This window comes from Brassica napus, chromosome C9 (genome assembly GCF_020379485.1).
Source record: "Brassica napus cultivar Da-Ae chromosome C9, Da-Ae, whole genome shotgun sequence".
Taxonomy (NCBI): domain Eukaryota; kingdom Viridiplantae; phylum Streptophyta; class Magnoliopsida; order Brassicales; family Brassicaceae; genus Brassica; species Brassica napus.
The window spans coordinates 63,448,688-63,571,567 of record NC_063452.1 but is presented as its reverse complement, the minus strand read 5'-3'; the positions used below and the strand labels follow the sequence as shown (position 1 = coordinate 63,571,567).

Below are 122,880 nucleotides of genomic sequence, written 5' to 3'. Positions count from 1 at the left end.
CATTTCAGGGCAGTTGAAATTGAATTCGAAGGGTAAAATATCTCATAATAGAAGAGTGCAATTATTTTATTTTTTTGGACAAAGAAGAGTGCAATTTTTTTTTTTTGAAACACAAATTGATTAATTAAGAGAGTTAGTTGGGAGCTATAAAAGCATCCTAAACCATCAAAGTACCAGCCACAATCAAAGCAGCCTTTGCTAAACCATCTGCAACTACATTTCTTTCTCTAGGAATCCAAGAGAAAGAGACAGACTCAAAGGCCGAAACATAAGAACTTATATCCGCTACCACACTTTAAAGTTCGTTAGCCGTTGCCACTCCCGTCACTGCTTTGATTAGTTGCGCCGAATCAGATTGGAAAGTCACCGACTTCAGGCCCAAGTTCACACAAGTTCAAACAGATTCTCTGAGAGCAAGCCCTTCCGCCATTAGAGGTGTAGCTACGCGCTTCGCTGGCTTCTTGAAAGAGGAATTTCCAGAATTTGAGAGAATGACCCATCCTAAACCCGCATCGTATACATCAGAAGACCAAGCAGCATCGGATCTTATCACCATCGTTCCCGGGCGTGGTGGGAGAAGACGAGGAGTCTGTCTCGAACCGGGAGTAGGATCTTTCTCTACTTCCACACTCCATTCTCTTGCGAGTATTTAGGCCGACGCTAATGTTTCTTCAGGGGAGGCTGAGTGGCCATCAAACACACACTTGTTCCGAGCTTTCCAAAGTGACCACAAGATCCACGGGACAAGCGATCCGGTAGGATACCTGCAGGTGGAAGGCACTTAAGAGCACAAAGGCTATCCCAGCTAGACATCAAATCTATAGTTCCGCTGACATCCAGAGCAGTATTGAGAGGGGCTAATTGCCAAACTCGTTGAGAAAACCAACAATGGAATAGGAGATGAACAATAGATTCTGAACAGCTACAGCGCTTACAGAGAGGGTCCATCAGAACATGTCTCTCTACGAGTCTTTCTCCCACAGGGATTGCTCCTCTAAGTAGCTTCCATGAGAAGAGCTTGCTCCTCTAAGTAGCTTCCATGAGAAGAGCTTGACCTTTTGCGCGCATGGGAGGTTCCAGGCGCTGGTCTTCCACTTGAAGCCGACCGCCGTAGGCAATGCTGTCATGCTATCATCTTTTTTAACTGCAGTAAAGTACCCAGACTTTGTTGTATACTCTCCTGATTTTGTGCCTAGCCAAACAAGCTTATCCGGAGTCCCGGTAAGGCTTGGTTTGATGCTCAAGATACTATCTTCGTGGTCTGGGAGTATGAGTTGAATTTTAGCAACATCACAGTCCTTTGTTGCAGGATTTATAAGGTGAGCGACCGTTAGCTTCATGTGCGCCTCACTTGGGGGTCCCATAGGTCTCCTTTGACTGGACAAACTCAGCCAGGGGTTGTCCCAGAGATTTATCGATGTTCCATTTCCAACCAACCACCCGAGGTTCTGGAGTAGCAGATCCCTGCCCAGTAACACGCTTCTCCAGCCGTGCGACATTGTCGATGAAGGAGTAGCTTGCAAGATATCGTTCCCCGGTCCATATTTCCCAAAGAGTACCTTCCCTAGTAGACATTCTGGGTTCTGGTATAGTCTCCATCTAATCTTGGCCAGCAGAGCAACGTTGAATTCCTGGAAATCGCGGAGGCCTAGCCCACCTATCGCGGAGGCCTAGCCCACCTATCGCTTTTGGCTTTGCCATACTATCCCAAGACACCCACTCCATCTTCCTCTCATTTTCATTGTGATCCCACCAGTAGCGTGTCACCGCGGATTGAAGTCTTTTACAAAGTGAAACCGGCATCATGAAGCTGGACATTGGGTTTGAAGGGATAGCAGAAAGGACACTCTGCAGCATTACAAGCTTTCCCGCCGCTGAGAGGTATCGATTTTCCAGCTCCGTGCTTTTTGCTTTATACGGTCTACTACCGAGGAGAAGAGGCCTTTTTCCGGCGTCCAAACAGCTCAGGAAGCCCCAAGTACTTTCCAGCTCCGCCCTCTTTTTCAATTTGCAGCTCGGATTTGATCATTGTTTTTAGACTCGCCGGGGCTTTTTTGGAGAAAGTAATGGCTGATTTTTCCTTGCTTATGCACTGTCCCAATGCTTGTTCGTAGTTACTCAAGATGGCTTTGAGAGATGCACAATTCTCCTTATCAGCTTGGAGGAAAAACATTGTATCGTCCGCAAAGAAGAAATGAGACAGTCGAGGGCTGCCCCGAGCAACTCGCAGGCCCTGGAAAGAGCCTTCTTCTTGCGCACTGTTGCATAATCCCTAGAGGACTTCACTACACATGATGAATATGTAGGGAGAAAGAGGATCGCTTTGACGGAGACCTCTACTCCGTACTACCTTCCCTCTAGGCAAGCCGTTAATGAGGAAGGAGTATGTAACAGATGTGATACATTGCATTATGCATCTAATCCAATCTTGGTGGAAACCCAGCCGAGCCAAAACAAGCGAGATAAATTCCCATTCGAGCCGGTCATATGCCTTGCTCATATCCGTGTTAGCCGCCATCGCACATCGCTGCTCTGCTTTGGAGGTTTTGAGGTAATGAAGAACCTCATGCGTGATGAGGACGTTGTCTCCTATGGCCCATCCCGGTACGAAGGCTGATTGGTTCTCCGATATCAGTTTTTCCATCAGTGGTTGAAGCCTTCTGGTTAGGATCTTGGAGAAAATCTTGTAGTACACGTTACACAGGGCTATCGGTCGGTATTCCGAGACTTTCTGCGGATGGGAAATCTTTGGGATGAGCCTTATGGGTGTGTCATTTATCCCGTCTGGCAGTGGCTCTCCGGTGAAGAAACCTTGCACCTCCCTTATAATGTCAGGCCCTATCTCGTCCCAATGAGTATGGAAGAATCCCGCCGAGAAGCCGTCCGGGCCTGGTGCCTTCCCGGCATTGATCGAAAATAGAGCTTCCATGATCTTGCTGGCCGCCGGGACTGCGGTGAGAGAGCGGTTTTCCTCATCTAAAACAATAGGGCTGAGAGCCCGACGTACTGTTTCTTCCCTGTCTCCCGGTTGTGATTCAAACAGCGTCTGGAAATAGTTACCGATCACCGACACAATCTCCTCTTCTTTGTGGACCATCTGGCCCTCTTCGTTTTCGAGAACGGAGAAGCCGTTAGCTCTTTTCCGGGATTTAGTTATAGCATGGAAGAAGCCCGTATTACGATCTCCTAGCTTGAGCCATAGGAGCCTGCTACGTTGTTTCCAATACTCTTCTTCCGCTAAGAAGAGTGAAATTATTTAAAATACCAAAACAATGATTTAACTCGTGCCGTGTGACGGTAATACTTTTGTATTATTTCGATTTCATATACTTCCAGTGTGGTTTGGTTTGGATTCTGTATAATTCAATTTTGAAAATTTAGTCCATTGTGAGTAGTTGTGAACTTTAACCACTGTATTCCAGATATTTAATGTTGTTTACCAGTGAAAACGCAAGAGTTTGTTATAGTTACAAATGTCTATTTTTATTGTTCTACGTTTACCCAACTGGCTTTATATAGCGATCCATATACACAACGTACTTTTTTCTTCTTCTTTTTTTTTTTTGAAAATTTATACATAACGTACGTAGGAGGATATGATTTACGGCATAGTAACACGATTACTTATATTAATCGTATTGCCTTTTTAATATGACAAACCATACCAAATCCAAACTCACTCCTATATAACCGACCACATCTTCTTGTTCCATTCCTCACCAATAGTCTTATAAAAACTTGAGTTTATTTCATCAGCGATAGAATTTCTTCTTGTGTTTCGTCTTACTCACTTCTGTTCTCACTCACTCTCTCTCTCTCTCTCTCTCTCTCTCCAACTCTCCAGATCACTCGCTAGCTGCGTTCTCCGGGTTGAGGTAATCTTCACCCTTCTTTCGATTCTGAACCTCTTTCTTGAATGACGATTGCTTAACTTTATCCTCGTCTTTTAAAGAGTCCCATCTTCGTGTTTGCTGCAGTTTCTTACGTACGGTTCGTATTTCTGGAGAAACGACCCACCGTTCTTGTTCGCGTAAGATGTTTTTTTCAAATTATTTCGATATTTCAGTAGATTGCTTGGAATGTTTGTTTGTAAACGACATTGTTTATTTCTACCTAGAAGAATAAAATCATTTTTCCTCCTCTGCATTCCCATTCCGGGTTGTTGACTTCATTGCTTATAATTCCATTGAAATTGATGAAAATAAAATTTTCACAACCCCATCTTATGGTCTACGCATCTCAACGCTATTCGTCTTCTCTATTTTGTCTTCTTTCGAAATTTCATCTTTGCATTTTTATTTTTTGGCAACGTGTATATATGTTTCAAACTTCCATTTCCTGTATAAATAGGTTTGAAATATTCAATTTATGGAGAAATATAATGAGACTTAAACTTTGTATAGATATGATATCATATGAAAGTTTCAAGGAATAAATATGTAATTTGATGGTGTGTAAAAGTATAAAAAAAATTATACTCACATTTTATATTTTCATTTGCAGGTTATATTATGGCAGGGCGTGAAGTGTTCCCTGTCGTAGAATGTTATGGAACTGAAGTACTTACAAGTGAGAACTCCGAGACAGAAATCAACGTGCCATTTTATAGAGTCCGGGGAAGATCATTTACAAGAACGATTTTTCGTCCAACAGAAGGTTTTGATCTTCTACTTGGCCAAGTAAGAGATGAGGCACCTATGTATGAATTTTCGCCATACTTACCCCTAGATGCACTGGAAAACAGAGAAAATCTTCATCAATGCATTCTTGAATACCCACCGCCGGAAAACATAAGGGTCATACCCGATCAGTTTAATAATCTAGGTTGGAATTGGTATCATACTGCAACTGTGCTCTCCGACTATGTCCATGACGTTGTCTTCAACAATAATATCCCTTTTGCTGTTGAAGGTGATGAAGCTTTTGGCACAGTAACCCTTATGAGACAGGATAATAGGTGGCGCAGAGAATCTTGGCGCCTAAATGCACCAGAGCCTATGTTATCCAGAGAATGCACTATTTGTGGAGACCCTCTTACCTACACTCCGATAGACTATCTTCTTGGGTTGCAGGTTTGTCAACATGTTTTTCATAGAAGTTGTATTCTTCAATGGGTCTGGAGAAACTCTGCTACTCCTTCTTGTCCCATATGCAGGAGTCTAATATGAGAGATATCTTTACATGAGTGGTGTGTGGTTTGTGATTCATGTGTTATCGCTTGTTATAATTTTATCTAGTCGTCACTTATGTTTTATGAGGCAAAAATGGTTTGTGTGTAATGATAGAACTTGTTGGCTACGTAACTTTATTTAAACTTTTGTGTAATGATAATATCAAGTGTTTTCTAGATTTTATAAGCATTTATCTTCTTTTCAAAACTGCTCTCACCAATTAATAGAAACTTGTAGTAACTTAATCGGGGTACGGTGACGCACTGACGCATATAACGCAGCTGTCTCAAATAGGGGTATGGTGATTTGGAACTGCCGTCGCTTTCTGAAGAGTCTCATGTTTTTGTTCAGTTGGAACTTAATTGCCGGTAAACCATCAAGATCACTCTTCTCTTCTGGTTTTCAAATGCGCAAAAGCAAATAGAACTCTGTGGCAAAGTTGTCCAAGCCCTGCAAAAAGATCGCTGTTGAAGTCTATCCCGGCAGCAAGCTTTGACCGATAGTGTTGATTATGTGTTCTAGGAAGGCTCTAGAGTTCCCCTGGATCGACCACAACTTGTTTCCTCTTTTTATTAGAAAATAATTTCATATCGGATCGATTTTCCATTTTGGCTGAAATTAGTAATGTAAAAGTAAATACATATTTTATAAACAAAAAAAAAGTGAAATGTAAATACTCATCATATATATTTACCATATAGATACATAAAAAATGAACATTCTCTTGATGATATTGATTCTATTAGGTCTATGCATTGGCTCAAGCAATGATTTACACATGATTGTGTAAAAATGAAGCAATAAGAAACAAGATGGTGGGTTAAGGTCTCAAGACAATGGAGATACCACTACAAGGGACAAACATGCATAGTTGGTTAAGGTCTCAAGACAATGGAGATGCCACTACATGGGACAAGCATGCATGGTGGATTAAGGTCTCAAAACAATGGATTATTAATTTATCATATCTCATCTACCATTTACCATACTTGTAACCACTATATATATGGGATGTTCTCATAAGTAAATCAATCAAGTGAATAAGATTATCCTTCTTTACTCTCTCTCTCTCTCTCTCTCTCTCTCTCTCTCTCTCTCTTTCTTGTTCTTCACTATGTTCTTTAATTTCTAACATGGTATCAGAGCCCCAAAGCTCTTGAACACCAAACTGCTTCCGCAAATCTATTCTATTCTATTCACTTTACTCTTTCACTTGTTTGGTTTACTTTCTTCAGAATCTCTTTCATTTTCTTTTACCCAGTGGGTAATAGAAACTGTTCTTGACAATTTTTTTTACCCGCTGAACAATAGCAAGAAAAGATGGAGCAACACCAGCTAGTGAGGATTCCAGTCACCCTGAAGGGTCCTAACTACATTACTCGGTCGAGATTGACCAGGATAGCTCTTGGAGGAAGAGGTCTATGGGAGCACATCGCCACAAGTGAGGCCCCAAGACAAATCACCCAAGGAGAAGATGGCAACGAGGTTGTAGTGGTAGATGAAGGCAAATGGGGTCAGGAGGATCTCATGGTGCTGTCTATCTTGCAAGGCTCACTTGATACTCCTATCATGGAGTCTTACTCACACTGTGAGACTGCAAAGAAGCTATGGGATACCTTATACAAGGTATATGGCAACACTTCAAACCTCACCAGAATATTTGAGGTTAAGAGGGAAATCAACAACTTGCAGCAAGAGGAGATGGACTTCACCAAACACCTTGGAAAGTACAGCCAGCTGTGGTCTGAACTTGAGATGTTGAGACCAAGTACCACTGATCCTAGTACACTAGAAGAGAGGCGTGAGCAAGACAAGGTATTTGGATTGCTTCTCACACTCAACCCAAGCTTCAATGATGTACTTAAACACATATTGAGAGCTAAAGAGCTTCCAAGCTATGATGATGTGTGTGCTCAACTTTGGAAGGAGCTAGGCTCAGATGGTCTCTTTGGTGGAAAAGAGGAGCTGTCTATGGCAAATAAAGCTGAGAAGATGGAGAGTGCTTCAGGCAACAAAGCACACTTCAAATCAAGAAGAGGAGGAGACAAGTCTGTGACTTGTGAGCACTGCAAGAATCTAGGCCATTCCAAAACCAATTGTTGGATCCTCCATCCTCACCTCAGACCTGCTTCAACCAACAGATACAACCAGGCCAAAGCACATGAAGCAAGAGCTCATGAAACCACAGTATCAGGCTTCATGCACATAGGAGAAGATGGAAGAGCTATGATCTCAACCACACACACTGGTGGATCCACATCCCATGCCATGTCTCAGCCATCCCCTGATGATGCCTTCATCCGCAAGTCAGACATTGAAGCGCTTATCAAGGCTATCAATGCAAACTCTGGTAACATCAGTGTCAATGCTTTAAATTCTATTCACAGTGCTTCACATACTACTAGACCTTTGATCATTGATTCTGGAGCTTCTCATCATATGATTAGGGATGCTAGACTGATTAGTGATGTTAAACCTGCTCTAGGGAGTGTAGTGGTTGCTAATGGTGATAGAATTCCAACTGAAGGAGTAGGAAACTTGAAACTGTTTGATAAGGAGTCTCAAGCTTTTTATATGCCTACTTTCACATCCAACTTATTATCTATCAAGAGAGCAACCAATGATTTAAATTGCAATGTTATTTTCAGTCCTAATGATGTGTGCTTTCAGGATATTAAGACCAAGAAGATGCTGGGAAAGGGTGTGAGCAAGGGAGAGCTTTACTTGCTTGAAAACACCAAGCTTTCAGATTTATCTTGTGCTTTCAATTCTGCTTCTGTATTAGCTAGTGATGTTTTATGGCATGCTAGATTAGGTCATCCTCATTCTCGTGCATTAGGATTGATGTTACCTAATCTATCTTTAAAGAATGAAAGTTGTGAGGCTTGTATTCTTAGTAAACATCAGAGATCTGTTTTCCCTAATTCTAAGACTATTTATGAAAATTGCTTTGATCTTGTGCACTCTGATGTTTGGACAGCACCTTGTGTGTCTAGGGAGAACCATAAATATTTTGTTACATTCATAGATGAAAAATCAAAATATACATGGATCACCTTGATTCAAACTAAAGATAGAGTTTTAGAAGCTTTTATTAACTTCCAAAACTATGTATCTAACCATTTCAATTCCAAGATCAAAATTTTTAGGTCTGATAATGGCGGGGAATACACAAGCACTGCTTTCAAACATCACTTAGCAAAACATGGCATAATCCATCAAACAAGTTGCCCATACACACCACAACAGAATGGAGTTGCTGAAAGGAAGAATCGCCATCTTATGGAGGTTGCAAGGAGCATGATGTTCCATACCAATGTTCCAAAGAGGTTCTGGGGAGATGCTGTGGTCTCAGCATGTTATTTGATCAACAGGATCCCCACCAAAGTCCTCCAAGATATCTCTCCCTTTCAGGTATTAAACAAAATAAAACCTCCAATTGATCACTTGCGTGTTTTTGGGTGTGTGTGCTATGTCTTGATACCAGGGGAACAGAGAAACAAGCTTGAAGCCAAGAGTGCCAAAGGCATGTTCATAGGATATACTCATGCGCAGAAGGGGTACAAGTGCTACATACCTGAATCAAGAAAAAGTTATGGTCTCAAGGGATGTTAAGTTTGTGGAATCAAAGGGATGCTATGATGAGAAGAATTGAGACAGCCTTCAGGATCTCTCACAAGGATCTTCAGATAGGGCAAACAACTTGAGAATCATTCTGGAAAACCTAGGCATCAGCCAGCCTCAAACAAGTGGCGTACCGAGCACTTCACCTATACCTCTAGTTGTGGATGAAGCTGCATCAGTTGAAGAAGCAGTCCATCCTGATCATGAGGGGGGGGAAATCAACCTAATTTGCAAATCCATGAAGAAGCTATCATCCATGAGGAAGCTATCCATGAAGAAGCTATCCATGACGAAGCTATCCAAGAAGAAGTTGTTAATGATCAAGATGGAATGCAACAAGAAGTTCAACCATTAAGGAGGAGTACAAGGGTGAAGAAACCATCTCAGTGGATGGACACCAAAGTATACTTCAACAACAATGCAGTAGCTCATCCTATCCAAGCAACATGTTCTTTTGCGAGACTATCTAAAGAGCATGTAGTCTTCATCAGCAACCTGGATCAAGAGTATGTACCAAAGACTTATGAAGAAGCCATGAAGCATAAAGAATGGAGAGATTCAGTTGGGGATGAAGTTGGTGCCATGATCAAGAATGATACTTGGTATGAAACTGAGCTCCCCAAAGGAAAGAAAGTTGTTACAAGCCGTCTACTCTTCACCATCAAGTACCTTGCCAATGGGAAACCAGAAAGAAAGAAAACAAGGCTAGTTGCAAGAGGATACACCCAAGTCTATGGAGAAGACTATCTGGATACATTTGCACCAGTAGCTAAACTCCACACCATAAGGATTCTACTCTCATTGGCAGTGAACTTGGAATGGGATTTATGGCAGATGGATGTCAAGAATGCTTTTCTTCAAGGGGAGCTGGAGGATGAGGTTTACATGAGGCCACCTCCGGGTATGGAAGACATGGTCAAGCCAGGGAATGTCCTAAGATTAAAGAAAGCAATCTATGGATTAAAACAGTCACCAAGAGCTTGGTACCACAAACTGAGTACAACTCTCAATGGAAGAGGGTTTGTAAAATCAGAAGCTGATCATACACTCTTCACACTCACAAGCAAGCAAGGAATTGTGGTGATTCTTATTTATGTAGATGATATTATCATCACAGGAAGTGACAAGGAAGGTATTATCTCAACCAAAGTATTTCTTAAGTCTACTTTTGATATTAAAGATTTGGGTGAGCTAAAGTACTTTCTAGGGATAGAAATATGCCGCTCTAAAGAGGAGCTTTTCTTATCTCAAATGAAGTACACACTTGATCTTTTGAATGAGGCAGGAAAGCTTGGAGCAAGAGTAGCCAAGACTCCACTAGAAGATGGGTATAAGGTGCTGCGTGAGGGGGAGATTGAAGATAAGCCTTATGCTGACGTTAAACACTATAGAAGAATGGTAGGAAAGCTGATATACCTCACCATCACCAGGCCTAATGTATGCTTTGCAGTTAACCAAGTAAGCCAGAATATGCAAGCTCCCAAGATACACCATTGGAACATGGTTGAAAGGATCCTAAGATACCTAAGAGAGGCGCCAGGGCAAGGAGTGTGGATGGGATGCAACAAAAATACAGAGATAGTTGGGTATTGTGATGCTGATTGGGCAGGAGACAGAGTGGATAGGAGATCCACTACCGGTTATTGTACATTCATTGGAGGCAATCTTGTCACTTGGAAGAGCAAGAAACAGAAGATAGTGTCATGCTCAAGTGCTGAAGCTGAATATAGGGCAATGAGGAAGCTCACTAGTGAATTGATTTGGATCAGAAACCTACTTCAAGACTTTGGTATAGAGACATCAACTCCAATCACCATGCATTGTGATAATCAAGCGGCAATACACATAGCCTCCAACAATGTGTTCCATGAGAGGACTAAACACATTGAGGTGGATTGTCATAAAGTTAGGCAAGCAGTGGAACAAAGGATCATCTTACCCTGCTACACTAGAAGTGAGGATCAACTAGCTGACATCTTCACCAAGGCTGCAAGCACCAAGGTTTGCGAGTTCATACATTCCAAGTTAGGACTCGTAGATTTTTCATCACACTGATCCTATTAGTCATGAAGTGTTCTACTCTTTTTCCTTGGCTTGGTTTTTATCCCATGAGGTTTTTCCAAGCTAAAGGTTTTAATGAGGGAATGCTTCATGATTTCCAAGCTTGACCAGTCCCTATGGTCAAGCTTGAGGGGGAGTGTAAAAATGAAGCAATAAGAAACAAGATGGTGGGTTAAGGTCTCAAGACAATGGAGATACCACTACAAGGGACAAACATGCATGGTTGGTTAAGGTCTCAAGACAATGGAGATGCCACTACAAGGGACAAGCATGCATGGTGGGTTAAGGTCTCAAAACAATGGATTATTAATTTATCATATCTCATCTACCATTTACCATACTTGTAACCACTATATATATGGTATGTTCTCATAAGCAAATCAATCAAGTGAATAAGATTATCCTTCTTTACTCTTTCTCTCTCTCTCTTTCTTGTTCTTCACTATGTTCTTTAATTTCTAACAGATCGGAGAAAACAAAGTTACGTTAACTTTAAGCAACCAGTTGGAACACAGCAAACTCCTCAAGGTTTGGTAAAAAAACTTGTGAAGGATCGGCAAATACAATATGAAATTTATTTTTGGCGATAACATTTTCAGAACGACTTATTAAAATGGATCAAGGTCCTAATTCAAACATCACAGAGGTTTGTGACGTATGATGCTTCGTGGAGCAAAGCTCTTAAGGCTACTTGTAAGTGGATTTTGCTAGAGAAGATGTGATCAGAGCCCTTCCTTGTTTATTTATGGCTACGAGCCAAACACAAAAACAAATGGCCGAAAAAATTCATCAAGACAGAGAGTTTCGAACCCATGACATGCTGACATAAATCTGGCCTCTAAGCCACTTAGGTTACTCTTAGGGGGGTGGGCAAAAAAACCAACCAAACCAAACCGAACCGACCCTACCGAACCCAAACCGATCCAAACCAAACCAAAGTATATGTCTAACCCATTTGGTTCAAGATTTTATCAACCCAAATGGTTCGCTTTGGTTGTAAACCGAACCAAACCGAAAAACCAAAGTATTTTTTAATTATATTAATTAAATATACTAATATAAGATTTGATATATTTAACCATTTAGCTTCAATAACTAAACATAATTTTATACATTTTATTTTTAAATGAATAGAATAAACACAACTACAAATAAAACAAAAGAATATGAATCTCATACATTAACATCAAAACGGAAAAAATATTTTATAATATTTATATTAGGTTTGAAGAATATATTAGATTACATTTTCAACATATTTATTGGTGATGTTTGGTTTTACGTTTAAATACCAAGAAAATAATGATTTAGTGTAAAATGGTGATTGTTTATATTCTTATAAATCACATTTTTAATTGAAGTAGAACAAAATTAAAAGATCAACTTGATTGAACTGAAAAATACAAACAAAACAAGTTAAACCGAACTAAACACAAACCAAACAGAACTAAAAGCGAACCGAACACAAACCGAACCGGATGAAAATCAAACCAAACCGAACATAAACCAAACCAAACTAATTTGGGTTGACTTTGGTTCAAGGTTTCTTAGAACTAAATAACCGAACCCGTAATTTAATCGAAATATTTTATTTTGTCGAATGTTGTAATGATGGTCCAAGACCAATTAAAAATTAATAGAAGAATGGCTCTGGTTTGTCAATAGCTAGCCAGCCAGCCAGCTAGCCGCTATTGTTAGGTTTGATGGTAATATATACTCCCTCTGGATTTAAATGTATGATGTTTAAGGTTTTATACACATATTAAAAAATATTAAATACACTATTTTAATTGTTATTTTTTAGTTATATCAGTAAAGTCTCACCATTCATAATTTACTTTTTAGTTTATGTTTAAATTTTAAAACTAAATACATTAATTATATCTTAAAACATCATACATTTGTATACAAAATAAAAAGATAGAACATCGTACATTCGTATCCGGAGGGAGTAGTTGTTTCCCTTACTTGTTTAGGTATACCTCGTTGGCATCACTAAGAAACTGTGGAGATTGAATTCATTTTCTTCAGCGGAAGGACGCGGCTTATACAGGGAACTGGCTTGCAACTGCCTGGTGTCCTCGATGAATTCTTTTCACATGACGATCCCCTAGGTGCACCAGGAGAAAGCATAAGCGAAACTATCATGTTTCTCTTTTTCTGTATCTGAAATTTTGTTGTACACATAATGATGACCTTTTTGTATGCAGACACCAGTCTAGTGGAAGGGATTACCACCTGATTTAGCTGAGGTACAAGCTCGTATTACAGAAATCCATAACAATGATGGCTATAACTGGGGGTAGTTTGTTATACGCAAGTTACTCCATGCATTATGAAGCAATCACCTTCATCACGTACTTCCTGTTTTGTGAAGGTGTCGTTTTTTTTTTTTTTCAAAAAGTATGTTGGTTTGATGATCTTTTTGGGTAATCGGAGGTTAATTTGCGTGTGTGAAACCTTTACTCGCCTGTTTTATTTGATTTTTTTTTTTTAAGTTTGTATGTGTGTACGCTTTAATTTTTTTTTAATGTACATATATACGTAGTAGGTTGTGGAGTATAGAACTGTGATTTTCGTAGTCATGCACATTGCACTGATGGACATGTTATGCGCCTTACAGCGTAGCTACTGACCAAGTACTTACGTATATTTATCCCAACAAATCTATCACACTTTGTTCTCGAATAAAATTGATAAGGTATAATTCTTAACCAAATTAATGAAAATCCTCTTTTTCTCATACCTCCCCTTTGTAATTATAATAATTTTAAATAGAAGAATTCGAGAATCAGTAATGAAAGGAGAATCAACAATTTTATATAATCGGATGTTTTCATATTGGCCATACCATTTTGTTTTGTATTATTTAACTAATGAAATGAGATAAGCTTCTTGAAGTTGACTTGGTTGTTAAGAAATATTATGTATATGAAAGTATATGAATGAATGTTTTTTTCCATGATGTGGTCTTATGTTAATCTATTTGTTATTGAGATTGTTAAACCCTAATGGCATTTGGTAACCAATAAAATTGGTAAATAAAGGAGTTTATTTTCCTAATGTTATAACTAAAGTATAAGTGGCAAATGTTCTAGAAAAGAAGAGTGATTTGAAAGACAAGTCTAATGAAAGATGCTTAAGAGAACAAGTTCAATGTATGAATATAATGTTCTAGAACACTTAACACTTTTCTTCTCCTAATGAAATGAGTCACCTTAAGTAAAACATTTATCCCTTACTCAACTTTGATGGATAGTTGAGATTAAAGGATAAATTTGCCAGTGAAGTAAGAAAGACTTGAAGTCATGAAAACTTGATGAGAAAACTAGGTCTGCACATTAAAGAAAAATTAAAGTATAAAACGTGTACTAATGATCAGTATTTTTTGTGGCATAAAATGTGTATATATTGCATTATGGATAAGCAAATAAACACACTAAGGAATGAGTCAAAAGAAATGCAAAGCTTCTTCAAATTATACATTCAAATATTTGTAGATCCTTTGACATTTTATCTTTTGGAGATGAAAAATATTTGTAAACTGAGAGAGATTGTATAGATTGAACTGTATGTTTATTCAGTACTCATGTCACGTACATATATACTCACATTACACAAAGATATTCTCAAACAAGATCGATAGTAATCTCTAACAAACATAATCTACCAAAGCCTTATCTCAATCTCTCAAGCATGTCTTCATACCAACTCGGCCTTATCACTCACCACTTCTAGAACGTATATCAAACCAGATCAGACCGAACTTAACCGGTCTCAATAGTATTCAATTACTTTTATTGATGATTATTCACATTATTTTTATGTATATCTATTGCATGAAAGTTTCAATTTTGGATACATTACAAGTATTCAAAATTAAATTAGAGAGGCATTAAGATATAAAAGTGAATCATAAGGTCATTTAAAGGTAATGAATTTATGGCAAGTATGATGAAAAGAGACAATGTCTCGGACCTTTTGCCAAATTTCTCCAAAAAATAAGAATTATATCAGTACACAGCTTGGTTTTCCATGTCATAATGGTGTAGCTGAAAAGTATAACCATACTTTTATGTAAATGGTTTGATTAATGTAAATTCACTTATATCATTATGGATAAATACATTATATATTGCAGTATATTTCTTGAATAAGGTTACCAGCAAAGCAGTTCTCAAGACTCCTTTTGAACTGCATAAAGGCTGTTGACCTAGTATGGGACATCTCAAAGTATGACGATGTCCAACTAAACAAGAGTATATAATTCACATGAAAATAAATAAGATTTCAGAACGATTAGTGGTTTATTTACAGGATACCCTGAGAAATCTAAAGGATATAAGTTAAATTGTCCAACCCATATTACGTGATATAGAAACCAATAATGTCAGATTTTATAAGTATGACAACATTAGTGGGAGTCATAAAGTTAAAGAAGTGGTCATTCAAGAAATTAGGATAACATGTTACTTACCCTAATTTCTTGAATGACCACTTCTTTAACTTTATGACTCCCACTAATGTTGACATTCTTATAAAATCTGACATTATTGGTTTCTATTATCACGTACTAGGGTTAGGACAATTTAACTTATATCTTTTAGATTTCTCAGGGTAACCTGTAAAGAAACCACTGATCGTTCTGAAATCTTATTTCTTTTCATGTGGATTATATATTCTTGCTTAATTGGACTCATACTTTGAGATGTCTCATACTAGGTCAGCAGTCTTTATGCAGTTCAATGTAATCTTATATATTCCCATGATGTGGTCTTATGTTAATCTATCTGTTATTGAGATTTATAAACCGTAATGGCATTTGGTAACCAATAAAATTGGTAAAAAAGGAGTTTATTTCCTATTGTTTTAACTAAAGTATAAATGGCAAATGTTCTAGAAGATAAAAGTGATTTGAAGGACAAGTCTAATGGAAGATGCTTAAGAGAACAAGTTCAATGTATGAATATAATGTTCTAGAACACTTCACAGTTGTCTTCTCTTAATGAAATGAGTCACCTTAAGCAAAACATTTTTCCCTTACTCAACTTTTATGGATGGTTGAGATTAAAGGATAAACTTGCCAATGAAGTAAAAAAGACTTGGTGAATAAGTCATGAAAACTTGATGAGGAAGCTAGGTCCCTCTCCCCACCTATAAATAGATGTATTTACTCCATCCTAAAGCATCATGAAAAAAATCTTAAGAGGAACACATAAAAAAGGTTGTAAGCAAGGGGAGAGAAGATCTACTCCAACTTAAAGATCAAGAAATCTTCTATGATCAAAACCGTTCAAAAAGATTTCCGTAACGATGAATCGAGGTATTCCGTAAATCCTTCTTATAGTTCTATTATGTGATTAGTCAAGATGTTAAAATTTTTAGGATTCATGTAAAGTCATGTTTACATTGGTACCTCATGTAGTGTCCCATTAAACTCCTTATTTTTCTTTTTCTTAGCTCTTCTTTATTAATCACAATAATTATAATTTCAAATAAAATTCGTATTTTCACATAGAATTCGTATTATAAATCACAATTAATTACGATCACAAATATAATTTTATATATTCGTATTTTTCTTCTTTTCATATTTGATTCTTTTGTGCTCTTAATATGCAAGATTGTTGTTCATAAGCTTACTTCATGCTTTTGTATATCCAAGGCAAAGGTTATCTTTGACTTCCTCTTCTACTTAATACGATTGTATAAGCTAAAAAATCTACACTTCTAATTGGTGTGAGCAGACTGATTTTCATTTCTTGTTTCTCTGACATTAAAAGTCAACCCTTTGATTCGATGACAATCTCTTGTTTAATTTAATCATGATTTACATATATATATATATATGTTTCACATTCATTTGATCATTTCTGCCTGTTAATGCAAGATTGATTTTAAAAGGGGGTTTCCCTGTTTTATAATGTTACTAAATATCATAATGCTTAAACTATTTATTTGTAATGTTTATATATATAATCAGCCGTTACATTATTACTTTTCTCCTGTTTTTGTAAGAGTTATTAAAAATACAGTATAACCTCTTTAAATTAATACTTTATAAATTAATATACACTATAAATTTCTATAAAATAATATATTTTTACAGTCTCAAATTGAGTTTTTGGTTCAATTAGTATATCGATAAATTAATATCTCTATAAATTAATAAAAAAATTATAGTTTTGGTGTAGTCCCAACATTATTAATTTATAGAGGTTTCACTGTATATAGTTCATTTATTTCTTTAGCAAATATTTAGATGATTTTGTAATATCAGATATTATTTGAACTTCTTTACTTGTTATAATAAAATCAATACTCTGGTTTTAGGAAAAATATGTTTGATTATGTTTTTTATGATGAAATCCATTAGTAGTAATTCTGAAGGGATTAATAAACAAATACTCCCTCCATTTCATAGTAAGTGTCGTTTTAGAGAATTTTTTTCTTGACAAAATAAGTGTCGTTTTTTATTTTCAATGCAAAATTTATTAATTTTATGTAAAATTTATTTTTCTATTGGTTGAAATATGGTTGGGTGTATAGGTAATAGTGTTTTTTATAGGAAATGTACAAAATTAATTGTTTCCTTAATCCGTGTGTCGAAACCTAAAACGACACTTATAATGAAACAGAGGGAGTATTTTGCAGTGATTCGAATATCTAATAATAATAATCAATTCCTTTTCTTTAAAATTTTAAGTGCATAAATTTCTTAAAACATATAAAATTAAGAAGAGGAAAGAAAAGTTGTTATAAATTATGAATAATCTTTTGTTTTCATCTTGATCTATTAAAATAGAAGTACGAATTAAGACTAACCCTTAAACTTGCACAATATTTACAATATTACACCATGAGAATTAAATAAACTTATCTTTGATTAATACTTGTCTTGGAATTTTTCAAGAAGTAAATAATTTAGACTTAGGGTTTAGAGTTGAGGGGTAGGGTAGGTTTTTGGAAAGTGAAATTTAAGATTCTAATAAATGTAAAAATAAATACTTAAAATAATTTCAAAAATAGTTTCAAACATAATTTTTGATTTTCAAAAGAAAAAAAATCAAATTTTTTTTTAAAAAATTACAAAAACTTCGAATTTGAAAAAATATAATTTGAAAACATAAAAAATATTATTTGTAGTTTTTTATTTTTATTTATTTTTTATTTATTTATATAAATATTTATTATATATAGAAAACACGGGTATAAGAGTCTTTTGTCACTTAATGAAGAAAGTATTTTTGAAAATATTCCTTTAGTGGTGGTAAAGATGAATAATGGTACCATAAAAATGGTAAACATGAAATTTTCCCATAAATGATACTATATAATTTAATTAAACTTACATCTTAATATCTTTTTTTTTACATTCTCTCATAGACGGAAATATAAATATATATTTTCAATTATAAACTTTTTGTAACTAATCTAATAAACAGATACGAAAATATGTGAATAAAATCAGAGAGTATCTGTAATATCATTTTTCATAATTTTAATAATATTGGGAATTTTTTTGTTAATTTATAAAATTTATAGCATAATATGTTTTAAACATTTGTAGTTATATTTCTCACTATTTAATAAATAAAAATAAAAACCACAAAATAATCAATTTTACAACATATAAATAAATACAAGTTAATCTGTTAATATATTATTAGTAGTATATATTAATATAAGTAAAAAAATCCAACAATTAGAAATATGATAAAATAAATATGATAAGACATATAGATGATATAATTGATGGTAGAAAAACAAAATATAATTATTTATTGTAATAATTAAAATTTTATGTTTCAAAAGGCCATTTTAAAACAATTATATAATACGTGTAAATTATAAATATATATTATAAAAGTTATAAGAACAATAATTTAGTTATAAAAAGTAAAAATAAATACTCATGTGGTTGCGCGGTTCCAAAAAAATACATTTGTGCAGATATACCGATCATATTCTAAAAATATAGATAATATCACAATATAAACTATAAAATTATTGTGTTTAGAAGTATCGTATTAAGTAACTATTTAAACGGATAAAATTTAGAATATATATTATCACTTTTATAAATAAATATTTATTAATAAAAAAATAAAAACAAACATCCACGTAGTGCGCGGCTCAAGCTCTAAGTGATTGTGGTATCATTGATTTTGTTTGAGTTAATAGTTTACATCATTGATAACTCAAAAATGTTACCAATCATGCATTAAATTCATTTTTTTTGGTTTTAAGATTGAGTTATTATGTGTTATCTTTGAGTTACATTTTGGAGTTACACTTACACCCTTTGTGAATTTGATAACTCAAAACTTAATGCAACATAAAAAAAAAATCATGTTTTAGAAGTTGACTTAGAATATTAGTTAGTTATTTTTTTTTAAAGAAGCCGACATAAAAACCAATCGGATACTACTTCACTAAAAGCTTACGTTAGATTATTTTGTATTTGTGACTATCAAAATTTTTTTATAGTTTTAAGCCCACAAATTTAACAAAATCAATATGCAACTGAAAACAACAACAAAAAATTCAAATAGTAGTGTCAATAAATTAGTTACGTTAGTAGGTACTCTTGTTTGTAAAATTGAAAAAGAATACGTATTGTTTTAAAACCACAAATTTAGCAATATTTTTTATGAAACTAAAAAAAAAAATCAATAGTAGTGTAAATAGTTAAGTTGCTTTTTTTTTTGTAAATTTCAAATATTTATTTATGGTTTTAAACCCAAAAATTTAGCAATACTTTATGAAACTAAATAAATAAATCAGATACTAGTGTCAATAATTAAGTTAAGTTACGTTATTATCACCTTTGGAATAACTAATGTTATTACTTATTAGTAGTTATAACTCTAGAAAATAAGACGTATTCCAATTAATTTTGTTCACGGTTTATTTTATACTCTCTCCGTTGCAAAAAATAGACTTTCTAGTATTTTTACACATATTAAGAAAATACATTAAATCACTATAATAAATATATTGTTTTTTGCAATTTTCAATTTTCAATATCTTTTAACCAATAATAATTCAATAAAATCAATTAATTTTCTTGAAGTTTACATTTTTTCATAGAAAACATAAAATATGTATCTTTGTGAAACAATTTTTTTTCTAAAACATCTCTCTTTTTGAAACAGAGGGAATACATATTAAAAATAGAAACTATTATTATTATTTATTGTTAAATAGGTTAATGTTTTCTTTGTTTTAATAAATATTCATTAAATATATATTTACACTTTAATTATTTTATCAAAAAATATACTGCAATTTATACATCAAAATGTTACCGGTCGTCAGTTTTAATAAAATAATTTTTATTTTTATTACAAACTTACCACATGAATTTACAGTTTTTACCACATAATTTTTACTGCAATTTACATCGAATTATAATACATTCTGCAACTCAAACTACATGTCTTGGATCGAATGATAGTAGCAAGCTGTTCGCAAAAAAACATAATAGTATAATTTAGGAACTCATTAAGCATGAATGATGATATCCACAGATCATTGTATATCTGATAAGTACGATCTTGGTTCTCACAATGTGCGTCGTAACTCCATGTACTATTATATTATTAAATTTGGAGATTAAGTTTTTTTTTTTCCTTAAAGATAAGTTTTTCGATGGAACTACTTTCTTCGGCGATTTAAGGCATGGTGTTAATTTACTTATTATAAAGGACTTACGGCATATGAAGAATCTCGTTATTTCATAAAATTCGGTGCACGGTTCTTGTGGGATGCTAGAGATGATGGGGTCTACTACGCAGAAAATGGTCAATGCCGGTGTTTAAAGATTTTTTTTTTAACCGAGTGTCATGATCCCACCGTGGTGGTCCAGACTGAGACCGAATCTTTAGCGACGCGGATGCTCATCCGAAGGTGGGTCATGGCCAGAAAACGGTCTTCGGTCTCGGACGCCAGAGCAAATCCGCATGTAAATTCTCTGATGGCCAGTGCGAGTCGAACCCAGAACCGTATTTGCAGCTGCAAGCCGTTTACCACCAGACTAACTCGTTCTGGTTGTGTTTAAAGATCATTGGGATTATTAATCTTTAAAAAATACATTTGTCTTTCTACTTGATGTCAACAGATTTGAAAATATAAATCACTAGACAAGGGTTTGAGGCTTAATGTAATGCTAACGTAAGCATAACACGTCGAATACGTAAAAAATAGACGCAAACACGAACATAAAACAGTGATTATTATGGAAACAAGTTTTTAAACGTTGTGGCTTTCCAAGACGATGGGACAGAGGAGGCGCGTGGTCGGAACTGCCACAAGAGAGTTCGCCTTAGGAACGCTGATACCAGGCCCTTCAACGGTGTCCACGTCACCGGATTTCACGCCGTCCGGTAATGTCCACGTGAAGCAGTGTAGAAGATGAGCGACAGCAAGCTCAAACGCGTACATCTCGAGTTGCATACCCGGGCACGATCTCCGACCCGACCCGAACGGAATGAACTCGAAACTGTTCCCTATGAGATCCGGAGCACCCGTGTCCAAGAACCTACTCGGTTTGAATATTTCCGGGTCGGACCACGAATCTGGGTCACGCCCGAGCGCGTAGGAGTTGACTATCACACGTGAACCCTTCGGAATGGAGTAACCCGAGACCACGGCGTCCTCCACCGGCTCGTGGAGGAGAAGAGGGAACGGCGGGTGGAGCCGGAGAGTCTCCTTGAGTACACATTTTAGGAAAGTGAGCTTCTCAAGATGCGTGTCCTCCACGCTCCACCGCTCAAGCCCTACCACAGTCGCTAGCTCGTCCTGGACCCGTTTCATGTTCTCGGGGCTCCGGAGTAGCTCCGTTAGTACCCACTCGATTGCTAATGCCACCGTCTCGGTTCCTCCGAACATCACATCCTATAATTTCATTTTAATTCTGTATTTAAAAAGCATGATAGAATAAAAATTTTGTTACAAAATAAATACCATTTTATGATTTTAGTACAGTTTTTTCTATTAATTTATTTGTTTTACCACTAACTAAAATTTTAAACAATAAATGCAACATCTAACAATAATAAAAGGAGAATAAGCTCAACAAAGAGAGGGTCCATGTCGGCATTAAAAATCAGCCAATCATATGCGTCTATTATGTCATGTCATGTCATCACTCGACACTAGCAATTGGGTCGAATTATATGGGTTCTTCAGTTTGGTTATGGCCCATATCAAGCCTACCTCTTTCCTTCGGCTCCGACTCTTCTTCTCCATCACGATCGTTTCCACTCTCCTCAGCTCTCAGCTACTTTGCAATAACCAACACCCACTCTGAATGATTGATCCATGTTCTTAACTCCTTCATTTATATCAGATGTACCCTTCCACTTCTCATTTGTTTTACACCTATACAAATTCTTTGTTGGTTAAGCAATTTACCAAAATCTATATCCTCCACAGTCGAAGATCAACCCTCATTCTTTTTTTTTGTCTGTTTCGAAATCTAGATCTAAAACGCAAACAGTTAACTCTTCCACATCCCCTCTCTCTCAGTAGCCGGTTGTCTCTTTTGATTGAAGGAGTTATACATCGGAGAAGAAGATGGTCTCCACCAAAGAGATAGAAAATTAGTGACTTCGAGCTATTGGGTGGTGTCTCTACCAGTGAAGGACTCTGCTTAGAAGCATTCCTTTGATACTCCTGTTTATCGGGAACTCAAGAGTTTCATCGATTCCATTGAAAATTAGCAAAGATCTCCCGATTGCGTTCTGACGATCTGATCTCTTCCATTACACATCTTAAATTCCTAATCTTTGGGTTGGAACATTAAATCTCTCTCGAAGATGGTCTGCTCAAAGGTTATATTTTGCGTTTTCATCTCCGGATTGGATCATATTTGGAATTTGTTCTAGGTGATTATGATGATGATCATGATCTATTGAGATATGCAAATACTGATGATTAGTTTCTTTTGATGTTTTTCACAGAACAAGGAGAATCACCAAAAAAAATTGCTCCACGGGGTGAACCGCAATAATAGAATATGAGAATCTTCCGAGGTATTGTTTTTGGAGCAGAATTTTAAATTGGATTCTACAGATTTTAATGATTTTGGTACTATTAATTAGCTTACGATTGTAGCCTCACCAATGTAATATTGTATATCCTTCAGATGGTGCTATTCTCCATCTCAATTAACCAAAGAGGTAAGCACATTGTCCCATCCATGATGTGTAGTTTTTGTTAAGACAGCCAATGTTTGGTATCAATATGTCCACATGATTATCTCATGTTTAAGATTTTCAGGACTGAGATGGAGCAATTCAAAAGCACATATAGTATTAATGTTCTTTGATTTGCATATAATTTATAGTGATAAAATTATTTTAATTAAAAAAATTCAACAGAAAGGCCACGATCCAACAAAGAAGTTAAGCTTATCTCACAACAGTCCTTACAATATTTTTTGCTAAATTGCAGGCCTACTTGATGTTCTATGTGATTTTATGTTGTCTTTTGTTCGAAAAAGCCGTAACTTTCTCCTCTAATCCTTCGGTAGAATTAATAATGGGGAAAATGAAATCTTTAGTCTGTGATCAGTATGTTCTAAAAGGAAATGAAAACATATAGTAGTCTTTCTCTAATTGCTTGCGTTTGCAGGAAAATACATGATCACCCTAAAGTATAGCGTGTTTGTGATTGTTTTATACTAGCAATAATTGTTTAGGAATAAGAAGGCTAGAAGAAAACTGTTTGTTTGATAGATTTTTGGATGGATTTGTTTTAGCTGTAGAGTATGGAATTATGCGTTTGTGTATTACTATTTCATAGCTGGAGACTGGATTGTGGAATCTTACAACCAAGTGTTTTCACTGCATATATATAATATAAAGAGTAAAAATCCTTGTGATGATACTATTTTTTGTTTGGCGTTACCTTTCAGAGTGCGTTAAATATTTGTCTGGCTGGTATTGAAGACACGACGGAGCTTTTGGAGACGCAACTACACTTTTGAAATATCAAACATGTTGCTAGAGGAAGCACTGACACTGGCTCGTGCCTTCAACCACTTTCTTAACATGATAGGCGTTGCCAAAACCCATCATAGGCAAGCTAACTACACTTGACATCCGTGTCACAAAAATAAAAAGATTTAATCAATTTATGTTTTCATACACTTGGAAGATTGCTTTATCATTTAGAAATTTGTTTTCCTATTTTCAGAGTTAGTAGAGACTGCAACCTTCCACACCTCATGAGGTCATGCAATGATGTATTCACTAAGCCGAGGCAAGGTGGTATTTCCCCATATGAGCTTCACTACTTAGTTTGCAAACAGGTTATGCTTCATTGTCCTACTCACTTTTACAGTTTCATCATTGCCAGCTCTTCTCAGACGCCTTTAATTCTTTGGTAGGCTCCTAAGTCCTAATTAAGTACGTTTTTCATGAGCCATATTCAGTGTAGATGATGAAGAAAGATCAGAGCAGCATCTCATAAATGCAGTAGACAAAGAGGTTGTGTTTCTAAAAATAAACCAATGGGACTTACTAAAGAAGATACCTTAAGAAGCCAACCAGCGATTACTTCCTTCTGAAAAATCATAAACAAAGGGAGTAAAGTGGCATACGTCTCCTAATTATTGTGATTGAACTACCCGTAAAATTGGTTCAGTATTCTTCTCACCCTACGAATGTAAAAGAAAACATATATATATATATATATATATATCAGTCTAGGAAGTGATGTTCTCTTCGAAGGAATGAGACACAGTTTAATCTATGAGCAAAAGCCACTACCAAGTTTTTTGTTTCTTGATCTGAAACATTTTATATCCTATGTAAATTATGTCTCCCGATGACCTGAAGAATATATAATATGTATTTTTTTTAATTTTTTTTTTGTGTTGTGAATTAATAAGAAATAAATCTTTGAATATGAACAAGTTACCGAAGACTTATTCATTTTAGTTTTTACTGCATGTGAGGTTGGGTAAAATAATACACGGATTGTAACGTAAAAGAATACCAGGTCAGGTTTATCAAAACTGAACCACCATTTGCAGTAAAACTTTGAAGTTTTCTCCGCATCTTTCATATTTTACTTTTTTATGATATTTTGTCCGAACATAAAAGTAGAAATATTCTTTTTTTTTTTATTTAGTAGCTTTTAACATTCTATTAAACATTGCATGTTAACTTTGTTCCTTTTTCTATGAGCGTAAGTGTTTATAAATCTAAAATTATTTTATTTGAAACCTTTAATAAATTTTACATAAAATATCAAGTCATGTGTAATAATACTTCCTCCGTTTCAGTTTAATTTTTGTTGTAGAGTAAAATTTTCGTTTCAAAATAAGTGTTGCTTTAGAATTTAAAGCAAAGTTTATTAATAATATTCTCCAGATTATTTTTATATTGGTTAAAATATGGTTAGGTGTATAAATAATGGTGTTTTTTATTTTAAAAATATGCAAAATTAAATATTTTCTTATTCTGTGTACATAAACCTCCACAATTAAAATGAAACGAAGAGATTACATGTTTGTATGATTTATAACTTCTTATAAAACGTATATTTATTTGATTATAAGTCTATTCAGACATTGTTATAAATGATTTGTTAAATTTTTATAAATAATTTTAAAATTCTTATAAATGATTTTGTATACTTTTAATAAATGATATATAGACTCTTATAACAATTTGTAAATCTTATAAAATTCTTATAAATGACTTTATAAATCTTAATATTGAATTTATAAAAAATTATAAATAATATTATAGTTATATTAAGTATGAATTTTATTAAAATTAGTATATTATGATAATGCTTTATATAAAATGTAAAGTCATTATATTTGTTGCCACAACTTATTCTTTTAAAACAAATTGTATAATTTATAAATTCCTAATTGGTAAAAAGTAATGATGAAAGATTATATATATACTTTCCATAATTTTATAATTAGTTAAAACATGTATATATGAAATATAATTTTTACATTTCTAACATACCCTCCATCTTATATAAAACTTATAATATACACCAACGATTGTAAAGCTTTCACAACAACTAAGCATCTATGTTCACATAGCTAAAAAGCATAAATAATCGAAAATATAAAATTATTGTGGTGAAACAGATTACATGTTCAATATATAACTGTCAAAACAAGAACCCAAAATGTAATACATTAATATCTCTTATTTACAGGGAAGCTAATGCTCATTTCATCGCTAGCGACACAGTTTTACTTTGACAACAAAATAAAAATCATCAAAAGCATCTAAGGCAAGATAAAATTCAAGTTTAATGTATGAATTTGAGAAAAAACAAAAAAAAACCTACACAATTCATAGGATGATCTTCAAGAAAACCCAACTAAAAGCAACTTTTTCGATCTGTCTTTCAAACAGTTTTTGTAAACTTCAAGAAAATTAATTGACTTGAAAATTGAAAATTACAGAAAACAATACATTTATTATGGTAGTTTGATGTGTTTTCTTAATATGTGTGAAAATATTAAAAAGTCTATATTTTTGGAACAAATAGAGTATATGTTAGGGGTTAAAAAATTGTAAAATTGTTAACTTTAAAAGTAGGCGCGGAAAACGAACTAGTAATTTTAATAGTTAAATTAAACATAAAATTGTACGTTTAACTATATTTTTTCAATTTGTTTGTGAATTTTTTAAATAACTTATAATTTGAAACTGATGGAATGGAGTATGTGTATGTAGTTTACCATGATGATGCCCTTTATGTGATCGAGATAGATTCTGGCCTCCGAGTCGTTATCATTGATTTCTTCTTTGTAAAGCGCAAGTAACTGGTCCACCATATCGGTCTCGTCGTCAACGTTGTGTTCTGTCTTCTTCTTGTGTAAGTGATCATTGATGATTGATTCAATGAAACTGTCTAGAGACTTTCTAGCTTTCTCGGCCCGCTTGTTTATCCCTTGCGGGTCTATCCAACTGAGCCAGGACGGGACGTAATCCGCAACGTTAAACGCACCAAAGAGCTTAGAGAACTCGTGGATGATCTCAAGGAACTCGTTTAGTCTGCCTTCGTCAGAAGTTGAAGACGAGGAGCCGAACGCTGCTCGGAACGTTATGTCTCTTGTTAAGGAGAATGCGAGTTTGTTTAAGTTTAACGGTTTCTCGACATTGAACGCTACAAAACGGACCGCTTTGTGAACCTCTTGGTCGACAGAGACCCATGACTCGGCCCGTTTACGGCTAAAGAGCATCATGACATAGAGTTTCCTCATCCGACGCCAGAACGGGCCATAATTGGAGAATGCTAGGTCGGATTGCCCGTAGGTCAAGTAACGAATGGCTATTGTTGTCGGACGGTTTGAGAAAACGTGGTCTTGAACTTGGAGGATTTGACGTGCGATTTGAGGAGAAGAAACTACAAAATGATGGGAAAGTCCAAGGCGGAGGTGAAGTAATCCGCCATACGTGCGGCTGAGCTTGGCTAGGCCACGGTGGTTGAATTGGTTCATCATGAGTATATTGCCAATGATGGGTAAGCCTTTGGGACCGGGAGGGTATGGTTTCCCCAGCCTTAGCCGCCGTGAAAGGAAGTGTCGGAAAAGAAAAAGAAGAAGAGGGACAAGAAGGATGAGAGTCATTAGAGTATACATTTTGATACAAGTTAGTGTGTGTCGGTCTATTCTATATATGCTAAGAAAATTATGTGATTGATATTGAATCTAATAATTCATTTGTATATTTTATGTTATTTTAATTGCAACTGGTATTTAAGAATGTAACCATGATTGGTACGAAGAACAATTAAAGAAGCCACAACAACAAGGGTGATGATATATATGGATATATTATATAGTTTTTGTGTGAAAACGACATCGCGTATAGTTGCTTGTATGGCATGTATATTTGCCTTATCTCACTATATTTATTAAATAAGGTGGAAGACAAAAATTATTTAGAAAGACTTTTTTGTTGAAGAATGAAGAGGTACACACTTGGAGTGAGTGAGGCAAAGTGGAGCAAAGTGGTCAAGTTGTCAACAAAAGAAGGATAAACAAAACCATCCAATGATCTTATTCGATGTTAATAATGTTTATTTTATTTTGTTTGTTTTGTTTTGCCCTTTCTTTGGACTTTTGTGTAAATTAATTTTGTTTAATAAAATTATAGACGACAAAAAATAATAATAATAATGTATGCCCTCATAATTATATGGTAGGGTCTATATTTGTCATGGAATGGCTCGTGAAAAACGAGGGTGCCTTTGTTTGATAATGCATACAATTATAAACAGCCCATTACACTAGTCTAACGGATTAACAAACAGGCCCGTAAGACTATCATTATCGGCGATCCTTATCAGAGGGTTTTTAAAATTAATGATTCATTTAATTATTAAATCAAAAATACATAATATCCCAAGCACCGATCCTAGTTATTTTGTAACCGATCCTTAACACACATTTAAAGAAACATGTCAGCACCTAAACTAATGTGATGAAGCAGCATCTCTCCACCGATGCCGGTAAAGAGCTCACGGAGAAGATCGGTCTCGTTTATCAGATCAACGTCGCTCCCAAGGTAAGTCCCCCCCTTTTCTTAGACTCGATGTGTGTTCTAATTAATTTTTTTTGTTTAATTTTGCCTATTTTGTTTGATTTTTTTCCAGAAATTAGGGTTTGAAGAGGTTACCTGCATCGTGGATCTGAAGAAAAAGTCACCAAAGGTTAGCAATTGGGTATTCGAATAAGAGAAATTAAGACAAGATTATCGTAATTGGATCCTCTTAAAATCAACTAGACCCTCCGGATATGAATTTTCAGTTTTTAATTATTTACTAGGGATTAACCCGGGCTACGCCCGGGATTTTTATTTTTTTTCTAATTTAAGTTGTTAAATTATTTATATTTAGGTTATGATATATATATTTATATAAATGTTAAGATGCATGTCATAATTAAAATTTATTTTTAAATTTTAACACGTTAAATTAACATATTTTTTACTATTTAAATAGTTTTTTGTAATTTTGTTGGCTATCTAGTTATCATATTTAGCAAAACTATCTGTTGAGTGTTGGAATAAATGTTTTAGATATTTAATTAAACTGCAGAGTATTTTCGGATCGACCACATGCTCAACAATCGATCGATCCGTAAAAAGATGGTCGATCTCCTTGGCTAGGTAAGTACAATTTTAGCAAAAATATCTTTGATTTTCAAATATTAAGTATATAACTATTCTTTTGAATATTTTTTTTTGAATTTTATTTTTTGATTAAATTATTGTATTATAATGTTTATGTAAATATTTTTTGTGATGTTTGAATTTGTGCTGTTAGCATACTTAACCTAGATGATATTGATGTTTAACAATTTTTTTTTTTTTGGAAATAGAAAATAATGATATATCAAAACGAATCTTATACTTGTTAAATGATAGTATAATGTAAATTACTTCTATTATTTAAAAATAACAATTTGTTGTTTTTATTTTTTTTAAATCAGAAATTATTTTTATTTAAAAAAATTATTCATATATAATATAATAGTTTAAGTTTGGAAGATTAATCTATATATATAAATTATGTATATTTTAAAAAAAAATAATTTAAGATATTATATATTGAGTAACTGAATAAAAGCTGAATTTCTTATCTTGAAAATGAAATATTTATATTTTTGTCTTCATGTTATACTCACCAATCCAACATTGATATTTATAACTCTGTATGTTTAAAAAAAAAAATTAGTTTTAAGTCATAAACAAATTTAATAAATTAAATTCATCACCTATAATGTTCTGTAAACTATATTTGAAAATTCCTTAAAATTATATTTTAAGCATAATATTACTATTATTTAATTTAAGTTATTTTAAGCATAATATATGCTAAGCCAACTTAAATTATATTTACAATAGGACCATCCTAAACCGGTTAATAAACCAAAAACAATACTAAACCAACATGAACCAATACCTGATTCGGCGAGGAAATAAGTATTTCGGGATAAACGCTTGAATGGTTATTAACTATAATGGTTTGATCATGAAAGAGTAATATGAATATTAACAATAAAATTATGGATTAGATTAATTTAAATTTGTAAGAATACCTTTGAGTCTATGAAAAGCAATTCAATTTCCATGAATAAGTTTGGCTTTTGGAAGTTGCGGGTTTCCCAACAATGAATCCACCTAACAAAAAGTTCGTTGTTATAAAAAATCTCCTTCAAGGTCATTAAAGGTTTTTGGGACGGCAAGAGTTGATGGTGTAACCATTTTTTTGCTCGAGTGCTTTGAAGTTTTCCTTAATAGTGTGAGGTTGATGTTGATGGAATAATGAATTTTATAGGGACTTTCTTGATGTAAAAATATATTTTTTTGTTGTTTAATGTGGTATTTCCATTTTTATATAATTTACTACCATTTTAAGATAGATGTACATTTTAAGATAGATGTTTAAATCTTAAAGTATTTTTTCCATTTTTTAAAATGCTTATTTTCATTTCTTATATTTTTATTTACGTAATATCTATATTTATATTTTATATTTTAAAATAGATATTTAAATCTTAATGTAATTTTTCTATTTTTTTAAATTGTGTATTTACTTATATTATATATTTTACATTTTAAGATAGATGTTTAATGCTTAATGAACTTTTTTTAAAAAATTTTAAAAAATTGTGTATTTACTTATTATTATATATATATTTCATATATTATATATTTACATTATTTACTTATTATTTATTTTTCTGTATATGTATTTCCATTTCTTGTACTTTTTATTTACTTAATATCTCTATTTTACATTTTAAGATTGATGTTTAAATCTTAATGTACATTTTCCATTTTCTTTAACTTGTATATTTCCATTTGTTATACTTTCTATTTACGTAATATCTATATTTTAAATTTTAAGATATATTTTTAAATCTTAATGTAATTTTCCATTTTTAAATTGCGTATTTACTTATATTATATATTTACTTTTTTTTTTATATTGTGTATTTATATTTCTTATACTTTCTATTTACTAATAATTTTATATTTTAAGATAGATTTACATTTTAAGATAGATGTTTAAATACTAAAGTACTTTTTCCATTTTTTTAAATTGTGTATTTCCTTTTCTTATACTTTCTATTTGCGTAATATCTATATTTTACATTTTAAGATAGATGTTTAAATATTAATATATTTTTTCCATTGTTTTTAAGTTGTGTATTTCTTTTTCTTATACTTTCTATTTACTTAGTATCTATATTTTACATTTTAAGATAGATGTTTAATATTTAATGTACTCTTTCTATATTTTAAAAATTGTGCATTTACTTATTATTGGATATATAATTCATATATTTATATGTTTATAGTATTTACTTATTATTTATTTTTCTATATATTGAGTATTTCTCTTTCTTATACTTTATATTTAGTTAATATTTATATTTTATATTTTAAGATAGATGTTTAAATCTTAATGTTTTTTTTTTCCATTTTTAATGTAAAACGGCAATGTTTAATAGAAGAACTTGGACAAATAGTCAAATAGTTATATTTATGTTTTTTTTTTTATAAAATGGTAATGTTACATTATGGAGATAAGCCATTTTTTTAGTGAAAAATGGTAATCTTACATATGTTTAATGTAGTTTTTCCATTTTTTTTATGTTGTATGTTTACATATTTTTGTTATTTATAAATGTAAAATGGTAATCTTACATATGTTGAATGTAGTATTTCCATTTTTTATGTTGTATGTTTACATATTATTTATTATTTTCGAAATTATATATAATGTTTATTTTTTACAAAATAGTAATGTTATTATGGAGATAAACCGTCTTTTTTAGTGAAAAATGGTAATCTTACATATGTTTAAAGTAGTTTTTCTATTTTTTATGTTGTATGTTTACATATTACTTTTTAAAATAAAAATGTAAAATGGTAATCTTACATATGTTTAATGTAGTATTTCAATTTTTTATGTTGTATGTTTACATATATTTATTATTTTCGAAATTATATATAATGTTTTTTGTTTTTTTTTATAAAACGGTAATGTTACATTATGGAGATAAGCCGTCTTTTTTTTAAGTGAAAAATGATAATTTTACATATGTTTAATGTAGTTTTTTCATTTTTTATGCTGTATGTTTACATATTATTTATAATTTTTCGAAAATTAGTAATATTAAAATGTAAAACTATATTTTATGTCACGTGTCATCTTTCGGAAGAATTTTTTTTGCTGATGTGGACGCTCTACGGAGCCTCAAAAGGTCCCTTTTATTAGTAAGGATTTTATTAAATGATGTATTTGTAATATTGGTTCATATTATATTTATTAAATAAATATTTTTTTTTTGCATCTTAAACTATCTATTTTTTTTACGAATGTGTGATATCGTATAAAAAATATAAAAAATGAGTATAGAGTTAATTAGATAATTTTAAAAACAGAAATTTTTCTTTCATGTGCGATATCATATAAATAATGATCCGCCCAGTTAACAAAAATCATGATTATTTTATGTGTAATTTTTTTTATTTTGACCATTTCCTTAAAATTATATTAAATTTTACATATTTTAATTAGAACATTTTTAATATCTTTACCTTTTTATTTGAAATGCAACTCAATATTTTTTTAACAATTATAACAAAATATTTAAAATATATTTTTAGAATTTGTTTGAAAAATATGAAAATTATATTTTAAATTAAAATTATCCTAAAATATGATAAATTTTGATGTAAACGAAAACTCAAATTATGTCAAAAATAATGATATTCAATGATAATAACAATTTCAATTGATTATTTTTTAAAAAAAATACATTTACAAAAATATTGTTTGAAAGAAAATTCATTTTCAAATATAAAATAAAAATATTATAATTTAATAATAAAAATATAAATAAAAACCATAAATTTAGCAAATGACAACTGAATTATATTATGCTAAAATTTTCTTTCTAACAATTTATCAAATGACAAATGAGTTATAAGCAAATAATACCATATAATTTTTAAAAACATAGACATTCTTAAATATTTTTTGAATAAATAATTATTTTTAAATTTAATCAACTGAAAATAATATCCGTACAATTGTGTGAGTCAAATTCTAGTTTTATTGATGCATGTTATATATTAGTGTTGCATGTTTTAGGTAACATTTTAATGATGCACGTTTTTAAAAATCTCCATTATTAAAATTATGCACGTAAGGATAACTCATGAGTGTTTTTGGTTGATTAAATGACATTATGTCTAAATTTATTTAAGGATATTTCATTAAGGTAACTGAAAAAGACAAACAATAAAATAGGAAGTTTAAATTCATTTAAGCATATTTCATTAATGTAACTGAAAAGACAAGTAATAAATTATGCAGTTTTATTCGTTTTAGGATATTTCATAAATGCAACTAAAAAGGATAAGCAAAAGAAAATAGGGAGTTTAATTAATGAAGTAAGAACATTTTCAAATGGGTACTTCTCTTTTAATAATGTAGATTGATTGTTCTTTTATTTTGCAAAATTGATTTTTTTAGGAAAATATGAAGGAGTGTCAAAGCTGCTACTGGCAAGCAGGGCCGGCCCTGAGATTTATGGGGCTGTAGGCGGTTTTTAAAAAATTCCAGCTATAAATTTTTTTTGATAAATTTGGGGGCCTAAAAAAAAATTTTGGGAACTTTTTTCTATGTAATTTTTTCCAAAATTTTTGGGGGCCTAAGGCCAATGTTTCGTTAGGCTTTGCCCAGGACCGGCCCTGCTGGCAAGATGAATCCTCAGATTGCTTTCACTAGGTTTGTCTTTTTTTCGTTAATGTTATTTTATTACATGTATTTAAGCAGCTTTTTGTCTTTGTGTCTGAACCCAAATCCACCAAGCTTCTGCTGTCTTGATTTTGTTTGATTTGGTTCAAGAAGTTGATCTCTGAGTCTCTGTGTGAATGTTGAATGTTTTGGTTGGTGGCAGGGGTGCGATGAAGATAAAGGGTAGTCTCAGTGCTGCGCAAGAAGTTCACCCCTGACATTTTCCCAAAGCCTTGCCTTCGAAGTTGTGAACACAGTGTAAGAATGGTGCTGCAAGCCTCCCTTGAACTCACCATCTGATACTTGTCTCCTACCAAAAAAACCTGCAGTAACTTATCCAATTGTAGGTTTAACTCAAGTCTAATACAAACTGTCCGAGCTTCGTTTCTTCTCTGAGAAGGCAAGTCAACAAACACAGTTTCTCCTCTTTCACTGCAGGAGTTGTATTGAATTGAGATAAATGTTACATTTGATTATTTTTCAATTTCAATCAACTCTGCTGAGAGCATTCCTTCTTGTAATTAAGATGTTTATGTTTTCAGGCTTCTGACTCGGAGGGTGTTGCAGAGCAGGATTGTGATATGTTCTTATTCGTTTGCAGTTGGAAATTCACAGTCTGATGGTGATGAAGCCACTGCTGGATTGGTGATCAAGCCACTGCTGCTCTAGTACGGTCAGTTTCCTCTCTATCTCTTTTCTTTCGAGTAGTCTCTCTCTGTAATGGATGAGTTTTAATTGTTTAAGAAGAAGTTCTGTTTAGGTTGTCCTGTCTCTTGATTCTGTAATGGAGTTAATGTTCTGTTATGTTTATGTTGTGGCTTCTTCTTGTTGTTGTTCTGTTATATTTATGTTTATTCACAAAACCAAAGTCATCCATTTTCTCTTTCTCTCTTTAATCATCATTCACTATTTTTTAAAGAACCCTTAAGTTAAGAAACTATGAATGGAGGACAAAAAATTAGTTGCTTCTTAACTAAATTCTTAACACACATTTAATACTAAAAAAGTGATTAAAAAACCCTTATGGGGTTATAGGGATAATCATGCTCCAAGGTTGTAAGTTTATTATGAATTGAAATATACCTGAAGAAATAACCAACAGCCCTCGCGTTTGTTCATCCTAAGAGAATAATTAGCGGTCGTCGCGTTATAAAAAAAAAAAGAGTTAGCAGTCGTCGCGTTTATAGCCCTTGGCCTAGGAGGAGAAGAGAATGGAGAAGAGAAACATTATAGATCGTGGCCCAAAGGCAATGATATTTCGTGGATCTCACCTCTTTTGATTGTGTTTCTGTGTTCACGGTCTAGGTTTAGGATTTGGAAATTCGTCTGGACTTTTGTGTGTTGGATCCGAATTCGTCTAACATATGATGGTTCCTTGCTTCGAACAGTCTTATGGTTTTCATGTTTTGTTTTCGTATCTGATCTATGTAGAGCCAACTTGGACGTTTTGATGGCCATCCATTAGTTTGCGGTTTCTTCAAATCGGGTAGTACGTGTATGGCTGGTGCCAGATGTCCATTCGCACATAAAGTTCCTAGAGTTTTTGATAGTAGAACTGGGTAACCTCTATGGCTCTATCTTTCTCTTTGTTGCCTTTCTCAAACACTTTTATGATGTGAATTTCTGCTTGTTCGCAGTTTAGACAATCCAAAAACCGTCGAGTTACTGGCTAGGAATGTTTACATGGGCGCTGTGGATCCACCCATTGATCAAACCCTTAAAACGCTCTACCTCCGTCGCCTCAACTCGAGTGTCCACGAGCAGCACATACGAGACCGTTTCAGCCCTTATGGAGAAATATAATCTATTGTCTATTTTGCAATGAGAGGTGTCGACGGTGCGTTTCTCACGTACACAAGCCGAGAAGCGGCAGAGAAGGCCATGCTAGAGCACTCCTCATGGGTTGTTATTAATGGCCAAAATGTTAAACTCTTATGGGGAGCACATGTGATCCCCAAGGAAGCTGTGGTTCAGGAGAATCAACCCCAGGACCATGATACGGATGTTTCTAGAATCCTTATCCATTGAAAGTTTATTTCACAAAGAAGCAAATGAATAAATAATATATAAGTAGTAGTTTGTTAAACTGAATGAATAATATATATATATTTATTGGTTGATTTCACTCTTGGATGATCATTTTAGTTTCGAAAGTGTTGGGAGTATTATGGCTTTTTATTGCATGTTGTGCATGATGATGAGCTTGTGAATTTGATGGGTGGAGAAGCATCTGAGCTACAGTTTTCTAAGTCAGATCCTTCTGTAATACTGTTGGCTGGGCTCCAGGGAGTTGGAAATAATACTGTTAAGACAACAGTTTGCGAACTTGCTTGTTACCTAAAGAATGTATGCTCTCTGTGTCAGATATATAGCTATGGAAACTGGAAAGTCTAAAAAAAGAATAATGTGGTTGTTGTGAGACCATTGAATGCTACAGGTCTTTTGTTTTTGAGTCATATTGTATAAAATAAAATTGATGTCATGTTCTTTCATAGAAACATCAGACACTACGTAATTAGTACCCATTATCTACCTCAAACGAATCTCTTAGCATGTGATCAGTTAAATGAGCTGAGACTTGTAGTCATACCACCCCCACGACACTAGTCCAACGAACCGGTTGTAATCTATGTTCTTTAGAAACTGAAACGTACTTGACAAATTTAGGTAAAGAAGACAAGAAAGCTACACAAATATTACAAGAAGGATACTGATTCAATGAAGAAGAACAAGAAGTGGAATCTAAAAATTGGTATTATGTACAGTATAACAAATTCATGTAACTGCTAGCTGAATCTGTAACTCCTTTATAAGTTCTACTCGAGCCTCAGTTTCTTGGTCGGCATGGGGCTCATCACCTCTTCTTCTCCGTTGACCGTCCAGAACGCCGGTATCGGCGGGATGTTGAGGTCAAACCCACGGTGGTGGTGGTGGTGGTGATGATGGCTGCCGCTGCTGACGTGGCTTGTGGACCCCACGCCTTCGGAGATAGACACGCTGCTGCTCCCACCGCCGCCGTTCTTGCCTTCGTAGTGGCACCGTTTGTGGCCACCGAGAGCTTGGCCTGTCGCGAACGACTTGTTGCAGATCGAGCAAACGTGCGGTTTCACACTTCCTCCGCCGTGTCTCACGATAGTTATAGCCGACGAGGTGGATTTCTCATCTCCTCCGCTAGACTGAGTCTGCGATGACTTTTTACGGTGACTCGCCTTGTGCCCGCCGAGAGCCTGGTAAGAAGAAAACGCCTTGTCGCAGACGCTGCACTTGTGGGTATGTGTAGAAGTAGGAGTAGGAAGCAGAGGCGGCAAGGAAGAACAAGAAGGCAGGTCTCGGGTTCGATTACCGTCACGAGCAAGAAGCATGAGACATAAAGCGATATACTCATCCTCCGTGAGACTGCGGTCGAACTCGGATCTTGACCTCTTAGATCGCTTGCCTTTGCTTCCATGGAAGCCAACAGCATAATCTTGAAACAGAGTTGGAACTGGAGAAGCTAATCTTGGCGAACTAAGAGCTTCAAGTGCCATTATTATCACTATTTTTTTCTTTTCGGTCTGATAAAGAAGTGTTTAAGTTGAAGAAAGAAGAAACGCAAGTGTGGGTATATATATATAGCAGTAACGTTAGAAGAGAGGAAGTTGCGTGTGAAGAAGTGCGAAAGTGTGTGCGTGAAGAATAGAGTGGAGGCGATAACTACTTAAGCTTCTTTGATTTAATTAATTTTAGCTATATTATAGAAACTCTATATTATGTGTGCGGACCAGAAGATAAAATGAAAGTATCTAAGTTTGGGCACGTTTGGTTTGACTTGGTACACGTGTGTGGAAGTCGGCTAAGAAGACCTGTTCTCAGATTCTTTCTCTTCTGCCGCCTTATTGTTTTGCATTCTTATCAGTTAAGAATATTATAGAGAGAGCTGAGCTCACTTGGGTGTTATGCTGACCAAACAAGTGGACTGATATAAAGCCAAATCAAGTCGGCTACTAGATGTCCAAACTGTCGTGTCTATCTACTTATGATGTCCGAACTACATACAACTAACTATATATAAAGATAGTCAAGAAATCCCAGCAAATGGATTTAGATTGTACCTTGATACTATGAATCTAAATGTTGACAGTCTTTTTTTTTAAGCGTTTGGATTTGTAGGTTTTAATTTAATATTACACAAAGCTTAAGCAAAAAAAAAATCATATTAATTTGATCAAATAACATCTTTTAGTTAAGGTTAACTGGTCAAGGATCTCTCGGTTGTTTTTTTTGTTCAAACTGAAATTTTATTCAAAAAAAAACTTAAAGTGGGTTCAAACTGAAATTTCATTCAAAAGGATCTCTCGGTCGTTATTTTCACTTATTTCATAGAAGATTTTTCCTTTTCACAAGTTCTGGAAATCCAAATTCTGTTCAAAACAATATTTTTTCCCTCAAAGCAAAGATTGCTATCAGATCTTCTCCTATTATAGAGATACCCTAAAAAGATAAGAATTATTTTGTGGATATTTTTCCTTTTTAATTAATTAGAAATCATTCATTGTTTTGGCAAAAAATAATAATGTCACAGTAAAACTCATATTTCATGTAACAAGTCAAATATAAATACCTAACACATGTAGTGTAGAAACATACAAAAAAATAAATGTCCAAAAAGTTTTAGTCGGTCTCCGAAATATAGCAGACTAAACAAATGAACAATCTCCTGATAGTGCTGACTCTTCTGGGCCTATGTATCAGCTTAAGCAATGGTTTTGACATGCTAGGAGGAAGCAAAGTCACGTTCAGCAACCAGTTGGAACACAGCAAACTCCTCAAGGTTCTTTGTGACAATGACGAAGGGGAGCAGCTTGTGAAAATTGGCAAAGAATACGAGTTCACTTTTGGTGATAGCATTTTCAAAACGACCCGTTACTCGTGTAAAATGGACCAAGGTCCTAATTTCAAACATCACCAAGAGTTTGTGGCGTATGACGCTTCGTGGAGCAAAGCTCTTGAGGCTACATGTAAGTGGATTGCTAGAGAAGATGGTATCTACTTTTCTCAAGATGGAAACCCTCCTCTGAGGAGATATGAGTGGGATGGTCCTCACCTCCTCAAAACCTAGAATTATATATCTTGGGTTGATATCTCTAATCTTTGTATCGTATGAGAAATTGATTATTATAATATGTTATTATGACACATTAATTATTATAAAAATATTATTATATTATTACATTAGAGCAGCATTAAGGCAAGGGAGAGGAGCATGAGTTCTAAATTTTTTTTTATTATTATTTTTTGTTTTGTCCGATTTAAAAAAAATTAAAAATAAACCAATCGTGGGCCACCACGTACTAGTGGGACCCGCGAAAAGTGGCAAAACCCTCAGAAACTCACATCTTGCGGAAGAGGTAGAGTAGACAAGTTTTAAATAATTGTGGGATCCGCATGATTTTAAATTTTTTTTTTTTGAAGAGGCAGCCTTTAGAGGCGCCGTTAATGCTGCTCTTATGACTTTACGTGTGTTTATTACGAAATAAGCAATTGAAAACAATTAATTACAGAGGTCTAAACAATCAACTAAACGCTGTTATTTTTTTTATAACATCTACTTTATTGATTTTAGCTTGAAGAATGAATATGATCGTCATGTAACAATACATGCAAATACTGCGATACATAAAAATGAAATATGAAATCAACACCATCATGAAGCCGCTTTGTTAGACTATCTCCTACTTTATTTGCACTTTTTTTTGTCCATTGAAACGATCAACTAAACACTGTTATATATGACGTTTTTGACCAAAAAATAAAAAAAACGTGATGATGATGATGCTCCAAAAACAATTAGAAGTTAATATAATTTAAATTATATAGGGTCGATCGAAAATAATGGGTAGTTTTATTAGTATCTAAGATAAACCAGTGACCAAAAGCAAAATATACAGATATTTTATAAATCAACGGTCCATAGACCAGAAGCAAATAAATATAGATATTTTATAAATCAACGTGGGAACTATCCATGCAACTTCATTCTATTTTAGAGATAAAGTTATAGATACTCTTAAGTATATGACTCCAGTAACTTTGTATTCAATGTTGTCCATCAATTGCCCAAAGAAATCTAAAAATTTTAAATTGCAAGTGACACTGTGAATCTAAATGTTACTAAACATTTTCTTATTTCTTCTCAAGCGTTTCTGTTTTGTTTATATTATGAAAATTTCATATCTACATTCCAACAGAAAACAAATATAACTGATCAAATAACATAACTCTTAATTAGGATTAGGAATCTCTCGGTCATTATTATTTTTTATTTCTTAACTTTTCACAAGTTCTGAAAATCTAGATACAGGCCACACCATTTTTCACCCAAAGCAAAGATTGCTATCATATCTTATGGATACTTTTCCTTTTTTGATTAGAAAAAATCATGTTTTCTTGGTAAAAGCTAATAATGTAAAAGTAAAACTCATATTTCATGTAACAAATTTTGAAATATAAGCACCAATGCAACATATGTAGTGTAGAAACATTAAAATATACATATCTCAAAGATATTTTGTCTGTCCCGGAAACATAGCAGACAAAACAAATGAACAATCTATTGAAAGTACTGATTCTTTTAGGCCTATGCATCGGCTTAAGCAATGGGTTCTATATGCTAGGAGAAAGCAAAGTCACGTTAAGAACCAGTTGGAACACAACAAACTCCTCAAGGTTCGATGTAACAACAACGAAGGGGAGAAAATTGTGAAAATCGGTGAAGAATATGAGTTTACTTTTGGTGATAAATTTTTCGGAACAACCCATTATTCGGGTAAAATGGACCAAAGTCCTAATTTCAAACATCACCAAGAGTTTGTGGCGTATGACGCTTCATGGATCAAAGCTCTTGAGGCTACATGTAAGTGGATTGCTAGAGAAGATGACATCTACTTGTCTCAAGATGGAAACCCTCCTCTTAGGAGATATGTGTGGGACGGTCCTCACCTCTTCAAAAACTAGAGTTTTGTATCTTTGGTTGATATATTTAATCTTTGAATCGTATGAAGTATTGCTTATTGTAAAATATATTACATTTGATTATTATGATAAATTAACTATTATATTACATTATGACTTTATGTGTGTTATTATGAAACAAACAATTGAAAACAACTAAGATTCCAATTGGTGACACTTTGATAAACCAAATGAATGAAAAATAAATGTACAAATTTCTATTTGAAGAATTGAATAAATATAAAAATAATAATAATGATTGATTATTTTAAAATATTTTTTTATTTGTTCCTCGTCAAAATTTAGAAAGAACATTTTTTCATTAATTCCTCTAAAAATGAGAATGAGAAGAATTACGTAGAGGTTATATATAATAAAATTAATAAAAAAAACCAACATAATTGATATAAAATTAGAGGGATAAAATATGTTTTTTCTAAAATGTGGTCATCAATCTAATCTATTAATTTAGGATCTTATTTTTATCTACTATTTACAAGTCTTCGTAGAACCACTTAAAGAATTAGTTAATAGTATGACATATTTGATTATTTACATTAATAAGAAACCAAATATAAATTTGAATTTTATTTTTTAGTTAAATAAAATCTGTTGAGAGAGAATCTAACAAATTTTAAAATTTAAATATATTTTCTTATAAAATATCACATAAATAAATTTGTAATTACCAATATAATATTATTATAAATCAATGTTAACTAAAGTTTAATTATAAACAAGAAAATAAGAATTCTATACTATTTTATAATCTCTATTATTATATTTTGTATCATATAAAAATAGCTGTGCTAAATGAATTAAATACGGGAAATTAGATTAAATAGGTAAATTAACAAATTTATATATTTTCATTTAAAATTGTCACTCATTATTAAAATAGGTTAAAATTTGTAAAATATCTGATTAGTTTATATTGTTATTTTATCGTACATCTCAAAAATAAATTAGTAAATAATAAAAATAAAAATAAAGTAAAATGTATTAAAGAAATAACTATATATTAATAATGTCGAATAAAAAATATAAACAATAATATTATAGAATTATAAAATATATAATACCAAAACTAAAATTGTATATTTAATGTAATAATATCAACTACTTTTATAAAATGAAAAAAATATCAGTGGGAGTTAAAATCTAGTTGGAACCTTATTATAGAGATCTAAACGATTAACTAAATATTGTTATATAAGACGTTGTAATGATGATTTAAAACAAATTATAAGTTAATATAAATTAAATTTTATAAAACCTTTACATTACGAGTCGATTGAATAGAATGAGTAGTTATAATATCTAAGATAAATCAAGGACCAAAATCCAAATATTTTATAAATCTACGGTCCATAGACCAAGAACCAAATATTTAGATATTTCATAAATTAACAGTCCAAGAAAACGTGTCAATAGGAGAAGGAGGAAGAAGAAGAATGTCACTTACACTAACACTAACACTGACCACTTCCGTTCTTCTAATTTTTTTTACAAGTTCTGGAAATCCAAATTCTGTTCAAAACAATATTTTTTTTCCCTTAAAGCAAAGATTGCTATCAGATCTTCTCTTACTATAGAGATACCCTTTCCTTTTAACTAATTAGAAATCATTACTTTTTTTCGGAAAAGGTAATAGTGTAAAAGTAAAACATATATTTCATGTAACATGTCAAATATAAATACACAACACATGTAGTGTAGAAACATACAAAAAATATATGTCCAAAAAGTTTAAATCTGTCTCCGAAATATAGCAGACTAAACAAATGAACAATCTCTTGATAGTACTGGTTCTTCTGGGCCTATGTATCGGCTTAGGAGAAAGCACCGTCACTATAAGCAACCAGTTGAAACACAACAAGCTCCTCGGGATTCTTTGTGACAACTACGAAGGGTATCAGAAGTTGAAAATCGGCGAAGATTATAATTTTAATGTTTCTCTCGACTCTTCGGACCCGGTGTACGAGGAAAAATACTCATGTACAATGTACCAAGGTCCTAATTTCAAATATCGCCAATATGTTATGGTGTTGGACGAGAGCACAGGACTTGAGGTTACGAGTAAGTGGATTGCTAGAGAAGATGGTATCTACAGTTATATTGGTGGACATCCTCTTCTGAAGACAGATAAGTGGGATGGTTCTCACCTACTCAAAAACTAGAATTTTATATTTTGAGTTGATATCTATATTATTTGTATCGTATGAGATATTGATTGCTATAGTATATTATTATGGTATTAATTATTATAAAAATATTATTATATTATTATATTAAGACCCTACATGTGTTTGTTACGAAATAAGCAATTGAAAACAATTATTCATGCAAATACTGCGATACATAAAAATGAAATATAAAATCAACACCATCATCAAACCGCTTTTGCTAGACTATCTGCTACTTTATTCGTACTTCTTTTTGTCCATTGAAACGATCAACTAAACGCTGTTATATATGACGTTTTTGACCAAAAAAAAAAACGTGATGATGATGCTCCAAAAACAATTAAAAGTTAATATAATTTAAATTACATAGAGTCGATTGAAAAGAATGGATAGTTTTATTAATATCTAAGATAAACCAGGGACCAAAAATAAAATATACAGATATTTTATAAATTAACGATCCGTAGACCAAAAAACGGCTCAAGAAGACGTGGGAACTATCCATCAAGGGAGGAAGGAGGAAGAAAAATGGCACTGACCACTTCCGTTCATCTTCTCGATTCCACCTCCGTCGTGCGTCCTCAACTACTCAAAAACTAGAATTCTATATTTTGAGTTGATATATATATTATTTGTATCGTATGAGATATTGATTGCTATAGTATATTATTATGGTATTAATTATTATAAAAATATTATTATATTATGACCTTACATGTGTTTGTTACGAAATAAGCAATTGAAAACAATTATTCATGCAAATAGTGCGATACATAAAAATGAAATATAAAATCAACACCATCATCAAGCCGCTTTTGCTAGACTATCTGCTACTTTATTCGCACTTCTTTTTGCCCATTGAAACGATCAACTAAACATTGTTATATATGACGTTTTTGACCAAAAAATAAAAAACGTGATGATGATGCTCCAAAAACAATTAAAAGTTAATATAATTTAAATTACATAGAGTCGATCGAAAAGAATGGATAGTTTTATTAATATCTAAGATAAACCAGGGACCAAAAATAAAATATACAGATATTTTATAAATTAACGGCCCAAGAAGACGTGGGAACTATCCATCAATAGAGGAAGAAGGAAAAGAAGAATGGCACTGACACTACTAACACTGACCACTTCCGTTCATCTTCTCGATTCCACCTGCATCTCGTGTCTTCGGATCTTCGCCGCAGCTTTTCCTCTCCGATCTCGGTTTCGACGGCCTTCATCGTCGTTAAAATTAATTTACAATTTTTTTATCTGAAGAATTGAATAAATATAAAATAATATTAACTATGGATTAATTTAAAATATATTTTATTTCCTCATCAAAATTTAGAAAGAAATTGTTTTTCATTAATTCCTCTAAAATCAGAATGAGAAGAATTGAGTAGAGCTTATATAATAAGTGGGATGGTTCTCACCTACTCGAAAACTAGAATTTTATATTTTCAGTTGATATTTATATTATTTGTATCGTATGAGATATTGATTGCTATAGTATATTATTATGGTATTAATTATTATAAAAATATTATTATATTATGACCTTACATGTGTTTGTTACGAAATAAGCAATTGAAAACAATTATTCATGCAAATACTACGATACATAAAAATGAAATATAAAATCAACACCATCATCAAACCGCTTTTGCTAGACTATCTGCTACTTTATTCGTACTTCTTTTTGTCCATTGAAACGATCAACTAAACGATGTTATATATGACGTTTTTGACCAAAAAAATAAAAAACGTGATGATGATGCTCCAAAAACAATTAAAAGTTAATATAATTTAAATTACATAGATTTGATCGAAAATAATAGATAGTTTTATTAATATCTAAGATAAACCAGGGACCAAAAACAAAATATACAGATATTTTATAAATTAACGATCCGTGGACCAAAAAACGGCCCAAGAAGACGTAGAAACTATCCATCAACAGAGGAAAGAGGAAGAAGAATGGCACTGACACTACTAACACTGACCACTTCCGTTCATCTTCTCGATTTCACCTCCGTCGTGCGTCCTCACCTACTCAAAAACTAGAATTCTATATTTTGAGTTGATATCTATATTATTTGTATCGTATGAGATATTGATTGCTATAGTATATTATTATGGTATTAACTATTATAAAAATATTATTATATTATTATATTATGACCTTACATGTGTTTGTTACGAAATAAGCAATTGAAAACAATTATTCATGCAAATACTGCGATACATAAAAATGAAATATAAAATCAACACCATCATCAAGCCGCTTTTGCTAGACTATCTGCTACTTTATTCGCACTTCTTTTTGCCCATTGAAACGATCAACTAAACATTGTTATATATGACGTTTTTGACCAAAAAATAAAAAACGTGATGATGATGCTCCAAAAACAATTAAAAGTTAATATAATTTAAATTACATAAGGTCGATTGAACATAATGGGTAGTTTTATTAATATCTAAGATAAGCCAGAGACCAAACGTAAAATATACAGATATTTTATAAATCAACGGTCCATAGACCAAAACCCAAAAAAAGATAGATATTTAATAAATCAACGGCCCAAGAAGACGTGGGAACTATCCATCAATAGAGGAAGAAGGAAAAGAAGAATGGCACTGACACTACTAACACTGACCACTTCCGTTCATCTTCTCGATTCCACCTGCATCTCGTGTCTTCGGATCTTCGCCGCAGCTTTTCCTCTCCGATCTCGGTTTCGACGGCCTTCATCGTCGTTAAAATTAATTTACAATTTTTTTATCTGAAGAATTGAATAAATATAAAATAATATTAACTATGGATTATTTTAAAATATTTTTTATTTCCTCATCAAAATTTAGAAAGAAATTGTTTTTCATTAATTCCTCTAAAATCAGAATGAGAAGAATTGAGTTGAGCTTATATAATAAAATTGATAAAAAGTTTAACATAATTGATATAAAATTAGAGGGATAAAATATATATCTTTTTCTAAAATGCGGTCATCAATTGGAACCTTATTATAGAGATCTAATCGATTAACAAAATAATATTATATAAGACGTTGTAATGATGGTCTAAAACAAATTATAAGTAATATAAATTAAAATTAATAAAACTTACAGGTAGGGTCGATTGAATAGAATGAGTAGTTATATTAATATCTAAATAAATCATAGACCAAAATCTAGATATACTTATATTTTATAAATCAATGGTCCATAGATCAAGAGCCAAATATTTAGATATTTTATAAATCAACGTTCAAGGAGACGTGTCAATAGGAGGAGGAAGAAGTAGAAGATGGCACTGACACTACACTGACCACTTCCGTTCATCTTCTCACTTTTCTTTTCACAAATTCTGAAATTCCAAATTCTGTTTAAAACAATATTTTTTTCCCTGAAATAAAAGATTGCTATCAGATCTTCTCCTATTATAGAGATACCCTTTCCTTTTTAATTAATTAGAAATCATTCCTTTTTTGGAAAAGAATAATAGTGTAAAAGTAAAACTCATATTTCATGTAACAAGTCAAATATAAATACACAACATATGTAGTGTAGAAACATACAAAAAATATATCCAAAAAGTTTAAGTGTGTCTCCGAAATATAACAGACTAAACAAATGAACAATCTTTTGATAGTACTGGTTCTTTTGGGCCTATGCATCGGCTTAGGAGAAAGCACTCTCACATTAAGAAACCAGTTGGAACACAACAAGCTCCTCAAGATTATTTGTAGCAACGACGTAGGGTCATGGATGTTGAAGTTGAAAATCGGTGAAGGATATACTTTCCCACGACAACCTCCTGGATATATTTGGAGAGGGTACATGTGTTCAATGGAACAAGGTCCTAATTTCAAACATAGCCAATATTTTGAGGCGTTGAACGCTAGGTGGAGCAGGGGCAAAGGTCTTGATGCTACGTGTACATGGATTGCTAGAGAAGATGGTATCTACTTTTCTACGGTTGGAAGCCCTCTTCTGAAGAGATATGAGTGGAATGGTCCTCTCCCCCCCCTCAAAAACTAGAATTCTATATTTTGAGTTGATATCTATAATATTTGTATCGTATGAGATATTGATTGCTATAGTATATTATTATGGTATTAATTATTATAAAAATATTATTATATTATTATATTATGATCTTACATGTGTTTGTTACGAAATAAACAATTGAAAACAATTATTCATGCAAATACTGCGATACATAAAAATGAAATATAAAATCAACACCATCATCAAGCCGTTTTTGCTAGACTATCTGCTACTTTATTCGTACTTCTTTTTGTCCATTGAAACGATCAACTAAACAATGTTATATATGACGTTTTTGACCAAAAAATAAAAAACGTGACAATGATGCTCCAAAAACAATTAAAAGTTAATATAATTTAAATTACATAGAGTCGATCGAAAAGAATGGATAGTTTTATTAATATCTAAGATAAATTAGGGACCAAAAATAAAATATACAGATATTTTATAAATAACTATCGATGGACCAAAAGTCGAAAAATATAGATATTTTATAAATCAAGGGAGGAAGGAGGAAGAAGAATGGCACTGACACTACTAACACTGACCACTTCCGTTCATCTTCTCGATTCCACCTCCGTCGCGCTTCCTCGCATCTTCGCCGCAGCTTTTCCTCTCCGATCTCGGTTTCGACGGCCTTCATCGTCGATCTCCAGCTTCCAGCTCGGATTCCCTTCGACAACTCATCGCAGCGACTCGATTCGCTGCCTATGCGCTTCGTCCTCCTCCGCTGCATCTCCTATGCAATTCGAAGTATCCACTCCGAATTCTCAGGTCTGGATTGTTAAGATCTCGTGGGAATCGTGTTCTGATTGACCGATCATGTTGCTGATTTTTTGTTGGAACTGTGATCAGTTTCTCGATAGTTTGCTCTATTCAAGAGCGTATTGGGTTACGGAAGGCGTAATCGCTTGGAATGTGGATGTTGGCGAAGGATCGTGTTACTTGTATGCGAGCAGAGTTGCTGGTTTGTCATTCAGCGAAGATGGAATCGATGGTGCTTTAACCTTTTATCTCTCTAGTTTTGTTACCACAGTCTCTGTGAAGGCTTTTATTAATTTTAATAAAGTTCACATTCGTTTTCAGGTTTTGATTTTAGAGTCAAGCTTGAAGCTGAATCCGGATCACTTCGTACCAATGTCAGTTGTACATTCTCTGCTTTGTTTTTTAATAATAAACAAATTCAAAGTGGAAGTATTGATTTCAGGTGGTTGAGAAGTTTCCACATATTGGGAATTACAAACCGTTTAAAGTTCCTTCGGATTTGGATGTCAGGGATCTTGTCAAAAGCCAGTTAGCTATTGTCTGCTTTGATGGTGAGAGTTGTTTCCCTTTGCTTGCTTAGGTTACCTCATTGGCATCACTTAGAAACTGTGGAGATTGAGGTATCACTAATGGTTGTTTAATTTTCTGCAGCGGAAGGACGGCTTATAGAGGGAACTGGGTTGCAATTGCCTGGCGTCCTCGATGAACTGTTCTCATATGACGGTCCCCTAGGTGCAAATTTCACACCAGGAGGAGGCGTCTCTCTTCACCTCTGGGCTCCCACTGCTCAAGTATGATGTTCATATTGGAAAAGGTTATTTTTATTTACTACTACGGTCCTGATTTGTGCATTTAAGTAGGAGGTTACTGTGTGCATCTACAAAAACCCACTTGACAAGAGTCCGATGGAAATCTGCCCACTCGAAGAGGTTAATGGTGTGTGGAGCACTAACGGTCCTAGTAGTTGGGAAGGATGCTATTATGTGTATAAAGTATCAGTCTATCATCCAAGCACCTTGAAAGTGGAAACTTGCTATGCAAATGATCCTTATGCACGGGGGTATGGTATTATCCATTTAGCTCTTCATACAAAAATTTTTTTCTCCGTATGAGTCATGTGTGATTTGTATGTACTCAAGCAGGCTTTCAGCTGATGCGAGCAAAACTTATCTGCTCAATCTTGACTCTGATGATCTAAAACCTGAAGGATGGGAGAAATTGGCAGATAAGAAGCCAGACCTAAGATCCTACTCAGATATAAGTATTTATGAGCTGCATGTGAGGGATTTCAGGTAATTAGACTCTATTTTCCAGATTTATGCCTAGATGATAAATTTGCTTGTGAGTATTGAATTTTTACTATGAGGCAAAACTTAGCAAGTAATTCTGGCTACAGAAATAGCTCTTTCGCGTTATCTTTTCCACCCGCAGCCAAGAAACAATAACAACTTGAATAGACAAAACGAGAAGGATATTTTTGTGCATTACAATTGTTTACTCTTTATCTTTGAATTACATTATGGAAAATGTGAAGTCATCTTACTTCCCATTGCAGGTTTCCTGTTTCTTCATGTTTGTCTAACTCTTACCTACTATTTCAGTGTCAGTGATGAGACTGTCGAACCTGAACATCGTGGTGGATATCTGGCCTTTACTTTAAAGGTGAAAATATGTGCATAACTTTATCATCTCAGTTGCTATATTCTGTGTAAATTCACATGTTTTACTGGTGATCCCAAATTTTAGTTATACTTTTAACATCGTGTTTTGTATCATATCTCGTTAGATCTATTGACAGGATTCTGCAGGTGTGAAACATCTTCAAAAGTTAGCGGATGCAGGTCTTACCCATCTACATCTTCTTCCCACATATCAATTTGGTGATGTTGATGATGAGAAGGAGAACTGGAAGTATATAGGTAGGGATATCTTTGATGTCTCAAGTGCTTACTTAATAGATTGCTCGCGAGTCAGGCTTGAGATGCAACTTTCTCCTTAAATTGAGGAGGCCTTATTCATTGCAGTGAACTTAGAGCTCAATAGTTGGAAGGGCATATACGTCAAACTAACAAAGTCGTCTATCCTGTTTATGTTTTCTGTATCTGGAATTTTATTGTACACATTATGATGACTTTTTTGTTTGCAGACACCAGTTTGCTGGAAGGATTACCACCTGATTCAGCCGAGGCACAAGCTCGTGTTACAGAAATCCAGAATGATGATGGCTTTAACTGGGGGTAGTTTGTTATACGCAAGTTACTCCATTCATTATGAAGCAATAACCTTCATCACAAGCTTCCTGTTTTTTGAAGGTATAATCCTGTGCTCTGGGGAGTCCCAAAAGGAAGCTACGCTAGTGATCCGACTGGTCCATGTCGTATAATTGAATTTAGAAAAATGGTTCAGGTTTGCATTTTTCCATGTTTGGATGTTGAAATGTGGACAAAATGATATTAATGTCCTGGTGATTTAGTAGTGATTCATACAAGGTGTCAATGATTTCATGCTACTATGACTTGGCTCAATATGTAGCTTCTTTTGGCAGGCTCTTAATCGTATCGGTCTTAATGTCGTCTTAGACGTTGTTTACAACCACTTGCATGCAAATGGGCCACACAACAAAGACTCTGTTCTTGATAAGGTGAGCACCGATATATTATTGATTTCAGTTTGATAACTAACTGTTTAGTGTGTGAGTTCTCGATCTTCCATGACAAAGTGTATTTACTTAGATAGTTCCAGGTTACTATTTGAGAAGGAACAATGACGGGTTTATTGAAAACAGTACATGCGTAAACAACACTGCCAGCGAGCATTATATGGTTGATCGTCTGATACGGGATGATCTGTTAAACTGGGTTGTCAATTATAAGGTACATGCTTGCCAGCTATATTGACTACTTTTCGGTCGTGCTACTTTCTTCTCTTTCCTGTAGAAAATAACTATTACCATTCTTCATGTATCTTTGGACCTTTGATCTACTGATCATGACAAGGTTTATTGTATTCTGCACTGTCACGTAAGCTTTCTTGTCCTTGTATGGCCGATCCTGTCAGGTTGATGGATTCCGTTTTGATCTCATGGGTCATATAATGAAAGATACAATGGTAAGCCGCTTTCCTACTTCTCTAAGGGTTATCCTTTAGTGTCCTTTTCAGTTATGGGTTCAATAGGTTCTGTTGTGATATAACAATAGTTTTAATGTGAGTTGTAATATCCATGTTCCTAAGGTAAAAGCAAAATCTGCAATTGGCAACTTGAGAAAGGAAACAGATGGAGTTGATGGTTCAAGAATTTATATGTAAGTCTTGGCTCATTACTGGACTCACGTGCAAGTTTTTCCGACATTAGTTACATATTTCTTTTTTTGTTTCTTATTATGAAGTATTTTGGCCCACATATTTTTTTTCTGCTATCCTTACCAGATATGGTGAAGGATGGAACTTTGGGGAAGTTGCTAACAATGGACGAGGAGTTAATGCTTCACAGTTCAACTTAACCGGGACAGGAATTGGAAGGTGCGAAGTTATTTGCCTCAATACGATAGAAAGAAAGATTTTTCAACCCATGATGGTTTAACATCTTGACATCTTCCTGTTTCCATTTGTTTCACCTGGAACTTTATGTCCCTATTCAGTTTTAATGACCGTATACGAGATGCAACTCTTGGTGGCTCTCCATTTGGTCATCCTCTTCAACAAGGATTCATTACAGGTTTATTGTTACAGGTATTTTCGATTTTATCTGTACAGTTAGCCATCAAGATATTGTATCACTGAATTGTTTTAGCTCCAACCAAAGTTTAAATTGAATAATATGGTACTAGACAACAAAATCACATACACATTTTTCCATACCAACAATACATGTTGTAAGTTTTTTTTAATTGTATAAACATCACATCACGTGTTATATTGCCCATGTAAGCGTTTCAAATTTGGGTGTTGAACCATTGAAATTCCCATACCATCAAATATCGTGTATCCCTTTTTTGTTAGTGGGTAACTTATTATTTGGAGTAGAAAAGTATGCTTAGAGAATGTAGCTCTTCTTCGCGTCTCTTACTTTTCCTTCTTGGGACAGCCTAACGGTCATGACCATGGTTCAGAAGCTACCCAGCAGCTGATGCTTTCTACTGCCAAAGATCACATCCAGGTAACTGATTGCCGTTATATCATATGCAATACGGTAATCTTATTTCTGTGTTCAAAGCTTAAAGATTGCAAACCCAAATTTTTACTCTCTAATTCGCTTCACAACTGGTCCCCGTTCTTTATCATTACTTACTAAATTCTTGTCTTACAAGTTGTAATGTGACTTTGTGTGGTTATATTGTAACAAAGTTGTAGAAAGTCTTTTAATAATATATTTCTTTTACTTCCATCGTGGATTAGATTGGGATGGCTGCAAATTTGAAGGATTATGTGCTAACTAATCATGAAGGAAAAGAGGTGTGTAATTTGACCCACTTAATTATTTAACCATTCACAAAGACTTTGTCTCCCCGTTTATGTTATGTTGTTGTCGTTCCTTAGGTGAAGGGATCAGAGATTTTAATGCATGATGCCACACCTGTTGCATATGCTTCACAGCCTACAGAAACGGTATGAAACGTTATTTCTATCACTTGCATCTTTTGAGTGAATCAAGTAGTGATAAATGTCTGACGCTCATATCAACATTTCCCTGTGGTTTCAGATTAACTACGTCTCAGCTCATGACAATGAAACCCTCTTTGACATTATCAGTTTGAAGGTGATATTTAAATATGTTTTCTAAATTTTTAGGCAGATGTCCACCTTCTAAATCTCTAGTTCAATGTATACTTTTGCTTGATTAAAACGCAAATCTGAAATGCTCTTAGTTCACTCTGCATTCCTACTTGAGTTTATCTGTAGACTTATTTCTGCTTTGTCCAACGTTTTCATGCAGACACCGATGGAAATATCAGTTGATGAAAGGTGTAGAATAAATCATTTGGCATCAAGTATGATCGCCCTCTCGCAGGTTCTCTAATCTCTACTATCTCTCAACTTTGTAGAATAAGGGACTGGATAATAGGGCTGTAGGGAATCTATTACACGAATTGGTTTCTTTTTTGGCTCATTATCTTAAAACTTCAAATTTAATATGTTGTACTCTGAATGTGAAGGGTATACCATTCTTCCATGCTGGGGACGAGATTTTACGCTCGAAGTCACTTGATCGTGATTCTTACAACTCCGGTGATTGGTTCAATAGGTTAGACTTCAGCTACAAGTCCAACAACTGGGGTGTTGGGCTTCCTCCAAAAGGGAAAAACGAACACAGTTGGCCGCTGTAAGTACCGACTCAATTGCATTCAATGTATGGATTACTTATAGAACCGTAGAACCAGTTCATGTTTCTGAAACCAGTCAGCTCCTGCAATATATGTCTCCAGGATTAAACTGAGGTTGCAAGATCCATCCTTCAAGCCTCAGAGCAGTCACATAGTTTCCACGCTCAACAGTTTCTTAGACTTGTTACGCATCAGATACTCATCACCTCTCTTCCGTTTAGACACAGCAAAGGCTATCAAGGTCAGAGTGACTATTGTTCATTATTCTATTCACTATATTCTCTGCTCTCTTAGGGAAATATTCGTCTAGTGTTAATCTTTTGCATTGCGGTAACATGTCACAAAGACCAAAAGTAAGAGATCTCAAAAAACTTGTGGACTGATATGACCTTTGTTTTTTTTTCTAGGAACGAGTGCGATTTCATAACACAGGCCCCTCATCAGTCCCCGGCGCCATCATCATGAGCATTGAGGATGGTCACAAAGGCATGGCAAGTGTATCTCAGATCGATCCAGTGTAAGTATAAAAAACCAACAACATGATCCATGCATCTTTCAAAGCTTCATGTATATATATATATATTGTTTTGTAATGGTATTTTTACTCCTATAACAGCTACTCATTCCTTGTGGTTATCTTTAATGCTCGCCCGTCTGAGTTCTCATTTCTCAGTCCCGCTCTGAAAGACAGGAATCTCGAATTACATCCAGTACAGGTAAATTTACACATTTTACAAAATATGACAACATTATAAGCTTTCTCCTTTTGGTTAATTCAATCGTGTATTAGATAAGTTTAAGCATTTTAAATGATAATTCAATTTACAGGTGAAGTCGGGAGATGAAATAGTAAGAAAATCAGTGTATGACGCTTTTTCCGGCGGCTTCACTGTACCGGCAAGAACAACTACAGTGTTTGTTGAAGTGAGGAAGGGTTGAATCTTATTTTCTTTTAATCAAAACGAGTCACATGTCTAGAACATTTTAGTATAATTAAAATACTTAGTTAATCTTATCCCTAATTCATAAGGATATGCATGGATTATGCCTACAATTTAGCACATACATGGATAATCTTAATAAGAACCTTATGGGGTGGCATACTTATTCTTCATGATCTTCGCCATGGTTCTACTTTACAACCAGTGTCATATTGCATTGTCATAATGGACTCGGCGTGTTTCACGTTTAAGATGTCACACCTCATAAATAATACTCTCCGTTCCATAAGATGTTTTAGAGAAATTATTATATTTCAAAATATAAAATTCTTTGATATTTCTAAGATATTTTAACTTTATTAAAATTTGATTAATCAATAGCAGTTTACTACATTATTTGTGATTGATTAATTTATATTATTTAATAATATTATCTTTTCAAAAATAAATTTCTTAATTTTTATACATTTAAATAAAACAATCTTATATTATGGAACAGATGAAGTACCATATAAGTGTTTCGACAGGATTTTTCAAGATAAAAACAAAAATCAGTAGGCATATTCATCTTCCGTAGCAATCATTCTCATAAATCTCTAGAAATTTCGATAGGATTTTTTTCAGATTTTGTGTTTCACATTGAAGATGACATGTCCCACATTCGATATATAAATTGAATGAGGGGTAGCCTCCCTCAAAAAACATATCATATTGTTATAATTCTCATTTTTCAATAATTTTCTTTAAATAGTGCGCGAAATGAATTCAAGATTCACCCGTTCGATTTCTTCCTCAAGGTCCTCACAAATTCATCTTCACATTACACGATTGTATATGCTAATTTGACATAGATGTATGCATTTATCAATGTATTTGTCTATACATGCAATCGATGCAGGTGTGATGAGCAGAGTGGAAATGAGATGAACAAAGGGGATGAAGAGAGTAGTAATTACACTGGTGTGAGTATCTTAAGTATGAGGGGAGGTGATTGACACAATAGTTACGCTACCAACTCTCTTCTTCAGGTTCTTTCCTCTTCTATATATATCTTTTTTCCTTTTTGTAAGACATAAGCATACACAAACCAATATTTCATCATATATTCTATACTCCGACTAGTTATAGACTTCATAAGCTTTGCATTATAAACGTAAATAGCAATTCTATCAAATAGTATTTTTAAGTTTTTATTATCAAAAGAATCTCTAAAGTAGAAAATAACCAAAATATGTTTCATTAACGAGGCAAAAGACTATTTTTACTCATTACTTTATAGATATATAAATATAAATAAATATTGAATACATAATAAAATAATAGAAAATAACTTTTTACAGTTTCAAATTATATGTTTTCAAATTTGAACTTTTTTATTAACTTTTTTTCATTTTTTCTCAAAATCTATTTTAATTTTGAATATCAAAAATGTGATTGAAACTATTTTTAAAATTTTTATTTTGAAAAATTAATGTTTATAATGTTTATTTATATTTATAAAAATTCTAAACACCACGTCCCAGAACCTAACCTCTCAACTCTAACTATAAGTTGAGTAGTTAATCCTACTAGTAATCTAGTATAAGGGGGGTGTATTGAACTAGGAGTTTTAAAAGATTTTGGTTTTTCTTTAAAATCTTATGTTATTCAACTAGTGATTTCTAAATATTTATTCAAATCTCCTGTTATTGAATATGGAATTTATGTAAAATTATTAAAATCACTTGAAATCTTATGTTATTGAATCAACCATTTATAAAATTTAAATCAAATCCACTGTTCTTCTAAACAAATTATATTTTTCAAGAATTTGTTAAAAACAGGATTTCAGATGACTTTGCACTATTTTTTACTTAAAAATAGGCATAGTGAAATACCACCTCTATCATGTGTTTTTTGATGAGATTTTAAAAAAACTTGTATGTTTAGAAAAGCTACGGAAATATTCCAGATCTTTTTAGAAGACAAATTTGGTGATTCAAAGGTTAATGTTCGTGGGCATCTCGTCTTTATATCCGATAATAGGATCCCACAATTCTCATTTCATTTGCTTCTGAAATTTATCATTTTGAAGTATATAAATATGTAGAGGAAGTCTGTATTGTATATGCTTGTTTTGTTGGTGAGAGTAGTTTTTTATTCGTATTGGAGTTAGTGGAAAAATTCACTTTCATTTTCCCAGAAGAACAAATTTCCAGAATTTTTTTAATGTTTCTAATTTTTTAGTTGACAATTTTTTTTCGTTTCTGTTTTGTTTTGACTTTTGTATTATATCTAGGAGGTGTGATTTATATAGGGGGATGTATTGAACTAATGATTTTAGAATGTTTGGTGGATTTAACAATAACTGGGATTTAAAGTGAATTTAAGAGATAACTATTTGATTTTGTTTTGATTTTTAAAAAAGCCGGTACTTTGGTATGATTTTTTTATTTAAATTTCAGAGTAGTTTAGGTGATTTACTGAATGTAGGTAGAGAGGTGTTAGAGCTTATGAATCGATGGAAACTTTCAATTCTACATACACTATATAAATCACGCCTCCTAGATATAATACAAAAGTCAAAACAAAACATAAAGGAAAAAAAATTGTCAACTAAAAAATTAGAAACATTAAAACAATTCTGGAAATATGTTCTTCTGGGAAAATGAAAGTGAATTTTCCACTAACTCCAATACGAATAAAAAACTACTCACACCAACAAAACAAACATATACAATACAGACTTCCTCCCTCTACAGATCTATATACTTCATAATGATAAATTTCAGAAGCAAATGAAATGAGAATTGCGGGATCCTATTATCGGATATAAAGACGAGAAGCCCACGAACATTAACCTTTGAATCACCAAATTTGTCTTCTAAAAAGATCTGGAATATTTCCGTAGCTTTTCTAAACATACAAGTTTTTTTAAAATCTCATCAAAAAACACATGATAGAGGTGGTATTTCACTATGCCTATTTTTAAGGAAAAAATAGTGCAAAGTCATCTGAAATCTTGTTTTTAACAAATTCTTGAAAAATATAATTTTTTTTGAATAACAGTGGATTTGATTTAAGTTTTATAAATGGTTGATTCAATAACATAAGATTTCAAGTGATTTTAATAATTTTGCATAAATTCCATATTCAATAACAGGAGATTTGAATAAATATTTAGAAATCACTAGTTGAATAACTGAAGATTTTAAAGAAAAACCAAAATCTTTTAAAACTCCTAGTTCAATACACCCCCCATAATGTACGTAGAATTGAAAGTTTCCATCGATTCATAAGCTCTAACACCTCTCTACCTACATTCAGTAAATCAGCTAAAACTCTGAAATTTAAATAAAAAAATCATACCAAAGTACCGGCTTTTTTTAAAATCCAAACAAAATCAAATAGTTATCTCTTAAATTCACTTTAAATCCCAGTTATTGTTAAATCCACCAAACATTCTAAAATCATTAGTTCATTTTACTTTTTAGAGGTTTTTTTGGTAAAAAAATGCTATCGGAAGAAATTTTTCAAGCGTAAATGTCGACCGCAAGCAAGGGAAAAAAGAAACAATTTGTTAAGTAATATTTGTTGTATCTCTCATTGTTTTCTGAAGAGAAGAGTTCTATCAATGAGCAAGCCCATATTGGTTAAAAACACCAAAGAAATGGTGACAAACTTGGACTTTTCTAAATGCATTAAAGTAGCAGATTTGGGCTGTTCTTCTGGACAAAACACATTTTTGGCGATGTCTGAGATCGTCAACACAATTAATGCGTTATGTCAGGAACGGAACCAAATCCCGCCAGAGATAGATTGTTGTCTGAAGGATCTCCCTGGTAATGATTTCAACACGACGTTCAAGTTCATAAGTTTCTTCAACGAGAAGCTCACAAGCAAAACACCATGCTTCGTCTCTGGAGTTCCTGGTTCCTTTCACTCAAGGCTCTTTCCTAGCAAGAGTCTCCATTTCATTCATTCAAATTGCGGTCTTAATTACCTCTCTAAGGTATCACAAGTATTTAATTTTAGCTTTCTACTTAATATTAAAAAGTGTTTAAAAAAAAGACATTTACAATTCTTTATAAGTACAAAGCTTATAACAATGGAATTTTGGTCTTATAAGGTTCCTGAAGGTCTGGAGAAGAACAAGATGAGTGTGTACATAACAAGTTCAAGTCCTCTAAGTGAATACAAGGCTTACTTGAATCAGTTCCAAAAAGATTTTACTACATTTCTACGAATGCGGTCTGAAGAGATGGTATCTAATGGACGAATGGTTATCACATTACTCGGCAGAAACGCTATAGATGATCCGTTGTACAGGGACTGTTGTCATCATTTGACATTGGTATCCGATTCTCTCCGCGACCTTGTCTTCGAGGTAAGTAAAATATCATAAGATATCCATTTTATATGTTCACGCATGGTTGATTGGCTTTAATGATTCGCTTCCATCAATCCTTGTATAGGGACTTGTGAGTGCATCAAAGGTGATTTCATTCAACATGCCACTTTATGATCCGACCGACGAAGAATTAAAAGAAATTATTATAAATGAGGGGTCATTCCAAATAAACGACTTAGAGACACATGCATTTGATCTTGGCCATAGTAAGGAAGAAAATAGGGAATCATGTAGAGCTAAACCAGGGGAAAAAGAGGCTAATTGCATTAGAGCAGCGTTTGAAATGATGCTCGTAGCTCACTTTGGAGATGCCATTAATATCGATACATTGTTTGCAAAATATGCACACCATGTTTCTCAACATGCTAGCTGCATGAGAAAAACGTCTGTCATTTTAGTGGTTTCATGGTTCGGAAATAATCTTACTATATATCAAGGAATAACTTGTGTTGTGCTCATGTATCGACACAAAAAAAAAACTTGTGTTGTGCTCATGGTTTGCTATGCCTCCAATTCAAAACTACTTGCAATAAATGGATTGACACATACCATTTACATATTTTTATATATTCAGTATAAAAATATTTTATATTTGTAATGATTAAGATTATGATATCATACCCTTATTTAATTTATAATATATTATAATTCTTTCAGCTATTAGTATCAGTATCTATAGTTTCAATTTCGGGTTCAAATCTTTGAGGCAATTGTGGATCATAATTAGAACATTTCTAACTCATTGTATTTTCACCTCTATAGTAGTATTTAGAGATAAAAAACTTTCAACCTATCTCTATTTTTTTTTCTATAATAGATATATCTATTTTTTCTCTATAAATAGAGAAAAAATAGCATTTCTCTATTTTTTTACCTTATATTTAGAGATTGTTATTTTAAGAAATACGTTGGAGTATATCTCATCTCTATTATAAAAAAAATTCTATTTTAAAGCTGAAAATAACAAATATATTGGAGATTGTCACAAATTCTTATACTACTGTTTTAATTATTGCTTGTTGAATTGCGTAACGGTTGAACATATCTTTATTAAGCAAAAACATTTCAATCAATAAAATGCTATGTAGTAAGATATTGTCCCTCGGGAGATTTTCTCTTGGTCTCTATTGGTAGCTCATGCTCTCATGGATGGCGTGGTATTATGAGTGGAAGAGATATTATAGTTGAGAACTCTGGATGGGCAATTGGGGACGGAGAAAGCCTCAACGTTTGGGACTCTGCTCGGCTGAGCCTCTCCCAAAAAGAAAGTCCTATGGGTCCTGCTCCCGAGGCTCTCGTTGAGCTTAAGGTATCTGATCTCTTTCTAGCAGAGAAAAATGAGTGGGACCTTGCGAAGATCCGCCAATTTCTCCCCATTGAGGAAAACAAAGTCAGACTTCTGAAACCAAGCTTGAGTGGAGCTCCGGATAAACTTATGTGGTTGAAGTCTGCAACAGGAGAATTTACGACAAAGACAGGTTACTCTGCTGCTCTACCACTACACTTGGATCAAGCACTTCTGCCCCAAGGAAATCCGGGCTTTAATTGGAAGAAAAACGTCTGGAAACTTCACACTGCACCGAAAGTAAAACTCTTCGTGTGGAAAACCCTTCATGGAGCCCTGCCGGTTGGTGAGCAACTGGTAGCAAGACAGATTAAAGTCGACGGAAAGTGTAAATTATGTGGTCTCCCCGAATCTATTGATCATCTGTTCTTGCACTGCAACTTTGCTAAACAGGTCTGGAAATCAGCACCAGTGTGGCCGAGCATTGACTACAGCGGAACAATAGAATTGCGGAGTGAATGGAACAGCCTATGCTCTCGACAAAACCTTCCTCCTATGGGCCTCTCAATGGGAGCACTAACACCCTGGATTCTCTGGCAAATTTGGAAAGCAAGAAATAGCTTGGTCTTCAAGGATAAAGGTTTCATGTCAATGGCTATAGCAGCAGCCAGGGAGTGGAACTCCAGTCAAGGGCTAGCCCCTGTACCGCGACGTAGTCAACCTGTTAGAGTAATTCCGCAGGATAATTGTGTACTGGTACGATCGGATGCGGCTTGGAATGAAACTAACAAAATTGCAGGGCTTGGCTGGACTATTAAGACACAAAACAGAGTATCCTCTTTCTCCTCGCCGATGCGTTTTGTAGGCTCTCCGCTTATAGCTGAAGGACTGGCGTTACGAGAAGCAGTGGAGAAATGCAGAGACCTTGGTCTCACAAAGATTCGCTGCGAGTCTGATTGCGCACAACTCATCAAGGCTTTAACCTTGGACCACCCGCTGGCCGAACTTTACGACATTGTAGCTGATATTGAAGCCGTTGCTTTATCTTTTGATTTTGTTTCCTTTACCTGGATCTCTCGCGAGAGAAACAGAGATGCAGACTCTTCGGCTAAGCAGGTTTTGTCTGCTGAGCTAGCCTTAATGGTCTCACCAAACAATGTTTAGAGCATTGAATGAATGAAAGTATGTGTTCAAAAAAAAAAAAAAAGTAAGATACCTTGTCTTTATTTCCAAAAAAAAAAATACCTTGTCTTAAAACAATGCCTTGAAATGCACTTTTTAATCTAAGAAAAGTTATTTAATCTTACAACTCCGGAATGTTCCCAGAAAAAAATAATCTTACAACTGCGTTGATTGGTTCAATAGGTTTGTCTTTTCTCTCTTGTAGTGAAACATATCTTCTGATTATATATTTTGCACGTAATCCATGCATAATCTTACATACGACTTCATTATGTAACTGTTATAATCCAATCTTAATAAGAACCTTATGGGGTGGCATACTTATTCTTCATGATCTTCGCCATAGTTCTACTTTACAACCAGTGTCATATTGCATTGTCTTTGATTCTCTATCTATGACTATAGATGGCTATATAAGTTTCCAAAAGGTCACAAAATTCACAACAAATCTTAATACCGATTGGGTATTAATGTTAGAGTAGTGTATTTTGCAACAACTCGGCGTGCTTCACGTTTAATATGTCACACCTCATAAATAGTGATAAGGTGACTTCACAGTTTCCCCTAATCAACTAAAACACTATAATTATAATACCTTAAAAGTGACCATTACAAAAATATATGTAAAAAGGCAACAAGTAGCTAAGAAAAAAAACTGAAAAATGGAAAACTTTATGGCAGGTAATTGATGGTCCCTACTATTCAGCATGATTGGGCAAGAAAGAAATAAACTGAAATAACTTTAGCTAAGAAACGGATTCAAGGTGCAGATGTGGTTGGTGAGATTTAAACCAGCAACGAAGAGAATTGTTATTATCCTTGTTTGAACACTGTACTAGTCAGTATGAAGGGTGTGGGAAGGAGACAAGTTATCTTCTTAATGTTCTTCGGTACCTTGTACATTTCCTTTGCGGCATAATACATATGTTAAGTCCGGAACATCATGGCCTAATGGTAAGGACGGGCTCCTTCCTGCACCCAGGTTGTGAGTTCGAACCCTGCCGGAGGGAACTACCTCATGATGTCTCTGGACACCCCACACGGATATGGGTCCATGCTTTAGGGCCCATTTGCATACCCGGAGAGAGGGTCTATCCGTGGGCTGCACCTCCTCTTGGGGATTAGTCTGGACCCTTCCATAGGCTCGGGATACCCCCAAGTTAAACCAAAAAAAAAATAATAATAATACATATGTTAACAGTTCAAATATTATATATATATATATTTATATATATTCTTAGATCATGATCTGCATAATAATAAAATGGTTCATGATAACAGTTCAAATATTATGAAGGTTTACTAGGCTTAGGGTTAAGCTGGTCTGGATAAGCCGGTCTTTGGTTTGGTTTGTATTTTCTTTTGTTTCTCTTATTCCTGCTGTTATTGTAAAATAAACTAATATGAAAACCTTTTTAGAAAAATTATGAAGGTTACTATATTAATATTATACTTCTAAATTATTATTATTATTACTAATACACAACTCTTGGAACAAATAATTGTACAATTACACTTTTTGGGATATTTAACAATTTATGAAAACCAATATATCATTTTTGATGAAAAGACACAACTTTTAAAGCTAATACTTTTTAAAGTGACATTTTGGAAACACACAAATATAAATTGACAAACTTATTTTCAAATGATGCAACTTTTAGAATTAAAACACAACCTTTCAACCATTTTATTTGATTAGTAAAAATTATGCTTTGAGAATGCATAGATACAACCTATTTATAGATTTTCAAAAAAAAAAATTGAAGTGTCACATCTTTTCAATTTAAAGATTATTATTTTTGAAATAATACTTATACGAAGAGTCACAATTTTTCAATATAAAAAGATACAATTTTTAATTGTTGAAAACACGTAACCTTTTAAAATAAATGAAGTTAACGACCTTTAGAATTAATCAGAATTGTTATTATTAGTAGATTATTATTATTATATTTTTTTTGAACATTTACTTCTAAATTATTGATTATACTATAGCAATCATTCATAAATCTCTTACGTATATATTGTAATAAAACTGTGTTGGAAAACCTCGGTGTGGAATACACGTGCCACCTCTATAAATAACGTGAATGAGGGGTACGCCTCCCTCAAACAAAACAAAACATAAACATCTTGTTATGGTTGTCATATTCAATTATTTTCTTGAATAGTGCGGGAAATGAATTCAATATTCATCCGTTCGATATCTTCGTCAAGGTTCTTCTCACCAATTTATCATCTTCACATCACATGATTGTACATGCTAATTTGACTTAGATGTATGCATTTTTCTTATGTATTTGTCTATGCATGCGATCGATTAGGTCTGATGGGAAGAGTGAAAATGAAATGAGTAACGGCGATGAAGAGTGTAGTAATTACACTCGTGTGAGTATCTTAAATATGAGGGGAGGTGATGGACACAATAGTTACGCTACCAACTCTCTTCTTCAGGTTCTTTCATCTTCTATATATATATTTTTTTCCTTCATTGTAAGACATAAGCATACACAAACTAATATTTCATCATGTATTTTATACTCCAACTAGTTAGACTTCATAAGATTTGCATGTAAAAGAAAATATTTACAAAGTATAAACGTAAATGTCGAGGGTAAGCAAGGGAAAAAAAGAAACAATTTGTTAAGTAATATTTGTCTCTCTCGTTGTTTTCTGCAGAGAAGAGTTTTATCAATGAGCAAGCCCATATTGGTTAAAAATACCAAAGAAATGATGACAAACTTGGAATTTCCTAAATGCATCAAAGTAGCAGATTTAGGCTGTTCTTCTGGACAAAACACATTTTTGGCGATGTCTGAGATCGTAAACACAATTAATGCGTTATGTCAAGAACGGAACCAAAACCCACCAGAGATTGATTGCTGTCTGAACGATCTCCCTGGTAATGATTTCAACACGACGTTCAAGTTCATAAGTTTCTTCAACGACAAGCTCACAAGCAATACACCATGCTTTGTCTCTGGAGTTCCTGGTTCCTTTTACTCAAGGCTCTTTCCTAGCAAGAGTCTCCATTTCATTCATTCAAATTACAGTGTTAATTACCCCTCTAAGGTATCATAAGTATTTAATTATAGCTTTCTACTTATAGGCATTCAAAAGTGTTTTAAAATAGACATTTACAATTCTTTATAAGTGCAAAGCTTATAACAATGAAATTTTGGTCTTATAAGGTTCCGGAAGGACTGGAGAAGAACAAGATGGGTGTGTACATAACAAGTTCAAGTCCTCTAAGTGAATACAAGGCTTACTTGAATCAGTTCCAAAAAGATTTTAATACATTTCTAAGAATGCGGTCTGAAGAGATGGTATCTAATGGACGCATGGTTATCACATTACTCGGCAGAAACACTATAGATGATCCGTTGTACAGGGACTGTTGTCATCATTTGACATTGTTATCCGATTCTCTGCGCGACCTAGTCATCGAGGTACGTAAAATATCATAAGATATCCATTTTACGCATGGTTGATTGGCTTTAATGATTCGCTTCCATCGTGATCCTTGTATAGGGACTTGTGAGTGCATCAACGGTGAATTCATTCAACATGCCATTTTATGATCCGACCGAAGAAGAAGTAAAAGAAATTATTAGAAATGAGGCGTCATTCCAAATAAACGACTTAGAGACGCATGCATTTGATCTTGGCCATAGTAAGGAAGAAAGTAGCTTGCAATCATGTAGAGCTAAATCAGGGGAAAAAGAGGCTAATTGCATTAGAGCAGCGACTGAAACGATGCTCGTAGCGCACTTTAGAGATGCCATTAATATCGATACATTGTTTGCAAAATATGCACACCATGTTTCTCAACATGCTAGCTGCATAAACAAAACGTCTATCACTCTAGTGGCTTCATTGGTTCGGAAATAATCTTACTATACATCAAGGAATTAAAAAAAAAATACATCAAGGAATAACTTGTTTAATGCTTACGATTTGCTATGCCTCCAATTAAAAACTACTTGCAATAAATGGATTGACACAAACCATTTATATACCGTTTTGTTATGAACGTGAATGATGAAAGTCAAGAATACACACACCGAAATTGAAATTTCGTGTGTATGAGTATTATGTGGAGCCCGCGTCACTATGCACGTACAGTAAATCCTACTTTTCCATTTCTATATAAACGATCGTTTCGATCAATTGTAAACACACTTTAAAAAACACTTCTCTTCTATTCTCTCTCTGTATCAGTGTTATTTCTTTCTACGGGTATAAAATTTCGCCCTTATTTAAATTCCTGCGATACAAATAAATTCCAGTTCTTTTATAACACGTTATCAGCACGATCACTCTGCGATTCGGTAAAATTTATTTGTATCATTTATACCCTGTTATAATGGTCGGTATACCGCCTCTACTATTATTTATATCATGTTATAATGGCCGGAATACCGCCTATATTATTTACTAGTAATTTAATTTATTTATTGGTCGGCTGAGCCGCCTTATATTCTGTTTATTATTTATTGGTCGGCCGAGCCGCCTTATATTCTGTTTATTATTAATTGGTCGGCCGAGCCGCCGTATAATTTATTTATTACTCTGCATTGATCGGCTGAGCCGTCGCATGATTTGTTGTCATAACATAAATATTTCATTGCCATAATTTTTACTTTTATGAAATTTTATAGATTTGATTGACCGTTTAATACGATATTTTCAGACTGATTTTTAGTGCACTCGATTTAACCCCAACGGTCACAAAGAAATTTTTTCAAAATTTCCCCTTTCTCCAACGGTCATGAACAGTAATTTTCATCTATAAATACAACTCATTTTCACTCCATTTTCTCATCCAAAACATTTCATCTTCTCTCAAATATATTCAAATCGCTCTCCTCCGATTTTTCATTTCAAGAAAGATGATTCGCGCACTTTTGTTTTTATGTGCCATTTTTATTTGTGTTTCTATTTATGGTTTATTCGTTGGAGAATTTACTCCGAGTGAATTTAAGATGAATATCGGTTTAATTTTCTTTACATCGCTTCTCCTTGTAATTGCTTGCATGATTAATGTAAACGGTTCCTTTTAATATCAATAATATTCTAATAATTTTTATTTATGTGCTTTAGAAATACAAATGGCAAAAATCGAGAAACTTCAGTTTCCGGCATTGGAAGTAACTGGGACAAACTACACGGCATGGGTTACAAACATGGAGCTTCATCTAGATTCCGAGAAAATACTCGAAACAATAAAAGAAGGCAATATATCAACCTCTCATGAAAAGGCTAAGGCCGTGATATTTCTGAGAAGGCATCTAGATGAAAATCTTACGCATGATTATGCGAGAACCAAAGATCCCTTAGATCTTTGGAAAGCTCTGAAGGAGAGGTTTGATAACCAAAAGAAAATTACTCTCCCCCATGCACTCGATGAGTGGAAAAATCTACGATTTCAAGATTTTGAAAAAGTGGAAACGTACAATTCCGCTATATTGAGAATAGCGGCGCAATTAGATTATTGCGGTAAGCCTGTCTCGGAAGCAGAAATGCTCGAGAAAACTTACCAAACGTTCCACAAAAATCATTATGTTCTACAAGAACAATATAGAAATTGTGGGTATACGAGGTTCTCTGAACTCGCTGTGGCGCTTATAATAGCGGAGAGAAATAATGAACTCCTCATTAAAAACCACAATGCCCGACCCACGGGAACCAAAGCATTTCCTGAGGTAAATGCAACGGATATAAAAAATCCGGAAAAAGGAAATTATTCCTATCGTGGGCGTGGTCGTGGCCGTGGTCACAATCGTGGTTTTGGTCGTGGTCGTGGTTATCGATTTAACCGCAACCATGAAAGGAGTAACAACCCAAGAGGAAGGGGATCCAACACATGGAATCGATCTGATCGGGTAAAAGGAAAAGAAACCCAAGAAAACCCTACTCATAAAAATGAGAACGTCTGTTACAGATGTGGATCGAAGGGACACTGGTCTCAAGTATGTCGAACTCCTCGGCATCTATGCCAATTGTACCAAGAATCTATTAAAGGCAAGGCAAAGGAAGTAAATCTCAATGAACACCTTGTGGGTACAACATCGACATACCTCGAATCCTCTGACTTTATGGGAGATTTCGACGAGGCCACTCATCAAAATAATTGAAGTGCTTGTACTGATCAAGCTTAATAATGCCTAGTGATGCCATAAAATATTATGTATTTCACTTTCAAAATAATGTTGTATTTCAAAATATCTAATGTATAATTATTGTGTACTTGTTATTGATGCATAATATGTTTACTTATGAAAGTTTATTTTCTTTATTGATATTAACTGTGTGTTACAGAAATGGATAAGAAAGCAAATGGAACAACAACTAAACAAATTGGTAGAGAAGTTTGCATACCAGATAGTGGCACAACGCACACTATACTGAAGGATAAGAGATATTTCTCTACTTTAAAGTCAGTAAAAATGACTATAAACACAATATCAGGTCCTACAGACCTGATCGAAGGAATTGGCAAGGCGAACTTTATGTTGCCTAATGGAACAAAGTTTTCCATAGATAATGCCTTATATTCTCCAAATTCTAAGAGAAATTTGTTGAGTTTCAAAGATATATACCGTCAAGGGTATAACACTCAGTCTGCAACTGAGAATGGAAAGAAGTATTTGTATATAACTTCTGAAAAATCAGGCAAAGGCCTTGTACTGGAAAAATTTCCAGAACTTCCTTCTGGATTGCATCACACTTATATTGATGCTATAGAATCACATCTTGTGATAAAAAGAAATCCAGAAGATGTTACATTATGGCATGATCGCCTTGGTCATCCAGGCACTACAATGATGCGAAAAATCATTGAAAGCTCACATGGTCATTCAATAAAAACCCAAGATATATACCAAAGTAATAAAATGACATGTGATGCGTGTGCTCTTGGGAAATTAATCATAAGACCATCACCAACCAAAGTTGACAAAGAATCACCAAAGTTTTTGGAAAGAATCCAAGGTGATATTTGTGGACCAATACATCCACCGTGTGGACCATTCTACTACTTTATGGTATTAATCGATGCATCGAGTAGATGGTCACATGTTTGTTTGTTATCATCTCGAAATATGGCATTTGCGAGATTTCTAACTCAGATAATCAAATTAAGAGCACAGTTCTCAGATTATCCAATTAAAAGAGTTAGATTAGATAACGCTGGTGAATTCACATCCCAAGCTTTTAATGATTATTGTATGGTATCAGGGATTGAAGTAGAGCATTCTGTTGCTCATGTTCATACACAAAATGGTTTGGCAGAATCATTAATTAAACGGCTGCAACTAATTGCAAGGCCATTGATCATGAGATCAAAACTCCCAACCTCTGTATGGGGACATGCTATTTTGCATGCAGAAGCACTAATTCGGATAAGACCAAGTGCATACCATAGATATTCCCCATTACAGTTAGCATTTGGAAAAGAACCAAATATCTCTCATCTAAAAATCTTTGGTTGTGCGGTTTATATTCCAATAGCACCACCACAACGTACAAAGATGGGACCGCAAAGACGGTTGGGAATATATATTGGCTATGATTCTCCATCAATAATAAGATACCTAGAACCACAAACTGGTGATGTGTTTACGGCACGATTTGCCGATTGTCATTTCAATGAGAAAGAATTCCCAACTCTAGGGGGAGACAATAAACAAGTAGGAAAAGAGATCAAATGGAGTGTACCATCGTTATTACACCTTGATCCTCCTACGAAACAGTCAGAACTAGAAGTTCGACGTATCATGCATTTACAAAATATAGCAAATCAGCTACCTGATGCATTTGCTGATACCAAAATGGTAACTAAATCACATATACCCGCTGCAAATACTCCTGCTCGTATTGAAATACCACAAAATGGTGGAACGGCAGTTGATACACGTGAATCAGGAACACGTTTAAAGCGCGGTAGACCTATTGGTTCAAAGGATAAACTTCCTAGAAAACGTAAGGAATGTGAAAAGCATGATACTCCCAAAATAACAGAAAATATTTTGGACGAAGAAAATTGTGAATCTAATGACAATATAAAGCATCTTGAATCTGAAGGAAATCATGAGATTTCTATCAATTACATCCATAATGGAAAGATATGGAAACGAAATGAGATGGATGATATTGATGACGTTTTCTCATACCTTTTAGCAAAGGAAATAAATGAAGAAAACGAAGATCCAGAACCAAAGTCTGTATATGAATGTCAAAAGAGACATGACTGGATAAAATGGAAAGATGCAATTCAAGTCGAATTAGATTCGCTTAACAAACGAAATGTATTCGGACCTATTGTGCTCACACCCAAAGATGTAAAACCAGTTGGGTACAAATGGGTGTTTGTCCGAAAAAGAAATGAGAAAAACGAGATTACAAGATACAAAGCTCGTCTCGTAGCCCAAGGTTTCTCTCAAAGGCCAGGAATTGATTATGAGGAAACTTATTCTCCTGTCATGGACGCAATCACATTTAGATTCCTGATGAGCCTAGCGGCCAATGAAAATTTAGAAATGCGTCTCATGGATGTCGTTACGGCATATTTATATGGATCATTAGATACTGATATCTATATGAGAATCCCAGATGGATTTAAAATGCCAGAAACGTTAAGTTCCAAACCTAAAGAGTTATGTGCAATAAAATTGCAAAGATCATTATATGGGTTAAAACAATCTGGACGAATGTGGTATAATCGTCTCAGCGAACACTTAACAAAAGAAGGATACACGAATGATCCTATATGCCCTTGTGTTTTCATAAAGAAAACAACATCCGGATTTGTGATAATCGCGGTGTACGTTGATGATCTTAATATTATTGGAACTCAAAACGAAATCCAAAAGGCATCAAACTATCTGAAAGGAGAATTTGAGATGAAAGATCTCGGCCAGACAAAATATTGTCTAGGATTACAAATTGAGCATTCTCGAAAGGGTATATTTGTACACCAGTCTACATATACCAAACGAGTATTGAAACGCTTTAACATGGATAAAGCAACTCCTCTTAGCACCCCGATGGTCGTTAGATCACTTAATGTTGAAAATGATCCGTTTCGACCATCTGAGGAAAATGAAGAAATACTTGGTCCTGAAACTCCATACTTAAGTGCAATTGGAGCTCTTATGTATCTTGCAAATTGTACTCGACCTGACATATCTTTTGCCATTAATCTTTTAGCGAGATTCAGTTCGTCTCCTACGCGAAGACATTGGAATGGAATTAAACATGTCTTTCGTTACCTTCAAGGAACAACTGATTTAGGCTTGTTTTATCCTAAAAGTTCAAAAGGTCAAATGATTGGTTTTGCAGATGCAGGTTATTTGTCAGATCCACACAAAGCTCGATCCCAGACAGGATATGTTTTTACAATTGGAGGCACCGCCATATCTTGGCGTTCTCAGAAGCAGACACTTGTTGCTACTTCTTCAAATCACGCTGAGATCATTGCACTCCATGAAGCAAGTAGAGAATGTGTATGGCTAAGATCAATAAGCCGACACATCTGTTCAAGCAGTGGGATTGACGAAAATACGGAGCCAACTATTCTATATGAAGATAACGCGGCATGTGTTGCTCAAACGAAGGAAGGATATATCAAAAGCGATAGAACCAAACATATACCTCCAAAGTTCTTCTCATACACTCAAGAGCTCGAGAAGAATAAAGAGATTGAAGTAAGATATGTTCGATCATGCGACAATGCAGCCGACCTCTTCACAAAATCACTCCCTACCTCGGTATTCAAAAAAACACATCCATAACATTGGAATGCGTCATCAGAAGGATCTATGACTGCTTATTCGAGGGGGAGCTTACGTAGTTGTACTCTTTTTACCTTACTATGGTTTTTCCCATTGGGTTTTCCTAGAAAGGTTTTTAACGAGGCAACATAAACGTTAAGCAAAAGACAATAGTGACACCGGTCTCCAAGGGGGAGTGTTATGAACGTGAATGATGAAAGTCAAGAATACACGCACCGAAATTGAAATTTCCGTGTGTATGAGTATTATGTGGAGCCCGCGTCACTATGCACGCACAGTAAATCCTACTTTTTCATTTCTATATAAACGATCGTTTCGATCAATTGTAAACACACCTTAAAAAACACTTCTCTTCTATTCTCTCTCTGTATCAGTGTTATTTCTTTCTACGGGTATAAAATTTCGCCCTTATTTAAATTCCTGCGATACAAATAAATTCCAGTTCTTTTATAACACGTTTCAATTTTTTTTTTCAGTATTAAAATATTTTATATTTTTAATGATTAAGATTATGATATAGTACCCTTATTTAATTTATAATTTTATTCCATGACAAAGTGTATTTACTTAGATAGTTCCACGTTACTATTTGAGAAGGAACAATGATGGTTTTATTGAAAACAGCACATGCGTAAACAAAACTGTTCTTCTCTTTCCCACAGAAAATAACTATTATCATTCTTCATGACAAGGTTTAATATATTCCGAACTGTTACGCTAAGTTTTCTTGTCCTCGTATATTCCGGCTGGCTGGTCATGTTCTCGTTCCCTAGTCTTCGGTTCTCTCCCTTTAAACCTGTCTAGGCTCGACTTCTCGCTCGGACTTCTAAAGTTTGTATCATTACTTCTGGTCATGTTCGTTCTCTCACGCGCTAAACTATTGATTGCTTTTGTTTTCATGTTTTTAACTTTTTTTCTGTGGAAACAAGTCTACAAGTTTTATATTTGCTAATCATATCTTGTAAAACCCCAACGTTCATTTTTGACATGATGTTTACAACTTAGCAAAATGTTTTAAAAAAAATCAGTGTATGATGCGTTTTCTGGCGGCTTCACTGTACCGGCAAGAACAACTAGTCTACAGTGATTGTTGAAGTGAGGAATGGTTGAATCCATTTTCTTTTGAGCAAACAAGTGACATGTCTAGAACATTTTAATATAACTAAAAAACTCAGTTAATCTTATCCCTAATTCATAGGAATTCATAGAGGTAACCCCTACGAAAATATTAATTTTTTCGGTAAATGCTCTATATACCGAAGCCTATGATTTTTAGTGTTGTTTTAAAATTTCTAAACACATTCTACATTTGTAATAATTTATATTAAACTTTTTTTAATAGCACATGGGCATAGTTTAATTTTTTGTCAATTAATTTAGTAAAACTTCATAATACTCTCTAAATTGGTGGACTAACTATTATAAAATTGCTATTTTCTAGAGAAACAGAGACAACAAAATTTTTAAACCTCTTTGACATTCATCATATGTTAGTGAATGATGCAACTATGCATTAAAACAGTATTTTCACATTTTTGAATTTTTCTCAAAATCTATGTGTTAACCCCTACGAAAATATTGAATTTTTGGTAAATCCTCTATATACTGAAACCTATGATCTTTAGTGTTGTTTTAAAATTTCTAAACACATTCTACATTTGTATTAATGTATATTAAACTATCTTTCATGGGACATGGGAATCGTTATAATTTTTTGTCAATTAATTTAGTAAAACTTCATAATACTCCTTAAATTGGTGGACTAACCACTATAAAAATCTAAGACTTCGTAGCATGAGCTTTCTGTAGACGCTTTTCTCTCGGGCACGGTTATCGAGTTTTCAAATTTCAACATGTTCTCCGACGCCGGTGGTGCAGACGCACGCCGGCGTCACCTCTGCCAGTCTTTCCTAGCCACAACTCCATCTTTAATTCACTTCTGTCCTGTATCTCTTATGGTTTCTTTCAACTTTGCTGCTCTGGATCTACTGTCAACACTACCGGTAGAGATCTCCGTGGTCTCGTACTGTTGGTCGGAGTTCACCAGAGTGGACCTTTTCTCCAGGGACTCCTGGATAATTTTCTCAGACGATACCTCTCTCCATCTTTTCATCCTCCATGTCTCCTCTCATCAGATCTTCAGATCTATAAACCTATTTAACTCAACCTCAGCGATGAAGCGCCTGTCTGAAGACCCACACCGTAAACGACTCCAGCCACACCTTCTCTTAACATCTTGCGTTAATCCGGCGACCAATGTAGATGGGATTCCATTCCGGCGACCAGATCTATTTCTTCAAAGCTTGATAAAGTTGTGTTGTCTGCTCAATACTCTCACCTTCTCCACCAGGTTAAATTATATTCTCTCCAGTTTTGCTTGGGAGTCCGGCAAAACCTGTTATGGTGAAGAACAGTCTCCTCCTCCGACTTGTCTCGATGGCCATCTAGCTTGTTCCGGTGAGCTCTGCAAATACCCACCGACCACTGCTCTTTGTCTTTCAACCAGGGATCTCCTCGCCGTTTCCGACTCGTACTCCAGATCCACAACGTCCCTTGCCAATGAGCCAGAAGCTATTGGACCAAGATACGAATCTTCATGGGCCTGGCCCAGTACTTTGGCTAAAGCTGCTATCCCAGTTATCAATCTACTAAAATCCAGAAACCTGAAACACATTGTGAGCCAATCAATTTCGGTTTTGGTTTCTATGGTTAATTTAAAGAGCTTCGATGGATTCATTGAAGTCTTTATTCTGAGCTTATTGCAATATCACTCACTTAAGAAGCAGTTTTCGGTGGATTCACCGGATCTGTTATCGTTTTCATCATCCTCCTTGGTCGAGGATAGAATCTTACAATCATACCTCCATTCTATGAACGGAGATGTTCTTTCGGATCCTTTTCCGAGTTATTGTTTCAGCTTACTCGCCGGTTTGTTTCCTTGCGTAGCGGTCTGTACGGGGCCAGAAGGTGCAATCAAGATTACTTCGGTTTTTCTTGTTGGTGAGGGTTGTCTCGCAACGTCACTTGTGACTAAATCTCAGCTATCCGACTTTGCCTGAAATGCTTTATCGACGCATTCAAGCCATGTCTCGAATTCGCTGTCAACTTCATATGAAGACTTATTATGTAATTGCTTTTTTTGTTGTAGTTTATATATGGTTTGTCTTCAAGAGGATGTTTAATTCTCTCTTGTCATTGTAGTCGTCAAGTTTGAATTTAATGAAAGTTGTGTTTCAAAAAAAAAAAAAAAACCACTATAAAATCGATGTTTTCTAGAGAAACTTACACAAAAATTCTAAACCTCTTTGACCTTCATCATATGTTAGTGCAGGATGCAACTATGCATTAAAACAATATTTTCATATTTTTGAATTTTTCTCAAAATCTATGGGTTAACCCCTACGAAAATATTTTTTTTTTGTATAAATGCTCTATATAATGAAGTCTATGATCTTTAGTGCTGTTTTAAAATTTTGAAACAAATTTAACATTTGTATTAACGTATATTAAACTCTCTTTCATGGTATATGGGTTTTTTTTTTTTTTTTGTCAATTAATTTAGAAAAACTTCATAATACTCCCTAAACTGTTGGACTAACCACTATAAAATCGCTATTTTCTAGAGAAACGGAGACATCAAAAGTTCCAAACCTCTTTGACCTTCATCATATGTTAGTGAATGATGCAACTATGCATTAAAACAGTATTTTCTTATTTTTAAATTTTTCTCAAAATCTATGGGTTAACCCCTACGAAAATATTTAATTTTTCTATAAATGTTCTACATACTGAAGCATATGATCTTTAGTGATGTTTCAAATTTTTGAAACACATTCAACATTTGTATTAATGTATATTAAACTCTCTTTCATGGTATATGGGCATCGTTCTAATTTTTTGCCAATTAATTTAGTAAAACTTCATAATACTCCCTAAACTAGTGGACTAACCACTATAAAATCGCTATTTTCTAGAGAAACGGAGACAACAAAAGTTCCAAACCTCTTTGACCTTCATCATATGTTAGTGAAGGATGCAACTATGCATTCAAACATTATTTTCACATTTTTGATTTTTTCTCAAAATCTATGTATTAACTCCTACGAAAATATTAAATTTTTGGTAAATGCTCTATATACCGAAACCTATGATCTTAAGTGTTGTTTTAAAATTTCTAAACACATTCTACATTTGTATTAATGTATATTAAACTATCTTTCATGGGGCATGGGCATCGTTTAAATTTTTTGTCAATTAATTTAGTAAAACTTCATAACACTCCCTAAACTGGTGGACTAACCACTATAAAATCGCTGTTTTCTAGAGAAACGGAGACAAAAATAGTTCCAAACCTCTTTGACCTTCATCATATGTTAGTGAAAGATGCAACTATGCATTAAAACAATATTTTTATATTTTTGAATTTTTCTCAAAATCTATGGGTTAACCCATACGAAAATATTTAATTTTTCTATAAATGGTCTATATACTGAAGCCTATGATCTTTAGTGCTGTTTTAAATTTTTGAAACATATTCTAAATTTGTATTAATGTATATTAAACTATCTTACATGGGACATGGGCTTCGTTTTAATTTTTTGTCAATTAATTTAGTAAAACTTCATAATACTCCCTAAACTGGTGGACTAACCACTATAAAATCGCTGTTTTCTAGGGAAACGGAGACAACAAAAGTTTCAAACCTCTTTGACATTGATCATATGTTAGTGAAAGATGCAACTATGCATTAAAACAGTATTTTTCATATTTTTGAATTTTTCTCAAAATCTATGGGTTAACACCCCTGCGAAAATATTAAATTTTTCTATAAATGCTCTATATACTGAAGCCTATGATCTTTAGTGATGTTTTAAATTTTTGAAACACATTCAACATTTTTTAAAATTTTTTCTTTTTTAATAGTATAGATTCGTATAATTAAAAAAAATACATTGTACCATCTAGTGGTCTATGGTCAGTATATTTAATAATTAATTTTTTTTGTCGACTAATAATTAAAAATTTTAACTGCTGAACCAGGAAAATTATATATTTTTGTTTTGATGAAAACCATTAATAAAAAAATTATATAAACTGTCGGTCATTGTTGAGATGGCAAATCACAGAGAATATATAAGTAAAATACTGCAAATGGAGTCCGGGTCCGTCTATTTTAAATAACTAGATAGTGTTAGCTCATCTCAATGAAATGTATAAATTCCAGATTGAGATGGATGATTATCTTAATGGAAGCATTGGCAAAGGTGAATGAAACGAATTAAATTCGATAATGTGGCTCTGTTTCATATACGACTTGCGAGGTTGTGATGCAAGTATTGGCAACTGTAGATAAAACGAATCAAATTGCATATATGACTTAAGAGTTTATAATGATTGATTAATAATTTAATCATCCCATTTTTGTTGTTCTACTGACAAACAAAAGGTCACTAACTATATAACTTTTAGTTTGTGAAAGAAAAAAGATACACAACACCGACAAACAAACCAATCAAAACTAAAATTTTCTAGAGAAACGGAGACATCAAAAGTTTCAAACCTCTTTGACCTTCATCATATGTTAGTGAATGATGCAACTATGCATTAAAACAATATTTTCATATTTTAGGATTTTTCTCAAAATCTATAGGTTAACCCCTACGAAAATATTTAATTTTTCTATAAATGTTCTATATACTGAAGCCTATGATCTTTAGTGATGTTTCAAATTTTTGAAAAACATTCAACATTTGTATTAATGTATATTAAACTATCTTTCATGGTATATGGGCATCGTTCTAATTTTTTGCCAATTAATTTAGTAAAACTTCATAATACTCCCAAAACTAGTGGACTAACCACTATAAAATCGCTATTTTCTAGAGAAACGGAGACAACAAAAGTTCCAAACCTCTTTGACCTTCATCATATGTTAGTGAAGGATGCAACTATGCATTCAAACATTATTTTCACATTTTTGATTTTTTCTCAAAATATATGTGTTTAACTCCTACGAAAATATTAAATCTTTGGTAAATGCTCTATATACCGAAGCCTATGATCTTTAGTGTTGTTTTAAAATTTCTAAACACATTCTACATTTGTATTAATGTATATTAAACTATCTTTCATGGGGCATGGGCATCGTTTAAATTTTTTGTCAATTAATTTAGTAAAACTTCATAATACTCCTTAAATTGGTGGACTAACCACTATAAAATCGCTGTTTTCTAGAGAAACGGAGACAAAAATAGTTCCAAACCTCTTTGACCTTCATCATATGTTAGTGAAAGATGCAACTATGTATTAAAACAGTATTTTTATATTTTTGAATTTTTCTCAAAATCTATGGGTTAACCCATAAGAAAATATTTAATTTTTCTATAAACACTTTATATAATGAAGCCTATGATCTTTAGTGATGATTTAAATTTTTGAAACACATTCAACATTTGTATTAATGTATATTAAACTATCTTTCATGGTATATGGGCATCGTTCTAATTTTTTGTCAATTATTTTAGTAAAACTTCATAATACTCCTTAAATTGATGGACTAACCAATATAAAATCGTTGTTTTCTAGAGAAACGGAGACAAAAAAAGTTCCAAACCTCTTTGACATTCATCATATGTTAGTGAAAGATGCAACTATGCATTAAAACAGTATTTTCATAATTTTGAATTTTTCTCAAAATCTATGGGTTAACCCCCTACGAAAATATTTAATTTTTCTATAAATGCTTTATATACTGAAGCCTATGATCATTAGTATTGTTTTAAATTTTTGAAACACCTTCAGCATTTGTATTAATGTATATTAAACTTTCTTTCATGGTATATGAGCATTGTTCTAATTTTTTGTCAATTAATTGAGTAAAACTTCATAACACTCCCTAGACTAATGGACTAACTACTATAAAATCGTTATTTTCTTGAGAAACGGAGACAAAAAAAGTTCCAAACCTCTTTGACCTTCATCATATGTTAGTGAAGGATGCAACTATGCATTAAAATAGTATTTTCATATTTTTAAATTCTTCTCAAAATCTATGTGTTAACCCTACGAAAATATTAAATTTTTAGGTAAATGCTCTATATACTGAAGCCTATGATCTTTAGTGTTGTCTTAAAATTTCTAAACACATTCTACATTTGTATTAATGTATATTAAACTATCTTTCATAGGGCATGGACATCGTTTAAATTTTTTATCAATTAATTTAATAAAACTTCATAATACTCCCTAAATTGGTGGACTAACCACTATAAAATAGTTGTTTTCTAGAGAAACGGAGACAAAAAAAGTTTCAAACCTCTTTGACCTTCATCATATGTTAGTGAAAGATGCAACTATGCATTAAAACAGTATTTTCATATTTTTGAATTTTTCTCAAAATCTATGGGTTAACCCCATACGAAAATATTTAATTTTTCTATAAATGCTCTATATACTGAAGCCTATGATCTTTAGTGATGTTTTAAATTTTTGAAACACATTCAACATTTGTATTAACGTATATTAAACTCTCTTTCATGGTATATGGGCATCGTTCTAATTTTTTGTCAATTAATTTAGTAAAAATTCATAATACTCCCTAAACTAGTGGACTAACCACTATAAAATCGCTATTTTCTAGAGAAACCGAGACAACAAAAGTTCCAAACCTCTTTGACCTTCATCATATGTTAGTGAAAGATGCAACTATGCATTAAAACAGTATTTTTATATTTTTGAATTTTTCTCAAAATCTATGGGTTAACCCATACGAAAATATTAAATTTTTCTATAAACACTTTATATACTAAAGACTATGATCTTTAGTGACGTTTAAAATTTTTGAAACATATTCAACATTTGTATTAATGTATATTAAATTATCTTTCTTGGTATATGGGTATCGTTCTAATTTTTTGTCAATTAATTTAGTAAAACTTCGTAATACTCCCGAAACTAGTGGATTAACCACTATAAAATCGCTATTTTTTCTAGAGAAAACGACACAACAAAAGTTCCAAACCTCTTTGACATTCATCCTATGTTAGTGAAGGATGTAAATATGCATTAAAACAGTATTTAAATATTTTTGAATTTTTTATCAAAATCTATATGTTAACCCCTACGAAAATATTTAATTTTTCTATAAATGCTCTATATACTGAAGCCTATGATCTTTAGTGCAGTTTTAAAATTTTGAAACATATTCAACATTTGTATTAATGTATATTAAACTTTCTTTCATGGTATATGGGCATCGTTCTAATTTTTTGTTAATTAGTTTAGTAAAACTTCATTATACTCCCTAAACTAGTGGATAAACCACTATAAAATCGATGTTTTCAAGAGAATGGAGACAACAAAAGTTCCAAACCTCTTTGACCTTCATCATATGTTAGTGAAGGATGCAACTATGCATTAAAATAGTATTTTCATATTTTTAAAATTTTCTCAAAATCTACATGTTAACCACTACGAAATTATTTAATTTTTTCGGTAAATGCTCTATATACTGAAGCTTATGATCTTTAGTGTTGTTTTAAAATTTCTAAACACATTCTACATTTGTATTAATTTATATTAAACTATCTTACATGGGACATGGGCATCGTTTTATTTTTTTTGTCAATTAATTTAGTAAAACTTCATAATACTACCTAAACTGGTGGACTAACCACTATAAAATCGTTGTTTTCTAGAGAAACGGAGACAAAAAAAAGTTTCAAACCTCTTTGACCTTCATCATATGTTAGTGAAAGATGCAACTATGCATTAAAACAGTATTTTCATATTTTTGAATTTTTCTCAAAATCTATGGGTTAGTGAAGCCTACGAAAATATTTAATTTTTCTATAAATGTTCTATATACTGAAGCCTATGATCTTTAGTGATGTTTTAAATTTTTGAAACACATTCAACATTGGTATTAATGTATATTAAACTTTCTTTCATGGTATATGGGCATCGTTCTAATTTTTGCCAATTAATTTAGTAAAACTTCGTAATACTCCCTAAACTAGTGGACTAACCACTATAAAATCGCTATTTTCTTGAGAAACGGAGACAACAAAAGTTCCAAACCTCTTTGACCTTCATCATATGTTAGTGAAGGATGCAACTATGCATTTAAACAGTATTTTCATATTTTTGATTTTTTCTCAAAATCTATGTGTTAACTCATACGAAAATATTAAATTTTTGGGTAAATGCTCTATATACTGAATCCTATGATCTTTAGTGTTGTTTTAAAATTTCTAAACACATTCTACATTTGTATTAATGTATATTAAACTATCTTTCAAGGGGCATGGGCATCGTTTAAATTTTTTGTCAATTAATTTAGTAAAACTTCATAATACTCCCTAAATTGGTGGACTAAACATTATAAAATCGCTGTTTTCTAGAGAAACAGAGACAAAAAAAGTTCCAAACCTCTTTGACCTTCATCATATGTTATGAAAGATGCAACTATGCATTAAAACAATATTTTTATATTTTTGAAATTTTCTCAAAATCTATGGGTTAACCCATACGAAAATAAATAATTTTTCTATAAACACTTTATATACTGAAGCCTATGATCTTTAGTGATATTTTAAATTTTTGAAACACATTCAACATTTGTATTTATGTATATTAAACTATCTTTCGTGGTATATGGTCATCGTTCTAATTTTTTGTCAATTAATTTAGTAAAACTTTATAATACTCCCTAAACTAGTGGACTAACCACAATAAAATCGCTATATTCTAGAGAAACAAAGAGAACAAAAGTTCCAAACCTCTTTGACATTCATCCTATGTTAGTGAATGATGCAACTATACATTAAATCAGTATTTTCATATTTTTTAATTTTTCTCAAAATCTAAGTGTTAACCCCTACAAAAATATTTAATTTTTTTTATAAATGCTCTATATACTGAAGCTTATGATCTTTTGTGCTGTTTTAAATTTTTGAAACACATTCTAAATTTGTATTAATTTTTATTAAACTATCTTTCATGGGACATGGGCATCGTTTTAATTTTTTGTCTATTAATTTGGTAAAACTTCATAATACTCCCTAAACTGATGGACTAACCACTATAAAATCGTTGTTTTCTAGAGAAACAGAGACAACAAAAGTTTCAAATCTCTTTGGCATTCATCATATGTTAGTGAAAGATGCAACTATGCATTAAAACAGTATTTTTTCACATTTTTTAATTTTTCTCAAAATCTATGGGTTAACACCCCTATAAAAATATTTAATTTTTCTATAAATGTTCTATATACTGAAGCCTATAATCATTAGTGTTGTTTTAAATTTTTGAAACACATTCAACATTTGTATTAATATATATTAAACTCTCTTTCATGGTATATGGACATCGTTCTAATTTTTTGTCAATTAATTTAGTAAAACTTCATAATACTCCCTAAACTAGTGGACTAACCACTATAAAATCGCTATTTTCTAGAGAAACGGAGACAACAAAAGTTCTAAACCTCTTTGACCTTCATCATATGTTAGTGAAGGATGCAACTATGCATTCAAACAGTATTTTCATATTTTTGATTTTTTCTCAAAATATATGTGTTAACCCTACGAAAATATTAAATTTTTGGGTAAATGCTCTATATACTGAAGCCTATGATCTTTAGTGTTGTCTTAAAATTTCTAAACACATTCTATATTTGTATTAATATATATTAAACTATCTTTCATGGGGCATGGGCATCGTTTTTAATTTTTTTGTAAATTAATTTAGTAAAACTTCATAATACTCCCTAAATTGGTGGACTAACCACTATAAAATCACTGTTTTCTAGAGAAACGGAGACAAAAAAAGTTTCAAACCTCTTTCACCTTCATCATATGTTAGTGAAAGATGCAGCTATGCATTAAAACAGTAATTTCATATTTTTGAATTTTTCTCAAAATCTACGGGTTAACCCCGTACGAAAATATTTAATTTTTTTATAAATGCTTTATATACTAAGCCTATGATCTTTAGTGATGTTTTAAATTTTTGAAACACATTCAACATTTGTATTAATGTATATTAAACTCTCTTTCGTGGTATATGGGCATCGTTCTAATTTTTTGTCAATTAATTTAGTAAAACTTCATAATACTCCCTAAACTAGTGGACTAACCACTATAAAATCGCTATTTTCTAGAGAAACCGAGACAACAAAAGTTCCAAACCTCTTTGAACTTCATCATATGTTAGTGAAGGATGCAACTATGCATTAAAACAGTATTTTCATATTTTTTAATTTTTCTCAAAATCTATGTGTTAATAACCCCTACGAAATTATTAAATTTTTTCGGTAAATGCTCTATATACTGAAGCCTATGATCTTTAGTGTTGTTTTAAAATTTCTAAACACATTCTACATTTGTATTAATGTATATTAAACTATCTTACATGGGACATGATCATCGTTTTAATTTTTTGTCAATTAATTTAGTAAAACTTCATAATACTCCCAAAACTGGTGGACTAACCACTATAAAATCGCTGTTTTCTAGAGAAACGAAGACAAAAAAAGTTTCAAACCTCTTTGACCTTCATCATATGTTAGTGAAAGATGCAACTATGCATTAAAACAGTATTTTCATATTTTTAAATTTTTCCCAAAATCAATGGGTTAACCCCCTACGAAAATATTTAATTTTTCTATAAATGCTCTATATACTGAAGCCTATGAGCTTTAGTGCTGTTTAAAATTTTTGAAACACATTCAAAATTTGTATTAATATATATTAAACTTTCTTTCATTGTATATGGGCATCGTTCTAATTTTTTGTCAATTAATTTAGTAAAACTTCATAATACTCCCTAAACTAGTGGACTAACAACTATAAAATCGCTATTTTCTAGAGAAACAAAGACAACAAAAGTTTCAAACCTCTTTGATATTCATCATAAGTTAGTGAAGGATGCAACTATGCATTAAAACAGTATTTTCATATTTTTGAATTTTTCTCAAAATCTATGACGAAAATATTTAATTTTTCTATAAATGCTCTATATACTGAAGCCTATGATCTTTAGTGTTGTTTTAAAATATTGAAACACATTCAACATTTGTATTAATGTTTATTAAACTTTCTTTCATGGTATATGGCATCGTTCTAATTTTTTGTTAATTAGTTCAGTAAAACTTCATAATACTCCCTAAACAAATGGACTAACCACTATAAAATCGCTAATTTCTAGAGAAACGGAGACAACAAAAGGTCCAAACCTCTTTGACCTTCATCATATGTTAGTGAAGGATGCAACTATGCATTAAAACAGTATTTTCATATTTTTGAATTTTTCTCAAAATCTATGTGTTAACCCCTACGAAATTATTAATTTTTTTTGGTAAACGCTCTATATACTGAAGCCTATGATCTTTAGTGTTGTTTTAAAATTTCTAAACACATTCTACATTTGTATTAATGTATATTAAACTATCTTACATGGGACATGAACATCGTTTTAATTTTTTGTCAATTAATTTAGTAAAACTTCATAATACTCCCTAAATTGGTGGACTAACCACTAAAAAATCGATGTTTTCTAGAGAAACGTAGACAACAAATGTTTCAAACCTCTTTGACCTTCATCATATGTTAGTAAAAGATACAAATATGTATTAAAACAGTATTTTCATATTTTAAAATTATTCTCAAAATCTATGGGTTACGCCTACGAAAATATTTAATTTTTTTATAAATGCTCTATATAGTGAAGCCCATGAACTTTAGTGTTGTTTTAAATTTTGAAACACATTCAACATTTGAATTAATGTATATTAAACTCTCTTTCATGGGACATGTGCATCTTTTTAATTTTTTGTCAATTAAATTAATAAAACTTCATAATACTCCCTAAATTGGTGGACTAACCACTATAAAGTCTTTGTTTTCTGGAGAAACGGTGACAAAAAAGTTCCAAAACTCTTTGACCTTTATCATATGTTAGTGAAGGATGCAACTATGCATTAAAACAATATTTTCATTTTTTTGAATTTATAAATGCTCTATATATTGAAGCCTATGATCTTTAGTGATGTTTAAATTTTTTGAAACACATTAAACATTTGTATTAATATATATTAAACTCTCTTTCATGTATATGGGCTTATTTTTAATTTTTTGTCAATTAATTTAGTAGAACTTCATAATACTCCCTAAACTAGTGGACTAACCACTATAAAATTGCTATTTTCTAGAGAAAAGAAGAAAACAAAAGTTCCAAACCTCTTTGACCTTCATAATATGTTAGTGAATGATATAACTATGCATTAAAACAGTATTTTCATATTTTTAAATTTTTTTCAAAATCTATGTGTTAACCCCTACAAAATTATTTAATTTTTTCGGTAAATGCTCTATATACTGAAGCTTACGATATTTAGTGTTGTTTTAAAATTTCTAAAAACATTCTAAATTTGTATTAATGTAAATTAAACTCTCTTTCATGGGACATAGGCATCGTTTTAATTTTTTTTCAATTAATTTAGTAAAAGTTCATAATACTCCCTAAATTGGTGGACTAACCACTATAAAATCGATATTCTCTAGAAAAACGGAAACAACAAAGGTTTCAAATTTCTTTGACATTCATCATAGGTTAGTGAATGATACAACTATGCATTAAAACATAATTTTCATATTTTTGAATGTTTCTCAAAATATATTTGGTAACCCCTATGAAAATATTGAATTTTTCGGTAAATGCTCTATATACCGAAGCCTCTGAACTTTAGTGTTGTTTTAAAATTTCTAAACACATTCCAAATTTGTATTAATGTATATTAAACTCTCGTTCATGGTACATGGGCATCGTTTTAATTTTTTTTAATTAATTTAGTAAAACTTATTAATACTTCCTAAATTGGTGGACAAACCACAATAAAGTCGTTGCTTTCTAGAGAAACGGAGACAACAAAAGTTTCAAACCTCTTTGACCTTCATCATATGTTAGTGAATGATGCAACTATGCATTAAAACCGTATTTTTATATTTTTGAATTTTTCTCAAAATCTATATGTTAACCACTACGAAAATATTTAATTTTTCTGTAAAGGCCCAATATACTGAAGCTATGAACTTTTGTGTCGTTTTAAAATTTTGAAACACATTCAACATTTTTATTAATGTATATTAAACCCTATTTCTCGGGACATGGGCATCGTTTTAATTTTTTGTCAATTAATATAAGAAAACTTCATAATACTCCCTAAATTGGTGGACTAACCACTATAAAATCGCTATTCTTTAGAAAAACGGAGACAACAAAGATTCAAAACCTCTTTAACCTTCATCATACGTTAGTGACGGATGCAACTATGCATTAAATAAGAATTTTCATATTTTTGAATTTTTCTCAAAATCTATGTATTAACACCCATACGAAATTATTGATTTTTTTCGGTAAATGCTCTATATACTGAAGCCTATGATCTTTAGTGTATTTTTAAAATTTCTAAATACATTCAACATTTATATTAATGTATATTAAACTCTTTCTCATGGTACATAGGCATCGTTTTAATTTTTGTCAATTAATTTAGTAAAAGTTCATAATACTCCCTAAATGGGTGGACTAAACACTATAAAATCGTTGTTTTCTGGAGAAACGGAGACAAAAAAGTTCCAAAACTCTTTGACATTCATCATATGTTAGTGAAAGATGCAACTATGCATTAAAACATTATTTTCATTTTTTTGAATTTTTCTCAAAATCTATGGGTTAACCCTACGAAAATATTTAATATTTCTATAAATGCTCTATATACTGAAGCCTATGATCTTTAGTGATGTTTAAATTTTTTGAAACACATTCAACATTTGTATTAATATATATTAAACTCTCTTTCAAGGTATATGGGCATATTTTTAATTTTTTGTCAATTAATTTAGTAGAACTTCATAATACTCCCTAAACTAGTGGACTAACCACTATAAAATCGCTGTTTTCTAGAGAAACGGAGACAACAAAAGTTCCAAACCTCTTTGACCTTCATAATATGTTAGTGAAGGATGTAACTATGCATTAAAACAGTATTTTCATATTTTTAAATTTTTTTCAAAATCTATGTGTTAACCCCTACGAAATTATTTAATTTTTTCTATAAATACTCTATATACTGAAGCTTATGATCTTTTGTGTTTTTTAAAAATTTCTAAACACATTCTAAATTTGTATTAATGTAAAGTAAACTCTCTTTCATGGGACATAGGCATCGTTTTAATTTTTTGTCAATTAATTTAGTAAAAGTTCATAATACTCCCTAAATTGGTGGACTAACCACATTAAAATCGATATTCTCTAGAAAAACGGAAACAACAAAGGTTTCAAATTTCTTTGACCTTCATCATATGTTAGTGAATGATACAACTATGCATTAAAACATAATTTTCATATTTTTGAATTTTTCTCTAAATCTATTTGTTAACCCCTAAGAAAATATTGAATTTTTCGGTAAATGCTCTATATACTGAAGCCTCTGAACTTTAGTGTTGTTTTAAAATTTCTAAACACATTCTAAATTTGAATTAATGTATATTAAACTCTCGTTCATGGTACATGAGCATCATTTTATTTTATTTCAATTAATTTACTAAAACTTCATAATACTTCCTAAATTGGTGGACAAGCCACAATAAAGTCGCTGCTATCTAGAGAAACGGAGACAACAAAAGTTCCAAACCTCTTTGACCTTCATCATATGTTAGTGAAAATACAACTATGCATTAAAACAGTATTTTCATATTTTTGAATTTTTCTCAAAATCTGTGGGTTAATAACCCATACGAAAATATTTAATTTTTCTATAAATGCTTTATACTGAAGCCAATGATCTTTATTGATGTTTTAAATTTTTGAAACAGATTCGACATTTGTATTAATGTATATTAAACTCTCTTTCAGGTATATAGGCATCGTTCTAATTTTTTATCAATTAATTTTGTAAAAATTCATAATACTCCCTAAACTATTGGACTAACCACTATAAAATCGATATTTTCTAGAGAAACCGAGACAACAAAAGTTCCAAACCTCTTTGACATTCATCCTATGTTAGTAAAGGATGCAACTATGCATTAAAACAGTATTTTCATATTTTTGAATTTTTCTCAAAATTTATGTGTTAACCCCTACGAAAATATTTAATTTTTCTATAAATGCTCTTTATACTGAAGCCTATGATCTTTAGTGCTATTTTAAATTTTTGAAACACATTCAACAATTGTATTAATGTATATTAAACTTTCTTTCATGGTATATAGACATCGTTCTAATTTTTTGTTAATTAGTTTAGTAAAACTTCATAATACTCCCTAAACTAGTGGATTAACCACTATAAAATCGATGTTTTCTAGAGAAACGGAGACAACAAAAGTTTCAAACCTCTTTGACCTTCATGATATGCTAGTGAAGGATGCAACTATGCATTAAAATAGTTATTTCATATTTTTAAATTTTTCTCAAAATCTATGTGTTAAACCCTACGAAATTATTAAATGTTTTCGGTAAATGCTCTATATACTAAAGCCTATGATCTTTAGTGTTGTTTTAAAATTTCTAAAGACATTCTACATTTGTATTAATGTATATTAAACTATCTTACGTGGGACATGGGCATCGTTTTAATTTTTTATCAATTAAATTAGTAAAACTTCATAATACTTCCTAAATTGGTGGACTAACCACTATAAAATCGTTGTTTTCTAGAGAAACGGAGACAAAAAAAGTTTCAAACCTCTTTGGCCTTCATCATATGTTAGTGAAAGATGCAACTATGCATTAAAACAGTATTTTCATATTTTTGAATTTTTCTTAAAATCTATGGTTAACCCCTACGAAAAAATTTAATTTTTCTATAAATTCTCTATATACTGAAGCCTATGATCTTTAGTGCTGTTTTAAATTTTTGAAACACATTCAACATTTGTATTAATGTATATTAAACTCCCTTTCATGGTAGATGAGCATCGTTCTAATTTTTTTGTCAATTAATTTAGTAAAACTTCATAGTACTTCCTAAACTAGTGGACTAACCACTATTAAACCGCTGCTTTCTAGAGAAACGGAGACAACAAAAGTTCCAAACTTCTTTGACCTTCATCATATGTTAGTGAATGATGCAACTATGCATTAAAACCGTATTTTTATATTTTTGAATTTTTCTCAAAATCTATATGTTAACTACTACGAAAATATTTAATTTTTCTGTAAAGGCCCTAAATTGGTGAACTAACCACTATAAAATCGCTGTTTTCTAGAGAAACGTAGACAACAAAAGTTTCAAACCTCTTTGACCTTCATCATATGTTAATGAAGGATGCAACTATGCATTAAAACAATATTTTCATATTTTTAAATTGTTCTCAAAATCAATGGGTTACCCCTTACGAAAATATTTAATTTTTCTATAAATGCTCTATATACTGAAGCCTATGATTTTTTATGTTGTTTTAAAATTTTGAAACACATTCAACATTTCTATTAATGTATATTAAACTCTCTTTCATGGTATATGAACTTCGTTTTAATTTTCTGTCAATTAATTTAGTAAAACTTCATAATACTCCCTAAATTGGTGGACTAACCACTATAAAGTCGATGTTTTCTAGAGAAACGAAGACAACAAAAGTTCCAAACCTCTTTGACCTTCATCGTATGTTAGTGCAGGATGCGACTATGCATTAAAACAGTATTTTCATATTTTTAAATTTTTCTCAAAATCTATGGGTTAACAACCCCTACGAAAATATTTAATTTTTCTGTAAATGCTCTATATACTAAAGCTTATAAACTTTATTGTTGTTTTAAAATTTTGAAACACATTCAACATTTGTATTAATGTATATTAAACTCTCTTTCATGGGACATGTGCATCGTTTTAATTTTTTGTCAATTAATTTAGTAAAACTTCGTAATACTCCCTAAATTGGTGGACTAACCACTATAAAGTTGTTTTTTTCTACAGAAACGGAGACAAAAAAAAGTTCCAAAACTCTTTGACCTTCATCATATGTTAATAAAGGATGCAACTATGCATTAAAACAATATTTTCATATTTTTAAATTTTTCTCAAAATCTATGGGTTAACAACCCCTACGAAAATATTTAATATTTCTATAAATGCTCTATATACTGAAGCCTATGATCTTTAGTGCTGTTTTAAATTTTTGAAACACATTCTACATTTGTATTAATGTATATTAAACTATCTTACATGGGACAAGAGCATCGTTTAATTTTTTGTCAATTAATTTAGTAAAACTTCATAACACTCCTTAAACTGGTGGACTAACCACTATAAAATCGCTGTTTTCAAGAGAAACGGAGGTAAAAAAAGTTCCAAACCTCTTTGACCGTCATCATATGTTAGTGAAAGATGCAACTATGCATTAAAACAGTATTTTCAAAGTTTTGAATTTTTCTCAAAATCTATGTGTTAACCCTACGAAAATATTTAATTTTTCTATTAATGCTCTATATACTGAAGCCTATGATCTTTAGTGCTGATTTAAATTTTTGAAACACATTCAACATTTGTATTATTGTATATTAAACTCTCTTTCATGGTATATGGACATCGTTCTAATTTTTTGTCAATTAATTTAGTAAAACTTCATAATACTCCCTAAACTAGTGGACTAACCACAATAAAATCGCTATTTTCTAGAGAAACGGAGACAACAAAAGTTCCAAACCTCTTTGACCTTCATCATATGTTAGTGAAGAATGCAACTATGCATTAAAACAGTATTTTCATATTTTTGAATTTTTCTCAAAATCTATGTGTTAACCCCTACGAAAATATTTAATTTTTGGGTAAATGCTCTATATACTGAAGCCTATGATCTTTAGTGTTGTCTTAAAATTTCTAAACACATTCTACATTTGTATTAATGTATATTAAACTATCTTTCATGGGGCATGGGCATCGTTTAAATTTTTTGTAAATTAATTTAGTAAAACTTCATAATACTCCCTAAACTAGTGGATTAACCACTATAAAATCGCTGTTTTCTAGAGAAACGGAGACAACAAAAGTTCCAAACCTCTTTGACCTTCATCATATGTTATGTTAGTGAAAGATGCAACAATGCATTAAAATAGTATTTTCATATTTTTAAATTTTTCTCAAAATTTATGTGTTAACTAACCCCTACGAAAATATTAAATTTTTCGGTAAATGTTCCATATACTGAAGCCTATGATCTTTAGTGTTGTTTTAAAATTTCTAAACACGTTCAACATTTATATTAATGTATATTAAACTATCTTTCATGGGACATGGGCATCGTTTTAATTTTTTGTCAATTAATTTAGTACAACTTCATAATACTTCCTAAACTGGTGGACTAACCACTATAAAATCGCTATTCTCTAGAAAAACGGAGACAACAAAGGTTTCAAACCTCTTTGACCTTCATCATATGTTAGTAAAGAATGCAACTGTGCATTAAAACAATATTTTCATATTTACAAATTTTTCTCAAAATCTATGTCTTAAAATCGCTATAGATGCTCTATATACTGAAGCCTATGATCTTTAGTGTTGTTTTAAAATTTCTAAACACATTCTACATTTATATTAACGTATATTAAACTCTCTGTCATGGTACATGGGCATCATTTTATTTTTTTTGTCAATTAATTTAAGAAAACTTCATAATACTCCCTAAACTGTTGGACTAACTATTATAAAATCGCTATTTTCTAGAGAAACGGAGACAAAAAAAGTTCCAAAACTCTTTGACCTTCATCATATGTTAGTGAGAGATGCAATTATGCATTAAAACAATATTTTTATATTTTTGAATTTTTCTCAAAATTTATGTGTTAACACCCCTACGAAATATTGAATTTTTCGGTAAATGCTCTATATACAGAAGCCTATGATCTTTAGTGTTATTTTAAAATTTCTAAACAAATTTTATATTTGTATTAATGTATATTAAACTCTCTTTCATGGTACATGGGTATCGGTTTAATTTTTTGTCAATTAATTTATTAAGACTTCATAATACTCCCTAAATTGGTGGACTAACCTCTATAAAATCGATATTCTTTATAAAAACGGAGACAACAAAGGTTCCAAAACTCTTTGACTTTCATAATATGTCAGTGAAGGATGTAACTATGCAGTAAAACAAAATTTTAATATTTTTGAATTTTTCTCAAAATCTATGTGTTAATCCCTACGAAAATATTGAATTTTCGGTTAATGCTCTATATACTGAATCCTATGATCTTTAGTGTTGTTTTAAATTTTCTAAACACATTTTACATTTATATTAATGGATTTTAAACTCTCTTTCATGGTACATAGGCATCATTTTAATTTTTTGTCAATTAATTTAGTAAAACTTCATAATACTCCTAAACTGGTGGACTAACCACTATAAAATCGTTATTCTCTAGAAAAAAAAAGACAATAAAGGTTTCAAACCTCTTTGACCTTCATCATATGTTAGTGAAGAATACAACTATGCATTAAAACATAATTTTCATATTTTTGAATTTTTTTCAAAATCTATGTGTCCACTACGAAAATATTGAATTTTTGATAAATGCTCTATATACTGAAGCATATGATCTTTAGTGTTGTTTTAAAATTTCTAAACACATTCTACATTTGTATTAATGTATATTAAATTCTCTTTCATGGTACATAGGCATAGTTTTAAGTTTTTGTCAATTAATTTAGTAAAATTTCATAATACTCCCTAAATTGGTGGACTAACCACTATAAAATCGATATTCTCTAGAAAAACGGAAACAACAAAGGTTTCAACTTCTTTGACCTTCATCATATGTTAGTGAATGATGCAACTATGCATTAAAACAAAATTTTCATATTTTTGAATTTTTCTCAAAATCTATTTGTTAACCCCTACGAAAATATTGAATTTTTCGGTAAATGCTCTATATACTGAAGCCTCTGATCTTTAGTGTTGTTTTAAAATTTCTAAACACATTCTAAATTTATATTAATGTATATTAAACTCTCGTTCATGGTACATGGACATCGTTTTAATTTTTTTCAATTAATTTAGTAAAACTTCATAATATTTTCTAAATTGGTGGACAAACCACAATAAAGTCGCGTCTTTCTAGAGAAACGGAGACAACAAAAGTTTCAAATCTCTTTGACCTTCATCATATGTTAGTGAATGATGCAACTATGCATTAAAACCGTATTTTCATATTTTTGAATTTTTCTCAAAATCTATGGGTTAACCACTACGAAAATATTTAATTTTTCTGTAAAAGCCCTATATACTGAAGCCTATGAACTTTAGTGTCGTTTTAAAATTGAGAAACACGTTCAACATTTGTATTAATGTATATTAAACTCTCTTTCATGGTACATGTGCATCTTTTAATTTTTTGTCAATTAATTTAGTAAAACTTCATAATACTCTCCAAACTGGTGGACTAACCACTATAAAATTGCTATTCTCTAAAAACAGAGACAACAAAGGTTTCAAACCTCTTTGACCTTCATAATATGTTAGTGAATAATGCAACTATGCATTAAAACAGAATTTTCATATTTTTGAATTTTTCTCAAAATTTATGTGTTAACCCCTACGAAAATATTAATTTTTTTGGTAAATGCTCTATATACTGAAGCCTATGATCTTTTGTGTTGTTTTAAAATTTCTAAACACATTCTACATTTGTATTAATGTATATTAACTCTCTTTCATGGGACATGGGCATCATTTTAATTTAATGTCAAATAATTTAGAAAAACTTTATAATACTCCCTAAATTGGTGGAATAACCACTATAAAATCTTTGTTTTCTAGAAAAAAGGGGACAACAAAAGTTTCAAACCTCTTTGACCTTTATCATATGTTAGTGAAAGATGCAAATATGCATTAAAACAGTATTTTCGTATTGTTGAATTTTTTTCAATATTTATATGTTAACCCCTATGAAAATATTTAATTTTTCGGTAAATGTTTTATATACTGAAGCCTATAATCTTTAGTGCTGTTTTAAAATTTCTAAACACATTAAACATTTATATTAATGTATATTAAACTCTCTTTCATAAGACATACGCATCGTTTTAAATTTGTGTCAATTAATTTAGTATAACTTCATAATACTCCCTAAATTGGTGGACTAATCACTATAAAATCGTTGTTTTCTAGAGAAACGGAGACAACAAAAGTCTCAAACCTCTTTGACGTTCATCATATGTTAGTAAAGAATACAACTATGCATTAAAATAATATTTTCATATTTTTGAATTTTTCTCAAAATCTATGTGTTAACCGCTACGAAAATATTTAATTTTTCGGTAAATGCTTTATATAGTGAAGCCTATGATCTTTAGTGCTGTTTTAAAATTTCTAAACACATTCAACATTTCTATTAATGTATATTAAAGTCTCTTTCATGGGACATAGACATCTTTTTAAATCTTATCAATTACTTTAGTAAAACTTCATAATACTTTCTAAATTGGTGGACTAACCACTATAAAATCGCTATTTTCTATAGAAACGGAGACAACAAAAGTTTCAAACCTCTATGACTTTTATCATATGTTAGTGAAGGATGCAACTGTGTATTAAAATAGTATTTTTGAATTTTTGAATTTTTTCAAAATCTATGTGTTAACCGCTACGAAAATATTGAATTTTTGGTAAATTCTCTTTATACTGAAGCCTATGATCTTTAGTATTGTTTTAAAATTTCTAAACACATTCTAAATTTGTATTAATGTATATTAAACTCTTTTTCATGGTACATGGACATCGTTTTAATTTTTTGTCAATTAATTTAGTAAAACTTTTTAATATTCCATAAACTGGTGGACTAACCACTATAAAATTGTTATTTTCTAGAAAAACGGAGACAACAAAGGTTTCAAACCTCTTTGGCCTTGATCATATGTTAGTGAAGGATGCAACTATGCATTAAAACATAATTTTCATATTTTTGAATTTTTCTCAAAATCTATGTGTTAACCCCCTATGAAAATATTGAATTTTTGGTAAATGTTCTATATACTGAAGCCTATGATCTTTAGTATTGTTTTAAAATTTCTAAACACATTCTAAATTTGTATTAATGTATATTAAACTCTTTTTCATGGTACATGGGCATCGTTTTAATTTTTTGTCAATTAATTTAGTAAAACTTTTTAATATTCATAAACTGGTGGACTAACCACTATAAAATCGCTATTTTCTAGAGAAACGGACACACAAAAGTTCCAAACCTCTTTGACTTTCATCATATGTTAGTGAAAGATGCAACTATGCATTAAAACAGTAATTTCATATTTTTTAATTTTTTTAAAATCTATGTGTTAACACCCCTAAGAAATATTGAATTTTTCAGTAAATGCTCTTTATACCGAAGCCTATGATCTTTAGTGTTGTTTTAAAAATTTTAAACACATTCTACATTTGTATTATTGTATATTAAACTCTCTTTCATGGTACATGGGTATCGTCTTAATTTTTTGTCAATTAATTTTGTAAAACTTCATAATACTCTTTAAATTGGTAGAATAACCACTATAAAATCGCTATTTTTTTGAAAAATGGAGACAACAAAGGTTCCAAACCTCTTTGACCTTCATCATATGTGAGTGAATGATGAAACTATGCATTAAAACAAAATTTTCATATTTTTAAATTTTTCTCAAAATCTATGTGTTAACCCCTACGAAAATATTAATTTTTTTGGTAAATGCTCTATATACTGAAGCCTATGATCTTTTGTGTTGTTTTAAAATTTATAAACACATTTTACATTTGTATTAATGTATATTAAACTCTTTTTTCATGGGATATGGACATCGTTTTAATTTTTTGTATTAATTTAGTAAAACTTCATAATACTCCATAAATTGGTAAACTAACCACTATAAAATTGTTGTTTTCTAGAGAAACGGAGACAACAAAAGTTTCAAACATCTTCGACCTTCATCATATGTTAGTGAAAGATGTAACTATGCATTAAAACAGTATTTTCATATTTTTGATTTTTCTCAAAATTTTAACCCGTACAAAAATATTTAATTTTCCGTAAATGCTCTATATACTGAAGCCTATGATCTTTAGTGTTTTTTAAAAATTTCTAAACACATTCTACATTTGTATTATTGTATATTAAGCTCTTTTTCATGGTACATGGGCATCGTTTTAATTTTTTGTCAATTAATTTAGTAAAACTCATAATATTCCATAAATTAGTGGACTAACCACTATAAAATCATTATTTTCTAGAGAAACTGAGACAACAAAGGTTCCAAACTTCTTTGACCTTCATTATATTTTAGTGAATGATGCAACTATACATTAAAACAGTATTTTCATATTTTTGTTTTTTTCTCAAAATTTATGTGTTAACGTATGGATAACGCCTACAATTTAGCACATACGATTTCATTATAAAATTGACAAAAAAATATTGTTATAATGAATGCATAATCTTATTAAGAACCTCGTGGGGGTCGCATGCTTATTCTTCATGATCTTCGCCATAGTTCTACTTTACGACCAGTGTCAAATTGCATCGTCTTTGATTCTCTATCTATGACTATAGTATATGAGTTTTCAAAAAGTCAAAAAATTCACCGCAAATTTTTATACCGATTGGGTATTAATGTTGGAGTAGTGTATTTTGTTACAACTCGGCGTGTTTCGGGTTTAAGATGTCACACCTCATAAATAAAGGGAATAAGGTGATTTCTCATCATTATCTCCCTAATCAACTAAAACATTGTAATTATAATATCTTAAGCGTGACCATTACAAAATACTATATAAAAAGGAACCAAGTAGCTAAGAAAAAAACAGAAAAATGGAAGGCTGGTAACTGATGGTCCCTACTATTCAGCATGATGGGGTAAGAAAGAAATAAACAGAATAGTTGTCCCTAAGAAACGGATCCAAGGTGGGATGTGGTTGGAGAGATTTATAACAGCAATGAAAAGAATAGTTATTAAACAGTTATCTTCTAAATGTTCTTAATTCCTTACTCTGTGGATTTTCTTCACATTATATATGTTTAGATCAGGATCTCCACAGTCTTATAATATAATGGTTTAAGATATTAATCAAAAATCAGAAATTATATATTGAAGAGAAAACTAGAGTTATTATGAAGGTTACATATATTTATATTAATTATACTTGTAAATTATTGGTTATACTGTAGCAATAATTCTCATAAATATCTTAAATTATTGGTTATACTATATATAGCAATCATTCTCAGAAATATCTTAAATATTAAATAGAACTGTTGTCTGTTGCTTGTTCAAAAAAAAACAGAATTCTGTTGAAAAACCTCAGTGTGGAATACATGTGCCACCTCTATAAATAAGTGAATGAGGGGTAGCCTCTCTCAATCAAACCATAACATTTTGTTATAGTTATGATCCTTTATATACTAAACCACAAGTCAGCTTACCAATAAAAATTTGCCACATAATATTTTTACAAAATTAATTAAAATACAATTAAAACAAAATAATATTTAAGAAAGAAACTGTAGCAACAATTTCTTTTGCATGAACCCTAAACCACTAACCACGATTCTCCTCTTTCGACAATATATTTTTCTCTATTTCTATATATTTCTAGAATTTGATTAATGAGTGGCAGCGAAACTCTCAGTTTGTCTAATGTAAATTAAGAAAAGTATGCAATCTCAATACACTAATCAATTCTTTAAAGACGAAAATTCCTCGGCCACAATCGTTTTCTGAGCTCTTTCACATCTTTAGGTGCCAAATCCAGAAACGGATTCGAGTTAGAATGTATGTAGTAGCTGCTTCCGTTGGAGGAGCACGAGGGTAAATGCTTCATCAATTGGTTTTCTCAGCAAAATTTTCAAGGATTCTGATAATGGAACTAGACGAGGCAACAGTACGCAGTAATCGCCGTCTCTGTTAATCGCTTGGAGACAGAGATTTTCATCTCTTTGTGTTTCAGATTCGCGAGGAATGACTGATGCGTTAAAGTAAGAAGCTCAACAAAGAGAATCCATGTATTCACGTCTACATGTAATTTCTTCAATCCTTTGTTTGACACCAAATTGCTTTTTTCTAAGTTTGATTTTTAGTTTCAGGAAACGGTTGCTGTGAGAAAAGCTTCCAAGAGAATTTTTGGACTCGACCTTGCAAGGTGCAATTGATAGCTAAACATAATTTTTGTGGACATTCATTGTTACAAAATTCAAGATTGTTTAATCAATAGTTACGCCACCAACTCTCTTCTTCAGGTTCTTTCATCTTATATATTTTTTCCTACATTTTTGTAAGACATGCATACACAAACTAATATTTCATTATATATTCTATACTCCAACTAGTTAGACTTCGTAAGATTTGCATGTAAAACTAAATATTTACAAAGTATAAACGTAAATGTCGAGCGCAAGCAAGGGATAATTAAAAGAAACAATTTGCAAAGTAATATTTGCCTCTTTCGCTGTTTTCTGCAGATAAGAGTTTTATCAATGATCAAGCCCATATTGGTTAAAAACACCAAAGAAATGATGACAAACTTGGACTTTCCTGAATGCATTAAACTAACTGATTTGGGCTGTTCTTCGGGACAAAACACGTTCTTGTTCATGTCTGAGATCATTAACACAATCAGTATGTTATGTCAAGAACGAAACCAAAACCCGCCGGATATTGATTGTTGTCTGAACGATCTCCCTGGTAATGATTTCAACACGACGTTCAAGTTCATAAGTTTCTTCAACGAAAAGCTCACAAGCAAAACACCATGCTTTGTCTCTGGAGTACCTGGTTCCTTTTACTCAAGGCTCTTCCCTCGCAATAGTCTACATTTCATTCATTCAAATTACAGTCTTCATTACCTCTGAAAGGTATCATAAGTACTTAGAGCATGATTATCTGCTGGCACATTTTTTGGTCCTTAATTTTTTTTTTTTTTTCTGATTTAAAAAAAAAAGAAAAAAAAATTAAATATGAACCAATTACAAACAGTTAGGGACAATCCTTGGGACGTTACTTAATTAGTGACATTTGAACAAAGTTTCTAGCAAAAAGTTGGTGGGTCCCACACCAAAAATACTAAGGATCAATGTTGGGACTACCAATAATGTTGCTCTGAGTTATAACTTTCTACTTTTACTTTTAGCAAAAAAAAACTTTCTACTTTTAGATATCTAAAATTATTTATAGGTACTAAGCTTATGACAATGGAATTTTGGTCTTGTAAGGTTCCGGAAGGACTGGAGAAGAAAAAGATTAGCGTGTACATAACAAGTTCAAGTTCTCAAAGTGATTACAAGGCTTATAAGAATCAATTCCAAAAAGATTTTACGACATTTCTAAGAATGCGCTCTGAAGAGATGATATCTAATGGACGCATGGTTCTCACATTAATCGGCAGAAAGACTCTTGATGATCCATTATACAGGGACTGTTGTCATTTTATGACATTATTATCAGATTCTCTTCGAGACCTAGTTTTCGAGGTAAAATATCAATAGATATCCATTTTTACGTATTTTAAAATATGTTTATGCATGGTTGGTTGGCTTCAATGATTAGGGTCTTGTGAGTGCATCAAAGGCGAATTCGTTCAAGATGCCGTATTATGATCCGACCGACGAAGAAGTTAATGAAATTATTAAAAATGAGGGGTCATTCCAAATAAACGACTTAGAGACACATGCATTTGATCTTGGCCATTGTAAAGGAGAAAGTAGCTTGCAATCATGTGGAGCTAAACCAGGGGAAAAAGAGGCAAATTGCATGAGAGCAGTGAGTGAAAAGATGCTTGTAGCTCACTTCCAGGATGCCATTAATATCGATACAATGTTTCAAAAATATGCACAACTGTTGGATAAACTTGAAGTTACTTAGGCTATAAGTAATAGATATCCTAATGAGTTTAGGAAATATTGTGTTGTGTTTATCTTAATGAGTTTAGGATATCTAAAGTGTTATATAAAGAGATATCAACTTGTGATATAACTTAAGAGTTTATAAGTTTGAGAGCTTGAGGTTTTGAGATAGTTTCCTCAAGAGTGATTAATAAGAAGTGTTCTTATTCGAGTTACTATAATTGTGTTTGTGATTACTGAGAACTATATTTGGTATCAGAGCCACAATCAATCATGAGTGACATTGTTGCTACAACTGCGAAGATCAAAGAAGGCGGAGGGCTTTCATCGATTAAATGTCCGATGCTGAGTACAACTAATTATACAGTGTGGGCAATGAGAATGAAGATTACTTTGAGGGTTCACAAAGTTTGGGAAGCCATTGAAGCAGACCAGGTTAACACCGAGAAGAACGATGTAGCGCTAGCCCTATTATTCCAGTCAATACCTGAAAATCTTATTCTCCAAGTAGGAGAACTCGAGAATGCTAAACAAGTATGGGAAGCAATAAAAACTCGACATGTCGGGGCAGAACGAGTACGTGAGGCAAGGTTACAAACTCTAATGGCCGAATTCGAACGCTTGAAGATGAAAGAGTCTGAGAGATGACTTTGGTGGGAAGCTATCCGAATTAGCCTCGAAATCAGCTTCTCTTGGTGTCACCATTGAAGAAACGAAACTTGTTAAGAAATTTCTTATGAGCCTTCCTCGAAAGAAGTACATACATATTGTTGCATCTCTCGAGCAAGTGCTCGACCTAAATACAACGGGTTATGAGGACATATTAGGGCGTTTAAAAGCTTATGAAGAAAGGATTTGCGAAGAAGAAGAGAAAGAAGAGGATCAGGGAAAGCTTATGTACTCAAATACAGAAGGACAGAGCCGGGCTCAACAAGATCAATCTAATCGACAATATGAACAAACAAACCGAGATTATAACAATGATTGGTATCGAGGCAGGGGCCGTGGAGGTCGATATAGCAGAGGAAGAGGACGAGGACGGTATAACGGTGGAAGAGGAGACTACAATTACGGAGGAAGAGGAGATTACAATAGCGGTGGAAGAGGAGACTACAATAGAGATCCATACGCAGGCAGAGATGCATCTCGCATCACTTGCTATCGCTGTGACAAAGTAGGTCACTTTGTAGCTCATTGTCCGGACCTGAAGCTTAAACTACAAGAAACTCAAGAAAACGACGTCACTGAAACACAAGAAGCTGACGAGCTTATGATGCACGAGATTGTTTTTCTAAACGAGAAGAATGTAGTTCCTGAGAGGTATGAAACAAACAGTGGAGATGATAATATATGGTACCTCGACAACGGAGCCAGTAACCATATGACCGGAGAACAAAGGTATTTTTCAAAACTTGACACCACGATCACCGGTAAGGTTCGCTTCGGAGATGATTCCAGAATAGACATTATAGGGAAAGGTACAATCTCTTTCACCGGCATGAATGGAGATTCTCGAAAGATGACTGATGTCTACTTCATTCCTGATCTCAAAAGCAATATCATTAGTTTGGGACAAGCCACTGAGGCAGGATGTGATGTAAGGATGAAAGGAGAGACACTCACGATGCATGATCAAAGTGGTAAGCTACTAGTTACATCTCGGCGGTCAAGAAACAGATTATACAAAGTTCGAATGGGAATGAGAGACACAGCGTGCCTTTATCTAACTGAAGACAACGAATCATGTAAGTGGCATGCTCGGTTGGGACACGTAAATCCTGAGACTATTCAAAATATGATGCAGAAGGAACTAGTTTTGGGACTACCAAATATCAACGTTGAAAAGGGAGTATGCCGATCATGCCTTCTTGGGAAACAGAGTCGCCAAGTTTTCCCCAAAGCTACATCCTATCGAGCTACTAAGACGTTAGAGCTTCTTCATGGAGACCTTTGCGGACCTATAACACCTAACACACAGGCTGGAAACAAATATGTGTTTGTTGTCATTGATGATCACAGCAGATATATGTGGACGATGCTATTAAAAGAAAAATCTGAAGCTTTTGATAAATTTAAAAGGTTGAGAGGTATTGTGGAACAGGAGACGAGACAGAAGATACAAACATTTAGGTCTGATAGAGGCGGAGAGTTTGTCTCTCAAAAGTTTAACTCTTATTGTGATGGAGCAGGAATAAAAAGGCATCTCACCGCACCATACACACCCCAGCAGAATGGTGTTGTTGAACGAAGAAACCGTACGATGATGGAGATGGCAAGAAGTATTTTAAAACACATGAATCTACCAGACTATCTATGGGGAGAGGCCATAAGGCATGTTACCTACATACTCAATCGGTTAGCCACGAGATCGCTGAATGATCAAACCCCATACGAGCTATATCGAGGTAAAAAGCCTAACGTGAGTCACTTGCGAGTTTTTGGTTGCATCGGATATGCAAAAATAACAGGCACACACCTTAAGAAACTCGACGATAGGTCTCGGATGCTAGTGCACTTAGGGACAGAACCGGGATCCAAAGCGTACAGATTATATGATCCACACACAAAAAGGATAGTGGTGAGCAGAGATGTCATCTTTGATGAATCAAGAAACTGGGAATGGAACAAAAAAAACGACAAGACAGAGAATAATGAAGGTTTCAAGGTACTGGTTGGAAGGTTTGGGAACCATGGAGTAAGTGGAGTCGATGAAACAAACCACACGAGTAATGATCACGAGCCTGTTCGGGAAAATGATCAGTACGCTGATATTCAGAGCCTTGGAGAAGACGAAACCGAAGCACAACCTCTAAGACGGTCAGAGAGACAAACAACGAGGCCCAAATATCTTGATGATTATATCCTTTTAGCTGAGGAATTAGGCGAAGAGATTCTGATGTATCTCGAAAACGAGCCAAGAAATTTTGAGGAAGCAAAAGAATCTAAACAGTGGACGAGAGCCTGTGAAGAAGAGATTGAATCCATAGTCAAAAACAAAACGTGGATCCTAGTAGATCTACCATATGGAGCCAAGCCTATCGGTTTAAAGTGGGTTTTTAAACTAAAACGCAACTCAGATGGAAGTATAAGCAAATACAAGGCTAGGCTCGTTGCAAAAGGGTATGTACAACGTCATGGGATCGGCTACGACGAGGTGTTCGCACCAGTAGCAAGGATTGAGACCATACGTCTACTTGTAATTCTAGCAGCTGCAAGTGGATGGGAAGTACATCATCTTGATGTAAAAACAGCATTTCTCTATGGAGAGCTTAAAGAAATAGTCTATGTATCACAACCAGAGGGTTTCGAGCAGAAAGGATGTGAGAGTAAGGTCTATAAGTTAAACAAAGCTTTATATGGTTTGAAACAAGCTCCAAGAGCATGGAACCACAAGCTTAATCAGACCTTACGCGAGCTGCAGTTTGAGAAGTGTGCGAAGGAGCCGTCGGTATATCGCAAAGTGATCGATGGAGAGCTTCTCATAGTTGCCGTGTATGTGGATGACCTCTTCGTCACAAGAACAAATAAGAAGAATATCGATGAGTTCAAAAAGAACATGTCTAACAAGTTTGAGATGAGTAATTTGGGAAAGTTGTCTTATTATCTTGGGATTGAAGTATGCCAACATGAAGGAGGAATCACACTAAACCAAAGACGATATGCATCTAAAATTCTAGAGAATGCAGGAATGATCAAGTGTAATCCAGTACACACACCAATGGAGCTTGGATTAAAGCTTTCCAAAGCAGAGAATGAAAGAGAAGTTGATGCAACGATGTATCGAAAGAATGTTGGGTGTCTGCGGTATCTCTTACACACAAGACCTGACTTATCTTTCAGTGTGGGAGTTCTTAGTCGTTATATGCAGAGTCCTAGAGACTCACATGGAGCTGCCATGAAGCAAGTACTACGATATTTACAAGGAAGTGTGGCGTTTGGTCTAGAATTCAGACGATCTGCGATGAAAATACCAAGACTTGTAGGGTATAGCGACAGTAGCTATAACGTAGACCCGGATGATGGTAAGAGCACGACTGGACACATGCATATTCTATATTGATAATAGTCCCATCTCATGGTGTTCACAGAAGCAAGAAGTAGTAGCATTATCAAGTTGTGAAGCAGAATTCATGGCTGGGACTGGGGCTGCACGGCAGGCTATATGGTTACAAGATCTCTTGAGCGAGATAACAGATCAACAAAGCGAGAAGGTGCTGATATGTATCGACAACCAGTCTGCTATTGCCTTAACAAAGAATCCGGTGTTTCATGGAAGGAGCAAACACATACACAGGAGGTATCACTTCATCAGAGAGTGCGTAGAGAATGGACAGATTGAAGTAGAGTATGTTCAAGGTGATAAACAGAAAGCGGATATCTTAACAAAAGCTCTAGGAAGAATTAGATTCAGAGAAATGAGAGACTACATTGGAGTGAAAGAAAATTTCAAGCTTAAAGGGGAGAATGTTGGATAAACTTGAAGTTACTTAGGCTACAAGTAATAAATATCCTAATGAGTTTAGGAAATATTGTGTTGTGTTTATCTTAATGAGTTTAGGATATCTAAAGTGTTATATAAAGAGATATCAACTTGAGATATAACTTAAGAGTTTATAAGTTTGAGAGCCTGAGGTTTTGAGATTGTTTCCTCAAGAGTGATTAATAAGAAGTGTTCTTATTCGAGTTACTATAATTGTGTTTCTCAGCATGATAGCTGCAGGATCAAAACGTCCGTCAATCTACTCGTTTCATTGGTTCGGAAATAACCTAAGGAGTAATTTGTTTGATACTAATGAAATCATTTGCTTCCAAGTCAAAATCAATTGCAATAAGGAGATTACTCCAAGTCATCTAGATATTTGTAATTTAGTATTCAAAGTTGTTTTCAATTTTCGATGTGGAATATATTTTATATTTTTAATGATTTAAGAGACTGCGGACTAGGGCCTAGTAGGGAATCTATTACGTCGACTAGGTTTCTTGTTTGGCTCATTATCCTTAACTTCAAATTTTTATATGTTATATTCTGTATGTGAATTAGGGTACACCTTTCTTCCACGCTGGGGACGAGATTTTACGCTCGAAGTCACTTGATCGTGATTCTTACAACTCCGGTGATTGGTTCAGTAGGTTAGATTTCAATGTATGGATTACTTATAGAACCAAAAGGGTAAAACGAACACAGCTGGCCACTATAAGTACCCACTCAATTCATGTATTCAATGTATGGATTACTTATAGAACCATACAACCAATCTTTCAACATATCAGAAGAAAACTCACTGATTCTTCCTCTTCTCCTCACCGCTTCTCAGGCATACCATTGAAAAAGTTCGAGTTCGACAAATACGAGCAACTTTTTTTTGGAACTAATATATTAAATATGCCTGGATTCTGCCTAATGTTTAGCACATATGATTTGGCTGTGATTTCATTATGTAAATTTTTTTTTGAATAAGAATATCATGGGGTTGGCATATTTATTAATCATGATCTTAGCCACAATTCTAATTTACAACCTACGTCATACATGGCCTTTGAATTCTCTATCTATGACTATAGGTGCTATATGATATTTCATAAGTTCACGAAACTCACAATAATCTCTATACTGATTGGGTAAGAATGTTGCAAACAACTCGACGTGTTCACGTTTAAGATATGTCCTATCTTTGCAAATGAAGTGAAGTGAACAAGTCGTCTTCTCCTAACTAACTAAAGCATTATAATTAATAATATTTTAAACGTGACAACAAACCAAATATATATATATATATATAGCTAAAAAAAATTTTAGAATCCCACTAAAACATCTTATTCTATTAAAATAGAAGTAATAACTTTTTTCATGTACGATTTTTTTTATTTTGACTATTTTTAGAAATTTTATTAAATGTATTTTATTAAAACTAATAACACATAAAATATTTGAACTACTTTAATCATAATATCTTTTGATATCTTTTTATTTTTTAAAAATAAAAATATATATTTTAAAATAGTCAACAAATCTGTTTGAAAAGATTTTAACAAGATATTATTTTAAAAAAATTATATGTAAATATTTTCACTAATTTCGTAATTAGTTTTGAAATGTTATTATACATTAATATATTCACTTATCGTTTATAAAATAAAAAAATTTGTCATATTTTTATCTTTTATATAATCATAATCAATCGTATTAAAGGAAACTTATTATATTGAGCTAAATATGGTAAACTTATATTAAATTTTAATAAATTTATATATAAATTATTTTCATAAATATAAATATTTTTGTTCAAAAATATAATACATTCGTAAAACTAGTTAGCATTAGCAAACTATATAATACATGTATAAAAATTGACATGTATTTCTTTAAAGCTAATTTAATCAATCATGTTAAAATAAAATTATTATATTGAAATAAAAATGATTAATTTCTATTAAATTGATAAATTTTTAAATTTTACATTTCATAAATATAAAATATTCATGTTAAAAATATAATACAATGACAAAACGACTTAACATTAGCAAACTATATAATACATGTATAAAATTAAGATTTTAATATACAATAATATATTATCTAAAATGAATAAAAAACAATATTGCTAAAAGGAAATCCAACTTTGAAAGGCGGGTCAGAATTTAGCATAAATTAAATACAAAATAATTTTCAAATATGTTGTTACATACATATATTAATTTTTTAATAACTAAATGCAAATACAATTAATAATATAAATATATAATAAGAAGCAATAAATACATATAATGGTTTTAAACAATTGATTAATTACAACATATAAACTATAAAATTATTAAATTTTATATCTGAAATAGTTATATAAACATTTAAATATATGATTAACTTTTTAAATATGTATATTAGTTACGATCTAAAATAATTTTTTACGTATATAAAACTGAAAATAAAATCCGCGCGGTTGCACGGATGAAGATCTAGTTATAATTACAATTTTAATACTATAACAGGTAACACCAACAAAGAGTTGGTCTAGTGGATAAAATTCTTGGATTATCTAATAGAAATTTAAGAGGCCATGAATTAGATTCCAGTTGAAGTAAATCTTTTCTCCTAGAAATAATTAATTTAAAATGGTTACGCCTCACATTGACACATTCAAAGGCTCGGAACCACAATCAAGCTAATACAAAGAGTTGACAAAAAAAAAAAAAAGCTAATACAAGTAGCAAAAAAAAAAGATCGAAAGTGTAGGACAGGTTTTAATGGTCCCTACTATTTTAATTACGATCTGCATAATCTAATAATAGAGTGGTCCAAAGATAAAATATCAAAATTTAATTTTTGAAGAGAAATTCATCTTGTTCTTCTGAATTATTGATTATACTATAGCAATCATTCTCAGAAATCTCTTCGCATATTTCGATAGGATTTTATGTAGATACAACTTGGTGTGATTCACATTGAAGACATGTCCCACTTCTATATTTTTACAAAAAAATGCCCCACTTCTATATATAAAGTAAGTGAATGAGGGGTAGCCTCCCTCAAAAAACATATCATATTGTTATAGTTCTCATTTTTAATTGTTTTCTTGAAACAGTTGGCGAAATGAATTCAAGATTCATCCGTTCAATTTCTTCCTCAAGGTTCGTCCCACCAATTCATCTCGACATTACATGATTGTATATGCTAATTTGACATGGATGTGTTCAGATAACTATGTATTTTTCTATACATGTAATCGATGCAGGTGTGATGGGAAGAGCGAAAATGAAATGAATAACGGCGATGAAGAGAGTAGTAAACACCCTCTTGTGAGTATTTTAAGTACGCGTGGAGGAGATGGACACAATAGCTACTCCACCAACTCTCTTCTTCAGGTTCTTTCATCTTCTATATATTTATTTTTCATTTTTTTGTAGGACATGCATACACAAACTAATGTATCATTATATATTATTATTATTGTATACTCGAACTATTTAGACTTCAACATATTTGCTAAATGGCGTAAACTTATTGGTCATGAGTTTGAATCTTGCCATCAACTAAGTTGTTAGAAGAACGAAAATTGTTTAATAAGCCAAAATAATTTTTTTTTCTTTTTTTTGAAACACAAGCCAAAATAAATAAAAAATACAATTAATCATTAACAATGGAAATCTGTAATGAAAATTTTAAAATCCAGTGACAAGGCCCTACTCAGCTGTTTATATGGCTTATGCGATATGCCAGGGTATGGCTAGACAAAAATGAAGCTCCCACAACCCAGATGCCTTCAAAAAATTCTGCTAAATAATTTGCATCTTTCTTTTTTTCTACAGAGAAGAGTATTATCAATGACCAAGCCCATCCTGGTTAAAAACACTATAGAAATGATGACAAACTTGGAATTTCCTGAATGCATTAAACTAGCCGATTTGGGCTGTTCTTCAGGACAAAACACGTTTTTGGTGATGTCTGAAATCGTTAACACAATCAATGTATTATGTCAAGAATGGAACCAAAACCCGCCGGAGATAGACTGTTGTCTGAACGATCTCCCTAATAACGATTTCAACACGACTTTCAAGTTCCTAACCTTCTTCAACGATAAGCTCACAAGCAAAATACCATGCTTTGTCTCTGGAGTACCTGGTTCCTTTTACTCAAGGCTCTTTCCTCGCAAGAGTCTCCATTTCGTTCATTCAAGTTACAGTCTTCATTACCTCTCTAAGGTATCATAAGTACATAGTTCTAATTTTTACTTCTTTTTTAAAAAATTTTGAATGTTAAGTTTTTGTTGAATTTTGAATGTCAAAACTTATTGACATTCAAACTTATAGACATTTTTCTGCTTATAGACATTCAAAATTCTTTGCAAGTACAAAACTTATAACAATGCAATTTTGGTCTTACAAGGTTCCTGACGGACTGGAGAAGAACAAGATGAGTCTGTACATAACAAGCTCAAGTCCTCCAAGTGAATACAATGCTTACATTAATCAATTCGTAAGAGATTTTACGGCATTTCTAAGAATGCGTTCTGAAGAGATGGTATCTAATGGACGCATGGTTCTCACATTAATTGGCAGAAAGACTCTTGATGATCCACGATATAGGGATTGTTGTCATTGGTTGACATTGTTATCCGATTCTCTCTGTGACCTAGTCTACGAGGTAATAAAATTATTATATTTTGTTGATATTTTAATTTACATGGATGGTTAATCCCAGTGACCTATGAGTACTTTTATTAATGATCTTTATATAGGGTCTTGTGAGTGCATCAAAGGTGAATTCGTTCAAAGTACCGTTTTATGATCCGAACGAAGAAGAAGTGAAAGAAATTATTAGAAATGAGGGTTCATTCATGGTAAACGACTTGGAGCCACATGTGTTTGATCTCGGTCTTAGTAAAGAAGAATATGGCTTGCAATCAGATAGAGGTAAAGCAGGGGAAAAAGAAGCTAATTGCATAAGAGCAGTGACTGAAATGATGCTTGTATCTCACTTTGGAGATGCCATTAATATCGATACATTGTTTGAAAAATATGCACATCATGTGTCGCAGCATGCTAGCTGCAAGAACAAAACCTCAGTCAGTCTAGTCGTTTCATTGATTCGGAAATAAAATTTTATTATGTAAACCGTGTGATGTGGCCAAGGTTAAATCCATATAAAAGACCGACAAAAAATAAAATAAAATTTTTGACATATAAACCAAATAAACATTTGTCCGTCAAATGTCAAAAATCAAAAATAGTATTGTAAAAGAATGGACCTAGTATCATTACAATGATGATTATTAGCCTCTCTTTTGATCGGTCTATGGCTTCGAATGGGTAACGTAGATCAAAATATGCAGATCAACAGATAATGCAGATCAAGCAGAGTAAATGCAGATCATGCAGATCAAACTCGTTAACCTAATTTACCAAATTATCATATTTGACATAATGCAATGTTTTGAAAATCGGATCAGATATTGGCTCAATATTGCAACTAATATGATATATAAAAATAAATTTTTTTTTGAAAAATAATATAAAAATATAACGAAAATTAATTTACTTAGATAGATATTAAAAACAATATGAAATTTTTTAAAATTTTCTAATTTTGAAAATTTTTTAACTTGAATTTCAAAAAAATCGAGTTTTAACATCAAGCCAGATAACCAGTTTTAACGAGTTTGACCGATTTATCGGTTTAAATCAAATCCGATTTTTGACATAACTCAAAACCGATTAAAAGCCATGTTTGAAATTGCGTTAGGCGTGAGTCGGGCGGTCGACATTGACCTAGCGAGTAGCACAAAAATTGGAGATTAATTGAAAATTAATCGGAGATTAGTTTTTGTGATTTATATATGTATATAGATATATCTATTAGTTTGGTTGAGATATTCATAATTCGTAATATAGTCTGCCGGGTCAGGTATGTGTTTTATGTGTTAAATGGGTTCGACGATAGGAAAGGACAAAAGCTGGGGTTTTAATGTTTTTTTGCCATTAATGAAGAGAATTGACTAAACTTCATCTTCTTCCTTTCTTATTTTTCAGATGTAAAACCTAGATACGCCGTCTATGGCATTTTTACACTTTTACATTTCTTTTTTTTGCTTTATCTATTGATCATTATCAAAATATCATAGATCTATCGAAAACCTATTGATTTCCAACCAAAAACTTAACAAAAACTGTTTTTTTTTCAAAGAACCGATTTTATGACCGAATAACTACAAATCGATTCGGTTGCTTGCCGCCTACCGTATCTCCGGCGCAAGCGTTTTTGAACATGGGTTAAAAGAGAGAGTCACCGTCTGACCGGTCCGGTCTGATTTTGAAAATACGGACCCAATGATTAAATATATATATAAATTAAATATCTAAACAAAGATGCAAATTCTTATATATAAAATATTTTTTTATTATAAATACAATGAAATTTTAAACAATATATAAAATTTAATATAATTAAAAAATATAATGAATTTTTTTTAAAAAAATGTAGAGTATTTTTATTTGTTCAAAATATTTTTTTTATAAATCAACTATAAAATATATGTTTTTTCTATTTATCTAAAACTTATATAAGAGTATTTAGTGTAGTTATATGTTCTTATAGCATACAAAATAATGTGTATAAATACCTTTTACAGAAATTATATTAAATATATATGAATATGTCAAGTATATAGATATATAAGTGTTTATGAAAATATTATATAATTTAATAAGATTATAAATATAAGGAATATATCATTTTATATATTTTTATACAGAATCATCTTAAATTTAATAATATTAAAAGGAAAAGATAAAACCAAAACTTAATATTTAAAAGAATTTTGTGGTTTATGAATGAAAAAGTGAAGTGAATTCGGAAGTGAATATAATGAATTAATAATGTAGACTGATTATTACTCCCTCCGTTTCTATTTGTAAGTAGTTTTACTTAAAAGCACAAATATTTAGGAAACTGTAATTTGAAAAAAATATATCATTTAATCAATTAATTCAACCAATTATAAAAAACTTAACATTATTTCATTGGTTACACAATATCCAATAAATGATAAGATGCATTGAAATATGTAAATTATTTATATTGTGAAACAAACTCTTTTTGCTGGAACTAATTATATTTGGAAACGGAGGGAGTAATAATTAGTAGAAAAATAATTAGATGTTCATTGCTCCTCTGCATAAATCTCAGCAGTTTTTCTTATTTTTCGCAAATCAATAAATTCTTTTGCATTAATAATCTGCATGCATATTAGACTGCATATTAAATGATCTGCCATTTAAATGTTGAATTGCAAACAAATGTAGTTTAATCTGCATATTTATTAATATGTGTTCTTCCTGCATTTATTCCCCGTCCCATTCAAAAAAAGTATCATCACAATGATGATTCTTATCCTCTCTTTTGATCTGTCTATATTGTCCAACAGGAAGTAATCACTATAGAGATTTGTCACCTTCTTTGGGTTGTCAATGTCTTGTTGCTCAAAAGCATTGTAGAGAAGAACATAATAATGGAGAAGCCACATGGTACCGATTATGGCCTAGGGATACACTCACGTTCCCAATTTTGGAGATAGGGCGCGAACAGCTTTATGTTTTTATACATTAAAAAAAAAACTTTATGTTTCTTTTCATATTGCAGGAATTGTGTTTTTTTTTTTTTTTGAGAAGATTATAGAAATCAAGCTTATAATATAGTTCAACAAATTTTTCTTTTATAATTAGGAAGTTCTAAAACCTTTAGTCTATACTTTTCTTATAAGAAGAAGGCACTAACAACAAGGATCTAATACTAACTGAAAATAATTGTGGTGGATCCATAACTTTCCTTAATCATATCTTAAGAAGGCAAAATGTCGAAGCTTTCGTTGAACCCACCAAATTGGTACGGTGCTAGTACCTGTGTGAAAAAAAAAAACGGTGGAATTCAGGGTCAAACACCACAAATTTCTTCAAAGATCGAAAGAAAACAAAAAAAAACCTAGAAAATCTGAATAGATAAAGAATCTAAAATAGGTGATACCCAACAGTTGCGATTAGGGATTGATCTTCAGCACCGTCACTCTTATCTTTATACCAATCGTTGAAAAGGAAAATGGAAAGATCATAGGGTTAAATTTATATATTAATCAATTTAATGAGTATGAAACAGTTGTGAATTTGCAGAATAGGAGGCGAAGAGATTCGTGGTCAAAGAAAAAAGTGACGTATCATATTTCGTCTTTGATTTCATTTAGCTTGAAGTGATAGTGCGAGCAATGGATTCGAGATTCATCAACACCAATCCTTATTCGAGGTTTGTCTCTCCTATTCATCTTCTATCCTAGTCCAACAGTTGATGTTAAGTACTTGGGAAAATTATAGTCAATTGATCTTGTAAATAACCATGAAAGAATTATTTGTCTTTCTTTTTTTGGCAATTCTCTCGAATAGTTTTTTTTTAATTTCTTGTCACAAAAATAATTCAGATCAAATTTTTAAATATTAATGTTGATTTTCCTTGAAACAAATATATTTGTTGGTTAGAAAAAACACGAAAATATGTGTTGGCATTGTTTCTGATAGAATAATATTTTGATATAATTCAAAGGATTGTATGCAAATAAGTCGTTTGGACTTTGGAGATGGAGTATATATTGTTTTTGGTTAAAGAAAAAACTAAATGCAATTTGCTAGTAAAATTTATTGGATAGCATAGAAACTGCTACTTTCACGTGAACGTTAACACATCATTCGTCTTTTCGCGTGCCACTTATCTAAATGTAGATCACATAATCGTTTGATCTCATATGAGATTTTGAACCCACAACTAGGCCAGGGCATGGGGGATACTGATCACAGCACATTTGCATTAACATTAACATTATCTTTGTCTAGATAACTCTAAGAACAAACGATTAAAGAGTTGGCATCCTTTTAAAAAAAAAGAGTTGACATCCCAACGTCATTTTTCTGTAGATACGGATAGGAAATCTCATTTAAACATTGGAGATATCACGTAGGAGTATTAAAAAATATTTTCTTTCTTTCTCGATAATGATATGTCATCAAGTTTCCCCTTCTATAAAATATCTAATTGCTTTTCCAGCTCTTTTTTTTACAACACTAAAGTGTAATAATTATCTATTTATAAGTCTTAAGATAACGTATCGATTAGTGCAAATATATACATTAAATTCATCCACACCAATCCTTCTTCTTTTAACGTACGATTCATCTTCAATGGGTGTGCATGTATATCATACATGCAGCTGTGATTGTAAGAGTGATAATGAGAAGTCTAATGGCGATGACAAGAGAAGTAGTGAATACTCTTTTGTGAGTGCTCTTAGTATGAGCGGAGGAGATGGAGACAACAGTTACTCTACCAATTCTCTTCTTCAGGTTCTTCCAACTGATGTACTTCAAACATTTCTTTTACCAATTTCTTGATTTTCTTTTTATTTTTACAGAGAAAAGTTTTATCAATGGCCATGCCTATGTTGGTCAAAAATACCAAAGAAATGACCACAAACTTGGACCTTCCTAATTCATTTTTTTTTTTTGTCACACGGACCTTCCTAATTCATTAAAGTAGCCGATTTGGGCTGTTCTTCGGGTGAAAACACAATTTTGTCGATGTCTGAGATCATCAACACAATCTATGTGTTACGCCAAGAATATAATCAAACCCCACCGGAGATAGATTGTTGTCTGAACGATCTCCCTAATAACGATTTCAACACAACTTTCAAGTTCATACCTTCCTTCAACAAGAAGCTCATAAGAGAAGGATGTTGTTTTGTCTCTGGAGTCCCTGGTTCCTTTTACTCAAGGATCTTCCCTTGGAATAGTCTTCATTTCATACATTCAATTTACAGTATTCATTATCTCTCTAAGGTACTATATATAAGTACTTAGTTATAACTTTCCACTTATAGACATTTTAAATCTTTACAAGTGCAAAGCTTATAACAATGAAACTTTGGACGTGTAACAAGTTCAAGTCCTGTAAAGTGAATACAAGGCTTACTTGAATCAATTCCAAAAAGACTTTATGACATTTCTAAGAATGCGGTCTGACGAGATGGTATCTAGTGGACGCATGGTTCTCAAATTACTCGGCAGAAACACTATAAATGATCCATTTGTACAGGGATTGTTGTCATTATTTGACATTGTTATCAGATTCTCTCCGCGACCTAGTTTTCGAGGTAAATATCATAAAATATCATTTTTATATATTTTAAATATGTTCACCTGGCTTCAATGATTCGCTTTCATCGTGATCTTTGTATATGGTTTTGTGAGTGCATCAAAGGTGAGTTCGTTCAAGATGCCGTTTTATGATCCAACCGAAGAAGAAGTGAAAAAAGTTATTAGAAATGAGGGTTCATTCATGATAAATGACTTGGAGACGCATGCATTTGATTTCGGCCACAGTAACAAAGAAAGTAGCTCGCAATCATATAAAGCTAATTTTGTTCAAAAAAAAAATCATATAAAGCTAACCCAGAGGAACAAGAGGCTAATATTATAGTTTTACATTGTATTTTCCAGGTTATTCTCTTGCTTCCGCAAGAAGCGCTTTGAAGAGGGGTTTACATTGTTGTTTTACTTAATCTTACTACCTATTAATCTCAAGTCCTCTTTGTTTGAGGCTTGGAATTAATCTTTATGTATCCTAGTGGTTTTTTAATTTTTTTGCGGTCACTAGGATCAGACGAGCTCTCTGCAGATTGTGGTTCAATTAAGTTTGTAACCAAAATTTCATTTTTTAAATGATATTTACCATTTAGCAAAAAAAAAAATATTATAGTTTGACCTATGCCAAGGTTGATATTTTGCGTGAGAGCCTTAATTCAATTGACCTATGCCAAGGTTGATATTATAGTTTTTGAAGCCCATCAAGCAAGGATTACAGAGGCCCAGCATGTGAACCTGAACAAAATATCTATTTTTGACCAAAAAGAAAAAAAGAACAAAATATCTATTAATAACATATCATATACATCATTGATAAATTATGAAAAAGCCGTCCAGAAATATTTAAATCATACAGCCATTTTCGTAATTTTCATATTACTATGGCTGAAATCAGTCAGTGTGTGATTGGTATTTAGTGGAGTAAAATGATGGAATAAAAGTGAAAAAGGGAGGTAAAAGAAAAACAAAACCCAGAGTAATATTTTCTCTCTATATAGTGGTAGAGTAGTTTACTCCATTTTCATTCTCTTTTGGTTTTGATGGGTTGAAAATAAATTTCACCTGATTGGTTAAAATATAGAATAACTGAACTGAAATATTCTTAACTCTAATTTTAATATCGACTTAAGTACATTCCAGTCACAGTCTTACATAGGGAGAAATTGATCGAGAATAGATTCATCATTCATATGTGACTTATGTTTCATGTGACTTATGTGTAACTCTTTTAGTGTGTCATCGGTAGATAATTTATATATATATATATATGTATATATACATATTTAATTAAAAATCATATAATTCATATATATGTACATATATTTAAATAACATGTCGGATATCTATTTTTAAAATATTAGTATTTATTATTTGTTTTGTTTTTAAAGGAAACTAAATTTAGTATTTGTTTTGATTTGTAAAATAATGGATATTCATATTTTTGTATCAAATCGAAATGAATAAAAAATCGACCAAATTTTACCAATATTTTTCCAGTATATTACTCTGGTTTCAATTTTTTATTTTCTTTATTATATTATTTATTCTATTTTCTCTATATAAAACCTTGATTAACTATAGTTTTTTAACTGAGGTTTTTAAATTCGGGTAAAAGACGGTTTTTAGCTTTTCTTAGATTTTAACTGAGAAAAGTTATGAACCGTCTATTAAATAAGAGATATAATAACTGTTTTTTAGCATAAAAATGTAAATAAAAAAAAATACAAAAAATATCAAATCATGAATTAATAGGTTAATCATGCTCAGTTGAGATGTGTATTTTGCAACAGCTCACCCTGTTTCACGTTTATGATATATGTCCCACCTCAATAGTGACAAATTGTCGGCACTCTAAACGACGGAAATATTGTAATAATACTATAACAAGGTGCTAGAAGGAAGCAAACCAAAAAGGCGATCAATATATATTTTAAATGATATATATATATATGGAACGATACTTAGGTTCACCCATATAGTAAATGGTTAGAATATTTTAAAAAGACAATAAAATAAAAAAAAATAAAAAATAACTGGAAAAAAAAACAACACCGATATTAATTAGCGCCATCGACAAAATTCTAAATTCTAAAAATCTAAACTCTAAAACCATAAACCCTAAATCTAAAACACTAAACCATAAACCCCAATCCTAAAATCTAAATCCTAAATCTTAAACCGTAAACCCAAACTCTACACAATAAACCTTAAATCCTAAAATCTAAACTCTAAACCCTAAACCCTAAACTCTAAACCATAAACTCTAAATCCTAAAATCTAAACCCTAAATCGTAAACCCTAAACCCAAAACTTTAAATCTTAAACCCAAACCTTAAATCATAAATCCTAAACTCTAAACCCAAAACTTTAAATCTTAAACCCAAACCCTAAATCATAAACCCTAAACCCAAACCTGTAGACTGTAAACCTTAATCTTATTAACTAGCAGATGGGTTTACGGTTTAGAGGTTTGGGTTTAGGGTTTAGGATTCAGAGTTTAGGGTTTAGGATTTAGGATTTGAAGTTTTGGGTTTAGAGTTTAAGATTTGAATTTAGGGTTTAGGATTTAGGATTTAGGATTTAGGGTTTAGATTTTAGGGTTTATGGTTTAGAGTTTTGGGTTTAGGGTTTAGATTTTAGGATTTAAGGTTTATTGTTTACAGTTTGGGTTTAAGGTTTAAGATTTAGATTTTAGATTTTAGGATTGAGATTTATTGGTTAGTGTTTCAGATTTAGGATTTATGGTTTTAGAGTTTAGGTTTTTAGATGGCGTTAATTAATGTCGGTGTTGTTGTTTTTTCAGCTATTTTTTATTTATTTTATTGTTTTTTTTAAATACTCCTACATGGCATTTTGATTGGTTATGAAGAGTGTGGTGAATTTAACCTTTCAACACAGGGGTGAACCTAAGTATTGTTCATATATATATACATGTTATGTTACAAAAATATATATTTATTTCGTTTCAAAATAAATGATATCTAAGATAGTTTTTGATATTTCAAAATGTTTGATATTTTTCATATTTCTAGATAATTTTAAACTGTATAAAAATTGTGTAGATAATGCTATTTTATATTCTATTTTGTAATTAGATGAATAATTTTAAGCATAATGATAGGTTTTAGATAAAAATAAGTTTTAAATAATTTTGTATTACACTAAAACATGGTACATTTAGAAACAAATGAATTATTATAAAGGCAACAAGTAGCAAAAAAAATATACTGAAAATTTATGGCAGCTTTTTGATGGCTCTGCTATCCAATCAAGATTAGGTAAAAAAAATTATAAGAGCGTGATTAATCTGGAGTTCTTAGAATGAGATTCTTAACGGAAGTTGAAAAACTGTTTCTTAACTATTAACTAAAAAAACTAAGAACTTTAAGAACCGGTTCTTAGTTTTTTTAGTTAAAAGTCAAGAAACAGTTTCTTAACTTCCGATAAGAACCTCACTCTAATGAGCCGAAAGCAATAGCTCATACTCGTGTGGCCAACAGGGTTCGAACCAGGGTTCGCCGTATTGGGTATATTCCCTCAAGCGCCACTGGTTACCTACTACACAAATTAACACTTCAAATATTATGCATATAAGATTAGGATCTGCATAATCTAATAATATGTAATCATTCTGTAGCTATCATTCTCATAAATCTCTAGAGATTTAGATAGAATTTTGTATATCAGTAAAAATCAGTAGGTATATCCATCTTCTATAGCAATCATTCTCAGAAATCTCTAGAGATTTAGATAGAATTTCGTGTTGAAACAACGTGGTGTGTTTCATATTGAAGATGATATGTCCCACATTCAATATATAAATGAATGATGGGGAGCCTCCCTCAAGAAACATATCATATTTTTATAGTTCTTAATTTTCAACAATTTTCTTTAAACAGTGCGAAATGAATTCAAGATTCACCCGTTCGATTTCTTCCTCAAGGTCCTTCTCACCAATTCATCTTCACATTACATGAGTGTATATGCTAATTTGACATAGATGTATGCATTTATCTACGTTTTTGTATACATGCGATCACATGCAGGTGTGATGGGAAGAGTGAAACTGAGATGAACAAAGGCGGTCAGGAGGGTAGTCAATACCCTTTTGTGAGTATTTTAAGTATGACTGGAGGATATGGACACAGTAGCTACTCCACCAACTCTCTTCTTCAGGTTCTTTCATCTTCTATATACATTTTTTTTTTTTTTTGTAGAACATGCATACACAAACTAATGTATCATTATATATTATATATATTCTTACTCAAACTATTTTTACTTCAACTTATTTGCGTCTTTCTTTGTTATATGCGGAGAAGAGTTTTATGAATGACCAGTGCTGGCCCTGACCTAAAGCTGGGGAAGCACCAGTTTTAGGCGCCAAACTGAATTATATATTTATGGGCATCACAATGACCAAAACTTTCATGTGCCCTAGTGGTTGTGTACCCGTTACCTGGTTTAAAGTTGATAGGTTTGAATCTCTTGGGGCGCCAAATTTGGTTTTTGCTTTAGGCAATATTAAAGACTGGGCCGGGCCTGTCAATGACCAAACCCATCCTGGTTAAAAACACTAAAGAAATGATGAGAAACTTGGACTTTCCTGAATGCATTAAAGTAGCCGATTTGGGATGTTCTTCGGGACAAAACACGTTCATGGTCATGTCTGATATCGTCAACACAATCAATACGTTATGTGAAGAAAGCAGCAAAAAACCTCCAGAGATAGATTGTTGTCTCAACGATCTCTCTGGTAATGATTTCAACACGACGTTCAAGTTCATGACTTTCTTCAAAGATATGCTCACAACCAAAATACCATGCTTTATCTCTGGATTACCTGGTTCTTTTTACTCAAGTTTTGTCTTTACGGATATTAAATATTAATATTTTTGTTATAAGATAAACTTTGAAATGATCCTCCACTTCTTTACCAACTCAAGCACTATGATCATCTACTCATCAAGCACTATGATCACCCACTCATTTACCAAATTAAGCATCATCTTTGTTATTTTATTTATTGTTGTTCACTATAAATACCATCACTCATCTCACTCTTTTGTACACCATAAACAAGAACAAGAGTTTATAATCAAAGAACCATTACATCTTCTTCTTCTTCCTTATAATAAACTATCTCCCTTATATTAGTGTTATTTGATTCCTACGGGTATTAAATTCTACTCTTATTTAAATTTCTCGATACTATAAATTATAAGTTATTTCATAACAAGTTATCAGCACGATCACTCTGCGATTCGGTAAAATTTATTTGTATCATTTATACCTTGTTATAATGGTCGGTATACCGCCTCTACTATTATTTATATCATGTTATAATGGCCGGAATACCGCCTATATTATTTACTAGTAATTTAATTTATTTATTGGTCGGCCGAGCCGCCTTATATCCTGTTTATTATTTATTGGTCGGCCGAGCCGCCTTATATCCTGTTTATTATTTATTGGTCGGCTGAGCCGCCTTATATTTTGTTTATTATTAATTGGTCGGCCGAGCCGCCGTATAATTTATTTATTATTCTGCATTGATCGGCTGAGCCGTCGCATGATTTGTTGTCATATAACAAAAATATTTCATTGTCATAATTTTTCACTTTTATGAAATTTTATAGATTTGATTGACCGTTTAATACGATATTTTCAGACTAATTTTTGGTGCACTCGATTTAACCCCAACGGTCACAAAGAAAAAATTTCAAAAAATTCCCCTTTCTCCAACGGTCATGAACAGTAATTTTCATCTATAAATACAACTCATTTTCACTCCATTTCATCATCCAAAACATTTCATCTTCTCTCAAAAATTTCAAATCGCTCTCCTCCGATTTTTCATTTCAAGAAAGATGATTCGCGCACTTTTGTTTTTATGTGCCATTTTTATTTGTGTTTCTATTTATGGTTTATTCGTTGGAGAATTTACTCCGAGTGAATTTAAGATGAATATCGGTTTAATTTTCTTTACATCGCTTCTCCTTGTAATTGCTTGCATGATTAATGTAAACGGTTTTTAAATTATGAAGTTCATAATAAATGGTTCATTTTAAAATTGCGAAATTCTAAAAAAAAATAAAATATATATATATATATATAGTCATTTTAGACGATGATATATATATATATCAACGCTTGTCTATATGTAAGAATAATAGTTATTTGATGAATTAAATTTTGCTTATTATACTTTAATATGCTTCATGGTTTAATGGTATTAAGGAAACATACTTTATGATTCATGGTCTAACATCATAAAAGAAATTATTTGTAATCGGTTAGTTTTGTAGTCGATTAGTCTTTGGTTTAATATCATAAAAGAATTTAGATTATATGTTGATATTTACTAATGTAATGGCCATGTTTATATGAGCAAAATTTAAAGTTTTCAGGATTGTGTATTCTCTCGGAAAGATATGTACAAGTTATCAGCCAATTCAGAAACGTGAACAGCTGAAACTTTCATCGCCGATATACTTCTGTTTATAAGATAAGTATTTTATGCTTTATATACAAGTTTAACAAACTTGATTAGATAAATCAATTTGCATGAAGTTGGCAGTGATATAAATTTGTTCATTAAATTGATTGATAGGTTAAACTTTGTTAAAAAGCATGAGAGTAATAATATAGTCTATATAATAATTACTATGAAAGTTTTATTTATTTTCTGATATAATAAGACACCTTTGTTAATACATATTTATATATTTGAAATATTTTGATTTATTACCATTTATATTGAGGATTTTAAATTTAAAGCTTCACTCTAAAAGATCCATAAGTTTTGGAGAATAATATATATAAAAAAGGTATTATCACCTGAAGTGATTACCTAAAGCTCATTTTGTATTTTGCATTTAAAGATTACAAGACCTGAAGTCTGTAAATAAAGCCAACTATGTTGGATGTTAAGTTTAAAAGTAAAATTTCTTCAATAAATTTTTTATGATGCATATATATGAAAAATATCTATTGATAAATCACGTCTAGTTGATTATGATTCATTCTCCTGAAGAGAATATGACATTTATACCCTTTTAGACGTGAGCATTGGTCAAGAAAATGAACATAAAAGTGGTTTTAGACGTGAGCATAAATAAGGTCAAGGTCCAAAGAGTTTCTTTATAGAACTCATACTCTCACTTAAAGTTGAGAAAATAAACATGGTAATAAAGAAAAGAAATTATGAATTCATCTGAAGATGAAAGAAAATTTATTGTGTGTACAATACAAGGTAGTAAAAACTTATAGAATGCTTAAAAAGAGGATCTATATGATGCTCCAGAAGTGTACATAGTATTACTGCACATAAAAATTCAATTTAAAGTTTTAAGAATGCAATTTAAAGTTCTTAAGGTATTGTATTTTTATAAGTATCAAAAGTTAAAAGGATCTACGAAAAATACATAACCCATGTAGGATATAGTGTTGATTAAGAAAATGAGATACATTCGAGATTGATAAACCTGTAGTATTATCATCTCGAGGGGAAGAGTTAAAGAATCTCACTTTTTATGATAAGTCAAACATCCAGAAGATTATGTTTACACTAAAACTAAGATTAATGAATTTTTCTCAAAGTAAATCCGTAAGATTTTGAGACACTTATGTTGAGACAATAAGCAAACGAAATGATATATACATTTCAATCAGAAATAATTCTCAAAGCAGTATAAGTATTTTAGAGAAAATATCTACAGCCTCTTATATATTGTACTACACAAAGATTAGTATAATGAAGATAAATGTATAGTAAACTAGAAGTTTACATTTGGCATGAATCAGTTAGACCATTTTGGTTCATTAATAATGCGAATATATACTTAAAGGTCATATGCATAGTCATATAAGAACCAGAAGATTCTTCCGAATGATTTGACATATGTTGCTTACCCATAAGATAAAAGGGTAATATGGTTTTCACCAGCCAAAATAAGATATTGGCATAAATAACGAAGATGTTAGTGGACTGATCACCCACTATGCATTTTTATAATATTGGTGAATTCACTTCTTAAAGTCTTTAACGACTATAGCACATTCACTGAGATAAGTGCTAAACATTTTGAGCAACATTGGATCGCATCAAGCCAATAAATTTTCACTAGTTCTCCCCATCATTGGTATAGAATCAGAAACCAATCATTTTCATCTAAGAATGTTGGATGTTGCTCCGCCACAGAGCTTCAAATGAAGATGTGTTTTCAAATGAGGTTGGAAATATATGTTGGATATAAATCTCTATTGACACTTAAGAATCCAGAGCCATCCCCGAAAACTATAAGTAAGGCTATACATGAATTCTAAAAGTGAGTTAGTACTTCCAACATAAGGGGGAGAAAATAAACAGCTGGAAAAGAAAATAAGTTGAAATGAATTATCATTGATCCTCGGGCTAAACACAATGTGAAATAGAAGTCCAAAAGATAATTCATTTCAAAACTTACTAAAGCAGTTGCCAGACACGACCCATATAAATATAGTGATCAAGTCACATATACCAGCTGTAAATGCTCCAATAAGAATAAATGTTCTACAAGAACAATATCAAACTGCTAGTCACGCCTGCAGCGTGGTAAACAGATTGGTTTCCAAGATAAATCCTCGTAAATGAAAAGGAGCATATATTGATAATGGTCAAAACGAGGCAATATAGTTTTGTATGATCTCCAGAAGAGAAATTAAACATGACTGACGAAAATTCAGGTACCTGAGACAAATGAAGAGATCTCAATAAGTTATGTCATGTATGAAACAAAATGGAACCGATAAGAAAATTGACGTCGATGATATTATACATGCAAAGTAGCAGTTGATATAATAAATGAGAAAGAGGATCATGAAAGAAAGTCTATTGAAAAGTGTACACAAAGAAATGATTGGCCAAATCAGAAAGATGCAATAGACAAAGATATAAACTTCTTGTGAAATAGAGAAGTATTTGGACCAGTAGTCCATACACTAAAAGGTGTAAAACAAGTGAGATGTAAATGAACCGTTGCACACAAAGAAGGATCAATATGAAATTGATTGTGAAGAGACATAATTTCATATGGTAGATGCAACTAGTTTCAAGTTCCTTATAGTCTGGTAATAAAGGAAGAACTTGAATAAAACAATCCACTTGAAAAATGTTAATCCCTGAAAGTATAATCCATGAAGGATTGATGATATCAAAATCATGTTCCCGGGAACTCTGCATATTCGATCGAATTGAAACAAACTATTTTATGGGATATATGAAATATTATAAGGTTAACAAATGTATCCATTTGTATTTATCAAGAGATTATAAATCAATAGAATCATGATTTGAATATAATCAAAACTCCTGAAGAGTTATAGAAAAATTATATTTTAAAAGAAAACTCTTGACAATACTATATTGTTTTTATGTATTCTAAACTGAAGATCTAAAACTGAGATGTTATCATAAAGATCCTTAAAGTATTTTATTTAAGACGCTCGTATATGTTTGGTCCTGAAATACCATACGTAAGAGTGTTATTTAAAAAAATTATTAATCTTTTTCATTACTGAAAGATGTAATTTCAGAAAAGAAAGAAAATCATAATAGTAACTTCTATAGTTACAAATGAATAATTCGTATGTACAAGACGAATTTCTATACGATTATATGTAAGAAATTTGGTTTGAAATCCAAATAGACCAATAAACTATTGTCTAAGTCAAAAGAGAATTATGGACAAGAAGTCTAAAGGCCCTAGATATCATAATAGAAATGAATAGAGTTTA

At 32.3% G+C, this 122,880-nt stretch overlaps 11 protein-coding genes, 2 long non-coding RNA genes and 1 pseudogene across 23 annotated transcripts in view; 11 read left to right on the top strand and 3 right to left on the bottom strand.

Annotated features, from left to right (window-relative positions):
- Window positions 1-3,774: 3,774 nt before the first annotated feature.
- On the top strand, window positions 3,775-5,331 carry LOC106370696. Its single transcript, XM_013810693.3, has 3 exons — window positions 3,775-3,875; window positions 3,978-4,030; window positions 4,504-5,331. The coding sequence occupies exon 3, from the start codon at window positions 4,512-4,514 to the stop codon at window positions 5,166-5,168; it is 657 nt and encodes a 218-aa protein (XP_013666147.1). The 5' UTR covers window positions 3,775-3,875; window positions 3,978-4,030; window positions 4,504-4,511; the 3' UTR covers window positions 5,169-5,331.
- Window positions 5,332-20,172: 14,841 nt separating this feature from the next.
- Window positions 20,173-27,664, bottom strand: LOC106369989 (cytochrome P450 84A4). The gene is made up of 2 exons (XM_013810075.3): window positions 26,584-27,664; window positions 20,173-21,755 (listed from the first exon to the last, which is right to left on the bottom strand). Exons 1-2 carry the CDS (start codon window positions 27,484-27,486, stop codon window positions 21,111-21,113), a joined length of 1,548 nt encoding a protein of 515 aa, XP_013665529.1. The 5' UTR covers window positions 27,487-27,664; the 3' UTR covers window positions 20,173-21,110.
- On the bottom strand, window positions 23,971-24,970 carry LOC125592341. The gene is made up of 2 exons (XR_007328196.1): window positions 24,399-24,970; window positions 23,971-24,263 (listed from the first exon to the last, which is right to left on the bottom strand). It is a non-coding gene; the product is annotated as an uncharacterized LOC125592341 (long non-coding RNA).
- Window positions 27,665-28,061: 397 nt separating the features above from the next.
- LOC106372539 (sterol carrier protein 2-like) lies at window positions 28,062-35,791 on the top strand. Of its 4 annotated transcripts, none has more exons than XR_007328195.1 (7): window positions 28,062-28,414; window positions 28,503-28,559; window positions 28,947-29,017; window positions 33,829-33,923; window positions 34,013-34,338; window positions 35,097-35,224; window positions 35,303-35,791. XR_007328195.1 is itself a non-coding variant. In XM_048767303.1 (5 exons), exons 1-4 carry the CDS (start codon window positions 28,331-28,333, stop codon window positions 33,881-33,883), a joined length of 267 nt encoding a protein of 88 aa, XP_048623260.1. In that variant the 5' UTR covers window positions 28,062-28,330; the 3' UTR covers window positions 33,884-34,338; window positions 35,097-35,791. The 4 variants fall into 4 exon arrangements, 1 of the variants encoding a protein (XP_048623260.1); XR_007328194.1 differs by having other exon boundaries at window positions 33,829-33,932; XR_007328193.1 differs by having other exon boundaries at window positions 33,829-34,338.
- A 488-nt stretch (window positions 35,792-36,279) lies between these two features.
- LOC106372540 (zinc finger protein ZAT6-like) lies at window positions 36,280-37,356 on the bottom strand. Its single transcript, XM_013812769.3, has one exon. It carries the CDS (start codon window positions 37,190-37,192, stop codon window positions 36,482-36,484), a length of 711 nt encoding a protein of 236 aa, XP_013668223.1. The 5' UTR covers window positions 37,193-37,356; the 3' UTR covers window positions 36,280-36,481.
- Window positions 37,357-37,556: 200 nt separating this feature from the next.
- LOC106370699 (S-protein homolog 9) lies at window positions 37,557-38,840 on the top strand. Its single transcript, XM_013810696.3, has one exon. The coding sequence runs from the start codon at window positions 38,350-38,352 to the stop codon at window positions 38,761-38,763; it is 414 nt and encodes a 137-aa protein (XP_013666150.2). The 5' UTR covers window positions 37,557-38,349; the 3' UTR covers window positions 38,764-38,840.
- A 1,373-nt stretch (window positions 38,841-40,213) lies between these two features.
- LOC106369991 lies at window positions 40,214-41,054 on the top strand (annotated as a pseudogene).
- Window positions 41,055-42,439: 1,385 nt separating this feature from the next.
- Window positions 42,440-42,835, top strand: BNACNNG20590D (S-protein homolog 9). Its single transcript, XM_013810078.1, has one exon. The coding sequence runs from the start codon at window positions 42,440-42,442 to the stop codon at window positions 42,833-42,835; it is 396 nt and encodes a 131-aa protein (XP_013665532.1).
- A 4,529-nt stretch (window positions 42,836-47,364) lies between these two features.
- Window positions 47,365-54,082, top strand: LOC106372541 (pullulanase 1, chloroplastic). 2 transcript variants are annotated; one of them, XM_048767301.1, is made up of 27 exons: window positions 47,365-47,656; window positions 47,738-47,879; window positions 47,969-48,021; window positions 48,102-48,198; window positions 48,299-48,438; window positions 48,508-48,707; window positions 48,790-48,939; window positions 49,249-49,309; window positions 49,446-49,566; window positions 49,794-49,884; window positions 49,960-50,053; window positions 50,193-50,288; window positions 50,380-50,520; window positions 50,705-50,755; window positions 50,879-50,949; window positions 51,074-51,166; window positions 51,286-51,376; window positions 51,732-51,803; window positions 52,043-52,099; window positions 52,184-52,252; window positions 52,347-52,403; window positions 52,581-52,655; window positions 52,801-52,967; window positions 53,071-53,209; window positions 53,376-53,485; window positions 53,585-53,684; window positions 53,797-54,082. In XM_048767301.1, exons 1-27 carry the CDS (start codon window positions 47,405-47,407, stop codon window positions 53,905-53,907), a joined length of 2,901 nt encoding a protein of 966 aa, XP_048623258.1. In that variant the 5' UTR covers window positions 47,365-47,404; the 3' UTR covers window positions 53,908-54,082. The 2 variants fall into 2 exon arrangements, with proteins under 2 accessions (XP_048623258.1, XP_013668224.2); XM_013812770.2 differs by having other exon boundaries at window positions 48,090-48,198.
- Window positions 54,083-54,384: 302 nt separating this feature from the next.
- LOC125592340 (salicylate/benzoate carboxyl methyltransferase-like) lies at window positions 54,385-58,939 on the top strand. Its single transcript, XM_048767302.1, has 5 exons — window positions 54,385-54,706; window positions 54,808-54,937; window positions 57,508-57,900; window positions 58,018-58,275; window positions 58,364-58,939. Exons 3-5 carry the CDS (start codon window positions 57,523-57,525, stop codon window positions 58,895-58,897), a joined length of 1,170 nt encoding a protein of 389 aa, XP_048623259.1. The 5' UTR covers window positions 54,385-54,706; window positions 54,808-54,937; window positions 57,508-57,522; the 3' UTR covers window positions 58,898-58,939.
- A 3,898-nt stretch (window positions 58,940-62,837) lies between these two features.
- LOC106370700 (salicylate/benzoate carboxyl methyltransferase-like) lies at window positions 62,838-64,802 on the top strand. Its single transcript, XM_013810697.3, has 5 exons — window positions 62,838-62,986; window positions 63,094-63,223; window positions 63,449-63,841; window positions 63,961-64,218; window positions 64,301-64,802. Exons 1-5 carry the CDS (start codon window positions 62,949-62,951, stop codon window positions 64,658-64,660), a joined length of 1,179 nt encoding a protein of 392 aa, XP_013666151.1. The 5' UTR covers window positions 62,838-62,948; the 3' UTR covers window positions 64,661-64,802.
- Window positions 64,803-105,920: 41,118 nt separating this feature from the next.
- LOC106436478 (salicylate/benzoate carboxyl methyltransferase-like) lies at window positions 105,921-108,036 on the top strand. 2 transcript variants are annotated; one of them, XM_048767300.1, is made up of 6 exons: window positions 105,921-106,053; window positions 106,158-106,287; window positions 106,732-107,124; window positions 107,309-107,398; window positions 107,486-107,566; window positions 107,661-108,036. In XM_048767300.1, the coding sequence occupies exons 1-6, from the start codon at window positions 105,935-105,937 to the stop codon at window positions 108,018-108,020; spliced, it is 1,173 nt and encodes a 390-aa protein (XP_048623257.1). In that variant the 5' UTR covers window positions 105,921-105,934; the 3' UTR covers window positions 108,021-108,036. The 2 variants fall into 2 exon arrangements, with proteins under 2 accessions (XP_048623257.1, XP_022569435.2); XM_022713714.2 differs by having other exon boundaries at window positions 105,922-106,053; window positions 107,309-107,566.
- Window positions 108,037-109,670: 1,634 nt separating this feature from the next.
- Window positions 109,671-113,739, top strand: LOC125592339. Of its 2 annotated transcripts, none has more exons than XR_007328191.1 (2): window positions 109,671-112,302; window positions 112,496-113,739. It is a non-coding gene; the product is annotated as an uncharacterized LOC125592339 (long non-coding RNA). The 2 variants fall into 2 exon arrangements; XR_007328192.1 differs by having other exon boundaries at window positions 112,493-113,739.
- A 1,935-nt stretch (window positions 113,740-115,674) lies between these two features.
- LOC125592338 (salicylate/benzoate carboxyl methyltransferase-like) overlaps window positions 115,675-122,880 on the top strand; it is a 12,341-nt gene continuing 5,135 nt past the window's right edge. Inside the window, exons 1-3 of one of the 5 annotated variants that reach the window (XR_007328188.1) lie at window positions 116,372-117,046; window positions 117,150-117,279; window positions 117,426-118,026. Coding sequence is in view for 2 of the 5 variants with exons in the window: in XM_048767298.1 (XP_048623255.1) it covers window positions 117,009-117,046; window positions 117,150-117,279; window positions 117,622-117,993 (540 nt within the window). In the remaining 3 variants the exon portion in view is untranslated. Of the gene's footprint in view, window positions 117,280-117,425; window positions 118,027-122,880 lie in introns of those variants that run through there. The other 4 variants (XM_048767298.1, XR_007328189.1, XM_048767299.1 and 1 more) reach the window with 4 other exon arrangements.

Coding starts and splice junctions, on each gene's coding strand:
- LOC125592340 (XM_048767302.1), top strand. CDS start 57,523: ATGAGCAAGCCCATATTGGTTAAAAACACCAAAGAAATGGTGACAAAC. Junction 57,901..58,017: donor GTCTTAATTACCTCTCTAAG/GTATCACAAGTA, acceptor TGGTCTTATAAG/GTTCCTGAAGGTCTGGAGAA. Junction 58,276..58,363: donor TCCGCGACCTTGTCTTCGAG/GTAAGTAAAATA, acceptor ATCCTTGTATAG/GGACTTGTGAGTGCATCAAA.
- LOC106372539 (XM_048767303.1), top strand. CDS start 28,331: ATGAAGCAGCATCTCTCCACCGATGCCGGTAAAGAGCTCACGGAGAAG. Junction 28,560..28,946: donor TGAAGAAAAAGTCACCAAAG/GTTAGCAATTGG, acceptor ATTAAACTGCAG/AGTATTTTCGGATCGACCAC. Junction 29,018..33,828: donor TGGTCGATCTCCTTGGCTAG/GTAAGTACAATT, acceptor GGTTGGTGGCAG/GGGTGCGATGAAGATAAAGG.
- LOC106372540 (XM_013812769.3), bottom strand. CDS start 37,192: ATGGCACTTGAAGCTCTTAGTTCGCCAAGATTAGCTTCTCCAGTTCCA.
- LOC106370700 (XM_013810697.3), top strand. CDS start 62,949: ATGAATTCAATATTCATCCGTTCGATATCTTCGTCAAG. Junction 63,224..63,448: donor CTACCAACTCTCTTCTTCAG/GTTCTTTCATCT, acceptor TGTTTTCTGCAG/AGAAGAGTTTTATCAATGAG. Junction 64,219..64,300: donor TGCGCGACCTAGTCATCGAG/GTACGTAAAATA, acceptor ATCCTTGTATAG/GGACTTGTGAGTGCATCAAC.
- LOC106369989 (XM_013810075.3), bottom strand. CDS start 27,486: ATGTATACTCTAATGACTCTCATCCTTCTTGTCCCTCTTCTTCTTTTT. Junction 21,756..26,583: donor ACATAAAGGGCATCATCATG/GTAAACTACATA, acceptor ATGAAATTATAG/GATGTGATGTTCGGAGGAAC.
- LOC106372541 (XM_013812770.2), top strand. CDS start 47,405: ATGGCACTGACACTACTAACACTGACCACTTCCGTTCATCTTCTCGAT. Junction 52,253..52,346: donor CTTCACAGCCTACAGAAACG/GTATGAAACGTT, acceptor CTGTGGTTTCAG/ATTAACTACGTCTCAGCTCA. Junction 52,968..53,070: donor AACGAACACAGTTGGCCGCT/GTAAGTACCGAC, acceptor ATATGTCTCCAG/GATTAAACTGAGGTTGCAAG.
- LOC106370696 (XM_013810693.3), top strand. CDS start 4,512: ATGGCAGGGCGTGAAGTGTTCCCTGTCGTAGAATGTTATGGAACTGAA.
- BNACNNG20590D (XM_013810078.1), top strand. CDS start 42,440: ATGAACAATCTCTTGATAGTACTGGTTCTTCTGGGCCTATGTATCGGC.
- LOC106436478 (XM_022713714.2), top strand. CDS start 105,935: ATGAGGGGTAGCCTCCCTCAAAAAACATATCATATTGTTATAGTTCTC. Junction 106,054..106,157: donor CGTTCAATTTCTTCCTCAAG/GTTCGTCCCACC, acceptor TAATCGATGCAG/GTGTGATGGGAAGAGCGAAA. Junction 107,567..107,660: donor TCTGTGACCTAGTCTACGAG/GTAATAAAATTA, acceptor ATCTTTATATAG/GGTCTTGTGAGTGCATCAAA.
- LOC106370699 (XM_013810696.3), top strand. CDS start 38,350: ATGAACAATCTCCTGATAGTGCTGACTCTTCTGGGCCTATGTATCAGC.